The 144179-nt window shown below is 44.4% G+C and overlaps 3 protein-coding genes across 4 annotated transcripts in view; 2 read left to right on the top strand and 1 right to left on the bottom strand.

The window, feature by feature from the left end:
- Window positions 1–28129: 28129 nt before the first annotated feature.
- On the top strand, window positions 28130–40683 carry LOC310794629 (high affinity immunoglobulin epsilon receptor subunit gamma-like). Of its 2 annotated transcripts, none has more exons than XM_083656620.1 (5): window positions 28130–28234; window positions 31819–31916; window positions 35844–35882; window positions 37683–37712; window positions 37908–40683. In XM_083656620.1, exons 1-5 carry the CDS (start codon window positions 28180–28182, stop codon window positions 37971–37973), a joined length of 288 nt encoding a protein of 95 aa, XP_083512746.1. In that variant the 5' UTR covers window positions 28130–28179; the 3' UTR covers window positions 37974–40683. The 2 variants fall into 2 exon arrangements, with proteins under 2 accessions (XP_083512746.1, XP_083512745.1); XM_083656619.1 differs by having other exon boundaries at window positions 37683–37791.
- Window positions 40684–80059: 39376 nt separating this feature from the next.
- On the top strand, window positions 80060–118815 carry LOC310795022 (Ig-like V-type domain-containing protein FAM187A; the record flags this gene model as incomplete). The annotated part of the gene is made up of 5 exons (XM_083657044.1): window positions 80060–81322; window positions 105885–106113; window positions 106715–106834; window positions 109003–109254; window positions 118751–118815. The coding sequence occupies 5 exons, from the start codon at window positions 80060–80062 to the stop codon at window positions 118813–118815; spliced, it is 1929 nt and encodes a 642-aa protein (XP_083513170.1).
- A 20151-nt stretch (window positions 118816–138966) lies between these two features.
- The window catches only part of oprl1 (opiate receptor-like 1), a gene marked incomplete at both ends in the record, with an annotated part of 173696 nt that continues 168483 nt past the window's right edge, over window positions 138967–144179 (bottom strand). Inside the window, 2 exons of the mRNA XM_083657120.1 lie at window positions 138967–139060; window positions 139908–140236. Of these exons, the coding sequence (XP_083513246.1) occupies window positions 138967–139060; window positions 139908–140236 (423 nt within the window). The remainder of the gene's footprint in view (window positions 139061–139907; window positions 140237–144179) is intronic.

Raw genomic sequence — 144179 nt, 5'->3', positions numbered from 1 at the left:
CAGAACTCAGCTGCCAGGGTTCTCACTCACACCAAGCCCTGGCAGCACATCACCCCCACCCTCATTCACCTCCACTGGCTCCCGGTCAAGTTCCGCATCCTGTACAAACTCCTCCTTCTCACTTACAAATCCCTTCACGCACTTGCCCCCCAATACCTGTCCGACCTCCTTCACCAACACACTCCATCCCGGAACCTGCGGTCTTCAGACGCGGGTCTGCTATCCATCCCCCGTACCAGACTCAAAACGTTTGGGGACAGAGCCTTCAGCGTGGCTGCCCCCACCCTCTGGAACGCTCTCCCTGCCGAAATCCGTAACGCCCCGACCCTGAACAGTTTCAAAACACACCTCAAAACACATCTCTTTTCCATGGCCTTTCCACATTAATTAGTTCAGTTTAGTTCAACCGTCCCTGTTGTTTGTTTTGTTTGTTTGTTTGTTTCCTCCCCCCTCTCTCCCCTATCTGTATCCCACTTTTGTGAAGCGACCTTGGGTTTTATGAAAGGCGCTATATAAATTAAAGTTATTATTATTATTATTATTATTATTAATCTAATTCAATCCAAAACACACGTTTTATCCAAGCCTTGTCATGTGGGCAAAACGCTATCCTCCCATGCAAAACCATTTTGTTTGATGTAGCGTTAGGCTATAAGTCATGTCAGGTGTCATTTAGAAACCATCTTTAAGCATTAAGCATAATCAGTCATAGTGTAATGGAGAGTCCTGGGTTCGCCAGTAACTGGTTAACTTGGCTATTAAAACAATAAAAACGAGATATGAGATGGGTAGCTCACTAGCTGTCCATCTCCACTTCTTTCTGACCTACATGGTCGAATGGATCATCCGGAAGGACATCAAGAGTGATGATTGGTTGGGTTTAGGGATGGAGAGTGATGATTGAGATTAGGGTCAGAGGCGGGGTTAGGTCCCTCTGGCAAATCCATTCTACCATCAGCCCGCACACATGCTTCCAAACATCCTGCCCTTTTACAGCAACTCGGAGGGACATACAGAGCCAAATACCGTATTCAGCAGCCTGTCGTAAAACAGCCTCTGAGGTGCTGGGCACACTGCAGAAACATTTGCCTTAGCAAACATTGCACTCAATACATTAGTTGCAAAGCGTTATCCTGTCATATGCAAATATTTTACATGTTTGATAAACAATAAATCCAATCATCTGATTGATTTGATTCACAAATATAATAATGGTCAACAGTCAATTATGATTAATTGTAATTCCAATTAATCATTGATTAATCATAATGCACATAAAAAACAGCCATCATCTAAAAGTTGCATATGAATTGAAAGTACTAAGATTAGGAGCAAGGGGTGCAGGTTAATGAATGTGCAGTGCTAAGTCCTAAGCTGCATTTTTCGATATACATATTAAAAGAGCGAGTCAACAACCTGTATGATAGCCCTATTACAATATTAATTTCCTATGGATATGTCTAATTGGTATTTGTTTTATTAATTTCAGATTCTAGTGGGAATATTCCTTGCAAAATGCAGCCAAAGTCAGCCAAAATGCCCCCTGCAGAAGAAGTAAAAGAAAAAACGTGGACAATTCTGGACAATTAAAATGTCAGTTTTTGTGACGATGATCTGTATGGAGATTATCTGTTCATGAACAGCACACCTGACTCCACCACTGGTCCATTGGAGCCCACCTTTGTATTGGCTGCACTAGAGCCCGTCCTTGCTCAAGCCACAGCATCGGACTCCACACTTCCTCCAGTCACAGCAGACTCCACTGTTGCTCCATCCCCAGAAGTCCTCACCCTTCTGTCACTCACTGCACCAGAACCTGCCCTTGCTCAAGTCACAGTGCAGCCCACTCTTGCTCCTGCCCTTGTATCTCAAATATTTTCTAATTTCTTCATAATTCAATATTTCTTCATATTCAATATTTCTATATTCCGTATTTCTGTTTTTCAGACTACTACCCAAACCAGGGGGAAATTACAATGAATATGATGATATTTTTGGCTGGCAGGCAATTAGACAGATGGGCCTGGCAAATGTTATTTTAATGTGGAAGGAAAGGATTCAATTATATGTTAATACTACACTAAATATTATAACATAAAATAACAAACTAAATTATATATTTTAGTTATTGTACATTGTAGTTGTATTAACAAATATAACTGAATCATTTCCTTTCCCATAAAGGTAGGTGTGTGTGTGTGTGTGTGTGTGTGTGTGTGTGTGTGTGTGTGTGTGTGTGTGTGTGTGTGTGTGTGTGTGTGTGTGTTTAGCATTTCCATTAATTTGCTGAGGCCCCTTTAGTGTCCCGTGGTGGGCCCCACTTTGAAAACCACTGCACTAGTTGTCATGTAGATGTTGTCATATCATACTGGTTTTATACAGCAATAAGCAACCAAGTGAAGGATAAAATAGAAGTTACTGTCTTTTAGCTTGGTATCACCCCTTATTATTTTGCAGACAAAGTAAGGTAACTTCCAAATAAGGGTCAAAGGTCAAGTTTGAGAGTTTTTATTTTTTTAGATAAATAACTACATAAAAAAAACAAAGAATGAACACATTTCCAACATTCTCCCTACGATACATTTGGCTGGCCAACAAAAAAACTTAAAAGTCATTTTTCTCAGTTCTACACTCTAGCGAGTTACCCCCTTTTAGCTTTGCAGGGCAGAATAGATTTAATGAACAATATGTTGACATTCATTGGGGAAAAAATAGCTTTACTTTATATGGAAAAAGGGGTCAGGGCCAAAATTGGTCCCGACTCCCGAATTGTTCAGAGCTGGGTCTTTCAATTTTTGATTAATAACTCTGCATTGGTTTAGAATTCACATGTGCCCTTAAGGGCAGTAGAAAGAGCCAATCAAGAGCTTTCATTTGATATACAGTATAGCACTCATTTTCGCCCAAATGTCTAGTTCTCACCGCTCAACATGTTGGTTTTGCTGCTCTCCTCTCTGCCTGCTCACACATCAGTGATCCAACATATCCAGCTCTATATCCAACCCATTCTCCCTCCCAACTCCTCGAATACTGCTGTTCCGTCAGGAACCCTTGTCGTCCCTTCCCGAAGTGAAAGGTTGACCCCTCTCATCAGAAAGCAATGATGTGGGCAACCGGGAGGGGCACGCTAGTCACGTGACTTTGAATTCTGGGAACAGTGAGGCGGTCCCACATGGAGAAGTGAGGCGGTCCCACATGCAGAAGTGAGGCGGTCCCACATGGAGAAGTGAGGCGGTCCCACATGGAGAAGTGAGGCGGTCCCACATGGAGAAGTGAGGCGGTCCCACATGGAGAAGTGAGGCGGTCCCACATGGAGAAGTGAGGCGGTCCCACATGGAGAAGTGAGGCGGTCCCACATGGAGAAGTGAGGCGGTCCCACATGGAGAAGTGAGGCGGTCCCAAATGGAGAAGTGAGGCGGTCCCACATGGAGAAGTGAGGCGGTCCCACATGGAGAAGTGAGGCGGTCCCACATGGAGAAGTGAGGCGGTCCCACATGGAGAAGTGAGGCGGTCCCACATGGAGAAGTGAGGCGGTCCCACATGCAGAAGTGAGGCGGTCCCACATGCAGAGGTGAGGCGGTCCCACATGGAGAAGTGAGACGGTCCCACATGGAGAAGTGAGGCGGTCCCACATGGAGAAGTGAGGCGGTCCCACATGCAGAAGTGAGGCGGTCCCACATGCAGAAGTGAGGCGGTCCCACATGGAGAAGTGAGGCGGTCCCACATGCAGAAGTGAGGCGGTCCCACATGCAGAAGTGAGGCGGTCCCACATGCAGAAGTGAGGCGGTCCCACATGCAGAAGTGAGGCGGTCCCACATGGAATAGTGAGGCGGTCCCACATGGAGAAGTGAGGCGGTCCCACATGGAGAAGTGAGTCGGTCCCACATGGAGAAGTGAGGCGGTCCCACATGGAGAAGTGAGGCGGTCCCACATGGAGAAGTGAGGCGGTCCCACATGGAGAAGTGAGGCGGTCCCACACGGGGAAGCAAGGCGGTCTCACACGGGGAAGCGAGGCGGTCCCTAGTGTGAATTGAAAGCTTGTGAAGAAGCACCGACAGACATCGCCGATGCACATTGGCAGCCCGCTTCGCCCGCATTGGAAAGGCCGGCCTTCTGAACCCCCAAGGCGCCCACCTTCGCGTGACCGTGGTGGAGCTTCCTCCGCCTAACCTTGACCCATCTCCAAACCCTAAACCCAACCAATGGCTAGCAGTGCCTAACCCCAACCACCAGGGGGACCATTGTCTAACCCCAATCCCACTACGCTGCATGTTGAAAAATAACAAGAAAAAGTGACATTATTATTTTTGAAGTGTAAATGTGATCACCAAAGAGGGCAATAGTCAGAAAAAACAACGAAAAGTGGTGTTCGTTTGTGAAGATTATCTCCCTAAAGACAAAGGTCTTAGTTTCATAAATGTTTGTTAACTGCAGACCATATTTCAGGCACACAGAGGTTTTCAAAGTGGGAGGCGGGCCTTCCCAGGGGGGCTCCAAACAGTTTCAGGGGAGTCTCAGTGAATGGAAGTGAAAAAAATATTATATACCTAAATACACAGAATAGCCTAAGGGCCCTATCTTCGTACGGCGCTATCGTTTGCGCGCCTCTTATTGCTATCTTCCCAGCGTCTTAAGCTATCGTCTGCCTCCACCATCCAGTTTTGCGCTGGGATGACACAGGTGTAGGCATGGCCCAGGCATGTCCGTGGGCCTCTAGCTATATGCTATTGAAATAAAATCTCACACATCCCTACCCTATTAACTCATTGAGTGCCAGCCACTTTTGGAGAACGGACGCTCCCAGTGCCAGAGTTTCAGAGCTTTTTTCAGTGATTTCTCGAGGCCCACAGAATATTGTGTGATATTACTATGTAAACACTGAACACGCAAAAAGAACGATGAGACTCTCTTCTATCATCAGCAAAAACAGGTTTATTGATATAATTTTACGTTCTTTAGTTATCAGCCGGAGAAGATAGCTTGATTTAACCAAAAACAGCCGTTTTTTTCTAGAAGCTGAGATAATGACCCTTTTGTGAAATTAAACATTTCAAACACATCACTGACTCTGAAGCTAATTTTCTGATGTAGTCACACCTCAAAAATAATTTCCTTCAATAAAACAGTGAAGGCCAGGGAATTTTGTTTGGCAGAATAATATTTTTTAGCTGCAACCAGCAGCGCTGGCCCCTGCGTGCGCTGCTGGTTGCAGCTTCTTGCTGGTCTTGATTTGCTGCTGGTGGGCATCGGATATTCTGGCTTGCGTTTGCCAATCCTGTCCTGCTGTCTGGGTCTGTCTGGGTCAGTGTTGTGTGCTGCTCTGCGTGCCCCCCCCCCCCCTCCCACCCCTCAACTGCACACTCCTCCTCCGTATGGGAGTGTCTCTGGTGGCTCACTGCTGAGTTTGCTGTGCACAGTGAAGGGTGCGCGACATCCAGCTTTTTTACAGCGTTCCGCGTGTGTTTGTCACCGGCTCCCATGCTTCCAGTTGAGAATAATAACAACTCCACGGCTGATCATGCGGATGGGCTGTCGCAGCGGACACGGAGGAGCTCAATTGTGGGAGCAGATTGGCTGCTGCAGGCACAGCTAACGTTATGCTCCATGCATATCGATGCATATGGATGCGATGCGATTTCCGTTTCCCCAACGACTTCTTCTCTGTTTTTCTCTGCCTTTCTGTAATCTGGAGAGCACTGTCGCCACCTAAGGGTTATGTAAAATAGGTTATAGACCTCCAATAGCTACAATATTTGTACAGGAGATGCAGAAGGCTTTGATCGACGTCCCACCGTCAAAAAACGCATTGGACGTCGAAAGACGTCCTTGGCACTCTACGTCACTATTTAATTGGACGTCGAAAAACGTCCTTGGCACTCAATGAGTTAAAGAAAATAATATTTTTAAATGTGTATGTTATAGCCTATAGGTTGAGGCGATGTCTCGTCATAGACGCTGGGTTAGCTGGCTCAGCCTGGCTGGGGGCGTGGTCAGGGTGGGGTAAATCCCCCATTCTATCCATTCAGCAGTTAGAATTTAGCTGATAGCCCAGCCCAGGCAGACACGATCAGGGATTTAACCACTGCAGTAAACGCACATCTGAGCAGACGTCTTGTGTTCTGCTCTAGAACCCCCAAACCTGTAGTTTAGAGCCGCAGCACGTTCCTTTGGTGAGTCAGCCCATTGAGATATATCGGCGGTTTTACCCCACTCGCGCTCCAGTCGTATAACATTTTGTGGGCGTTCCCACACATGCCGACTGTCTCTATATGAGCGAAACGACTAATTAAAAGGCTACTAATTACTAGGGTTAGGGTTATCAATTTTCCTTACAAATCCGAACTGGTTCATCCTCCAATTCTCTCTTCCCTCTCTCGTTCTCTCCCCCCTCTGTCTGTCTGACTCTCACCCTCTCTCTTTTCTCTCTCTCTCTCTCACTCTGTCACTCTGCTTGCACTGAGCAAGAAAGAAGCTGCTGCCTGTCAGACGTGATGTCGGTGACGCTGTAGCTTTTAAGGGGAGTGATCTCAGCTTGTGAATCCTTTATGGGAATAAACATGCCTATCGGGGTTTGCACTGAGATGACGTGAAGCGCAGCGGCCCGAAACGCTCACAATTAGGGCTTTGCGCGGCGCTATTCCAGGGCAAAATGGGCGCTAACGCAAAATTACCGCCATCGGGGAGATAGGGCCCTACGTGTGTGATTTGGTTAAATAGATAGGCTACACCTGGGCCCTTCTTGAACTAACATCTTTCTCCCTCTTCTTAAAAAAGAAAAAACAAATGTTACTTGTTCCTTCTCAAACTACTTTCTACAAAGTACTACTCTTATCCATCAAGATGTCTTACCTGTCATTGATTGTGTTGCATAGTTATTTTCTCTATTGTTGACAAAATGTGATATTGTAAGTCGCTTTGGATTAAAGTGTCTGCTAAGTGACATAATGTAAAGTAATGTAATGGAGATAGTTCAGAGATACAGTAGTTTTTCCCAGAGCCAGAAACATCAGACAAAACTTTTATATTTGGTGTACTCTGGTACAGTATGTCAAACAGCAATATCAGGATATTTGTTGAATGTCTGGGATCAAATAACATAATCATGATCCCATAGGCATCCAGGAATTGAGCAAAACTAAGCAAGGTTGGGAGGGGGGGGGGGATGGGGGGTTAGGCCGTTTCCAGGCATTATCTGAGGGAGGCCCACACTCTCAGACTTTGAAAACCCCTGATCTACCCAAAATCCCAATACAGAAATCTCATTGCCTTCATTAACTTCTGGGATTTACGACTCATTCCTGGAGCACTCTACAAGATACAAGATACAAGATGTTTATTGTCACACGGATGTACAAGTACACACGGTGAAATGCTTGAGCCGAGTTATGTGAGCCGAGTTAGTTACTTTTTTCTAAATGCAAGATGGCTGCGCGCACGGTCGCAGCGGCTCTTAGCTCTCTGACGAGTTGCATTATTATCGCGTTGTTTGTTCATGTAGTCTGTCTTAGTATGTTGTGTCATGCCAAACATGGCTACAGCTACAGTTGTTGTTTTTTCTTAAATATTTTTTAATTATCTACGTCTGATTTTAATGCACTGTCAGCTGAAGCACTCTTAATTTCGTTGTATGGGGAACTGTGCAATGACAATAAAGGCTATTCTATTCTATTCTATTCTATGTTCCGTTACAGTCATCATCATCATTGTCATCAACATCGTCATCACTGTCATTCTGTTAATTGTTTAGGAGTCTGGTGGCTTGGGGGGATGAAGCTATTTCATAGTCTGCTTGTCCGGGTTTTGGGGGTTCTGTATCTCCTACCAGATGGTAGCAGGGAGAACATGTTGTTGAGTGGGTGGGTTGGGTCCTTGATTATTTTCCTGGTTCTCTTGAGGCAGCGCTGAGTGTAGAGGTCTGCCAGTTCCGGCAGCTCACAGCCTGTTACATGCTGGGCCGCACGCTTCACTCTCCTCAGCGCTTTCATGTCTTTTATGGTGCAGTTTACATACCAGGAGGTGAAGCAGCCGGTCAGTAGGCTTTCGATGGTGCCTCTGTATAAGTCTTTGAGTATTGTGAGTCTCAGGCCCAACTTCTTTAGTCGTCTGAGACCGTGCAGCCGTTGTTGGGCCTTTTTGGCAACAGAGGTGGTGTGGCTGGACCATGTTAGGTCCTGGTGGATGTTGACACCCAGGTATTTAAAGCTGTCCACTCTTTCCACCTCTGTGCCGTAGATGGTGACCGGGCGGTGAGACCCCCCCCTCCTGTAGTCTGTGATGATCTCCTTGGTCTTGGCCACATTCAGGGAGAGGTGGTTGTCCTGGCACCATTGTTCCAGGAGAGCCAGTTCTTTCCTGTAGGCCGTCTCGTCGCCGTTGGAGATCAGCCCCACCACTGCTGTGTCGTCCGCAAACTTCACGATGGTGTTTGAGGTGGCTCAGTGGTAGAGCTGTCGCCTCACAGTCAGAAGGTCCTGAGTTCGATTCTCGCCTGGGACACTGTGGGCGCTGTGGTTGTGTGTTCCCCCCCATATCTTCAGTGCCTACTGCCCAGGTGGGGTATCTCGTCGTAAGGGCCTTTCTCTCTGTGTGGAGTTTGCATGTTCTCCCCGTGCTCCCCCAGGGGTTTCCTCCATATATACCCCCCCACTAAAAACATGCAGAAGATCAGATCGTCATCGTCATCCGACCAGTGACGACAACATCCGAAGTTGGTCCCCGGGCGCTGTACGAGAAAGCAACCACTGCTCCTGGCCTGCCCCTCGGAGGAAAGGACATGCCTGGATGGGTTAAATGCAGAGGACACTTTTCACCGGCCACCGTCAGCATGAGTGTGTTGTGGTGTTCGTGTGACAATAAAAGACGGGCTTGTCCCGTTACGAGAGTTTTTTTTTTTTTACGAGAGGTTTGGGTTGCCACGCAGTCGTGGGTGTAGAGGTCATACCAGTAGGGGCTGGAGACACATCCCTGTGGCACTCCAATGCTGATGGTCAGTGGGGAGGAGGTGCGGTCTTCTATTTTCACCACCTGTTGTCGGTTTGTGAGGAAGTCTGACACCCAGTCACATATGGCTGAGTTCAGGCCAAGGTGCTTGAGTTTCTCGACCAGCCTGGAGGGCACGATGGTGTTGAACACTGAGCTGTAGTCCACGAACAGCGTTCTTACATAAGTGTCTTTTCCCTCCAGGTGGGAGAGGGCCATGTGGAGCACGAGGGCTACGGCGTCTGCTGTGCTCCTGTTAGCGCGGTATGCCAATTGCAGGGGGTCGTGGGTGGTGGCGAGCAGGGGGCGTATGCAGGATATTAGTAGTTTTTCCAGGCATTTGCTGGCTATGGGGGTTAGTGCTATTGGGCGCCAGTTGTTGAGGCTGGTAATGATTTTCTGCTTTGGAACGGGGATTATTGTGGCCGATTTGAAGCAGGTGGGGACAGTGTGTAGTGCTATGGATTGGTTGTAGATGTCCGTGAATACCCCCGCCAGCTCTTTGGCGCAGGCCTTCAGGACGTGGCCGGGGGCGCTGTCCGGCCCGGGCGCTTTGCGAGGGTTGATGCGCATGAACGCTCGCCGGACTTCGTCCGCGGTGAAGGTGATGGGGCAGTCTTGGTCTTCAGTGTGGGAGGGGAGGGGCTAGGGCATTGTGCAGGGGCTCTTGTGTTTGGGTCGGGTGGTTGGGGGGGAGGGGGTGAGGCTGGTGGGGTGGGGTGGGGATTAGGGCCTACGGGGGTGGGTGGGTAGAAGGGGATGTGGCTCTTGGCTGCGGGGGAGGGGGTGGTGTGGGGGGGTGCCTGGTGGGTGGGGTGAGGGGAGAGGTCTCCTGTCTGTTAGGGGGGGGGGTGCCTGGGGTGGGGGGATGGGTGAGAGTGGGGTTCTCATCTGCGGGAGTGGGGGCGGGGGGTTGTGGGTGGGGGTTCCTGACTGACTGTGGGGGCCTGGGGTGGGGGGAGGGGGTTCCTGACTGTGGGGGCCTGGGGTGGGGGGTTGCTGGTGTTGGGTGGTTTAGCGGAGGGGTCGAACCTTGCGTAGAACGCGTTCAGCTCGTCTGGCAGGGAGGGCGAGGTGTTTTGGGGCTGTTGTTTGTCCCCTTTGAAATCGGTGGCTGCATGGAGGCCTCTCCATAAGTGCCTATACAGGGGGTTTGAAACTGCAGCAGGTGGAGTTCAGTTCCAGAACAGAGTGCATGCTGGGCCGTTTTGACAGGCTGAAATGTGAGCATTATGGGCGGCTGTAGCTCAGGAGGTAGAGCGGGTCGTCCACTAATCGCTTTGGATAAAAGAGGTCGGTGGTTCGATTCCCGGCTCCTCCAGTCTGCATGTCGAAGTGTCCTTGGACAAGACACTGAACCCCAAATTCCTCCCGTTGGTGTGCCAGCACCATGCGTGGTAACCTGCCGCCATCGGTGCGTGAATGGGTGAATGTACCTACTGACTGTAAAGCGCTTTGGATAAAAGCGCTTTATAAATGCAGGGCATTTACCATTTAGCATGTGGTGAAGTAATCAACACCCCGCAGAGAGGCCATTTTGTGCAGTAAAAACCTTATTTCCCCTGGACTTAACGCTTCCACAGCGATTCCTCTATGGAGAAAATGAATGTGGCTTTCACATCATCGTCCATGTCACAGAAGGGGTTTAATGCTGATTCTTCAAACTTGGGGCCCTATCTTCGCAAAAGTGCTAATTAGCGCTTGCGCAGCTTTTAATGTGCGGCGCAGCATAATTTGGAAGCATGGCCAAGCGCTCTGCTACTCTCCATGCACTGCAAAATGTCTGTGCGCTCCATGCAAATGCTTCAAATAGGCGTGCTTAAGTCAAGAATTATTCACAGGTGTGGCCATCAATCAAACCAATCAGATTCCCATCTCGCATTCCCTTTAATACCGTTTGTGCATGCTGTAATCTCCATGCGTAATTTGGATATCTCAACACCATATACCAATAACACTGTATGTTTTATCAAATACTTTTATCAAACGGAATTATTCAATTTTGTTAACCTTTTATCCTTTCAAAATCATCAATAGTTTGCTCTCAACTGGCACCTGTTGCTTGCTTCGCTCCCCCAGTCGGCATCTTCCCCTATGCTCTCGCTCTCACACACACACACAACTGCTATTTGGTGTGTTTCTCAGTACAGTAATTGTCACATGCAGCTGCCTGCGCTGCGGGCATTGATGAGAAGGGGGGAAATTACGAATGTTGCCAGAAAAAAAATATATACTCAAAATTCTCAAATGATTTGTTGAACTATGGATTTAGTATAAATAAATACATTTAGTGTGTTTTCTTTAATCTGGTTGAAAGTCACAGATATGATGGTGTGTGTGTGTCTGCTTTTTGTATCCTGGAAGTGGATACTAACCAATATCTTGTATTACAGTGTAACTGCATTTGTCAACTTGCCACTGCCATCACCGTGTGGTGTTCCTTTTTTGTTCTCATTATTGTGGTTGCCAACTAGGCACTTTTGTAACTGCCTCCCAGCATGACTGCATTATTAGTGTTTATGTCCTTTGTACTCTGTATTAAGCGGACATAAATAATTCATTTAAATGTGTGTGTGTGTGTGTGTGTGTGTGTGTGTGTGTGTAGCCAGAAGGACCTCATTTGCGTTCCAGTCACGGGGCCAAAGCCTCATGTTGCCTGAAACACAAAATCGGCAATCTGTCAACCGCTTCAGAACACACACACACAAACACACACACACACAAACACACACAAGACATATCCAATATTTACTGCCACTGTGTCGGCTAATCACGGCACTGCATGAGACCTCTGATGGATGTGTCTGTGTGTGTGTTTGTGTGTGTGTGTGTTTGTGTGTGTGTGCCTGTACGTGTCTGTGTGTGCCTGTACGTGTCTGTGCCTGTACGTGTCTGTGTGTGTGCCTGTACGTGTGTGTGTGTGTGTGCGTGCTCGTGCATGAGTGTGTGTATAGCTGAATGCTCACATTAAGTCCTGCACCACTTGTCAGCCCCCTTGTCACCTAACGCGCGCGCGCACACACACACACACACACACACACACACACACACACACAGTCATGAATAGGGGCATATCTCACACACCTCCGGTATAGAGCATTCAATTAAAGAGTTGAATGATGGCTTTATTTTTCATATTTCACTACATTTCTGTGAATACTTCTATACTTTTACTTAAGTCAACTTTTTTCCATGATGGTTTAGGATTGTTTTTTTGTTTTTCCTCAGCCCGAGTTTCACCCCGAGCCGGGCTGCCCAAACAGAATGGAGGGGGTGTGGGGGGTGGGGAACGGGTGGGGATATTGGCCGTGTGATATTACAGTGTGCTAATCTGCATTTTTCATGTGAGCAGTGAGCACTCAGAGCTTTCCATGGTGCTGATTACTCTTTTGCAGTCAGGAGAGAGCAGGAGGAGTGAAAGCTCTCTAGTCTCTCCCCAGACTCAAATATTACGTTGAATCACTGCGCTCCGCATACTGCATAAATGAGTCTGTGCCACTACACAGCCACAGCTGCTCTTTGAGGGCGGGTCTAGGGGGGGTTTGAAATTGAATGAGTGACAGGTCATAGCACCAATGTGGTTAAAAAAAATGCTGCGCCTCCCATGCCAGGCAACCAGTTGGGTTAGATGGGCGGTCTCAGCGTGGGTGGGCCTCCCTGATTGCAAAGTTGTTAATGAATGGTGAATCCACCACTCACCAATCAATCAGTGGCCAAGATTCCGTTCACATTTTGGTGAGAGGCGTGTCCCAGACGCAGAGAGAGATCTGCAGCATACAGTAACATAATGTATAAGAACTCTCATGGGTCTGACGTTGAGACTAAAAGCTATCTCTCTTCTCTCTCTGTGTCCCCCCCCCCCCCCCCACCCCCCTCTCTGCCTCTCGCTCTCCCTCACCCCGTTGTGCTATGTGATTGAGCCACCGCCTACATCAATTGTGCAGCCTTTTCTGGCAATAATGACCTAAGTTTGTATTTTTATTATTCATTTTATTGCGTTTGGTCGGTCAAACTCGGGCTTGTTCACTCTGGTCTGTTTGGTCTGGCTGTTGAGAACTCTAATTGGAGGACTTTTTCCACCACTGGTCTTTTTTATATATAGGTATAGGCTAGTAGGGTGGAGACTCTGGAGATAATGCGCCATGGCTGCAGTTATGGAAATCGCCCTTTCCACGGGCTCCCAAAATCGTGACTGACAGACAGACACTCACCTAGCACCATCGTGCAAATGTGGCTCACACTACATCACATTTGCTCGAGTGACATCACTGATGACATTGCGCTCAAGTGACCTCACTGATGACCTCATAATTGTGACTGAAGAAGATAGAGCCAAAGTCACACCCTTCCTAGTTCAGCATGGGACCTAAGAGATTTTATTCCGCATAAATTTTTCCAGAGACATCTTGAGAAACCCTTATGAAAATAGTTTTACTCTGTCAAACCGAGTGATTCAGCTAGTTTCAGAATCAGGAGATGTAACACTGTAGTTTTGGACCCAAGAGCAGAAACGACTGACACAGTAGGAAGGTTTAGTCTTTTCACTGGACTTCTTCAAAAAACACAAAATACCAAAACCAACTGCCAAAGCAGTGCAGGAATTAGAAGCTATAATAGCTACTAGATATGGTCATTAGAGAGCAGACAGGATCAACTATCAACTATCAATATTCAAAAAGGCAACAACTGCCTACTAGTGTTGCACGGTTTACCGGTTCTTACCATCTACCGAGGTGCCTAAACGTCACAGGGCCTACTATACCAGCTGCTTTAAACAACGCTACTACCGTGAGACACTATACTACCGTGGAATGATGGTGCCAGCAGCAGCAATGTGTTGGGCGTCCATACAGGCACGATTGGCTATGCCTGAGGGTGGGAAGCCGGAACTAGCATCTCCTCTGGTTGGTCGGGGCGCCTGGTCGGGGTGGAAGGGAACTGGTGGGAATAGCGTGATCCTCCCACGTGCTACGTCCTACAAATGAAGCTCCCCCTGTCAGGTGAAAAGAAGTGGCACGATTACATAACCGCAAAAGGATGCGATTATGAATATATATAAAATGTGTGTGTGTGTGTGTGTGCACGCGCACACCTCGTCTAACGTTACACGCGACGCAGCAAATAAACAAAAATGCCATCACATGTGTACATCAACACTAGCAGGAGACTTCTCCCATCTCCGCAAATATACAGTAATGTTATAACGTTAAACATAAACATCTTACCAAGGGAGAGACAGCAGCCACCGGTAACAGATCAGAAAGAATGTAAACAGCCGTGTGATTAGTGAGAAAGTCAGTAAAAGAAGGAGAGAGCTGCAGGTGATTATGCAGAACTAGTGCACGTTTAAGTGTACAGCAGGTAATGACCCGCTGTGATGAAGAATATAGTGACATTAACCGGGCTGTGAGAGCAGAGAAAACACTCGCAGCTGCAGAAGCACCCTTCAGGGTCCGCACGTAAAGTCTGCACCTCTCTCTCTCTCTCTCTCTCTCTCTCTCTCTCTCTCTCTCTCTCTCTCTCTCTCTCTCTCTCTCTCTCTCTCTCTCTCTCTCTCAAAAAAAAGAAGAGTCACTGAGTGTGGCGTTTAAGGCCATCTGACTGTAATCTGTCACTACAAAATAAATAAACTGGGTGTGTTACTCATTGTATTTACTGGGCAGACATGTAACTAACTTTGCAGTCTGGGCATCCTACACAGCCTATATGTGCTGTAACACAGGGCTGCAGTTTATATTTTTATTTTTGAGACAGGCAAATGTCTCAAAATTAGACTGATAGACTGATGTTGTGAAGAGTACTATGGCTATATAATCAGTACATGGCTATATAATTTGTAAAGATTTTATTATAAAAAAATATATAGCTGTATTCTTGTTGATAGTGCTATTTTAATCTGTTGTATTCTTATTGTTGCTTTTTTTAATGCAATACTAGAGTTTTGTAAATATGATTTTTTTTCAAATTTTTATTAGTTCTTTGTAATACACTGATAACGTTTTATTATTGTATTAAATGTATTTTAACACGTTCACTGCCAATGCCAATCGATTTTTTTTTTTTGACGGTGGGACGTTGATCTAACCCTTTTACGTCTCCTATGCCAGAATTGGAGGTATTGAATGTGTATAATCTATTTTACCGACCCACTGAGTGGCGACAGTGCTCTCCTGACTAGAGGAAGGCAAGCAAAAAGCAGTGTCAGGAAGCCATTGTCATGAAAATGGATGGCGAAAACGCTTTCGTTTTCGCGCTGATTGCTGGCGGTGCGGGATTGCAAATTTGCATAATAGATTACGGGTGGAACACACTTTGAAACACGCAGCATAAATATGACCAGAATCGCAAAAGCTTCATCAAAGCTCTCAACCGAAGCGAGCGAGCCCATCCAGACTTCCTCAAAGAGTGGCCGCGCAGACAGGCACAGCAGCAGCAAAGCAATGAGACTGGTGACGCGAGGTTACAGCAGCAGAAACGAGCTTGTGACACAGCCGCTGCAGCCAAGAAGACACACACGGAGGGAGGAGTTGGAAGCAGAGGGGGGTTTCCTGCTGTTATGGAGGAAATTACTGTTCAAAACTATTGTTTAGATGTCTGACGTCTTACTGATGCCAAAAATGAATGGTTAAAGTGACTGTTCTATCGAATTTCACAAAAAGCCGTTTATCTCAGAATATTTTTTCTGACGCTGAAACCATGCTGTATTCAACTGCTAATGCTTACATAACTACTAACTCTACAAACTAACTCTTTTAGACAGAGAAAGCACACATTCTATTAGTTCTTTTGAGATATTGTGTGTTCACAAAATCTTAGCAGAAAAGAATCCTCGGGTCTTGAAAGATGAGCCAGAATCCTAAAAAAAACCCTCTGGCAGAACCTACCTACAGTAAAAAAAAAACGGCTGGCAGTGAATGTGTTAATGTCTTGGACCCCAGGAAGACTAGCTGACGTTACGGCGTCAGCTAATGGGGATCCGTTTAAATAAACAAATAAACAAATAAACAAATTCTCTTCATAAAATATTTGAAAGTTAATTTAATTTCAAATTGTTTTATTTATTTATTTCTTAATATATTTCAAATTTAAATCTATTTCATGTAGCTATTTTAGTCTGATACCGTGAAACCATGGTATTTTTGTCCAAGGTTATTATACTGTCAAAAACGCATACTGTCACATGCCTAGATACCATTTGTTTATTATAGCGCAATCACAATCGCAAATCGCAATATAGACCCCTTATACAGCTGTCAACATTGGAGCTGCGCGCGCATCGTGTAGGCAAAAAGCCGTGAGCCCAGCATTGACAGACACAGAGAACTGTGTAAAAGCCCCGCTGTCAGGACTGCTCTGTGCTCATCTGCGACACACAGTTAGATTTAAGTTTTAAAATGCAGTTCTCGGCTTACTACCACAGCTTATCGCCTAGTGATAAGCAATGTTATGCATCGAAATTAACGTTGGTTAATGGGATACGTCTTATAGACCCATACCATACGCACTGGCGCTGTCAATTGGCCAAGCCTAGAGTGGCCAGCAATACATATCGTGCATTCCTTTATAACGGGATAGCGTAGATAATTATTCTGTAACTTGCAAAGATATATTGTTATGTTGATAATGCACACAACTCAATAATGACATTATGTAACGTTACTTGGTTGTTAACTAACCGAGCGATGTGGCTGAGCAGCCTACAGCTACAGGCAGCTTACCTGATTATGAAATGAGCACTACAAAGTGCAATGATTTCCTCTTTCGGCTTGCAACCAAAGACACCTACGGTTAGCATTAAAAGCAGTATGAGTTGACGGGATTCGGTAAAACTTTAGTCCTTGCTTTGTTGATAGTGTAACAGACTGTTCAGTGTTGTGTTGTGTTCTATTGCGTGTGTGCGAGGCTGTATATGTTCCCTCGAGTTGCGTAGAACAGGATATGTGGGGAGAAGCTTGTTATAACCTTACAGCCTGGCTCTATCGTTTATTATTTTATTAACCAAGTGTGGATAGGCGGAGCCGAATACTCTGCTACAATAGCTTTCCGATTCTGGCATCGCACTGCACAACACGAAGACATGTCTAGCTCGAATAGTTTTCTAGCCACTGGAAAACTACTTGCCAGGGCTGCGCGGAGTCTGTCTTTCTGCCTCCGTCTTGCGCATCGACGCTGCGTGATGTCAGTGTGACGTAGTCGTATAAGGGGTCTATTGTCCACAGTAATCGCTAATCGCACCTTTCCCCCAAATCGTGCAGCACGGTGCTAGTCTCGGCTCTCCCCAGATCAGCAGAGGGTGGGGCAGTCAATAGGGATAAATTGGCCAAGTATAATTATAACTCATGCAGGAACACTCACAGAGGAGGACACAAAAACACGAGGATATCCAGGAGCTTGAGTTACGTGGAGGAGAGTCAAGATTCAGCAGCGAGGTCTGAAAGCACAGACAGTTATATAGGCTGTCAAACAGGTGCAGGGAATCACAGTGGAGATTAAGATAGATGATCACAGCTCCCCTCCTGCCGGCGCGAGCCTCGTACTGTCGCAGGCTGGCCTCTGTGTGCTGGAGCTCTGGTACCTTGGACAGCTCCTCTGCCACAGACAGACGGGGTAGGAGCTGAAATGTGCTCCAGTGACCGTGTCAGGAGAGACCATATATATATAACATTTCACTTGGACCAAAACTAAAAAGCTTGTGGTCCAAGTGAAATATTCTATGGTCTCTCCTGATTCTGAATATAGCTGAATCACTTGGTTTGACCAAGTCCATTTTTCTTAAAGTCCCTGGAAACCAAAATCCACAAAAACATTCTAACTATGTTATTTAGGGTCTTATGTTAGTAATTATATGCCTCCGAAATTATTATGCATTACTTTCAACCCAAAGCCTTAAAATCGACACTTTTCTACAAGATTCTACAAGATACTTCCTCATTGAAGAGAGCAGTGCGCGAGGTGCTAAAATGCAGGAGCTTATGACGTCATAAGCTCTATATAACCTTTGCACACGCGCAACCCGCAGTCCCGCCTCCATCTCTCTTCAGAGTTCTAGTGGTCCCACACCTTTTTGCAGCTAGCTAACTACGCATTGCGTCAACACAAAGGCTCTTTTAAGAACCAACATCTATCTATCTATCTATCTATCTATCTATCTATCTGTCTATCTGCGAGTTTATCGCCGGCGGTGTGTTGGAACCTTGAGAGGGAGAGCTCTCTCCTCTGCCTGCTGCGGCGCTGCTGCTGTGTGTGTGTGTGTGTGTGTGTGTGTGTGTGTGTGTGTGTGTGTGTGCGCGCGTGCAGACAGATAGACAGATGACCGTCAGTCAGTACGCTATGCGCTGCGTGGAGCAACCATAGGGAGCAACGCGCGAACACACACACACACACACACACACACACACACTTTATTTCCTTCTTATCTCTCTCTCTCCTCTCTCCCTCTCGGAGCAGAGGAGAGAGGTCTGAGATACGTGCACATCATGAAACGCTCGGCGGCATGTGAAAGCCGCTTTGAGCTGCATCTTGATAGGCTGTCTTGCTCTATTTCCGTGTCTGATTGGTCCATTTCAACCTCGCGCCCCCTGCCGCTGGAACCGCCCAGCGTTTCGCTGTCGCAGACTAGCCCCCTCCCCCCCTCGCCCCCTCCCCTGCTCCTCTCGCGCTTGAGAATTGTGGACATGCCCACACAGTCCGCGGGAAAAAGGACACTCTAAAATCGAATAGATTCTCATTACTTTTGCCATGAGTGTCAAACCTAAATTTATATACTTTGCGACGTTCATCATCGTTCAAATTTGGCTGGTGGCTTATTAACATAGGCTCCTGTGATGTGATGAACTCAAAATGCTAAATAATAAAGAAATATTTCTGGTTTCCAGGGACTTTAAAGGATTTCTTTGAATCAAAGTAAAAGCTGCATGGTACAGTATGTCCGCTGTATGTGCCATCTGCACCTCACAAGAAAACTCAAATATCATCTTCCCACGTTCACCTGGCCTCTGCCCTCACTAACGTAACAGACTGAAGACGTCACCTGGCCTCTGCCCTCACTAAGGTAACAGACTGAAGACGTCACCTGGCCTCTGCCCTCACTAAGGTAACAGACTGAAGACGTCACCTGGCCTCTGCCCTCACTAAGGTAACAGACTGAAGACGTCACCTGGCCTCTGCCCTCACTAAGATAACAGACTGAAGACGTCACCTGGCCTCTGCCCTCACTAAGGTAACAGACTGAAGACGTCACCTGGCCTCTGCCCTCACTAACGTAACAGACTGAAGACGTCACCTGGCCTCTGCCCTCACTAAGGTAACAGACTGAAGACGTCACCTGGCCTCTGCCCTCACTAAGGTAACAGACTGAAGACGTCACCTGGCCTCTGCCCTCACTAAGGTAACAGACTGAAGACGTCACCTGGCCTCTGCCCTCACTAAGGTAACAGACTGAAGACGTCACCTGGCCTCTGCCCTCACTAAGATAACAGACTGAAGACGTCACCTGGCTTCTGCCCTCACTAAGGTAACAGACTGAAGACGTCACCTAGCCTCTGCCCTCACTAACGTAACAGACTGAAGACGTCACCTGGCCTCTGCCCTCACTAAGGTAACAGACTGAAGACGTCACCTGGCCTCTGCCCTCACTAAGATAACAGACTGAAGACGTCACCTGGCTTCTGCCCTCACTAAGGTAACAGACTGAAGACGTCACCTAGCCTCTGCCCTCACTAAGGTAACAGACTGAAGACGTCACCTAGCCTCTGCCCTCACTAACGTAACAGACTGAAGACGTCACCTCGGCCCTCACTAACGTAACAGACTGAAGACGTCACCTGGCCTCTGCCCTCACTAAGGTAACAGACTGAAGACGTCACCTCGGCCCTCACTAACGTAACAGACTGAAGACGTCACCTAGCCTCTGCCCTCACTAAGGTAACAGACTGAAGACGTCACCTCGGCCCTCACTAACGTAACAGACTGAAGACGTCACCTGGCCTCTGCCCTCACTAACGTAACAGACTGAAGACGTCACCTCGGCCCTCACTAACGTAACAGACTGAAGACGTCACCTAGCCTCTGCCCTCACTAACGTAACAGACTGAAGACGTCACCTCGGCCCTCACTAACGTAACAGACTGAAGACGTCACCTAGCCTCTGCCCTCACTAAGGTAACAGACTGAAGACGTCACCTAGCCTCTGCCCTCACTAACGTAACAGACTGAAGACGTCACCTCGGCCCTCACTAACGTAACAGACTGAAGACGTCACCTGGCCTCTGCCCTCACTAAGGTAACAGACTGAAGACGTCACCTAGCCTCTGCCCTCACTAACGTAACAGACTGAAGACGTCACCTCGGCCCTCACTAACGTAACAGGCTGAAGACGTCACCTCGGCCCTCACTAACGTAACAGGCTGAAGACGTCCTCTGCTCTGTGGATAATTGAATTGTTAATCTGTCCAGCCATCACAAAGACAACATGAACCCAATCAACAGAGCTGACCTCCTCTGCATTCACATGCCTCCGAGGAAAACATGGCATGAATCAATGAATGAGTGAGGAGGGAGAAGAAGATGGAGTGAGCGAGGGAAGACAAAGGAGCGGGGGAGAGAGAGAACACAGGGAGGAGGATGAAAGAAGAAGATCATATTCTACAGAGGTGAAGGTGGCAAATGAAGAAAAAATATTGTACATGTCATTCAGTGATGTTGATTGAAAAATCAACTTTGAAAGAAGCAGTGTTATTTGTCCGGCTTAATGAGGGCAGACGTCTGGCTGCACTCACCATTACAACATGATTAACATGCTTTTCTAAAGTAAGTTTTTTATGAGACTGGGCATCTTGCGCTCGATTCCTAGGCTTGCCTGCTGTGCGGGCTCGCTAGCCCATCATCAGTCTTATGAGATCACTGATGACATCAGTGAAGTCACAATGCCTCCTATGACATCATCAGTGGGACAAAAATTTAGACAAACAAACAAACAAACAGAGATTGCCCTAAGCCCCTTTTATATAGAAGATTAGGGCACTATATGTTGACCCTTGACTTGGCTGCTGCCCTCAATTAAAATGTCAACAAAAAGAGTTGTAGTTGCTCCACAGAGTGATTTTATTTTGAAAGTGGAGCAGCCCAGCCTGGTCGCCAGAATAAAATGTCAATCCACAATACTTATATATCAACATTTCTGAACCATACCTTGCATATCACATTTCTATATACAGTACATGGATATCGACGTTATAGAGTCTGCTACTGAAAAAGCTCAGTGGCCAGTTCAGACTTTCCTTTATCAACGTGATACCAACCTCTGTCTTTCTCTTCGTGTCACTCCCGATGGCTACAGTCTGGTGCATCATGCTGAGGAGCATTCTTTCTTGGTTTGCCATGGTACACTGTAATAATAATTATGATAATTATGATTATTTATTATTATATATAAATTGTTATAATGATAATAATATTTATTGTCATTATAACAATTTATTGGATTAATATAGTGCTTTTCAAAGCGCTTCACATATCAGTGTCAGACAGAGAAAGCTGGCGGACAGCTTTAGGCACAGCTTTTATGCACTTTTACTCATCCCATTTCTGAGGGAACTATGGCTGAAAAGGAGTGTGTGGTAGAAAATGGGTTCACGACAAGCAGGAAAAGTGGGCGTGGGCGTTTTCATGACAAGGAGTGGTTTTAATACAAAAATAGTCTCACTTGCCAGCTGCATGGAAGGCTGCTGGTATAAGCTCCGCCATTGGCAACCATTTCAGTCGCCAGCGGAAGAAAATCCCTTTCCGCTCCCTGCAAGCTCTGCCATTGGCTCCGACCCGCTCTGACTGACCGGCTGCGACCATATATGGATTTCCTTTCCGCTTCCTCCGTGACAAATCTGTCTATCTCAAATGCCTCTGGTGCTGTGCGTGTCGAATCTGTCGGTCTCAAATGCCTGCCTGGTCTCATTAATGTTCTGCTTGCACCTGTATTACTTCCTGCCTTTTAGACACAAGGTGGCTGCTGTGAAAAAGGGTTATTGCTTCCGCAAAGAAAAAGTCTCTCAGATTCTAGGGTTGGACAGTTATGCTGAGAGAAATGTTTTTATTAAGAAATTAAAAGAGGCAAACACAGAACCAGAGAGTTCCAATGAGAAAGTTTCACATGTACACAGGCGCACACGCACTCACACACACACACACACACACACACACACACACACACACACACATATAATCCTGCACCACAAATTAATAGAATAAATGCAAGAATGTATAGTGAATGACTTTTTCAGTGTTAAACTTCTAACTCACAGTAAAATAAATAGCAGTAATGATAAAATAAACATAAACATACAACATGTACAAAAGATGTGATCAAAAGTGAGCATTTGAAATGTATGGGGTTACAGTGCGTATCTTCCCCCTTCTGTGGTTTCTCTGAAGAAGGTTTCACAGAGGGGGAAGATGGGCACTGTAACCCCATCCGGGGCAGATCAACGCTGACTGCTGTGTTGTTGTTAGCTTAGCTTCTAGCTATTAGCTAAATAATTATATTTACAACCGTAACGAACCGTGATCTGACAGAAAAAGTGTCATTTAGAGAGCGCGTGCACTCCCGTCCATCATGCCCCACGCTGGCCGCAGGCTCTCGTTATAGCCTGTTTGAGGAGACTACTCGGAGCTCAAAATCTTCCATGGGCATCCGAATGAAGCCAAACTATTTCGGTGAGTAAAACATCATATTTTAACCTGGAAATGAGGACCGTGGTGTAAAAAAACGAAATTCTCCTTTAACTCATTGAGTGCCAATGACGACAATCGTCGTCAATTCGATTAGTAACGTAGAGTGCCAATGACGACGATTGTCGTCAATTGCGTTTTTTGACGGTGGGACGTGGATCAAAGCCTCAGGCATCTCCTGTACAAATATTGTAGCTATTGAAGGTGTATAACCTATTTTACGGACTCATTAGGTGGCGACAGTGCTCTCCAGATTAGAGAAAGGTCAGGAAAACAGCAGGAAAAAGCCCCGTGATGAAAGAGAAACCGCTCATGCTGCAGCCAGAGCCATATAGATTGCTCTGGCTGGAGCTGACGTTGGCTGCGAACAGCAGTCAATCCGCGCCCACAACTCAGCCTCTCTGTCTCTGCTGTATAGTTTCTCCACACGATTAGCTGCCAGAAAAGCAGCACCCGACGCCGAAGGGCCAAACCATTCTCAGCAGTCCGGTTTAGCTTTTCCGTGTCGCGCTGGGAGCCGGCGCACAAAAACGGAGCCCTCCGAAAATAGACGCTGGGTGCGTGAGGCTGTGTAGTGTGGGGAGGAGTTTGCAGCTGAGGGGGGGGAGAGGGGGGTGGGGCACGCAGGGCACCACACAACTACACCACGTCACTACATCAGAAAATATTAGCTTCAGACTCAGTGAATGTGCTTGAAATGCTTCATTTCACAAAAGGCGGAATATCTCAGCTTCTAATTTGAAACGCCTGTTTTTGCTGAAAACAACCTATCTTCTCCGGCTCATAACTAAAGAACGTAAAATGGTATCAATAAACTTTTTTTTGCTGATGATACAATAGTCTCCTCGTTCTTTGTGCGTGTTCGGTGTTTACATAGTAATATCACACAATATTCTGTGGGCCTCGAGAAATCACTGAAAACGCTCTGAAACTCTGGCACTGGGAGCGTCCATTCTCCAAAAGTGGCTGGCACTCAATGAGTTAAAGTACCTGCACACTTAACACATTTACTGCCAGACGTTTTTTTTTTACTGTAGTTAGCTTCTGCCAGAGGGTTTTTTTGAGGATTCTGGCTCATCTTTCAAGACCCGAGGATTCTTTTCTGCTAAGATTTTGTGAACACACAATATCTCAAAAGAACTAATAGAATGTGTGCTTTCTCTGTCTAAAAGAGTTAGTTTGTAGAGTTAGTAGTTATGTAAGCATTAGCAGTTGAATACAGCATGGTTTCAGCGTCAGAAAAATTATTCAGAGATAAACGGCTTTTTGTGAAATTCGATAGAACAGTCACTTTAACCATTCATTTTTGGCATCAGTAAGACTTCAGACATCTAAACAATAGTTTTGAACAGTAATTTCCTCCATAACAGCAGGAAACCCCCTCTGCTTCCAACTCCTCCCTCCGTGTGTGTTCTCCTCCTGCCTCCCTGGCTCTCCAGCGGGCGTGTCACAACGAAGTTGCTGCTGCTGCTGTGCCTGTTTGCGCGGCCGCTGTTTGAGGAAGTCTGGGTGGACTCGCTCGTTTCGTGGAGTTTTGGTTGAGAGCTTTGATGAAGGTTTTGCGATTCTGGTCATATTTATGCTGCGTGTTTCAAAGTGTGCATCCAATCTATTCTTGGAACCCCCCACCGTTGCCACCGCTGTGCATCAGCGCGAAAGTGAAAGCGTTTTCGCCATCAATTTTACAGTATGAGAACGGCTTCCTCGCTTTTCCCTCCAGTTTTGGGTCGCCTCTTTCTACTGTGGAGAGACATGTCGCCACTCAGTGGGTCCGTAAAATAGATTATACACATTCAGTACCTCCAATTCTGGTGTAGGAGACGTAAAAGGGTTAGATCAACGTCCCACCGTCAAAAAAAAAAATCGATTTCGTTGGATTATTTTTGACGTATTAATACGTCAATGGCAGTGAACGTGTTAACAGAGGGTACCGCAAAAAAGTCACAGGACGTGCATATGTGCGTGTGTGTTTCTCTGTGCGCGCATGTGTGTGTGTTTCTCTGTGCGTGCGTGTGTGTCTGTCTATGCGTGTATGAGTATGTGTGTGTGTGCCGTTTCCCTAATCGCTTCCACCACCATGGAATGACTTGTTGCAGAACCAGTCTCAGTCTCATCATGTTTTATGGCCGACTGTGAATCTTTACCGCTGGTGCATTTAAATGGTAACTGCATACAGACGTTTCAATAGAGACAGAAAGAGAGAGAGAGACAGAGAGCAAGAGAGGGGGGGAGAAAGAGAGAGAGCGAGAGAGGGGGAGAGAGACAGGGAGAAAGGGGGGGAGAGAGATAGGGGAGAGAAAGAGAGAGAGGGGGAGAGAGAGGGAGAGAGAAAGAGAGAGAGGGGGAGAGACAGAAAGAGAGAGGGAGAGAGGGAGAGAGAGAGAGGGAGGGAGGCAAAGAAGAAAGGCAGAGAGAATGGGAGAGGGAGAAAGATAATGGAGGATTTAGTGTTACTGTCACAGTGAGTCTTGATGGGCGGTGCATTTATCACAATAGGTTGAGGCGATGTCTCGTCATAGACGCTGGGTTAGCTGGCTCAGCCTGGCTGGGGGCGTGGTCAGGGTGGGGTAAATTCCCCATTCTATCCATTCAGCAAAGTTAGAATTTAGCTGATAGAACAGACAGAACTGACAGGCAGACACGATCGGGGATTTAAGCACCGCAGTAAACGCACATGTGAACAGACGTCTTGTGTTCTGCTCTAGAATCCCCAAAACTGTAGTTAGAGCCGCAGCACCTTCCTTTGGTGAGTCAGCCCATTGAGATATAATGGGCGGTTCTACCCCACTCGCGCGCCAGCCGTATAACATTTTGTGGGCGTTCCCACACACGCCGACTGTCTCTATAGGAGTCTCTGTCCGGGCGAGAGACTAGAGGGAGGGAGAGAGAGTGTGTGTCTGTGTGAGAGAGTAAGAGAGAGAGAGTCCTCTCACACACGCGCGCACACAAACACGCACGCACATACGCACACATGCACACGCACACACAGACACACACGCGGCAGCTGAAGAAGGGACACGCACACTGTCTTCACTTCCTGTGAGCTTTTCTGTCTAACTTTACACCTTCCCGTGGTATCGAAAATGGTATTGAGTATCGGTATTTTCCTGGGTATCGGTATCGAGGTAGAAATTCTAGTATTGTGACATCCAGAGCTCAGCTGCAGGTTCCTCATCTTCTAGTAATTTCAAACTTAAAAGCACATTCTGTCCCAATGTATCTAATCTCTCTATTAAAGGAGAATTTCGGTTTTTTTGAACCTGGACCCATCTCCTGGCATTAATTATGATTTGACCACTCACCAAGTGATGTCCGCGGCGTTTCTGGCCGTCCTAGCGTTGTTTTGAGATCAATAGCGTCCAAGTCAGTTGTAAAATGGAGCTGATTTGGGGCCAAGTGTGAGCCTGTCTTTCCTGCATCTAAATAGCTATTTTTATTCCCGTTTTCCCCAAATATCGTCATAATCTGATCCCTCAACATCCACCACAGTGATATTTCGCCCCAGGCCATTTCCTGGAGTTGCACAGGGATCAAATTACCTCAAACGTGATCTCGGTCACCAAGTCTCGTGAAGTCCCGCGATACTTTCCTGCCGACTGGCCAACGACAGGTAGGACGCTTTGCGGTGGTGGTTTTAGCGTAACCTATGTGGGGTTTGGCATAACCTTCGTTATTTCGAATCCCACATAGGTGTATGAAAATGTATGAGCAGCCCATCCAGTCTTCCTACAATTCAAGGTGAAATTATAGCTAAAGCGCAGCAATGGGTCGTGGCCGGGCACTGACAGAGATGCTCAGGTCATTTTTTGCAAGTCCAAGTCAAGTCTCAAGCCTTTGAGCTACAGTCCAAGTCAAGTCTCAAGTCTTTGGTCACAAGTCCAAGTCAAGTCTCAAGTCTTTGAGCTACAGTCCAAGTCAAGTCTCAAGTCTTTGGTCACAAGTCCAAGTCAAGTCTCAAGTCTTTGAGCTATAGTCCAAGTCAAGTCTCAAGCCTTTGAGCTACAGTCCAAGTCAAGTCTCAAGTCTTTGGTCACAAGTCCAAGTCAAGTCTCAAGTCTTTGAGCTACAGTCCAAGTCAAGTCTCAAGTCTTTGAGCTATAGTCCAAGTCAAGTCTCAAGTCTTTGGTCACAAGTCCAAGTCAAGTCTCAAGTCTTTGAGCTATAGTCCAAGTCAAGTCGCAAGTCTTTGGTCACAAGTCCAAGTCAAGTCTCAAGTCTTTGAGGGGCAAGTCCAAGCCAAGTCTCAAATCTTTGGTCACAAGTCCAAGTCAAGTCTCAAGTCTTTGGTCACAAGTCCAAGTCAAGTCTCAAGTATTTGAGCTACAGTCCAAGTCAAGTCTCAAGTCTTTGAGCTATAGTCCAAGTCAAGTCTCAAGTCTTTGAGCTATAGTCCAAGTCAAGTCTCAAGTCTTTGAGCTATAGTCCAAGTCAAGTCTCAAGTCTTTGAGCTATAGTCCAAGTCAAGTCTCAAGTATTTGGTCACAAGTCCAAGTCAAGTATCAAGTATTTGAGCTACAGTCCAAGTCAAGTCTCAAGTCTTTGGTCACAAGTCCAAGTCAAGTCTCTTATGGATGAGCATTCTACCATCTGCTGCATGCAATCCAGTGTGCTGAGAACACTGCAGAGCTAAAACTAAGTGATCCACACTCTATTAGCATACAGCATCAGGGGGGAGGGGGGTTTGGGGGGGTAATATATACAGTATATATATATATATATATATATTACCCCCCCAAAGCCCCCTCCCCCCTGATGCTGTATGCTTGAGCTATATATACTGTATATATATATATGGGGGGAAAATGAAAAAATAACGAACAGTCCCTTAAAGTAACTAACTTTGTAAGAAGAAAATCTACTATATTACATATAACTGTTACCTTGTAGGATTTGGGGGGGGGGGTAATCACACATCTGCATCTAGACTTGTTTTTGTAAACTGCAGGGGGCACTGTTCCTGAAATGGAACTGTACATGTGAAGTCAGCCCCAGTGGAACATCCAGCAACAGGTGATGTCACAGGTGTTGAACACCCATTAAGAATGCCACTTTCTTCTCCATATTTCTAGGTTTTGGGGGGTATTTTCGTCCTACTCATGAGCCCAAAATGTATTGATATTTTTTAACACTTTTGAAATCACCATATAAAGAAAGGATATATTTTAAATTGTGCTTTTGCAACACAGCTATAGCCACACCAAAACAAGTGTCACAAGAATTGAGCCGTTTTATCAGAGTAAAAGAGCAGGCAAAAAGATGAGCCCTTTGTCAACGGAATGTTGCTCGCAGCGCTTCTGTGCGAGAGGAACTGTGTGAGGGGAGGAACTGAGGAAGGCAGCGGTGGGCTTGTGGTTTCACAGCTCTCAAAGGGACAGAGAGAGCCCATCACTTCCTGCTAGCTGCTCGCTCTGCATTTTTCTCTAGAAATCGAGCTGACATCCGAGAGACGACGCCAGAACTCTCCCTCTTCCCTGCAAGATGATGCGAGGGTCTCTCATCACCCTGCTTCTGATGATGAACCTCACCTGCACTGGTGAGGATTTACTTTTTACACATTTTTAGATTACGAGTATTTGAGTAAATACTGCCTATTGAGCTCTTGTGGGGAAATACGATTTAAATTGTTTGTGGGCTGAAAGAGAGACAGTACATCTTATTGTGACAGGGACTGGTGTTTTGGGTAACAAGTAGGCAAGGTCATATTTCACTTTTTCTTTATTATTATTTCTTTTTACAGATTATGAAAGTGCAGATTGTAAGCTTTCAAATTATGTGTCATACATTGAAATCTGAAAATGGTTGAAGAAGATATGGTTATTTGAATGTTCGTACTCCTAAAAGCAACATACAGAGAAAACGGCCTGAAAGTTGGTGAACAAGCTTAGTTTGCTAACAAATTATTTAGTGATCCTAAAACTGTTCGTTGTCATATTGAGTGTACATCTAAACTTGTTTAAATTGGACGGGAAGGGGTAGTTACTGAGGAAATTACTAGAAGTTACTTGTTAATTTATGATACTTTTGCTACTACGCCAGCCCCATCCCTGTGTGGGATGGGGCTGGCGTGTTTAGCAAGTTCCAGTCAACAATCAGCCAAACTGCAGACTTTCTATTTATTTGCCAACCTATAGGACAAAAAACAAATTGCGTTCCAGGAGCACAGTAGTCTTGCATTGCCAGACCTATCTCCACACTTTAGCTTAGCTTTAGCTAGCACACTTTAGCTCTGTGGCAGTGCTGGAGAAGGTAATGCAGTAACTTGAAGTTACTTGTATTAGTAACTGTAATTGAATTACTGTTTTGGAAATTGCAATCCCTCACATTACTAGTTACTGGGAAAGTAATAAAATTACAGTAACGCTTTCACTGCCCAACACTGGTGATTTCACAGTTGCCTATAGCTACTTGTTACCCCTTTCACCAGACAGTGTCACATTTAAGATTTGAATTGTTTGAAAGAGATGATCTCTTTCAACTCACATAATCTCCCAAATTATATCAGTTTAACATGAGACAAATCTATACTAAGGATCTTGTATGTGGATTTACTGTCATGTGGTATTTATAATTTCCCAAATCATATCGGTTTCACATGAGACAAATCTGATTTGTATGTGGATTTCCTCTCAGTTCCCAAATAAGTGTCACACTGTCTAATGATTAGACAAATCTACTAAGGATATTGTATGTGGATTTACTATCATAATAGTATTTATAATTGCCCAAAGTTTCACATTAGACAAATCTACTAAGCATATTGGCTCCCCTGGCCAGTGACACTTAGGAATAGACTAGGTGACAACCAAGTATAGTTTGGTGACAAGCTGGAGAGATAGTTGACGGTCAGAGAGACAGCATCCGGTACGGGATGGGTTTAGCACCCCAGCCTGGCTCTCTCGTGAGGGAGAAATCCACATACGCTACGGATTAGCCTCCTGAAAATCTGTGCAAAGATCGGCGTGGCCTGGGGTCCTTCAGGCTAGAGCGAGGTGCTCGCCGCAGGCGAATGACGTGCAGCGCACAGGCCTTCTTGAGGCATCCTCTCTGCCTCTGGATTGCCTTTACCCCGGGAGGGTCTGGTGAGACGTAGGAGGAGCCCGGCCTGGAGTCACCCACAGGGCCTGAGCCTATACAGCCAATACTGCGGTGTAGCACTAACTCTATTGCAGCAGATTGGGCGTGATCAGCCCTTCCGCGGGCAACGTTGCAGACAGAGTAGGAAGGCTGATCCGTGAGCGGCTGCTTCTGGGACGCGGGTCGGAGTCTTAATCGGCCTCGGCTGGGTCTACTGGGCGAGGGTGTATGATGTTGACAGACCCGAAACACCTTACGACCCCAGCTAACATCACTGATGACGCGTCCCAGCGCATGCTGTAGTATGTATTTTAAACATATGTGGATTTATTGTCATATAAAGTTCTTATAAGTTACCAACTTACATATTCATTTTACACAAATTTACTAAGGATCTGTCATACGTAGGCTATTACTTACAAGTTTCAGTTCAAGCATATATACACATTTTGTAAAATATTTTCCATATGGAGAGACAGTATGTCTGTAATTGCTGGTGGAGGTGATCATGGCTGTGAAGAAGACTGTGATGTCTGTGCTCTCCTTACAGAGGTGTGAGTGAAATGTATTGATTGATTGATTGTTGATCACAGACAATAATGATGAATCAATCAATCAATCAATTTCACTCACAGAGGCATTTGTGTTTATTGCTGGAGGTGATGGTGGCTGTGATGAAGAGTATCATGATGTTTGTACTGTGCTTACAGATGCCTTTGCGTTTATTGCTGGGGGCGATGATGGTTGTGCTGAAGAGTATTATTTAACCTTTATTTACCCAGGCAAGCAATTAAGAACAGATTCTTATATACAAAAGCAGCCTGTCAAAAAGCAAAGGCCTTTTGAGGGAATGGGGGTGGGAGGCTGTAGTAAAACAAGGTTAGATACATACAAGTAAAAATTACAGTAGTAAAGGAGAGCATGTTATATACAAGTACAAATTACAGCAATAATAAGAGAGAGGGAAAGAGCGAGAGGGAGAAAGAGAGAGGGAGAGCGAGAGAGAGACAGAGAAAGGAGAGAGAGAGAAGGAGGAGGGAGGGAGAGGGCGGTGAGTGAAGGGGCATGGGTGGGAGGAAAGAGGGGGCTGGGGGTATGTGTGCGAGTGGGAGGCAGTCAACAGGTGTAACAGTAGACTACGATCTGTTGCAGATTTTGTTTAAAAGCAGTGAGTGATGTGAGGACAGTGAGTTTGAGGGTATTTTGTAAAGTGTTCCAGTCGTATGCTGCAGCAAATCGTAAGGTGTTGCAACCAAAGACAGTGCGGGCTTTGGGAATGGTGAGCCGGATGAAGTTACTGGACCTGAAATTGTATTCTGAATTGGAGATGTGCAGAAGGGAGGAGAGGTAGAGAGGTGTTTTGCCAAGTATGGCTTTGTAGATGAACTGAAGCCAGTGAAGAAGCCGTCTGATGTGGAGAGATGTCCAGTCCACCAGGTTATAGAGGTCACAGTGATGGGTGTTAAAGGGAGTGCCAGTGGCTAAACGGATGCTGGAATGATGGAGTGTGTCGAGTTTCCTGAGGGCGCACTGAGATGCCATTCTGTAGATGGTGTCACCGTAGTCAAAGATGGGCAGGATGGTCATCTTGACAAGTGTGTGTTTGGCCGAGTGCCGTGGGTGAGGGAAGATTTATTGCGGTTTAAGAAGCTCAGGCGAGCTTTGACTTTAGCCTGCAGGTGATTTATATGAGTGGAGAAAGAGAGGGATGGGTCTACCTGCCAGGTATTTATAAGAAGTAACAAACCCCAGCATGGAGCCGTCAGTACAGGTGATCTTGGGGGCGCTGGCAGTGTCAAGTTTCCTGTCAAAAAGAATAAATTTGCTCTTCTTGGAGTTGAGAAGTAGGTGGAGGCTGTGAAAGTACTGCTCGATATGCAAGACTAAGTTGAAGAGTGGATGCCGCAGAGTGAAGAGAATGGCCCGTTGAATTCAGGATGGTGTCGTCAGCGTACAGATGGATCTGGGAATTGCCAGCAGCCTTGGGTACATCATTGATGTAGATGGAGAACAGCAATTATGATGTTTGTACTGTGCTTACAGAGGCCTTTGTGTTTGAGGAGAAGTACATCTGTTACATCCTGGACGGCATCCTCATCGTCTACGGCCTCATCCTCACCGTCCTGTACTGCCGACTGAGGGTGAGCAAAACTCTGCCACACCACAGAGTGTACTGAGCATGCTCAAAATAAGATTATATACAATATTTAAACAGTGTCAAAAATAGTTGGTAAAAAACAATACAAAATTATTGAGTTCAAATAGAGCAGTGGTTCTTTAACTTTTGGCTTCAGTACCTCCTATACCTTTTAGTCAGGCTACAATATTTTGCTTCGACACCTGCAAGAGAAAACTATATCATATGATTCTATCAATGAATAATAACCCACCCTTTGAAGAATATAACATTACAAAGAAATGGAGCAAAAGAGTTGCAATTAGTGCCTTCCGAGCAGAGTTATATTAACATTTAATTTATTTTCATGATTTATTCTTCATTTTCCCATTCCTCCTTCCTCTCAAGTACCCTATGTAGTACCCTCACCTCACATACCACTAGGGGTATGCATACACCGGTGTGGGAACCACTTAAGTCTTTAGATTTTTACAATATCCAGTCACATCAGTATCTTTCAAAAGGTAATTTTATTTCATGTCATGTCCATGTCAACAGCCTACTGTACTTGTAATTTATATAACCAGTTAAATCTCACACATGTGCTAGTCTAACTCTAAATTATGTGAGCTCTGTGACTTGTTTGATGTAAGCTCTGTGACTTGTTTGATGTGAGCTCTCTGACTTGTTTGATGTGAGCTCTCTGACTTGTTTGTTGTGAGCTCTCTGACTTGTTTGATGTGAGCTCTCTGACTTGTTTGTTGTGAGCTCTCTGACATGTTTGATGTGAGCTCTCTGACTTGTTTGATGTGAGCTCTCTGACTTGTTTGTTGTGAGATCTCTGACATGTTTGATGTGAGCTCTCTGACTTGTTTGATGTGAGCTCTCTGACTTGTTTGTTGTGAGATCTCTGACTTGTTTGATGTGAGCTTTCTGACTTGTTTGATGTGAGCTTTCTGACTTGTTTGATGTGAGCTTTCTGACTTGTTTGTTGTGAGATCTGACTTGTTTGATGTGAGCTCTCTGACTTGTTTGATGTGAGCTCTCTGACTTGTTTGATGTGAGCTCTCTGACTTGTTTGATGTGAGCTTTCTGACTTGTTTGATGTGAGCTTTCTGACTTGTTTGATGTGAGCTTTCTGACTTGTTTGTTGTGAGATCTCTGACTTGTTTGATGTGAGCTCTCTGACATGTTTGATGTGAGCTGTGACTTCTTTGTTGTGAGCTCTCTGACTTGTTTGTTGTGAGATCTCTGACTTGTTTGATGTGAGCTCTCTGACTTGTTTGTTGTGAGATCTCTGACTTGTTTGTTGTGAGATCTCTGACTTGTTTGATGTGAGCTCTCTGTCTTGTTTGTTGTGAGATATCTGACTTGTTTGATGTGAGCTCTCTGACTTGTTTGATGTGAGCTCTCTGACTTGTTTGATGTGAGCTCTCTGACTTGTTTGATGTGAGATCTCTGACTTGTTTGATGTGAGCTCCCTGACTTGTTTGTTGTGAGATCTCTGACTTGTTTGATGTGAGCTTTCTGACTTGTTTGATGTAAGCTCTCTGACTTGTTTGTTGTGAGATCTCTGACTTGTTTGATGTGATCTCTGACTTGTTTGATGTGAGCTCTCTGACTTGTTTGATGTAAGCTCTGACTTGTTTGATGTGATCTCTGAGATGTTTGATGTGAGCTCTCTGACATGTTTGATGTGATCTCTGACTTGTTTGATGTGAGCTCTCTGACTTGTTTGATGTGTGATCTCTGACATGTTTGTTGTGAGCTCTCTGACATGTTTGATGTGATCTCTGACTTGTTTGATGTGAGCTCTGACTTGTTTGATGTGAGCTCTCTGACATGTTTGATGTGATCTCTGACTTGTTTGATGTGAGCTCTCTGACTTGTTTGATGTGATCTCTGACATGTTTGTTGTGAGCTCTCTGACTTGTTTGATGTGAGCTCTCTGACTTGTTTGATGTGAGCTCTCTGACTTGTTTGATGTGAGCTCTCTGACTTGTTTGATGTGAGCTCTCTGACTTGTTTGTTGTGAGATCTCTGACTTGTTTGATGTGATCTCTGACTTGTTTGATGTGAGCTCTCTGACTTGTTTGATGTGATCTCTGACTTGTTTGATGTAAGCTCTGACTTGTTTGATGTGAGCTCTGACTTGTTTGATGTGAGCTTTCTGACTTGTTTGATGTGAGCTTTCTGACTTGTTTGATGTGAGCTCTCTGACTTGTTTGATGTGAGCTTTCTGACTTGTTTGATGTGAGCTCTCTGACATGTTTGATGTGAGCTCTCTGACTTGTTTGATGTGAGCTTTCTGACTTGTTTGATGTGAGCTCTCTGACATGTTTGATGTGAGCTCTCTGACATGTTTGATGTGATCTCTGACTTGTTTGATGTGAGCTCTGACTTGTTTGATGTGAGCTTTCTGACATGTTTGATGTGAGCTCTCTGACTTGTTTGATGTGATCTCTGACTTGTTTGATGTAAGCTCTGACTTGTTTGATGTGAGCTTTCTGACTTGTTTGATGTGATCTCTGACTTATTTGATGTAAGCTCTGACTTGTTTGATGTGAGCTTTCTGACTTGTTTGATGTGATCTCTGACTTGTTTGATGTGATCTCTGACTTGTTTGATGTGAGCTTTCTGACTTGTTTGATGTGATCTCTGACTTGTTTGATGTGAGCTCTCTGACATGTTTGATGTGAGCTCTCTGACTTGTTTGATGTGAGCTTTCTGACATGTTTGATGTGAGCTTTCTGACATGTTTGATGTGAGCTCTCTGACTTGTTTGATGTGAGCTTTCTGACATGTTTGATGTGAGCTCTCTGACTTGTTTGATGTGATCTCTGACTTGTTTGATGTGAGCTCTCTGACTTGTTTGATGTAAGCTCTGACTTGTTTGATGTGAGCTTTCTGACATGTTTGATGTGAGCTCTCTGACATGTTTGATGTGAGCTCTCTGACTTGTTTGATGTGAGCTCTCTGACATGTTTGATGTGAGCTCTCTGACTTGTTTGATGTGAGCTTTCTGACATGTTTGATGTGAGCTTTCTGACATGTTTGATGTGAGCTCTCTGACATGTTTGATGTGATCTCTGACTTGTTTGATGTGAGCTCTCTGACTTGTTTGATGTGAGATTTCTGACTTGTTTGATGTGAGCTCTCTGACTTGTTTGATGTGAGCTCTCTGACTTGTTTGATGTGAGCTTTCTGACTTGTTTGATGTGAGCTCTCTGACTTGTTTGATGTGAGCTTTCTGACTTGTTTGATGTGAGCTCTCTGACTTGTTTGATGTGAGCTCTCTGACTTGTTTGATGTGAGCTCTCTGACTTGTTTGATGTGAGCTCTCTGACTTGTTTGATGTGAGCTGTCTGACTTGTTTGATGTGAGCTGTCTGACTTGTTTGATGTGAGCTTTCTGACTTGTTTGATGTGAGCTCTCTGACTTGTTTGATGTGAGCTTTCTGAGATGTTTGTTGTGAGCTCTCTGATTTGTTTGATGTGAGCTCTCTGACTTGTTTGATGTGAGCTCTCTGACTTGTTTGTTGTGAGCTCTCTGACTTGTTTGTTGTGAGATCTCTGACTTGTTTGATGTGAGCTCTCTGACTTGTTTGTTGTGAGATCTGACTTGTTTGATGTGAGCTCTCTGACTTGTTTGATGTGAGCTCTCTGACTTGTTTGATGTGAGCTCTGACTTGTTTGATGTGAGCTCTCTGACTTGTTTGATGTGAGCTCTCTGACTTGTTTGTTGTGAGATCTCTGACTTGTTTGATGTGAGCTCTCTGACTTGTTTGTTGTGAGCTCTCTGACTTGTTTGATGTGAGCTCTCTGACTTGTTTGTTGTGAGATCTCTGACTTGTTTGATGTGAGCTCTCTGACTTGTTTGATGTGAGCTCTCTGACTTGTTTGTTGTGAGCTCTCTGACTTGTTTGATGTGAGCTCTCTGACTTGTTTGGCAGAAGCATGCAGTCGACGTCAAGCCTGCTGTCCACCCTCAGGTAAAGTACACGTTTTGTGTCAGAAGAATACAATGGGCCTTTTTCACAGCCGCCGTTTTGTGTCTCAAAGGCAGGGTAAACACAGGTGCAACCAACACATTAATTAGGGTCCCAGGACTGTAACACCTACATGGACTGGAAGTTGGAAACCCGAATTAATCTTTTGATGCATCTGTGTTACGTCCTGCCTTTTAGACACAAAATGGCTGCTGTGAAAAAGGCAGAGTAACTGTTAGTTTGAGAGCGCTGGTTTTCTTGGTGTTTGTCCTTAAGATACTAAGTAGCTCTGCTTTAAAAGCAGCCTCAGGCAGAGTGTTTATTTCCTTTTGACTATAGCATGACCACCAACTGTTTATACTCTGAACACTGTCACAGTTTCCACTAGTCCAGTGCTGACCAATTTGGGGCCCGCGGGCCATGTTTGGCCCGCGCTCTGTTTGTTTTGGCCCGCCACGGATTTGGGAAAAAAAACGTTTCCCCCCCCCATGGGCAGTTAGCCAGCTGCTTCTTTTCACCTGACAGGGGAAGCTTCACTGGTAGGACATAGCACGTGGGAGGTTCACGCTATTCCAACCAGTTCCCTTCCCTCTGAACATTTTCAAAGTACCTTGAGGATTTTTCAAGTTGTGAATTAAGTCAAATTTCTCTCTTGATTACAAAGGTGGAAAATACAACTGTTTTTAACTGGGTGTTTACTGATTAAATGTTTAAGCTCCCCACAAATACAGATGTTTTTTTTTATATATATAACCAATTGCAAATTATTACAATTACCAGATAAAAAGTCGATTATTATATTGAAATGTTATTTTAGATTTAGAATGTTAATTTTTTCTATAAAACACTTTGTAATTCCACAACGTTTATTTTTGGCCCTCGGCCCTCCACCAAGATTGAGTTTTGGCCCTTCATGGGAAAGAATTTGGGCACCCCTGCTCTAGTCTCTGTCTCTAACGGCAGATATTGCTTTTGGCTGTGGCTTGCAGGCGCACATTATGATATGCAAAACGTCTCTTACAGGATTGTTTCCTTAGCATAATGCAAACTGACTCGTACAGGATTGGCTCCTTAGGTTTGTGCCATAGGAAATCCTGCCTTTCTGAATCAATTTTTTGAGACTGTGATTGGTACACTGCAGTTTCAAAGCGGATATGCTCAGACATGGCGCAAATGACTTGTTTTGATGCGTATGTCATGTGACATTAGCGAAATGCCACATGGACATAAGAAGGTTAAAAACTTGAGTTTTGTTTGTTTGAAGCGCTGGTTGAGCACATCCTCAGAAACTGCACATTCCCAAGCTGCAATACTCACATGAACAGTAGGGGCAGCATGGGTGACAGGGTCAGTAGGTGGATGCCAATTTAACAAAAAAAAAGCCTCGGGAGTCTGGATGAATTAGTGGACGTTATCTTGTGCGGATAATGGCAATGTAAAAGATGCAAATATGCCTACTATGCTTTTGGAACATTGGCTGCAGTAACAGCTCAAGTCAAATCGCCAGATCACCAGACTAAAGTTCAGAGAAAAGCCAACTGTTAGCATAATAGGAGACACAAGCCCACTCAAGTTAGCAAAAGCATTAGCCCCAGACCCCAGTTAGCACAGTGGTTTGCGGTTTATGTTTAACAAACCATTTTCCTGGTTTTCACATTATGTAAAATGCAGATGTTATATTCTGGTGATTACTCGTTTCATCGGACTATTCGTCTCATCCCTGTTTAGCACCAAGCATTGTACAGATTCTGCTGAAGCACACGCTGATAATGTGCCTGTGTTTCAACTGTTTCCATCCCACAGAAGCAGCCGCATGACGGGGGCATCTATGCGGTGAGACTTCTCTTTCTAATGCTTAAAAAGACAATTAAAATGGCACAAGGAAAAGCCAGGGCTTGCCGCACGGTGGAGGGTAAAGGACCTTTTTTTCTCGTCAAAAACAACACAACATTTATTTATTTTAATGAATTAATTTATTTTAAATGTATTTTTCTTCCCATATACCTTTTCTCTCCATCTGTCTTGCAGGGTCTGACCCCCCAAAGTATGGACACATATGAGACCATCAGAGCACAGAACAAGGCCTTCGTGTGACCACAGAAGATCTGCTTCAAACAGGATGCTAAGCACGAAAAACCACAACCCCCCCCCCCCCCCCCCCCCCCCAACACACACACACACACTGTCTCTCTCCCTCACACACACATGCACGTATACGCACACATGCCATGCACATACATACACGTGCACGCACACACACACACTTTTTTTTTAATCGCGTGGTCTACGTCCATCCTGTTTTGAGTCTCTGTTCACACTTTTGTCTCTCCTTGTAAAAAGCCGTCTCTCTAAAAGCCTCGCTTTGTCTCATGTAGAAATGTGAAGAGTGCAACTAAATTAATTCAGCAAAGTAGCCTACTAATATTTACTATGACTTATTTTCACTGCATGTTTAGTTTTTCCACACCAATATTGACTGCTGGATGATTTTTTTTTTACCAAGCTTTTAACAAATAAAATTTAAATGAGAATTTGAGATGTTATGTTTTGTTTCTGTTAAACACATTTTAACAATTTAAGGAATCAATTTGCTTGACATTATATGAGAAAACATGAGACAAACATGCTAGTCACAGCCTCAAAACTCCGACTGCTAGTTTACTGCATGCTTTCAGTGGTTTTTAAGTTTCCTGTGGACATTAGTGACCAAAGTAAGACTTGGCAGATATTTACCTACACTGTTCAACAAAGATAAGACAATTTCAACAGATGATAGTTCTTCAGATTGAAAAAGGGAAAAGGCCAAGCACCTCTATTTTTTTTAAGGAAACTGGGTCAGATTGAGTACAGCACAATGCATGCATTTCAGCAAACAGCCTTCATCAAGGACACTGTTACCGCATTCAGACAGCCACGATTCTGGCTTTGGCTCCATTCTGGAGTCTCAGAACCTTGGTGCTTTCTGGCAAACCAGCCCACGTTCACACCAGTTTAAGCGGAACCAAAGTGGGAGGACATTATTCGGTAGTCCTTCTTCAGTTTATTAATTATTTGATCTGGCGTTCGAGTGAACCCAGCCTTGGCCATCTCTTCCTTAAGTTCGGCATATGACTTGCTCTTTCTTGTACTGCTTTCTAGCTGTTCTTGAAATTCGGCAGATGCCCAAATCGCCACTAAACATTTGGTTTCCTCAGCAGACCACTGCAAATAATAAATAATTCTAATCCTTCTCCTTCCTGCTCGTTTTCACAGCCTAGAATAAGACAGCCCACTGATGATGTCACGGTTCCCAAGGAAAAACCAACTATTTTTTGGTCCCGCTGAGAACCAACTTTTCAGGTTCCAAAATTATTTTTCGGGTCTTTTGGGTTCGGGAACCGGAACCGGCACGGAGCCCAGCCGGTGTGAAAGCCCTGTGTGAGTGCTTTCAGAAAGTTCTCTTTGGCTGTGCACCTAAATTGTGTTTTTGATCAAATTGTGCCTGCATTTTAGTTAGGATCCACATTATACACTTTGCTTATTTAGCATTCATGCATACACCGGGTGCCCTGCGTGAACTAGGGCTGGGCGATATGGCCTCTAAAGAATATCGCGATGTTTTTCGGCTATATCGCGATACACGATATATATGTCGATATTTTTGAAATCTCTCATAAATGCTCAATTTAACCCTTCAGGGTTCATACACATTTTGACCAATGGATTTCCATGACTTTTCCATAAGTTCTTAACCTGTATTTTATGCACACCTGGGGTAAAAAATAAGAAGAAAGGGCAGATAGTGAGCAAAGATGGATGATTTAATATTCCATAGCTCTGACCTACGCAAATCTGACATCACTATTCTGATATAGCCTAATATGATTGTTTTAGTAAAGTGTATCACTCAATAGTCAATACAAAAAATAATGGCTTTTATAGAACCGAAAGCCTAGCTGCTTAGTCTGCAGATAAAACATAAAAAATTACATTTAGACTCTTATTGGCATGACGGCAACATATGCGCGCATTCGTTTTCCTGATAGATCATGACAGCCCTGCAGCTAGCTACGTTAGCTTGCATGTAACGTTAACGTTAGTTGCTTTTGGAGACCGGAGACACAAACCCTGGACGTTTCATTTTGAGTAATGCATGAGGTTCTCTATGGTTTACGCCAGCTCTGGGAGTATGAAGTGCTTTAAATGCGGGGATTTTGGTCACAATAAGCTTGTGGAGCGCTGCTTGCTCTAGGTAGCCACAACCAGCTAGCTAATGTTAGCCCCCATCACAACAGCTAACGTTAACGCCAAACAAATCCGCTGCCTCCTCCCCATGTTGGTTTAGCGTAACGCCAGCTCAGACTTTCCCCTAATCTCAGAAACCTTGCGGGACATGTATTGCAAATCGCAATAGTGGTTGTTTTGTTATCATTTGAAACTGTCAACAGCCACAGTGGAGGCGGCCATGTTTCGCTAGCTGCGCCTCCTTGGGTTGGTGCGGACCATAGGTGCGGACGCGTGATTTCGAATCGCACATAGGTTAAGGACGGGTGTGTCTGACGCGGTTTGACGCGTTTGACGTATCCATGTGATTCCCCCTCCCTTCCTGAGTGTGACAGAGATCTCCCTTGAGAGAGAGAGCTGACAAGAGGAAACGTGAAGCGAGTCATGCCGGCGGCTTAAGTTATAAACAATGCGTGACAATTATACTCGAATGTTCGCGATATAGTCATTTCTACATCTCACGTGGCACAAGCCGCGATACATCGAGTATATTCGATATATCGCCCAGCCCTAGCGTGAACATGTACATTGTTTGTTAAACTGTCCAGTTACACATGTAGAATACTCTGTGATTAAATTTGCTACAAGTACCCAAGAAGCTCATTTTTGTCTTTATTGTTATATTTTTGGCCTGCTGAACTTTCTTGTGCCGGTTTTGGATTTTTCCATAAAAAGCATTCAACAGACACTGGACTAGAAAAGGTAGAAACAAGATCTTTCAGTGTTCATCCAAACACCATAATCAGTTGTAATGAGTGCAATGAGAAAGCACAATCAGGCAATATAGGAAATGGTTCTCAGACTTTTTCCACATCAAGGGCCGTTAAATTAGGCACAAATTAGACCACGGACCCCCATTTGATAAGATTAATGTCCCAGGGTCCCCCATCTGATAGGATGTTTTTCTTTTATACGTTTTATTACAGAAAGTGTATGAAAACAAAATAGCCATAGCCTATGTCCCGTCATCGTGGCAGCATTCTAAATTGCACCCAGCGTACCTGTTGCAGTGTTTGCTACAATAACTGACAGTACAATAACTGACAGTACTGTAAGCTAGGCTATTCCCTATAACAACACAATTCTGTGAGTTCTGTGTTGGTGTATTGTGTCTGCTTAGGAGGATCCACTGGTTTGCACTGCAGTGCAGTGTTTTTTGCAGTCATGGAAGTCGGCCCCACACAATGCAGGAGACAGGGGGAAGCAATTGTCAGATGTCTCCTAAATACTGCTAACATGCTAAATGTTGCTACTAATTGTGTGTGTGTGTGTGTGTGTGTGTGTGTGTGTGTGTGTGTGTGTGTGTGTGTGTGTGTGTGTGTGTGTGTGTGTGTGTGTGTGTGAGTGTGTGTGTGTGCGCAGTTCCTTTTGGGTTGGACAAAAGGGTTTCCAGATGTAACTCCTCTATTAGTCCTGACTCCTGGATGCTCCCATTGCTAATTGGGGGGGATAGCATGTTAAAGGGGAGACTTATGATAAGGTGTATGGTTAAAGGTCCTAAAAGTTCTAACTATTACTGACACCGGTGGCCATTAGAGTAACTGCAGGCAGCGTGTGAACGAGCTGCCGCGCTGGCACCATTCTCACACGCGCACAGAGATCCTGCTGACGCGAGATTAGGCAACAGCAGACTGTGTTGCTTTGTAACGTTAACTCATAAAACTCACTTGAAAACGGCAACCTGGACAATTTATCGGTCAGATCAACCTCGAGATGCCCAGGAAGGATTCTGGATGAATTATCGGACATTATTGTGGCATGTTTGGTCGTGTTTTGGTTTGCATTGGCAGCGGGGAAATGGATAAGGATATTCCCAGGTACACGCTTTGCGGTGGTGGTTTTAGCGTAACCTATGTGGGGTTTGGCATAACCTATGTGGGATTCGAAATAACGAAGGTTATGCCAAACCCCACATAGGTTACGCTAAAACCACCACCGCAAAGCGTCCTACCTGTAGTTGGCCAGTCGGCAGGAAAGTATCGCGGGACTTCACGAGACTTGGTGACCGAGATCACGTTTGAGGTAATTTGATCCCTGTGAGACTCCAGGAAATGGCCTGGGGGGAAATATCACTCTGGTGGATGTTGAGGGATCACATTATTATGATATGTGGCGAAAACGGGAATAAAAATAGCTATTTAGATGCAGGAAAGACAGGCTCACACTTGGCCCCAAATCAGCTCCATTTTACAACTGACTTGGACGCTACTGATCTCAAAACAACGCTAGGACGGCCAGAAACGCCGCGGACATCGCTGGGTGAGTGGCCAAATCATAATTATTGCCAGGAGATGGGTCCAGGTTAAAAAAAAACGAAATTCTCCTTTAAGCTCCCTCCATGAAACGAAAACACAGCCCAGACTCTAGTTTCCCCCCGATGTCGTCACATTACGGGCTTCACTAGATAAATATTAGGGGTGGGGGAAAAAATCGATTCACCTAAGTATCGCGATTTTTAATGTCACGATTTTTTGGATCGATCTTTTATTCCAGAATCGATAATCGCAAAAAAAAAAAAAAATTGGGGGTGTTTGCAGTCAGGCCACTCACTGAACAGCAGGCCAGGCGCCACCTACTGGTTTACTTTATTAGTTAGTCTGAAGTAATAATTACACATTGTAAAATTGGACTTCAAACGGCCCAAATCTGGCTTCAAACGGCCCAAATTGGGCTTCAAACGGCCCAAATTTCACGCGCGTCGGCCCATATCGGCCTGGCCTGCTTGGTATCTAATGCCCGGCCTGAATTATGATCCCAGTCCGCCCCTGTTTTTAACTATATCGCCCAGCCCTACTCATGATATATAATATACAGTCTCTAGTGTATGATTCAACTTTTCCCATGTTCTAATCTAGTGTAAAAAAGCAAACAAACTGAAAAAATAAAAGAAAAAAATAAACAAAATCGCAATAAATCATAATATGGAATCGCAATAATCGTAGAATCGCAATACTTAAGAATCGCAATATAAATCGAATCGGCACCCAAGAATCGTGATAGTATCGAATCGGGAGATAAGTGAATCGCCACAGCCCTAATAAATATGTATTTATTTTTGTATGGACTTTTTGCTGGAGTCTCTGTTGTTGTTTGTTTTTGCTGGCAGCTAGCCACGAACGTAACGTTAGCCACTTCCTGTTAGCCATCTTCTTCGTTGGTATATTTCCGCCGGAGCCATGAGGACAAGAGGCAGGCTCGTGAACGCGCAGAACGTCACATCCGTCAAATTTGCCGGGAAAGTATAACCTGCGACCAGCATGAAAATCCTGCAATATCTTTGCAATGGGTGAACGCAGAGAGACGCGGCTGTAAGTAAAGTAAAAGGTAAAGTCCCACTGATTGTCACACAGTGTGTCATTTTTTCTCCGCATTTGACCCATCCCCTGGCGGAGCGGTGGCGTGCGCCGCGCTCGGGAATCATATGGTGATCTAACCCCCCAATTCCAACCCTTTGATGCTGAGTGCCAAGCAGGGAGGCAAATGGGTCCCATTTTTATAGTCTTTGGTATGACTCGGCCGGGGATCGAACTCACGACCTCCCAGTCTCAGGGCGGACACTCAGACCAGAAGGCCACTGAACTCGTTTTTTAAGTTACGGCACAGTGTATTCACTCATTGGTAATAGAAAACACTTTGTGAATATTTACTTTCCGGACAAACGTATGGATAAGACCTTTAACAGTTAATAGTTCCTACATGATTGGAATGATATAGGAAAGTGTAAATGGTATACCGGGTAAATATATCTTTAAATGTGTTTACTTATATGTGAAGTGTCTTTGTTGGAACTCCCCTGTTAGTAGTTTGTCCCAATCATTGTTGGCACCTGGGTAGAGGGTATTTAAAGGGTGATGTGTGTGGGGGAATTTTGTTGTTGCTGGGGCTATGCTGAACTGGTAGCACATGTAAAAGCTTTGCTGCAATAAATGGCCTCGCTTTTAAATGGGTTGATCTGCCTCCTCACTGAATCTCCAGTAAAGGGCCGACTTCACAGTGGAAAATAAATGATCACCCTTTCTGCTGGGAAACCCCTAGAACCCCCTCAAGGACCCGTGGGGAACCCCACTTAGATCTTTCCTTTTCTCAAGTAATCATATAGTCACATGTTCAGAGACACAGCACAGAAAGGTGCCTCATAAAGTCAATGTTGTCGTTTTAATGGTCAAAGATCCCTCAGGTATACGACTCATATCAAGAAAAGGAATGCGTGTCTCTTGCCGCTGCAGCTCCTTGGCTGGTAGAATAGCAGAGTGGTTGCTGTGTATAATGGACAAGGGTCAGTAGCCAGCAGCATAGCAGGTTGAAACACACACACACACACACACACACACACACACACACAAATTCTTGTGAGGATGTATTGTATTTTGTATTGCCATGTATTAGTTTCCTGATCCTAGTTATAACTCTCGTTAATTTTTATTGATATTGATACCATTTTCGAGTCTGCTTAACGAACCGGGTCCTTATCGGGTCCACTGTCAATACTTTTCTTTTGTATTATTTGGTGGAAAGACATGATGACAATTTTTTTTTTACAGAACTGTTTTTTTTATTGCTTAACTGTGAGTCTGTGACTGTTTCATTTCTGAACAGAAGGATTAGCCTCGCCTCCAATAAACAAAAACTGCTGATGCTGTTGCTGTGCATTTAGTGGAAAAGGAATAGAGCCCACATGACATGCAAATAGTGGGTGGGCCCCTTCCAAATTATTATGAAATTAATGGTTGTATTTTAATTTAAAAATTTGCTTTGATTGAAACAAAACTCTTGGCATTAGTATTTTTTATAGCCTATAAGAAGCTGTTAGGAGTTAAACAGGTCATAATTCCCTCTCTCAATGTTATATTGCTGTGAAAACACATTTATTGCGCACTGCAAACTTTTTGGGCTTATTTTTTTTTTTTTTTTATGGAATACACATTGAATATCCACACTGGGTAGACTAGCCTCTATACCTAATATATACAATCAATGCTCTATTCCCACGGTCACCTATTATTAGGCTACATTGCCGCTTGCCCTCCTAATGGTGGGACAACGGTACATGTCATGACGTGTCAGAGCAGGACGCATGGCACAAGGGACTTTCATCACTGCCTGGGACCGCATATTTTGGGATTATTTTATCAAGTGGATTATGTCAACGAACAGGACTTGCATGGCGTCCGTGAAGGCGTGGACAATGCATACCTTGGGTGGATGATGATGCGATTGGAGCAGACAGGGTTTCCTTGCGAAGACAATCGAAGGTACTGCATTTTGCTTTGATTTGATGGCAAAGGCTAAGGTGCTTGTTCATGGAGGATGTGTTTCCACCCTTGCAAGCAATCACCTTGCCACATATTTGGCATTTGGCTTCAGGTTTTTCTTTCACTTTGGTGAAGTGTAGCCAAGCTTTTGAGCGTTTCACGCGTTCAGCCATCCTGTCGCTTCCTCCTGTGTCTGACTGTCACGCAAGTTCGCAATCGCAACCAAATTAAATGAATGATCAAATGAGCAGTGAACAGGGGCCGTGTCGCGTCACGCCTGATGCACGTGAGTCAAACCTTAATCGAATTAAAAGTTGTATTACAGTCACTCACGTCTGCAGGACGACACGGCAGCACAGGCTTGAATCAGTGACACAGAGCGAATCCAGCGCACAGATCAGAGAGGGGAAAGACTAGGCGGGGGGCAATTAATGGACCAGCAGCGGCCGCTACTCGATAACAGTATCGATAAGGTCGGACCTTATTGATTTTCGGGTTTTGAGAAATTTGGACCTGGGTATCGAGTCCCATCCCTAGTTATAACCCTATAAACACGTCTGTGTCAGCCTGAGCCCCCACGTGACCCTGAGGCCTCCATTAGTGTTTCTGGATATTGTATCTACTGAAGAGGCCGCAGCAGCTTTGTGTGCTGAAGCTTCCTTTATACAACACATTTCCAATGAACCATTGATTTCCTCACTAAGCATTTTGAAAGAGCAACTAATCCAGCGGGAGGAACTTGGATGGAACGAGGAAATAAGTACCTTTACCAGTAATTGCAAGTGTGACATTTTATGTAGGCTACAGGCAGCACAGGTATATCTAAACCCTCTGGTGTGTCCCTCTGCAGAGACAAACATGACTTAAGCAGAGGTATATATAGTTACACTATATGATATTTCCCGTGATTTTACACAGGATTTCCAGTCGGGCACAGTCTGTCTTTGTTTACTAGTCTGCAGTTGTTGTACGCAGTTGTTTTGCCAGTCGGCAGCAACATCTGTATGCTGGGGTACAGAGTCTAAATGCACGTTCACACCTTACGGCAATCCCACGTCAAAGCCACGTAGTTTCATTTCCTTGTTAACAGACGAGTCCGTTCACACCAGCCGCACGCCATGCCATGCTGGAGCCACGCTGCGCCATGCCAACGCCATGTCAAACCGATAGATTCAGCTTCTGTTCTTCTGTTTTCCAAGCATGCTGTGCGCTGATCCCGAGCTGCCAGGCAGGCAGTCAATGCTATTTGTGAGGGGTGGGAGGGGCCGGAGCAGCAGCTCCGAGCCGGCCGCTGAGGAAAAGAGACTGTTTCTGGTGTGACCGGTTAGGCGCCGCGTCAGATCAGCTTGTGCTTCAAGCTTCAGTTCTGCATGGCTTCAGATGGTGTGTTTGACCACTTATCGTCAATTTATCGCCACTTATTGCCTCCCGATGCTAGTCGGAGCCACAGTGATTATAATCAACATGTTTGAATTTCCAAGCCGTTTCTGGACTCAATCGTATAGTTTACACTGGTCAACAACTCATATGCATGTGGATCCCGTCAATATCCAATGATAAACTGTGGCAATGAGGCAAAAACAGTCAAATAGCTAGTCATTCTATAATAGATTCAGCCAGAATAAAACTGAAACTTCCCCTTACAATTTTCAAAATAAAAGTATACCATTGCAACTTTTTTGTGTGTGATCCGAAATACTCCAATTATCAAAGAGGAAATAAAGAACACATTTGCATAGAAACATGTTTTAAATTAACATAATGTTGTGCCTTCGAAAAGTCTGTTTTAACCCGTAGGAAGTCATGCAGTAATACATTGGAGCTTTTATTTTGAAAGTAAAATTGTCTAGCTTCCGTATGGTTAGTAGACACGAGAGCTCATTGTTTTCACATACGTTTGCTGCATTCAGTTGGGCTCAGTTGCTGTGACAAGCCATATAGTCTATGGTCCCTCGTCTGAGGCAGTCGTATAGTGTATTTCAAATTTTCAGTCAGTTTTTCAGTTGTCATAAAAAATCTTCAGGAAGCAGTCGGGTAGTGTATACTCCCAAGTCCTTTCATAATCTGTTAAGATTTTCAAAGTTGTCCAGTGCAGTGGTTCTCAATTTGGGGGTCGGGACCCCCCAGGGGGTCGCGGGACACCACTGGGTGGGTAGACTCAGCCCTCAGTCTTAATCCGTTTCACTCCTGTAAGACTGAGAATATTACTATTTAAATCTTTGCATAACGTTAGGTGGCGCTGTTGGAAGCCTTGCATCGGAGAACCAATCATGAGTGTTGTGGGCGGGCCTGCTTTCTGGGGGCAGTGACGCTCATGCAGAACCGGTGTCTCGCAAAACATCGTCGCATTTGCGGAGAAACATATTAATCACTTAGAAACAAACATAACCTGTTAATAGGACGTGTTTCATCCGGCCCCGGCGGCTAGAGGTCTTTCCCCCAGCGATAAACCCGACTCCCGAGGCTAACGTTACAGAGCCTGCTGATGACTTCACAGTAGCAAGCGGACCACTTCCGGGTAGGAAAAATGATTGTAAAATAAACCACAGCTATAAATTTTGTTTGGAGCATATCAGCTTCATGCTCTGTGTTAGGACTATGATAAATGGCATTGCCGCTACCAAATAAAATTATAATAATAAATGTAGGCGTGTCTGCTGCCGGCCGTTCTCGCCGGGCTCGGAGACACAGTTTCTGACAGTGAAATTCCCAGACGTTTGGTGGCGCAGCTCACCAAACGTCTGGGAGCCGAGACTACTGGGTGGATCACACGATTATTTACAGAATGTGTGAAATACAATTAAAACATTATTAGAAAGAACACATTTTAACCAAGATTGTTACATTTTGTTTGTTTTGTTTACAAAATTCTCAGCATGTACGCACAAAAGTTTGTATGCGTACCGTACGTGTATGCATGTATACGTCGGCAGCTGAAAAGTTTGGGAACCCTTGGTCTAGTCTAGTGTATCATAAGCATTAGAATAGCGAGACCTCAGTCAAGCATTTACAAATCATTATCAGCATTTGTTTTAACACACTCACGCTTCACTCCCCCCCCCCCTTCCCCCACATACATACTCTTCAGCCTGTGTTGTCTTCTATGGTCTGCATGTAAAAGTATTGTTTAAAAGTATTGTTTTTGGCTCCAGAAGTATGCTTATTGGTGACCCAAAGCTGGATCTGTCTATGTCGGGGATGGCGATAGAACAGGTCAAGAAGACAAAACTACTAGGTGTTATGTTGGATGAACTATTGTCATGGTCTGATCATATTGACGGCATTGTAACCAAAATGGGGAGAGGCATAGCAATGATTAGAAAGTGCTCTGCTTATTTAACAACCTCTATTATCTGTCAAGTAATACAGTCCTTGGTCTTTTGTCATCTGCAATACTGTCCAGTCATATGGTCAGCAGCAGCTAAGAAAGACATAAACAAATTACAATTAGTTCAAAATCGAGCTGCCAGATTGGCACTTCATTGCTCAACACGCACAAATATAGCATATATGCACGATCGCCTGTCTTGGTTCCCCGTTGAAATTAAACTTTACTATAGCCTCATCATGTTTTTTAGAAATGTAGTATTTAATCAGACACCTGAATATTTCTTCCATCAGATAGTCAACATAAGCAGCAGACACAACCATTACACCAAGCATGCCAGCTCAGGACACTTAATACCCCCAACCCCAAGAACAAACCTTCTCAAACGCACAGTTATCTACCGTTCAATAACATCCTGGAACTCACTACCTCCTCATATAACTCAGACACAAAATAAATCGTCATTTAAAAATCAACTCAAGAAACACCTAATGCAGCTGACCAATTTTCCTATTCTGTTCTAACTTATATTGTATTGTTTGCACTGATACTGTGCACCTAAGCATTTGATTGCACAGTATCATTTTAATGTATGTTCTATGTTATGTATTGTATTGCATGTACTTTGTATGTCTTGTCGTTTTTTTTGTGGACCCCAGGAAGATTAGCTGTCGCCATGGCGTCAGCAAATGGGGATCCTTTCAATTAACAATAAACAATAAGCTGTATCCCCACTATAAGCTCCAGGATCTGAGGAGGCTGGTCCATTGAGGCATGGGAGGAAGCTCCTCCTCTATTTTTGAGAAGAGGAGTGAGATTTGATATATAATATATTTTTAATAAAATATAAATCAAATGTGCTTTCTCTGGGGAAAATCCATAATTTAATTTCTTAAAATGGTTCAACAGCGACACCTGTGGGCAGGATGGAAGTCTTTGTGAAGTTGTGGAATGGAGAGTCTATGGGTCTGTGTGGCCTGTAGGGGGTTATGGAGGACAATCACAAAAGTGAAATCCAACCCGAAGGTGTCTTCTCTATCGTGTATGTAGTCAGTATATTTCATGCTAACCTATGATTAGTCAAAACACATTGAATCTTCAACAGTGGAGGCTTCCCTCCTTACCAATCAACAGCCAACCAGAGAAGATTGACATTGTGTTCGTCCAATGATAGATTGGCTCTGCGGCCAAATGATTGCTAGGGAAGTTAGGCATGCATTGAGACTCTGTTGTGAGGCTTTTACGACCTCCCCAATTCCTGCACTGCTGTTTGAAATGGGAGAAATGCCCTTATGCTTGAGGCGTATAAAATTAGAGCTTCAGTACATGCGCAAAATGCAATGGCACCATTCAGACCTTCCCAGTTAGGTGTCTTTTACAACGGGCAGATTCAGGGTGCAAGGTCAAATACAAACCTTTTTTTCTCACAGTGTAAATCATGGGCCAGGAAAGTGAGATTAGATCAGGTAAGCATTACATGCTGGGTATCAGTAGCATTTTGGCTAGTGCCAGACCGGGACATTGACCTCAGTTTTCTACAAGAAAAAGCTAAAAGTGAGATATCCTCAAAAATAGAGGAGTACCTTACAGTAATGGGATCTATAGAATTTTGTACAGATGGCTCTATTGATCCGGAGAGTGGGAAAGCAGGATTTGGGTTGTGTATGCCTCAGTTTGGAATTAGTGTGGGTCAGCACATTTTGAATGGTAGCTCTGTCTTTGTAACATAACTACCTGCTATTCTGGGCTTTGTGGTGGACGGAGGTAGTGAGACCAAATCAAGTTCTCATACAGTATATTCTGACTCAGCTGCTGCTCCGACGGCTTTAAGAGCAGGCAAATCAAAAGCTCGGCCTGACCTTATTAATGCGATTTTGTTTGTATTGTTTAGAATTGAGAAGGCTGCGAGGTCAAGTTCCGGGACATGCTGAAATTGAGGGAAACAAATCAGCTCATTCCATAGCAAAGGAAAGCCTAACAAAAAATAAGTAGATGTAAGCATATCCCTGGGAAGAGTAGAACTTAGAGAGAAGATTAAGAACGGAGTTGAAAGAGAATGGCAGGGTTTATGGAAAAATTAGACCAGACAGCACTTTTTCTTTGCAGCCTCAGGTTAAACAAGGCCAGGTCGAAACCTGGCATAGGCCCGTGTACTGCTAATTTGAGTGGGAAGAGGGAGAGGATTGAGATGGAGAGATGGATAAAACATCATTTTTATTGTATAGCTTGATTGAAATGCTTAGTTTATGAGTTTAATGTGGAAAATAAGCATTTTTCATTCGCCCCTGTCTGCTCTATAATTGTGCAGGATCGTTCTTTTATGGTGATAATTGAATAATCAGTGGTTGCCTCGTAGTTTCCCATAAGACAATAGCATAGCAGCACATCACCTCATACACCTTTGCTCAGCTGCACTGCTAGCCTATCACATTGTGGCACTCCCCTTAGGCAGCCTATCACATGGCTGGTTAGCTTAGCTGTGTAGTGGCTACAGTTAACTGGCCGGCCGAATCACACTTTATTATTATTCTTTTCAGGTCAGTAAAACATCACCAAGCACCTTGATACAACAATAGCACTGTATATAAGCCAGCAAAACTGTTAATGAGGTGTTTCATTGTAAACTGTGTGTTTTGTGTTGAGATATGTACCGAGATAACGTACTTTGCGCTAAGCTAACGTTAGCATACTTGCAGGTCCATTCCATTAACGTTATGTGCCAAATTTACTATGCCGAGGAATTTGAACATTTATCTGTCAGTGCAATGGTAGATTTTCATGACCGGAGAATATATTTGATCGCTTCATTATTGCTTGCATCCTAATAAACAGATTGCCTCCAAAGATTGTGTTGTTGTGTATAATGTGCTAAATCATGTAGGCTATCGCATGCAGGCAAGCTCATTCTCCATTGTCTGGTGATGGGCACAGTTGGATAAAAATGATAGATGTCTGTAAATTAATATAAATGTTGATGTTGAGTGAATGCCAAATGGACCAACCCTGGAACAGACGAGAAGAGGAAGAATAGAAGAATTAACAACCTTCAAGTCCCTGCCAGCAGCCTTCAAATCTCCAGACTTCGAGTCCTTATTAGGGGTGGGAATCGCTGAGTAGCTCACGATACGATATGGTCACGATACTTGGCCCTCGATAACGATATTATCACGATAGCGCGATTCTGCGATAATCGATATATTGGAAGACGATACATCACGATACCTGTGTAACTGAAGAGAAAAAAATACCCCTAAAAGGCAAGAAGCAGGTATTATGTATTTATTAGCAGAATTGACATGAACTCTCTCAGAGTTCACTCACTCACTCATAACATTTTCGATACCACGGAGGAAAAGTTACACATTAAGTCTTTTTATTATTATTATTAAAACAAGAAAACCTATATAACCTACCTACCTATATAATTTCTAAAAGTAGATATTAATGAGCAAACATTTCCATTCATGTAGCCTACAGTATTTATGTTTTTGTTTCAACTACAAACATAAATAAACGTCAACTTGAAACTATGTTTCAACTACCACACACAGCATAATATTTTAGCCTGTTTATTTTTGTGTGTCTCCGAAATTATTATACATTACTTTCAACCCAAAGCCTTAAAATCGACACTTTTCTACAAGATTCTACAAGATACTTCCTCATTGAAGAGAGCAGTGCGCGAGGTGCTAAAATGCAGGAGCTTATGACGTCATAAGCTCTATATAACCTTTGTACACGCGCGCAACCCGCAGTCCCGCCTCCATCTCTCTTCAGAGTTCTAGTGGTCCCACACCTTTTTGCAGCTAGCTAACTACGCATTGCGTCAACACAAAGGCTCTTTTAAGAACCAACATCTATCTATCTATCTATCTGTCTATCTGTCTATCTATCTGTGAGTTTATCGCTACTTCTATCTTCTTCTATCGTTACTCGTCGGCGGTGTGTAGGAACCTTGAGAGGGAAAGCTCTCTACTCTGCCTGCGAGGGCACAGCGCTGCTGTGTGCTGTGTGTGTGTGTGGTGTGTGTGTGCGCGCGTGCAGACAGATAAGATAGATAGACAGATGACCGTCAGTCAGTACGCTATGAGCGGGGCAACGCGCGAACACACACACACACACACACACACACACAAACCATCTCTCTCTCTCTTTCTCTCTCTCTCGGAGGAGAGGAGACGGGGAAATTTCCCTGCTGCAGACGGGACACGCCCACACAGTCCGCGGGAAAAAATACTCTAAAAAATAATTGATTCTCATTACTTTTGCCATGGCCGTCAAACCTAAATTTATATACTTTGCGACGTTCATCATCGTTCAAATTTGGCTGGTGGCTTATTAACATAGGGTCCTGTCCTGTGATGAACTCAAAATGCTAAATAATAATAAAATATTTCTGGTTTCCAGGGACTTTAAAGATTTTTTATTTTTTTTATTTTTTTAATAAACATATCGATACTTGGTGCCAGTGTATCGATAACGTATCGCAAGTGGAAATATCGCGATACCGTGAGTATCGATATTTTGTCCCACCCCTAGTCCTTATATGTAAAATGTGATGTCTGTAATAATTCGGCATACAATACATAGCCTACACCATTCAGCATGCATTTCAGCTTCGAGGTGCATTACCGCCACCTACCGGACTGCAGAGAGGTGCAGGACCCACGTGCAAAGAGGCAAAGAGGTGAGCAAAGTCATGCCCGACAAACGGGAATCTAAGTGTGTTCTCCACACACGGGCCAAAAATTAACTTATTGTTATGGATCCAGGAGAGATTGTGTTAACACGTTCACTGCCGTGGACGAGATATCTCGTCAAGCAGAAACCAACGGTTGACTGCCAATGACGAGATATCTCGTCCCAAAAAAATATTTTTTTTTTTTGACGGTGGGACGTCGATTAACCCCTTTTACATCTCCTATTAAAATATGGGAGGTATTGAATGTGTATAATCTATTTTACCGACCACTAAGTGGCGACAGTGCTCTCCAGATGAGAGAAAGCCAAGCAAGGAAGCCATTCTCATGAAAATGGATTGGCGAAAACGCTTTCGCTTTCGCGCAGGGAGCTGGCGGTGGGGGATTGCAAATTTGCATAATAGATTATGGGTGCAACACACTTTGAAACACGCAGCATAAATAAGACCAGAATCGCAAAAGCTTCATCAAAGCTCTCAACCGAAACCCCAAGAAACGAGCGAGCCCATCCAGACTCGCCCAAAGAGCGGCCGCCAGCAGACAGGCAGCAGCAGCAGCAGAAACTCGCTTGTGACACGCCCGCTGCAGAGCCAGGGAGGCAGGAGGAGAACACACACGGAGGGAGGAGTTTGAAGGAGAGGGGGGTTTCCTGCTGTTATGGAGGAAATTACTGTTCAAAACTATTGTTTAGATGTCTGACGTGTTACTGATGCCAAAAATGAATGGTTAAAGTGACTGTTCTATCGAATTTCACAAAAAGCCATTTATCTCAGCTTAAATTTTCAGACGCTGAAACCATGCTGTATTCAAGTGCTAATGCCTACATAACTACTAACTCTACAAACTAACTCTTTTAGACAGAGAAAGCACACATTCTATTAGTTCTTTTGAGATATTTTGTGTTCACAAAATCTTAGCAGAAAATAATCCTCGGCTGTTGAAAGATGAGCCAGAATCCTCAAAAAAAAAACCTTGGCAGAAGCTACCTACAATAAAAAAAAAACGGCTGGCAGTGAATGTGTTAAAATGTGCTTTGAATCAGTGTTTGCACATTGTGGGAAAACATCCTAATGGATCATGTGAGTGTGGATGTCAAGAAACAGTGAAGCATGTTTTCCTATATGTGCCATATAAGACAGAAAGGGCAACCTTTTATAAAAGTTTGTTAGGTCTAGGAGTTTTTATCATTTTCTCTTAAATCTTTCTTTGGCCATAATAAGAACCACCAGCTGATCACAAAAGCAGTTTTACAGTTCCTGCATGATTCAGAGCTGTATCCGAGAATATGAACTGTGTTTGAGTTAGTATTATGCTTATGCTTGTCCTGCGGAGGGCAGTAATACGCCCAGTGTCTACACTGCCAGAAACCTGAAAAAGGAAGAAGAGTAGAATAATACCTGTTCGGAGGATGCCTTGCTTCTCTTATTAAAATCCTTAACCATCCTACCGGATTTCTGATTCTTTTTACACTGACTGAAACACTACAAACTGGCGACGAGGCGAACCTGCAAGTGTTTTTGAGTGAAGATGGCTGTGAATGCGCCGTTCCCAGATCTTTTTCTGACGTGTCCGGGCGAGCCTGCAAAACCCTTTCAGGACATGGGTAAGGACGCACCCCCACACACTTGACGATTATGCTGAAGATTGTCAGACTTGCCAGACTTTTGACCGGAACCCGCAAAAGAGACCACATAACACCTGTCCTTGCCTCCCTTCACTGGCTTCCAGTACGCTATAGAATATATTTCAAGGTTCTCCTGTTTGTATTTAAAGCACTCAACAAGCAGCCCCCCTCCTACATCTCAGACCTCCTATCCCCCTACTCCAACATTAGAGCCCTCAGGTCAGCCAATCAGAGGCTCCTGACAGTCCGGAGGTTCAACCTCAAGCTTGGGGGGGGGGGGGTGTGCCTTTGCTGCTGCAGCCCCTGTCCTGTGGAACAGCATCATCACCTCTATCAGGCTCGACCCCTCGATAGAGGCCTTCAAATCTAACCTGAAAACCCACTTCTACCTGCTAGCATTTCCCGATTCTAGCTGATTCATGCCTTGGTTTCCTTATGTGTCCCGATGATTGCTGACCAGATGTTGCCTGATGTTTTTTGTGTATCTCTACCCTATGTACAGCACTTTGGTTGACATGTGTCATGTTTAAATGTGCTCTATAGACGGTTTTAACTTGACAACAAAAACATTCTAAATTGAACCCCCGCTCACTTCCTGTTGCAGTGTTTGCTATATGGACATAAAAGAAAAAAAACATTCAAGTGCAGGACTGACCATTCCGTGAAAACCGTCTATACAGCTGAGCAGCGAAAACAAAAGTAACAATGTCGAGTGAATATTTCTGCAGTTTGCCAAATGCTGAGAAAAAGGAAGTGCTGTGGGGTTGCGCTCTGGTGAAAACAGTCTATAAATAAATTTGATTGATTGATTGATTGTCACCACGGAGGACTTGGGATCTCGCAGAAACTCGAGTGATTAAACGTGACTTCAGAGCAGAGAATTGTCGCCTATTACAACCCCGCTGCCCCCCGAATCACATGCCGAAAATATGGACTCGTTAAAAGTGCGTCAGAATGCATCGGCAACTTCGCAGTGAGGCTTGTGCATTAATATGGAGTGGAGAAAAGTGTTGGGCGGAGATCTCGTGTTGTGGAGTGTGTATGGAGAGCTGTGTGTGAGTTAGTGATGCGTGGGCCGCAGTTATAACCGCGCTGACCGCGGATATCCTGCCCCGCAAGCGGGCCCGATGATAAAGATAAACATTGTGATTAATAGCGGATGGGTTGCGGACGGTTGAAACGATGTATCATTATTGAGGAAAAATAATATTAATTACTTTCTGAATGTATTTTAAGCTACATTTTTCGTCAGGCACATTCTTAGTCGCCTATTAATTGTAGGATCCCCAAAGGACCCACGGCAGTGGGAAACAAAACAATAGCCATGTGCTAGGTCGCTAGGCTCCACTTTTGGTGCAAGTAACTCAAGTTACAAATTGAGTAAAAAAAAATCAAAGCACTTATTTAAAAAAGAGATACAATCATTTCCTAATCAACTGTGATGACAATAACAAAGGAAAAGAATAACATTTAGAATTTTGGATTGTGTACACTGACTTCAAGGCTGTTGAAATTTCAGGATGGTTCCGGGGTGGCGTCATTCTGCTGCTGCTGTTGTTTTTGGACAAAGTAATGCAAAAGTAGTGTAATAAGTAACGAGTTACTCTACACAGACAGTAATATTGTAAAGTAACTTATTACTTTCAAAATAAAGTAATTAGTAATATGTAGTATATTGCATTTTGAAAATAACTAGCCTAACACTGCTGGTTATTAATGCAACGGGAATGCATGGCCAGAGGCAAGGAAAAGAGCGTTATTGCTTCATTGTTTGGCCTCAGACAGCGGATCTTTCTCTGCCAAATACAGGTGATACCCAATGCAAGTAATGCATTCAAGGAACATTTCATGCCTACAGTGAATGTGGGTGTTGCTTTCAGAAAGAGTTCAAGGAGCCCAGGAATCCATGTCTGTAAAGGGAAGACTCACTCATAGAACCCATTCTCATTCAGGTATCTTGAGGTAAGAGATCAAGGGGCCCCTTTGAAAATGGCCATGTCAGTTGTTTCTAGCATTATTTAGCCCCCTTCTCGACAGTGAAAGCATGACATGGCTGGTACCAATGGACGCATTAGGCATTCTAGTTTCGGAGGATATCAGTATCTCCACCCTAGCTTTAAAAACGGCGCTAGAGCCTCTGCAACACAGTAACGTTGGCCGCGGATGGGTCTTGCAAAAGGACAGGTGCTTGGGCACCACCTGGTGGTATATCTGTGCATGTCCCTGCACCGAACACTGCTATGCTGGAGGCAACAACTGATGAAATGAGTAGAAGGCGGTGGGTGGGGCTGATGATTGGGAAGGCTAATATTTGACCAACTCTCACACTTGTTTTAACGACGGAAAATACGGACTTGGTGCAAACGCCTTTTGTGCCACATTTCCAAAGTGGAGGCAGGCTTTTGTAAAGAACAAAGAAAACATTTAAATAACCAAAGCCCCCCACTTCTAACGCTGTGGCAGTTAGGGGGGGGTGTCCCCACGGGGGCAGGGGGGGGGGGGGGGGGTGTCGCCACGGGTCCCGCTAGTGCCATAGAAAACACCATGAGCAGCTCTATTATATCACCACCACAGACGCACAGCTGTCAGCTATATTAAATTATCACATCACCAGCATCTTCACTCTCATTGTTGAGGAATCTATCTGCACAGATGCACGTTGACAATGCAATAGCCAACATTCACAACCTCGCCCCTCCTTATCTGTCTGATCTCCTTCATACTGTCTCCTCCACTCGCTCCCCCAGATCTTCCTCCTCCATTCACCTACTGCCCTCTGCCTGTCTCAGCACCATGGGGAGGAGAGCTTTCAGCCGCTCTGCTCCTCAACTCTGGAACTCACTCCCACCTGACATCCGTAACATCGACTCTCTTCCTCTTTTCAAATCAGCCTCAAAACCCACCTGTTCAAGATAGCCTACTCACTGTGATTGCTCCCCCCCCCCATTTCATATTGTTAACTTTTATCTGATGTGTATTGTATTTATGTGTTGTGTTGCCTCTATTGTTGCTGCACTTGTTTTAACCTTGTAAAGTGGCCTTGGGTGTCCAGAAAGGCGCTTATAAATAAAATGTATTATTATTATTATTATTGTAGGATGATGATCTATCTGATTTTGAATTAGGCTATCACTTGCCTTTTGAAAATTGCATCTTATTGAATTAGGGAGAGAGAGAGAGGGATGCAGGGAGGGGGGAAGGAGAAGAGACCACAGCTGTGGAGGAACAAGTGTCTCTCTGTCCCTCTGGCTCTCAGGCTGGACTGGAGAGCATCTTGAGGACAGGCAGGCTCTCTCTCTCTCTCTCTGAACTCATCTCTCTCTCACTCACTCTGTCTTCCTCTCCTCTCTGCCTCTTCAGTAATGTGTGAAACGGTGTCTGGTTTTCAAGAGCCACTTTGAGCCAGAAGACACACACTTCACAGACATCAGATGATCACGACTAATCTGTGTCCACGTGAATCTGCATTTCACAGTTTGTGCTCATTTCACGACTCTTCATGAGATCATGTGGATATTGGTCACGGTGTGGTGATTACTAAAACAAAGTATAACCCTTTAATGTTCCCTCCAAGAAAAAAGCAATGGAAAAAAATACGTTTTGTATTTTCTATGTTATTAGGACACTAATACCAAGAATTTTTAAAAAATGCAGACCCCCCCCCCCAGTTTTTTAAATATAGACCTCTACCAAATGGTTGAGATAGCACTTGTGATGGTAAAAGTACCTAATACATAATCTTGGCTAAGTGGTTGTGGCTGTGGCTGGTGGCAGTTTTCTGTCACGATTCTGATAGTGATGATGTCATCAGTAATGTCACTTGAGCAATTTTGATGTCATCAGATATGTCATCAGTGATGTCATCTCTGGTCTATGGTCTCTATGGTCTTGAACCAGATTTTTTTTAATCCTCCATCTATTATTTTTAAAACACTGAAACAGAAAGAAAGAAAAATCTAAATTACAAATCATGCATTTTTATAATGCTAATAATATGATAGTATACCAACAAATGTCAACAGTTAAAAAATCATACTTGTGAAATTATTTCGGCATAACACTAAATGTAACATAATAATGCATGATCCGAAGTGTTTTTATTCCATAGAAAAGTGTCAATTTTAAGCATGTTTTACCAAATGGTTGAGTGGAACATTTTACCATGTATTGCCAACTCAACCATTTGGCAGAGCAGTTTAAAAATATATATTTTACCCATATAAGAATTTTTTTTGTTGCATCAAGTTACATGTACATTGTGTTTAGTAACATGTTAGATCATACATGGGCAAACTATGGATGCGGCCCGCGATGGAATTGCAAAAAAAAAAAAAAAAAAAAAAAAAAAATTACACAGTGCACCTGAACGCAACATGCAAGATACCCGCTGAATAAGTGTCCAAATGTTCATGTCATTCTGGCCAATACTCCACTTCTGTTATAGCATTTCAGTCTGGAATATGGAATATCTTTCAATAATCTTTATGACTAAAAGGCTACATTGGATTAGAAATTTAAATAATTAACTCATTGGTTTTGGATTTATTTAGCTTCAAGACTGCATTTTTGTTCGTGTGACCCTCAACACAGGCTTTGATCATCCCGGGCCACTTACTGATACTTATGCTTAAATTAACCCACTCATATTCTGATTTATTTCAAGAAAAACATTTTGGCTAGTGGAAATTCTAATTGGCTGGTAACTTTAAAATCTAGCAGCCATATTGGCAGGTGGTCAAAAAAGTTAATTTCAAGCCCTGAGAGCAGGTGGTGACATAGGAGTGAGTGAGAAAAGGATGAAATATTGGTGGTTAACTCATTCATGGCCAAAGACGTCTTTGACGTGTTATCAGGAATAGCCCAGAGGGCCAATGACGTGTTTGACGTGTTTTTGTTTTTATTAGTGCAGCGCGTAGTTCAAACACTTCCCTAGCCTGTGACATGTTATCAGGTCCCTAGCCTCAAAGGCAAGCCGACAACACGCGATCAAACACATACCGCAGCTGTTGTTTTGAAATGAGCAGGAGGAAAAACAGAGAAACGCGCTTCCTTGTAGAGAGGAGAAACGCCATTGAAACGCCCCTCGGCGCGCTGCACTGCTCGCCTTGCTGCAGGGCGAACCTGGATTGAGTTGTTCGCAGTAGTCAAACCCGTGACGAACATGATCGATCCGGTTCCAGCGCCTGGGCCCAAAGCCAAGCCGGACCCGTTCCTGTGTCGCAGCCATGGATTGTATGTCGCAGCATTCGTCCCAGCCCGAACGAGAGGAGGAAAACGATGCAGCAGAGGAGGCTAGACGCTGATCTCAAACCAGTTTGGTGTTCCCCTCCTATGCTAATTTGCGGGGGAAGGAGGTGCGATCCAGCAGCTCTCTCTCTGTGTGTGTGTGTGTGTGTGTGTGTGTGTGTGTGTGTGTGTGTGTGTCTGTGTCTGTGTGTCTGTCTGTGTGTCTGTCTGTGTGTCTGTCTGTCTGTGTGTCTGTCTGCACACTCACTCACACTGAGTAAACTGTATTGTTGAATGTAAAAAAGGCACTTCATCTATATATATATATATATATTTTTTTTTTGTCATTTGTGTCATAATGAATAATATTTACATGTCTGATGTCAATACAGTTCAAAATAAAAGAATTGAGAGCGAGTTCTGCCTGAGATTGTGTCCTTTACAAAAATTGCCTTTTCTGCTGTTTCTCTTCTCCGAGAGACCTTTTTGGTGAAAACAGGGTGTATATAAATGGCTATAAGTAGAGTACAGAACATGCTAAAAGCTCACTTTTTTTTCCTGGTGAACCCAGAGACGTACATTTTCATTTTGAGGTATTGCAAATCACTTTGGTGCTAATAGATAATTTACTGTGGGTCTTGAAAGATGACCAACAATTATGAAAATCTTTGGCCTGTGCTAAATATTGGCAGTCCTAAACTGGCCATGAATGAGTTAAGACTGAATAATGACATCACAACTGTTAATTTAAAATGAGTTATTCCTCTAAACGTGGCTTCAAATGCACCAAATTTTTCACGCTGGCGCCGTTCGGGCCTCAGCAAAACCTGGTTAGCGAGGACATTTTTTGTGGCCCTCTCTATCATCAAAGTTACCCATCCATGGGTTACGGCATGACAATATTTGTTCGGCCCCCGGCAACAATCTGGGTTTCTCATGTGGCCCCCCATGAAAAATAATTGCCCACCCCTGTGTTAGATGATATAATGTGTCGAAAAAACGAAGCTTACATTTGAAAATTCAACCATTCATTGTAACCAACATTGGAAATTTGGGCAAAAACAAATGCAAGCTGACTGAAGCTCACTGAAATCTACTTGGTTTGCACTGTGCTCTGTGGATGAAATCTTAGTGAGCTTCAGTCAGCTTGTACATAATGGTGTGTGACCCCATTGACCTTGCATTCGTTTTAGCCTAACTTTCCAGAGCTACTATGAGGAACAGCATGGATTGTACTGAAAAAGAACACTACCAATCAACATCATCATTGGTAAAAATAGGGCTAGACTTCGAAAATTTGAACTATCCTTCTAAATGAACTGAACCAGTCTAGAGTAGATTTCTATTGGGGATAAACACACTGAGTGCAGGACATTACAGTTTGGGAGGAAGCCTTTGTAGTTGCTGTATGGGTCTGGGATATCTGATGCGGATAGGCCACACACAGCAGCTGGGTATGACTACGTCATGTCCTGCTCCCAAACGTCCATGCTGCCACAACACATACTGTCGATAAGCTGCATGCCGATGCTCCCTATTAAGGGCCTGTGTCCACCTAGCGTCTTGTTCCGACGTTAAACGCTGGGAGTGCGCTGGGGAACGCTGATCTCGGCGCACAATATAACAAGGAAGCAGTCTGAAACTAACGTTAGCTCAGTGCGGTAGTAGCTTGATAGCTGACAGCTAACATTAGCAAACAACACACATACAGTACAGTGATTTAGCTCAACACTCACCAGAAATATTAAGTGTCTAGCCAATCTGCTCCCACAATTGAGCCTTTCTGTCTCTGTTGCGATAGTTTTTTCATATGATTAGTTGCCAGAAAAGGAGCACCCAACACCAGCGTCTTTTTGAAAAGTTAAAATAATTTCAGCTGGAAGTGCTGGGAGTCAGGCGCACAAAAACACCAGAGCGCTCTGAAAATAGACGCTGGATGCAGCGCGCTTTCTCTAGACGTCCGTGTGCGCTCGCATACGCTCTCCCCCCATTGGAAACAATTGAAAATAGACGCCGGAGCTGATGAAAAGACGCTAGGTGGACACAGGCCCTAACACTTCTTGGGGCTTGGGGGTCAATCTGTGCAATGTATCCGTGGCATAGGGCCCTAGCCAATCGGAGCACACCTTCCTCCAAGCAGTAAAGATCCATGTGAGCCCTCCGGCTAATGGACCGTTCTGGGGCTTGGCCATAACATTTCCGCTCCAGGTCCGTCGGCATTTTGCGGCAGTTGAGGCAGGAACACCTTTTGTACCAGTTATGGTCATGCAAAATATATTGTCTAATATATATCTATTATTTTAACCACAACTATGTTTCAACTGTGGAGTATCTCTGGTTAAGAGTTAATGCAGTTACAATAGTTCTTAGAATATGAAGTGGGGTGGGGGGGGGGGGGGGGGGAGCACCTCAAAATGACAACTTCACTTCCTAGTTGTCACAGACCACAAATTATAAGCATCCCCTATGTAGGGTGTATGGGACCAGTCAACCAACTAACTGTAGTATGAATGTATTGTAAACACAAAAGAACATGGGTGAGATCGCAGTGGATTGTCTTAAATAAATTGATGCATAATAATTGTGAAACCGTGATTTTTCCTCAGACTATAGTCGTACCATCAGAATAATTGTTGCATACCTGGGGAACCTTGAGCCGCTGGTGTTGCCTCTCTCAGTCCCCACACATCGAACATGACCCCAGGGACAAGAGTAAGGACCATTTCTCCTCAGCCGTCATGTCACCTCTTGCAGCCTGTGTATGTACAGAAACAACGGGTTACATGCCGCCATTCCGACGTGCTGCCACTCCGACGTTCCGCCACTCAGAAGGCAGGCACCTCTCTCAGATGCTGCTAAATGGGTTGCCTGTTGCCTCGAATCCTCAAAATGATTGTGGAGCCCAACAAAATTAAAATAAAGACGTGTTGTTCAAAGATGTTGTTGGTGCTCCCTCTAACTCCACAATGTGCAAGCTAGTAATAATAGGCTATGTGTCTCTATAGGCGGGTGCACAACGCACACACCCTGCTTAGAGAGCAGCGCACACACATGCTGACACGCCCGCGGGAACATAGCAGCTGTGTAAAATGTCATACGAAATAATTATAAATTCCAATAGGATAAGCTTGCCTGATTAACTGAAAACAATTAAACAATAACGAAATAAATAATATCTTAACGAAAATAGAAGTCTAACAATTAAATAGCCTTCAGAAAGCATCAGTAAAAGCCCAGTTCTAATAGGCTACTGCTGCGCTGCTGAGACGCACAGTGTGCGACTGAAATGTCTGCACTTTTGTGCCATATTCCACAATATCCAAACTTCAGAATGACGGATCCTTTAGAAAAAAGAGGAAGGGCCGACATTTCGAATAATGAAGGCAGGAATTTTCGTAATGGTGGGACCTATAAAAACAAGGCCAGGTCGAAACCTGGCATACGGCCGGTGCAGATCGTCACCCATGTATACCCATACACATTTTAACAATCAACAGAACACACATAAGCCGTCATCTGATTTTCCACCTTTTTTCCCTGTTTGTGTTTAGGGATGCAGGATAAAGATTTTTTTTTTTTTTTATAAATGCTGCAGCTGCACACTTACTGTTTAAACTTGAATTAAAATTGTTGTTTTTCTTTGTTCTTTGATGTGAATTTATGGCTTTTTGGCACCTATATGTAACCTTTTAAGGTTGAGATAATTGTATTATCATTATATGGTCCAAATATTTCAGTAAAGCACTTGAAACACTTGAAATATTCTTGCTTGGGTGGTATCATTCTACTTGAAATGATGGTCAAATGTATTATTTTTAGTAAAATAACACGTGTGCAATGCAATATTTGTAATGGAATCATTATGAGACACGGCTATAGGGCTGTCCCAAACGATTATTTTCTTATCGATTCGACTAAGGATTATTTTTTCGATTAGTCGATTAATCTAACGATTATTATTATTATTATTTATTTTTTTATATAACAATAAATTTACCCAAAACAAATAAATAACCAAAAACTTCTCAATTTCTGTATTTTATTTAACCATCTCATTCTCTTTAACAGTCCAACATAAAATCTCTCAAATAAAATTAAAGCAAGAGCTTGTCCTCAAATAAAATGAATACAGTGCAATTCAAAATAAAATTGTAGAATAAATTAAATTCAAGTCACTTTCAGGAGGAATACCAAAAACCTTGTGCAATGTCAACTGAGTTTAGCAGCAGTCCAACATAAAATCATCATCTTACAGTACAATGGTGTGCAATTTTCAGTAACAGTGCTCTTAATTTTGGAGAAAGACAAATGCTCCATGTAAGATGGTCACACATCATCCAGACACAAGGCTGTTAGAAGAGTGTGCTGACGTCAAATGACGCTGCGCTGATGGGTAAGCGCTATGTTAGCGGCTAACTGTTAGTCGTTACTTTAAATGGCAGTAAAACACCACTGAATGACCAAATTGATTTAACTTTTAACCATTTCGATTTCCACTTTCCATACGGACCCCAGTATTGGTTAGTTGTTTATAACGTGACTATATTTATAACGTTTATAACGTAGGCTACTCCGGTTTCCAGTTTATAACTCAGGGTCTACAGCCAGAGTGCGACTTGTAGCTATTGCGCAACACACAGATTCAGCCCGCAAACCGGAGTACGTTATTAACGTTATAAATATAGTCACAACGTTAACAACTAACCAATGCTGGGGGTCCGTATTGAAAGTGGAAATCGAAATGGTTAAAAGTTAAATCAATTTGGTCATTCAGTGGCATTTTACTGCCATGTAAAGTAACGAAAAGTAACAGTTAGCCGCTAAAATTAGCCACACGTGATGGACAGGAAGTCCGAAACCGGACATTCGTCAAATAAAACAAATTTCAAAGTAAAAGCCCATCTTGATGAAAGGGTGCCAGAAAGGGTGCCAGGAGTGGTGACTGCAGCGATTTGGGACAGACATGCTCCTATAGGCCAGTGCAAGCACCGGCCTAAAAAGGTGAGGGACCGCCAGTCCGAATAATGGAAGTTAACGTTCAGAGTGGCAGGGTTTCGGAAAGGCAGACAGTTACCGAAACGACGGATATGAAGAGTGTTTGGCCGGGGAGGAAACTGATGTTACCTAAAGACAACAGTGTCTGGGTAATGATGATAATAATGATAATAATGTAACCCTGTACCTCGGAGAGGTAATTCTCAGTGGCAGTATGACTAGAATCTGGGGTATAAACACTAGCAAGCGCACGAGCATAGCATGATATGTTAGAATGAGTGGGACTTTTGTAGTTCAACGGCAACATAGGAGTGAGTGTTTCCATTGCCGTGCCATACACAAATTCAACTATTGCACTGTCATGAAACTCTGAGGTTGGTGCATCTATGTGAAGTACTCTGTTGATAGACCCATGAGTTTCCAAATACTTCTGAATTTCAGTATCTATTTCTAAATCTTCCTCAGTCCAAGTTAACCCACTAATGATAACAGAATTAGGGACTTTAACTGATTCATGTGTCACTATTTCCATCTTAATGACTTGGCTAATTTTGTTTAAAACACTTTACCACTCAGCATTCAATATCCCACAATGTGTAACAAAAATAATTGATTCACTAATAACCCAATTGCTCGTAGGCTGGCTCGCCAATTTCTGTAACACCCAGGCCAATATGTGGTGTACAAACCTCAGTATTCTGGAGGATGTTTGGACCAATTCACCCTTCACTAAGTCCCACCCTAGAACAGCCACTGTCCAATCCCACGTTAGCAACCGTTGCTAGGTAGGGCGGTTCGGGCAAGCTACTACTAGTCAGAACAGAAGCTACGGGAACAATGCCGGAGTTGTGCATATATGGGACTTGCAACTCCGTAGGACTGAAGTGGTAATAAGTTCAGAAAATATGTGTTTTATTACTCCAGCTAACGTAATCGGTTTGAATGGGTGCAAGCTGATGGACGATGCGATGGACAGAATCCCCAAACAACAATCTGTCATTGATAATTTGATGAAGGAGATCGTACAGCTGAAAGCACAGAACACTGAACAAAAGAACCAAATCGACACACTGGAAACAAGGATGGACGACATGGAGCAATATTCACGACTGAATGACATTATTGTATCGGGACTGTACATCAAACCCAAGACCTACGCCTGCTGCCAGGGCACTACACACACTACACACACTACACTACACTACACACACTACACTACACTACACACACTACACTACACTACACTACACTACACTACACTACACTACACACACTACACACACTACACTACACACAGAAGGGCAGACACACGAGACGAACGAGGAGGAGAGAATCACAGTGGAGGAGGAGGTAGTGGCGTTTCTCCGAACAAAGAAGATTGTCGTAGATGGCAACAACATCGAATCCTGTCATCCACTGCTTCGGAGGAGCCAGGCTGACAAACCGGCAATCATCCTGAGATTCACCAACAGAAAGCACAAGACGGCGCTGCTGCGCCAAGGCAGGAAACTCTGAGACACACAGGTATACCTAAATGAGCACCTCACAAGGAAGAATGGGGAGATTGCGAGGAGAGCCAGGTTCCTCAAAAAGAAAAACAAGATCCAGGGAACATGGACTGCAAACTGCAAGGTTTTCATAAAACTGAACGGACAGAATCCAGAGCAGGCCAAGATCCTTATGGTCAGGAAGCTGGAAGACCTGAACAAATATGAGTGAGTGGGGGCACCAAATCGGCTTGCACTGATACCATTTTAAATGTTTATTTTAATTATATATTATATTATTTAGATATACACACACATTATATAGATATGCACATATACATATATATATATATATATATATATATATTTAAATTGGTGTTAATACTTTTACTTTTGGAAATGATTATATTAGTTACACATATTTATATAGATATGCACATATACATATATATATTCAAATTGTTATTAATACTTTTTACTTTTAAAAATGATTATTAAATTACCAAAGAAAGGCTTGAGATTTGCACACCTGAATATATGCAGTCTTAGAAATAAGGTCACTGAACTAGCTGCAATTTTGCATGACAACAATATTCACATAATGGCAATATCAGAAACACACTTACATAGCAATATTGAAAATGCAGAGGTGAACATTCAAGGGTACAACTTATTCAGATTGGACAGGGATGGTAATGGAGGAGGGACAGCATGCTACATTCAAGAGCATATCCCAGCTAAAAAAAGAACAGACTTGTATATGAACGGTGTGGAGGGCGATTTGGCTACAGGTTCAATTGCCACATTTGAAACCTATATTAATATGCTGTTGCTACAGACCACCTGGTTCTAGCATTGAATATTTAAATAGCATTTGTAATATGTTGCAAAATGCCACTGATTCTGACCACAAACTGATTTTGGCTGCGGATATGAATGTGAATTGGTTCAATAGTAATTGTGTAACGCCCTGTAAAAGGGCGATATGTGTGGAAAGAATTGAATGACGATGCTTTCCTCAGATCAAAGTGTGTTTTGTCTTTAAGTCACAAAACCATACATGTACAAATGTCACAGTGGCTATTATTACTAAGTTCCTGGCAACAATATAACAAAATATAAAATATACTGTAGCTACATCAATAGACCATAATACAATATTAGCCTACTATTGGAATGTATACAGGTAAACCAGTAACTTAACATAAATTCACTCATACAATAAAACACCAGTAACTTAATATTTATATAAACTCACTCATTCAACACAAGACTAGTAACTAACATGTACATGGCCACAAGGAACTACTGTTAACAGACCACATGAGATGCTAGTTAGCTTTGCACACTGTTCTTAAACGGGGACTGCCCCCTAGTCCGATACCTCACGAGTCCGATACCTCACGAGTCCGATACCTCACGAGTCCGACACCTCATGGTTTTGGGTTAGGGTCTGGGGGAGGTTAGGTTTAGGCGTGGGGGTGGGAGAGGTTAGGTTTTGGGTTAGGGTCTGGGGGAAGTTAGCCTCTTTTTTCGGACTCGTGAGGTGTCGGACTCGTGAGGTATCGGACTCGTGCCATGGCACCGTTCTAAACATGCACCAGACGCTGCCGGTGGCTAAACGTTAGCTTAGCCACATTAGCTTCGCTCGTCGTCAGGTAATTAACTGCATTCCAACACAAAGCACGGACGTGTCACACTACAACCAGTTTCCCGAGGGCATACATACATTTACAAAACATACAAGACAATATCAAACGTTACCATGAGGGATAAATACCTGTAAAAGGGCGATATGTGTGGGATGCTTTCCTCAGATCAAAGTGTATTTTGTCTAAAGAGGGGAAGCAGTGCATCCCAAAATATCCCTCCAAGCGCCTAGGCGCCGCCTGCTGGTACCCTCCAGTAATTACTACTGTTTGTGAAACTTACGAATCCTGAGCATAGTAAAACAGAAAATGTATGCTGTTCTCAATGATTAAACATAACTACAAAGACAACGATGAAACATGAAACACACATGAAAATGCCCACAACATAACTGAAATCAATATAAAACAAATGCTTTGTTTTATTCTGCTATATCCGAATAATGAGTTTTTACTGCTTTTAATTATTCTGAACATAGGCTACTTTATCCATTGTTACCAAGCATTTTAACCCTTTTAGTGCCTTTTAACAAAATATGAGTTTTTAATGCTTTTAACTATTTTAAACATATTTTTTATCAATTGTTCCCATGACTGTATGATCTTTTTAATCTTAGCACAGACCATGAATTTATTATGCTATTCCCGAATTGCATCTATCACAATTTCTCGCTGAAAAGAAGGCTAAGTGATGCTGCAGCGTTATGTAACCTGTCACAAATAATGAGCCTCCCGAACAGAATCCATCTCAATCAGGATGGTTCCAGGTCATCTACTTGCATTGATCACTTTTTCACTAATGCTCCTGATAAATGCTCAAATGTAATATCTGCTCCTGTAGGAATAAGTGACCATAACTTAATAGCATTGACTTGGAAAGCTAAAGTACCAAAAAGTGGCCCAAGGATTATTAATAAACGAATTTACAAAGCATTCTCAGAGGAGAAGTTCATAGCTGACTTAAAATAAGTGAATTGGGAGGCTGTACTTAATAATAAGGATACAGAGGCTGCATTGGAGTCTTTCATGACATTATTTTCTAAAAATCTGTGACAAACACGCTCCTATTAAAAAGCTGACTGTAAGAACAACTAAAACCTCATGGCTTGATGAAGAATTAAAAACATGTATGAGACAGAGGGATGCTCTGAAGGAGTCGGCGGTGGCCTCTGGTCGTTCTTTAGACTGGCAGGAATACAGAGCTCTCAGGAACAGAACCACAAAATTGAACAGACAGAAGAAAAAAATACATTATCAATTAAAATGTGAAGAATGCAAAAATGACAGCAAGAAACTTTGGAAAACGCGTAATGAGGCTATGGGAAGGGATACATTTAACAACACACCTTCCTTCATCGAAGTGGAGGGAAAATTTATAACAAAACCTATAGAAATAGCAAATTACTTTAATAACTTTTTTACTAATAAAGTACAAACTATTCGAAATAAGATGAGATCTGTGGATGGAAGACTCTCCGAATCGATAATAAAGAATAAGATTATGAAAGACAAAGAATGCAGTTTTGAATTCATGAATATTAGTGTGAATGATGTCCAAAATCTTTTGCTGAACATAAAATCTGACAAGCCATGCGGTTTTGACAATCTTGATTCTTGATGCCAGATTACTTCAGCTGGCGGCTAAGTTCATTTCAGAACCTTTGTGTCACATATTTAATTTATGTTTTGAGCAAGGTGTGTTTCCACAGTCCTGGAAGATAGTGAAGGTCACTCCGCTGTCAAAAAAACAGCAGGGAGTCCTTCACAGGACCAAACAGTAGGCCTGTGAGCATACTGCCTGTATTAAGTAAACTGTTTGAAAAAATTATATACATGCAGGTACAAGTATATTTCGAATCAAACAACATTAACTCAGAACACCAGCACGCATACAAGACCGGCTATTCCACTGGCACAGCACTCACATCACTTACTGACAACTGGCTTAAACATATAGACAAGAAGTCAATGGTCGGTGCTGTACTTCTGGACTTTAGCGCAGCGTTTGACATTATTGATCATGAGCTTCTGCTGATGAAACTTGCAGCATATAAATTCAAAGGAAGCTCCATTAAATTGTGAGAAATTAATTGGTAAGTAGGTTACAATGCGTAATGTTCAATGGAACACTGTCTGAGATGAGGAACCTCCATGCTGGAGTGCCCCAAGGAAGTTGCCTTGGTCCATTACTGTATTCCATTTTTGTGAATGATTTACCTCTGATTCTGAATAATGCAGCAATGGAGATCTTTGCAGACGACACTACCATGTACGTAGCGGCAAAGAATCCTGAGTCTGTTAATAAAATGCTGCAGGATGAGTTAAAGATTGTGTCAAACTGGGTAAGTGAAAATAAGTTAAAGTTAAATGTTGGGAAAACCAAGAGTATAATGATTACATCCAAATACACATTAGAACAAATCCAAAACTACATCTTACTCTGGATAGTGATGATATCGAACAGGTCAGAGATGCTAAATTATTGGGGGTGGTAATTGATGAAACGCTTTCTTGGTCAAAACAAATTAATTGCATGGTATCTAGAATGAGCAGCACTACTTCAATGATCAGAAGGTGTGCTAATCTGATGTTGACTCGTATTACAGCTAAACTGGTAATACAATCTTTAGTCTTATCCCGCCTAGACTACTGCCCAACAGTATGGTCTAGCGCCTCTAAACAAGACCTGGCCAAACTCCAGCTGGCCCAGAACAGGGCGGCACGCCTCACTCTCCGCTGCTCTATGAGGAGCAGTGTAGAGGGGATGCATGCCGCACTGTCATGGATCAAAGTGGAACAAAGAATAGCATGCAGCTTGGTAACCTTTCTGTTTAACATCTGGAACACTGGGAAACCACAGGGCTTACATTCACAACTGTACCCCACTAAGAGTAGACATGGCTATACTACAAGACAGGCAGTAGATGCTCAATTCACTCTACCTCTACCAAAAACCAATGCTCTGAAAATAATGGTAGCTAATGTATAGAGCAGTTGCGTATTGGAATAATCTACCTAGTAATATAACAGTGGCAAGTAACACATTTTTGTTTAAAAAAAAGTTAAAACATGCAGTGATGAATAATGTGATAACTTTGGGTTATTAATTATTGTACACATATGTTGAATTGTATTGTATTGTATCCTACTGCAATGTGCTATGTTATATTATATAACACTACACTGTACTAATTCATAACCTTCTGAAATGTATGATATGTAATAGAGTGAGCTGATTCACTCTCTTTTTTGTCTTTGTTGTTATAATTATCAACAATGTTACTGTATTATGTTTTTATGTTATGTGTTTGGACCCCAGGAAGAGTAGTCTCACCTTGGTGCAGACTAATGGGGATCCACAATAAACAATAAACAATAAAGCTAACAGCATGTTCAAGCTAAACGCCTGTTCATAGCAATGTCCAATGCAGTAAAACAGTCTGTTAGCTTGCAAGCGCTAGTTTTTCACAGTCGGCATAACTTTACCGATAACGATAACGTTAGCTGGAATAACGTAATAGACATATTTTCAGAACTTACCAGCTTGTCCAATGCCTGTGTATGCCAGGAAATGTGTTTAACGTTACAACTCCCATCAGCTAACGTTACACTGTTAAAATGGTAAATGGTAAATGGCCTGCATTTATATAGCACTTTTATCCAAAGTGGTTTACAGTCAGTAGGTACATTCACTCATTCACACACCGATGGCGGCAGGTTACCACGCAGGGTGCTGGCACACCAACGGGAGCAATTTGGGGTTCAGTGTCTTGCCCAAGGACACTTCGACATGCAGACTGGAGGAGCCAGGAATCGAACCACCGACCTCTTTTATCCAAAGCGATTAGTGGACGACCTGCTCTACCTCCTGAGCTACAGCCGCCCCACTGTTACCGTCCCACACCACTCAATTATTAGGTTTTAGTGTTAAAACCTCTTGTTCTCCTTGCGAGATGTGCAGAACAGCAGTGTCCTACCACTCAAGCAGAATTTTCAGAGTTCACGATCTGTCCAAAAAAACTCAAACTTTCTTTACATCAGCTGGCATCACAGTGGATCCTGGTTAGGGTGGCTCGCCATCTCTGGACTGGATCACGGTTGAATCATACAGTACATTAAAAAAAAACTGACCTGCATGACGCAGTCAGATAAACATTCAAACATCTACATCCAACTTCAGTGGATTCCCATCAATGATTTTTAACAGTCTACTATACACAGTATCATTAACATCCATAAAACAAACCGAAAATGTTGATAAGAGTCATTTCTTACCAAAGGAATAAGAAAACAGGGCTCTGTTGAAGCCTCAAAATGGTGACCGCCTGGCGCCGTGGAGCAACTAGAAAAGAAAACTTCTATTGAGTGCACTGAGTTTCACAACATACGTACAGCTACGCTTGGTGCACGAACGCACACACACTCTACAATATACAATTAGCTCAATTGTTTACACAAGATGTTACAACCGGCTAAATGCATCTTGCACAGGATTCAGTCTTTACAATTTCCACGTTGAAAATGCTAGCTTCATCAATGGCGGTAGCCGTTAGCATATTGTGTTAGCTTAGCTTTACAACTCATTCAGAAACACTTCAACTCACAAGAAGAGTCCTAGTAAATTCCAAACAAAATATCTCAACGACAACGTCCGTTTCATTTTTACAAAAAAGTTATCTTTCTGACAAAAGCAAAATGGAGGAAAACATCGACTTTTCATGGCGTTTGTGGACAAAACGTTCAATTCACTTAATCAAGATGGTAAATTCCTTCTCTCTCTTCTTCTACGCTCTCGCTCTCTCTCTCCAACACACCAGAGGGTGGTGCTCACTCTCTTTCCGCTTCGTGGATTTTCAAAATAAACGTCGTATAGCCGTAAGAAAAAGAAATGAAAAGAAAAGAAATTCAACAACCCTCTATGGTTACAACCCCCTATGGTTACAATAAGAATACAAAAGGAATAGAAGAGGAATACCATATGAATGAATGAATGATGGTTGAATGGAGCAAATGAGTAATTAGACATACTAACCAGTCAGCTACAAATACAATTTACTGCATTGGGCTCAAAGGCTGGGGTTCATACACATCTATTTCAGACAAATAGATAGTACATACTGTACCTTCTAGTGTGGAGATCTTGAACAAGTACATTTCACTTACCGTTTTTTCAGCCCCTCTCTGCTCTATGAGTTGCCATGCTCTCACTTCATCCACTGGAGCAAGGCTTTCTCCCCCAAATCTGCTTTAATTCCCCTCCCCCTCCGCCAGCTCAGTCCTCTGCCTCTGCTCGTTGGGGGACAGTTCTCTGTCTCTGCTCGTTGGGGGACAGTTCTCTGTCTCTGCTCGTTGGGGGACAGTCCTCTGTCTCTGCTCATTGGGGGACTTTCATAATTCAGATCCTCATCTCCGGCAAAATGGCAGTCCAAAGAACAGAGAAAGGGGGTTGGGGTTATGAACCAAAGAGGTTTTGTGGAACACGAGAGGTCATATTATTTGTTGATGTAGGTTTGATTTCATAAATTGAGAATCAAATGTAATCCACAACAAGGAAACTCCCACCACTGCTACATACGATTTGAAAGTAGGGTTAGCATTGCAATTAGGTCTTGCTGTCATGTAGAAGTAAAAGTCCAAAGAAGTCATGATATGATCTGACTAAAATACATGTGGAGCACTACAAGCTCAGCTTGAAATAAAATGTACACCCACTGACAGAAGGGGAGCAAAAACACATGTGTAGCCCTGCAGCTTGAAGCAAAACTTAGCAGACATGGGACAAGACTCGAATGGGGTCATCCCTATGTTCCCCGGGTCCTATGTTCCCCGGGTCCTATGTTCCCCGTTTTTGTGGGACTGGGGAACATAGAACTCTTTCTATGAAAAAGGGTCCTATGTTCCCCGCTTTTCCCAAATAGGGTCCTATGTTCCCCGCTATGTTCCCTGGTCCGATGTGTCTCCCGAAATGCCAAAAACAGCCTACCTCATATGATCGCGTGATTCAATCAAAAGACAACACTCTCCGTAACATTTGGAAAGTGCCTGCCGACTAGGGGGGGTTCTAGCCACTTCTGATATTTATGAAGTGGGTTTCCGCTATCCATGGTGCTGAAAAATACAATCAAACGCTTTGGATTGTGGGTCAAATAGTGTATAGGCTATGTAGCCTACTAGTCAAGTCAACTTTATTTATATAGCACAATTTACATGCAGCAGCAGCTGAAACCAAAGTGCTTCACAGACGAGGGGCAAGTGTAAACACAGGTAAAGTGCAGTAATACTAAATAAAATGCAACACAATACAGGATATCATGGCAATTTAAAAGTAGAGAAGAGGAGGACTAAAAACAATAAAGCAATAAAAACAAAAAAACACTAAATTCTAATTATTCTAAGAAATAGTATTTTTCTCCTCTTACATGTGTTAATGCTTGTAAGCCCCGCTGTTGCGGGCATGTAGGCTATGATAAAGCATACAATGTCAAGCTTTATTGGGTTCAAAGGCCCGCTCATGTGCTCCGCCCCATAGAGGCATGTCGTAATAGGGATGAAGGCGCAGACAACACTCACATAATATTTAAAAAAGGCCTGGTAATCCTCGAGACAGAACTCAGAAATGATGGTGGGAAAAAAAATGACCTAGTCGGCAGGCCCTTTCCAAATTGATTGAATCACGCGATCATATGAGGTAGGCTGTTTTTGGCATTTCGGGAGAAACATCGGACCAGGGAACATAGCGGGGAACATAGGACCCTATTTGGGAAAAGCGGGGAACATAGGACCCTTTTTCATAGAAAGGGTTCTATCATCATCATCATCAACTCTTTATTGACAGACACATAGGTCCAATAAGAAGACACACAAGCAAGAAAAAAACAAAACACTACATTTAAAACACAAAAAATAAAACAATCAGAACACTACAGTAAGGCACTATACCAGTGTTTCCAAATGTACGATTGGTATTTCACACTACTGAAACTGGGTTGAGTCAGCAGCATGATAATCAAATTATGAGATACATTCAAACGACAAATAAACTTAAACGTCAGATTTCTCAGAAGAGCATGAAAAGTGCACACTCCTACTTCACAAAACAATTGACTGGCACTCGACCATCTGGGTTTTCTAAGTAGAACTCTCATACAATCATTATAAGCAACCTGCAGTTTTTTAATGCTTGTCTGCTTATATTTTACCCACAAGGGGGCAGTATACAGAGGAGTGCAGTAAGCTCTGAACAAGTTTATCTTGACATCATTAGAACAAAAGTAGAACTTCTTCCTCAACATGTTGGCTTGAGCATACAGCATACGCCTCTGCCTGTATAGGTCATCATCATCACTCAGTTGGTCAGTAATGATGTGACCCAAATACTTTGTTTTATCACACACTGTCAGAACCTGACCTGACAGATAGAAAGAAGGAAAAGAAAGGTCCTTGTCCTCTCTTGTTCTACAGATCATGATGACACTCTTTTTAGCATTATATTTCACATCACATTTTACACCATAATCAGAACATATATTCAGCAGCTGTTGAAACCCAGCACTGCTAGGAGACAGGATGGCCAAATCATCTGCATACATAAAATGATTTATCAGAGTGTTACCAAGCACACATCCCGTTCTACAGTTGCTGAGCTGTACAGAGAGGTCATTCATGTAGAGATTGAAGAGGGCTGGGGAGAGAATCCCCCCCTGTCGGACCCCATTCCCAACCTTAAAAGGTGCAGAGACTTTATCGCCCCATCGAATCTGCATGCTCTGGTTAGTATACCAGTAAGACAAAATTCTAATAATATTACCAGGCACGCCCCTCTCTTTCAACTATGTTCCCCGGTCCCACAAAAACGGGGAACATAGGACCCGGGGAATATAGGACCCGGGGAACATAGGTACGCTCCCACTCGAATTAGCCCCAATCACCACAGCTGCATGACATTAGAGGACACAATGAAGATGTAGCTAACAGTCAGACAGACATAGAGAGCCCCAGGGATGATGTATTTTTGTAGTCGGAACGCGGAAGTCGCGGACTTCCGGGTTCTTCACCGTTTCTGCCTATGGGATTTTTGAATGGGTTTTTGGTGCGATGCTTCAAATAAGGTCTGTGGGCAACGCAAGCTTAGTTAATCAAATGCGAACCAGTGTTCAGCGGGATAATCTTGACACATGAGGACCACTTTCATGAGTTTTGAAGCGTAAATGCGAGCCTTAGAAGTAAAAAGCTTGTGCTAAGCTAATCCAGAACTACACAAAGTGTTGCATAGGCTTCCCCGTCACGTCACCACTCAAACTGGAGTGTTGTTGATCTGTGCGCTGCTGTGCACTGATTACCCCGGGCTGAACCAGGTGGGGAAAGAGAATTTCCGTGTTCGTCATTTCATTTATTGAGTTTAAAATTACAGGGACAGTGCACATTAATAACCATTTCTGTAAATGTGCCAGTTTAGCCAGCTTGGCCAATTTTCAACCGTAGTCCCTGGGCAGTAAGGTGGTAAAAACTGCTAAAACAAAAAGTACATTCAAACAGGAACAGCAGTACTGTACCTATAGTGCCACATCACATACAATCACATAAAATACACTCTCACGCTCTCACTGAAAAGGCTGCCTGTCCGAAGGCAGACCTCCTCAAAGAAGGTCCTTTGAAGTGATGACATTATTGACGTATAATATCCCTGTCGACTCAACAGTGTAGTCTCATTTAGCCGTTTGCTAGCTAGCCGCCCTTTTAACGGCACGTAAAAGCTTAAAAACTCATAAAAGTGGTCCTCATGTGTATTATCCCGCTGAAGACTGGTTCGCGTTTGATTAAGCTTGTGTTGCCCAAAGACCTTATTTGAAGCATCGCGCCAAAAACCCATTTAAAAATCCCATAGGCAAAAAAAGTGAAGAACCTGGAATTGTTAGCATCGATGTTTTCCGGACTCATTCCTGGGGCTCTCTATTAGTTTGTACAAAGTTGCGCACAGTAGCCATCTCTCATACATGATCAGGTAACGTTATGTTAGTTAGCTACTAATGTAGAGTTACATCATCTGATGTCAGCTAACAATTGGGAGAAGGATGCCAGCTGACGCTACTGACATCGCAAGCCGACATTTCCCGTTATAACGAACACATTATTTACAATGCCATTAAGTTCAGACCGGGATAAGTTAGCCTGATGTTAGACAATGAACGCCTACTACATGTTACTTTTGTGACAACCATTTTTATTCAGTAAATAGTCCATGTGTAGTTACAGTATCAGAAGAAGACATCTTTCCCCTTTCGCTGTCGTACTCAGTGGCCAACCCCCCCGACTTTCCTCTGATGACGCGGAAGTGAAGTCAAAAGCTGTAGTTTCTTGAATGGCCACTTGGGGGGTCGGGGGCAGTAGGCATTCCCCCCATGTTAAAATGTCCAATTTTGTTGCAGGATTAAACATATTTCCAGTCGGTGGCAAAACACAGTTTTGCTCCATATAGTTAATTTCACCTTTTCATAACAACTGTAGGGGGGTAATTTTTTATATAATATACATTTTTTATATAACTTTATATAACTTTCTATCATCTATAATAATAGATGATAGAAAAGGGGGTGATTGACAGATCACCTGTCAAGTGATTGCGCAGCTTGCCAACCACGGACCAATAGCAGGCGGAGCTGTGGCTCTATAGGAAACCCCCATCTTACGTGAGCTGCGCAGGGACTCAACCCATTCCCTCCCACTCTGCTGACGAAAAATCAAGATGGCGACGGCCAACAAATCAACTCCAAACGGGAGACCAAAATCAATCAAAATCTGTCCATATTCTTAGGTCAGGTCATACTGCAAATATCATGCCATGGAGGTGTTGGCCAGGTGCTCTGGCAATTTGAATACCAGTGTTAGATGCAGGTGATGGTTTCCAGCCCACATACTGACAGAACGCACACAAAACCACGCAAGGAAAACCACCCAATCTGGCAACACTGTCAGCTGCCGCTGACCAACTTCTTTTGAGTTGTGTGGCAGTTGGCATCCAAGCATTGCATTACTGCCCCCACTGGCCAACTTGAATGTATTAAGGAGAAGAAGAAGAAAAAAACCTTCACATCACATAATGTGACACTGTGTGGATCTCGCCTGCAATTACTGCCCGTGGCCATAGGTGTTGTGGGAGACAACAAAAGTGAAATCTTCCAGATTATAACTATAAACTGGCAGGTTTTGAATCAAAACTTTTGATTATTAGTTGTTGGAAATGAATATCAATGTCCTTTCCAACGTGAGCATGACAAGATAATGGATGTTTCCTGTTCCCTCCGGCTTCACAAACAAGAACATCTGGCACGTGAGATTTTACCGATTTAATGGTCGAGCTCTGAACATGTCTCCATAATGTGCAGAGAAACAGACTGCCATAGTGTGTTCCGTAATTAACAGGACTTCGTATTCATCATGAATGTGGAAATCCGACAACTTTGTCAGATGTCCTATAAGGTCAGGCTCTGGACTATCATTCAGTCTGATTGCCTGCCTCACAGGCTACATATAAACTGCCCAGCACAGTCTCCCACTGTGGACCACTGAGCAGCTCTACTGGAACATGGTTAAGTGACATTTCCTCAGTTGGATTTTCTTTTCTTTGTTTACTGGTAGAACGTAGCACATGGGAGGATCATGCTTTTCCCACCATTTCCCTTCGACCCCAACTAGGCGCCCCAACCGACCACAGGAGGCGCTAGTGCAGCGACCAGGACATATACCCCCAATCCGGCTTCCCACCCTCAGGCACAGCCAATCGTGCCTGTATGGACGCCCGACCAAGCAGGAGGTAAGATATGAACCTGCGACCCTCGTGTTGGTAGGCAGGGAATCTACCGCTACACTACCCGGACGCCCGAATGTGTGTGTGTGTGTGGTTGGTTGTGGTGTGTGTGTGTGTTCACTAATGACATCACTCACTGATGACATCACAATTGCTTGAGTGACATCACTGATTGCATCGCTCACTGATTAAATCATTCCCTGATGACATCACTCACTGATGACATCATCACTGATGACATCAGATCTGAGATGATGAGTCAGATCTGCAGCGGCCCGACCCGTGTTGCATGGAGGGAGTCTGCAGTCTAGGATTTTGTGTCTTGGTAGAGCCGGGTTTGGCCAATCCAGAGTGCTGTGATACTGCTGCCTGTCAGGCTCGGCATTGCTCCCTCTCCTTCTCATCAGGGAGGTCAGAGTTCTGATGAAGTCATCAACCTTCTGACTCACAGATTTTAATGATGATGTCATCAACATTCTGAGATCAGTGATGTCATAGAGCACTGATGACAAAAGCCATGATGGCATGAAGTCAGTGACGTCATACAACGTATAGTAACATAATCAGTGATGTCATGAATCCTAACCTGCTGGTGGCATAAATAGGACCAGTGTAAGCACTTTGAAGTGCTATACAAATAAGGTTTTTTATTATTATTATTATTAGATGGTGGAATCAGTTGAAGTACGCATACCCACATTGGAGTGGACAACAGCGAGTACCTTTTTACCTTACCACAGTAACTCAATAACAAGCATCAACCTACCAGACCACAGGACCTGAAAGACCTCTGCATCGTGTGTTCTGACCGACACCCCGGGCGAGCGCCCGCTAACTACCGAGAATCAACCTATGCCTGGGCCCTGCTCCCTCTTTCTCCTCCTTCTCCTCCTCCTCGGGCTGTGCTGGGAGGTGTGCAGCTACGAGGCCAAAGAGGTCATGGATGTGTTTGGGAGGAGAGCCTGTCCTGCCTTCCTGACCTTCACCAATGCTGCCTACCTGGCCGGGGTGACGGTGGAGCTGCCCTGCCACTGCAAACCAGAGAAGGTCCAATCGGTCGTGTGGTTCTATAAGAAACAGCTGGACAGCCAGGAGGCGGAGGTGCTTGACGATCAGCACGGCACCAAGCAGCTGGGCGCGGGCCGAGCGCCTCACAGTGGCGACCTCCAGAGCCGCTTCTCCATCCGTATGTTCAGCCTGCTCATCTCCAGGGCTACCCCCACAGACTCTGGTGTCTATTTCTGTGGCTCCGCCCACAAAGACCTCTTCTATGCTTACGACCTGGACATCCAGGAGGCGCGCACGCTCCGCCTCGCTGCCCGTGAGGAGAGGCCCATGAGGCATAGACGTGAAGAGGGAGAACCGGCAGATGGACCACAAGCTTCTCCCCCACTGTACCGGTTTTTCATTGGCTACCAGCCCTGGTCAGTGTGCGACCGGTGCGGAATACCGGGGGAGCAGGTCCGCGCGGGACTCTGCTACGTCCACTCCCGCTTCCTGCACGTACGCTACAGACGAGCCAATCAGACGGCGGCCTCGTGCGGCTCGGGAGCGGTGCCGAGGGCTTTCGGCCTATCGGGGCAGAGTGGAAACGGGGCTAAGATGGAGGTCAGAGGGTGTCAAGTGCCCTGCCCGTCTCGAGCGCCTCCCTCTAAAGTCAATGCTTTGATGGCGTTTCTAGGGTTCAATTCTTCTTCCCAGCCAGCGGAGATGCCGGTGTTACACCTCAGCCACCCGGCAGAGCGCATGCTGACCTTGAGCTGCCCCGGGTCGCGACCCAACTTGGCCGTGGCCTGGGACGATGGATCCATGCCCATCTACCGCTTTGAGCACACAGTAGCTGGTCGCACCCTCAGCGCGGCCACGCCTAGGCTGCACATAGACATCGGACACCACCTGGTCTTCACTCCCGCCAAGTACGAGGACAGAGGGGTTTACTACTGCTGGTTGCAGGGCCGCCGGGTTGCCGAGATACAGCTGCAGGTTTATTTCCATCTGGGGCAGGGCCAATCGGTCATATCACACCCTGACTTCCCATTGGCTCTCAAGATGGTGCTAACATCATTTGCTGCCATGACAACAGTCTTTACCCTGCTTGTGATAGGCCGAGCCGGAGTCAGAATCTACAGAGACACTGGACTCTAGAAACACACACACACACGTATAATTGCGAGAATGAAACAACAATAAACAACAATGACATCACTCACTGACAATTGCTTGAGTGGCATCACTGATGACATTGTCACTGATGATGATGTCAGGTGGTGAGGCAGTTGAATGAGAAAGAGCAGTACATAAGCGATCAAAAACCTGGACAGCCCGGGTTGAGTCGGGGTTGAGTCATGCTAGTTTTGGTCCCTGCTTTGTTGAGGTTCCAGCTGGTACCATACGGAGATGTGAAAACACTGCAGACGACTGATTGGTCAGGCAGAATCGTGTCTACTGTCTACTGTCAATGCTGGATACCAGTTTAGTGGGACTTACCTTCTCTTCTGTTATTTCCATCAGTGTTTTGTGTTGCTGCCCTCGGCTCTGGTGAAATAAAATGTATCTCCTTGCACAGCTTTAACATGAGCGTTAGGGTTACCCTAACCCTAACCCTTGTTTTGAGAGAGAAAAGTCTGTTGCTCGGGAAGCCCTTGTAGTTGTGTGTTAGGTCGGCTCCGCTAGGCCGGAGGCGGGGGTTTAGTGAAGCCGCGGTCTTGCCTGGTGAGTGGCCGCCGGGGTAGTGGCTTCCCTTCTCCCTGTGGCGTAACCCCGCCCCCCGCGCAGCGCATGCATGCAAATAACAACAAACAATCATTTAGAGGCACCAGTATTCCATAACCAGTTTAAAAGTTCTGTGTATGGATTTAATTTTAACGTTATATGGTGGCAATGAGCCATTAGTTCCCTCATAAGAAAGCTGGAAGTAATTCAGGCACAGACATTGAGAGTGTCCAGTGGGGCTTTTAAAACATCACCAGTAGCTGCTTTACAGGTAGAATTGTGACAAATGCCATTAGACTTAAGACGGATGCAACTGATGGCTAATTACTGGGTTAATTTGCAGGGAGACGGTGATAGTCACCCCACAAAGCGGTGTTGCAGGAGTGCTGCAGGAGTATGGGAAGTGTCAGAGGGATCACTTTGGTCAGGTAGGGAATTCCATAGCTAGGGATTTTGGACTGTTGGATTTGAGGATAAGCCCAACAATAGTTGATCCGGGAGTGGCTCCATGGATGCTTGTATGGCCTGATGTAGACTGATATGTGTTAGTTAAAGTGATAATACGGAATATTTCAGTTTTCTTGTCTCTGACAACATCTATGGCCATGAGCAGTAATTGCAGATGAGATCCAGTGGCGCATATGTGACGTGAAGAGTTTTTTATTCTTCCTAATACACAAGTTGGCCAGTGGGGGCGGTAATGCAACGCTTGGACGACAACCGCGCACACATCTCAAAAGAAGAAGTTGGTCTGCAGTAGTTAGCAGAGTTATATAATAGAAGAGTTGCGACAACTCATTCACTCCAATGCACCAGTTTTTTGATTAAGCAGCACTGTCAGGTTGCAGCAGAATGGACAATTTGTGATGTACTTTTGAAAGATGTTTAAAGAATCAAATTGTATATTATCAGCTTTATTTGATGCATTAAAAACGTAGCATGAGAGCCCTTCCTGGCTATACCCCCGCTACATGAGTCACGCATTTTGGACTTCCGTTGGCCCAATCTCTCTTCTATATTACTCTGGTAACGTGTTGCCAGACTGGGTTGTTTCCTACTCCGCCTACCCCCTCCTCCCTGTCAGACAATTCTGCTGGGTGAGGCGAAACACGTCAACAACTCTGTGCCACTTGTGATATCTTCTGTTTTTTTTTAGTTTGCGGGGCGGGGAAAGTGTCGCCACAGACACAAGTTCATAAATGTTACAATACAGAGAGATGCAAGGGCTTTCATCAATGGGCCATATGCTCAATCACCATTATGTTAACTCACTTGAGGATAAATAGTGACTTTACAGACATCTATTTACATGAAAATCTTCCAATATTATCACTTTAAAAGGAAAGAAAAAAATACAGTTGATTTGGTAAGTACATTCAACTATCGTGTAATGGAAAAATATAGTGAATTTATACAGGTGTACACAGTTGGAGCAAAATAACCTGAGACATGAGTGAGGAATCGGAATCAATGGAATAACATGAATTAATCACATTAAAGGGATTATTGAGCACGAGAGCGCAGAGCAGGGCTCTGTTAGCTTTTGTAAGGGATACACGGTTTTTTAGTAGTGTATGAAGTAGTTTAGGTGTGTGTGTGAGTGTGTTACAGGATTTAGATTGCCTGATCCATACTGGGAGCAGAATGTGCACGGTAATGCACCAATAAGCTGGATGCTATCACCGAAAGACAAAGAGAAGGAGAGGAAGAAGGAGAGACCCAAGAGGACCAGAAGGACAGAAAGTAGGGAAACAGTGGATGGATAACTCCAGAAGGAGGCTGTAATGCAACATAAAGGATACCAACTGCCATAAAACACCAAAGAAGAAGAAGAAGAAGCAAGTGCTACAGTATGAACAAAAAAAATCCCCTTCTTCTTAACCCTAAATGATCACAACAAGCAAAGCAGCAGCACAGTCTGCTATTGCTTCATGATTGGCAGGGGTGTAGTGGTAAATACAGAGGTGGGTAAACTATCCAAGGTGAGTAGTTTACCCACCTTGTTTCCCCTCATTGATACAGTTGATCTGAAGATAGGTGAGTAAATCCGTTTGGAAAGTGAAACGTGTGTTTTGTGTTGCAACTACTGCCTGGCTTGTGAGCTAACTTACTGCTTGATAAAAATAAAAAAAGAAGGGGAACATATAATATGCTAATGTCGTATAAATCTATCCATTTTAGTGTCAGTGGAGTCATCACTTCCTAGTTTACAGTAGAGAGGTGGAGGAACCATGGATTCAAGCATTGAAGATGAGATTTTGAGACTCATTCATCATTGGACAATACGATGTCAATCTTACCAATCTATCCAATCAACAACCAATTTGGTTGTTGATTGGTAGCGATTGGTGAGGGTGGTTGAGGCTTCACTGTTGTGAATTGCATGTGTTTTTCGACCAATCATAAATTAGCATCAGATAAATTACAAAGGAAAAGAAACGGCCAAGGGGATAATATTAATGCAGCATACCCCTGAGGGCACATACAAACCGTGGCACAGACTCTGTCTGCATGCCAACACTGTCCACAGCTGTCACTGTTGGAGCATTTTAAGAAGATCAGCCATGACTTTTATGAAGAAAAAACACATTTGATTGATATTTTGATGATTTTGATGATTCATGATTGGTATGAATGTAAGACATGAATGGTATGATTGGTATGATTGGTATGAATGTTGACATGAATGATGATGGTGGTTCGGAGGGACCGTTGAGCGCCAATGTGTGGCTGCCACGCTTCTGAACCACCGGTACGAATGGTGTGAACGAATAATGATTCTGTGTAAGCGCTTTGAGCCTTGGAAAGGCGCTATATAAATCCAATCATTATTATTATTATTATTATTATATTTTATTATGCCTCCGCCGGCGACAGCCATGCAGGCCGGAGGCATTATGCATCCGGGTTGTCCGTCCGTCCGTCCGTCCGTCTGATGTTGGTCAAACGTCAAGGTCACTGTGACCTCTCCAACGCTATTTTCAAGCTTGTTAACGCCATATCTCAGGAATGCCTTGACGGAATTTCATCAAATTTGCCTCAAACATTAAAGGAGAATTTCGGGTTTTTTTAACCTGGACCCATCTCCTGGCATTAATTATGATTTGGCCACTCACCAGGCGATCTCCGCGGCGTTTCTGGCCGTCCTAGCGTTGTTTTGACATCAATAGCGTCCAAGTCAGTTGTAAAATGGAGCTGACTTCGGGCCAAGTGTGAGCCTGTCTTTCCTGCATCTAAATAGCTATTTTTATTCCCGTTTTCGCCAAATATCGTCATAATCTGATCCCTCAAGAACCACCACAGTGATATTTCGCCAAAGGCTGTTTCCTGGAGTCACACAGGGATCAAATGACCTCAAACGTGATCTCGGTCACCAAGTCTCGTGAAGTCCCGCGATACTTTCCTGCCGACTGGCCAAGTACAGGAGGACGCTTTGCGGTGGTGGTTTTAGCGTAACCTATGTGGGGTTTGGCATAACCTTCGTTATTTCGAATCCCACATAGGTTACGCCAAACCCCACATAGGTTGCGCTAAAACCACCACTGCAAAGCGTGGTCCTTTAACTTGGCCTCAAGGGTGAACTGATTACATTTTGGTGGTCAAAGTTCAAGGTCAGTGTGACCTCATGAACGCCATTTCCAAGCTTGTTAACGCGATATCCGAGTAATTCCTTCACGGAATTTCTTCCAATTTGGCTCATACGTCGGCTGCAGCTCTGTGGGAACCCCCAGGTATCACACTAGCTGCTTGGCTCCAGAGAAACAACATGGCGTCCACAAACCAATGACATCACGGTGACTATGGCTCCAAATGAGGTGACATGAGAGATTATATCTGTGTCTGTGTGTGTGTGTGTGTGTCTGTGTGTGTGTGTGTGTCTGTGTGTGTGCACGTGTGTGTGTGTGTGTGCGCGTGTGTGTTTGCATATGTGCGTGCGTGTGTGTGTGTGTGCGTGTGCACATGTGTTTGTGTGTGTATGTGTGTGTTAATTAATGCAGTGTTACGGATTGATGTCTCAGAAGCGATGCTGAGGTGTTAATGAGGGCATGAGGATGACACACTGTGTATCATTATGGGAAAACACTTTGACAGCCTCCTGCTCCCATTAACACTATATTGAGGTCATTTCCAAAACACCATATACCCATTAACTCAATACATCAATTAAAAATTGCCCCCTCAGATTTTTAAGAGGGATTTTTTTTTTTTTTTAATAAACATAGGCGATAATATTATAGTTTGTGTATGGTAGTTTAAACATAGTTTCAAGTTGACGTTTATTTATGTTTGTAGTTCAAACAAAAACATAAATACTGTATGGCTACATACAGTACAACACAAAAGGCTGTTATTTACCCTTTGTCGCCACCTGGTGAGTAAATATATATGTAACTAAAACCATTAAAATTGACAACTGGTCCCCGACTTCTTTTTTCCATGTATCTACTGGTCCTTGGCACAAAAAAGGTTGGGAACCCCTGCTCTAGAGGACACTAGATGAGACTAATGGAAGAGAAAAGTTTTCTACCTTCGGAAAAGGAAATACCAGCGAAAATAAACATTGTGTTACATTGCTTTGAAACGTGTGGTCTCCCTTTTTTGTCAAGTCCATTGAGCCTGGGCAGTGGCAATGTACTTATTAGTCTGGTGATTATGGATCTTTCCAGGAGGCTGAGCAGTTTGGAAAATAGCCTTATGGTTACACCTGCTCAGTCTATTAATTTAAAATTAGATATTCCTCTCTGGCTTCTAACCCCCCCCAAAAAAATATTCGCCCCCTCAGATTGTTGGCTTGCATGACGCACCTGGTGATGTCCTTCTCATTCCTTGCTCCATGTAGTTGTGTTTCTCTTCTTGGTGGATAACCAGCCAATCCTAAATGAGTTTATAGCAGCTCCAGTGGAGTTTGATAGACTGTATATATATATATATATATGTATGTATAATCTAAAATTCAAGATCACAAAGTACATTTATTTGCATTCATTTCATTCCCAAACACGACACACAGAATGCATGCCATGTGCACGCCCGTTATTTTCTTGCCAGCTGCTGCGAGACGAGAAGGAAGAGAAACGAACATGCAGCCGACTCTGCTGAGCTCAATGTTATTTGTAGTGAGCAATGCCAATTGCCCAGGCGTTTAAACGCAAAATAAACCACCCTGGCCTTTCGATCTTTTTATTCTTTTGGAGCGGAGCGGTGAGTGCGAGCGGGTGAAATCTGTATCGAGCGGGGAGCGGCCGTGTGCGCTGGAGCGGGGGGAAAGGGCCGCTCTGTGAGCGAGGAGCGGTAATTATCACTGCTTAGGGTTAGGGTCTGGGCGAGGTTAGGTTTAGGCGTGGGGGGTGGGAGAGGTTAGGTTTAGGGTTAGGGTCTGGGCGAGGTTAGGTTTAGGCGTGGGGGGTGGGAGAGGTTAGGTTTAGGGTTAGGGTCTGGGGGAGGTTAGGTTTAGGCGTGGGGGCTGGGATAGCTTAGCTCCAGCCGGTCCACCGACACGCTGCACGCCGCCTCGCTCAGCTGGTTCTGCTTGTGGGCTATCGGCATTGCGGCCTGTCGGCACTGCGGCCTGTCGGCACATAGACGCGGCTCCATGCTTGGTCGCTTAGTGTTTATATGGAGTCGACTGGATCACCCTCATTTTTACGGATGCAACGAGGTACAGTAAGCCAAGGTTTGAAATACATTTGATTGACAAAATAGTCATTATATAAACGTGCACTTTTGTGATTAACTCATTCACTGCCAATATCTGACTGGCATTTTTGGCACAGGCCAAGTATTTCCATAATGTTTGGTCATCTTTCAAGACCCACAGTAAATTCTGTACTAGGACTACAGTGATGTCCAATACCTCGAAATGAAGATCTAAGTCTCTACTTTCACCCCCAAAAAGAAAGTTAGCTTTTAGCATGTTCTGTACTCTACTTATAACCCTTTTTATACACCCCATGTTCACCAAAAAAGCCTGTCTGGGAAGAGAAAAGGGAGAAAAAAGCATTTTTGTAAAAGGGCACAATCTCAGGCATAACTCACTCTCAATTCTTTTATTTTGAACTGTATTGACATCAGACATGTAAATATTATTCGTTAGGACACAAATGACAAAAAAAAAAATAAATATATATATATATATATATATACACACATGAAGTGCTTTTTTTTTACATTCAACAACACAGTTTACTCGGTGTGAGTGTGCAGACAGACAGACAGACAGACAGACACACCGACAGACAGACAGACAGACAGACAGACAGACAGACAGACACACAGACACACACACACACACACACACACACACACACACACACACACACACACACACACACACACACACACACACACACACACACACACACACACACACACACACACACACACACACACACACACGATCCCCCTTTTAGATTTCTAACCCAACATAGGATAAGCAATAACCACGCCCTGTGGCGCTGGGATTGGCCAGGAGCAACACTGGAGGGCGAGCAGCCCAAGAGCTCTTGAGAAGGACAGCGGGCTGCTGTGAGTGCCTTCTGCCCGCTGCTGCCTAGCTGTTCCTGTGTTTATTTTGATTTGTTCTGGTACACCGTCCTCGTCCATGTCTCCCTGTCATATCTATGATCGTTCCCGTTTTCCCCTCGGCTATTCAACACGTCCTCACCGCCCTCGCAAACTGATCGATCATTTCCTCATTCCTCCGATGATCAAACACATCTCTTGATTACTTTCTCCCGTTTTCTCCTGGCTGGCACAGAGGAAGGCGACTCCAGCTCGGCGTTTCAATGTTTCTCCTGTCTGCACAAGGAAGCGTTACCCGTTCTCTGCATTTCCTCTTGCATCAATTTCAAAACAACAGCTGCGGTATGTGTTTGATCGCGTGCTGTCGGCTACCCTTTGAAGGCAGGGACCTGTGTCTGTGTGACAGGCTGGGCAAGTGTTTGCTGCAGGCGCTGCACCAATAAAAACAAAAACACGTCAAACACGTCCTTGGCGGGGAAGGCCATTGCTGATAACACGTCAAAGACGTCATTGGCGGTGAATGAGTTAATAGCGCTAATTAGTAACGTTACGTTAAACGGACTTGACTAAACTTATCATCATCACCTGTCATGGTTTGTCATCTGGCTTGTGTCAGCTTGTGTACAGACAGCACTGTCTAACTTCTATCTGTGTGGACATGTTGCTGGCTGCAGTGTTTGTATGTGAAAAATACTGCGAAATGCATTGTTATCAACTGTTATTGCTAACAATTGCTAGCCTGTCTAGAACCCTGGCTGGTTTCCCGACTGTATCGTTAAATGGAACGTCGACAACAGGGGTGTGACCTCATTCAACCGTCACATTCCGATTAACCATTTAATGGAATAGACTATTACTGGAAAATCTTTTATTTTTCTGAACAAATCGAGGTATAGCACTCCAGCTTTGGTATACATTTTGATTAAACAAAATAGGCCTTACACCACTTCACGTCTCTCTCTCCACATATCTCCGGCAACAAGATAGTGCAACTGCCATTTTCATTATACAATTCTAATGTACAATATACAATATAAAATGGCATATAAAGATAGACAAAATAAAGTGCATTAAAAAATATACAAGATTCAAAATACATTCACAATCCCCCCACATAAACCCAATTCTCTCTTTTCTAGTGCAAAATATAAATTTAAAGTAAACACATTGAGCAAACATACCTTCACATGTAAAGACAAAAACACGGTGTCACACACCACTTCACGTCTCTCTCTCCACATATCTCTACAAAAAGGAATCACAGAAACACACATGAACCTACTATACACATTACCACATGACCCATATTAACTATAACGTGACTCGGAACGGCACACGCCGCGTACTGACTGCGCCCGGACCCAACGTCGGCAAAAGCACAGAGCCACTGGCTAGCGGGAAGCTAACTAGCTTAGCTAAATAAAACATAACAGCCTGAAAATTAAATAAAAACTCTCCACACTAAGGAGGCAGGATCAATGAGTTCGCTAGCATTTTACAGCGCTCTGTACAGCAGGATAGTGTCGTTTTAAGTTAAAGAAAATATAAATATCTAAATCAAACGAGAGAGCAAATGGAGAACGTGACCTACCCGGCAACAAGATAGTGCAACTGCAATTTGCGTCCGGGCGTGTAACACCAAAATACCACCCCAGGGGAACAAAAAACTAACGTAGTTAAACCAGTAGGGTGGGACCTATTAGAAGGAATTGATTTAGGGGAAGTTCACTAATACAACAGACATCGGGACAAATAAACAAACAAAATAAAATAAATAAAATAAGCTCGGCTACATTTGCATTGGATACTCTATAATTTACCATATGAATATAAAGGAAAGAAAATAGGCTCCAGCCTTTAGATTAGCATCAACAAAAAGAAGCATGGTTTGGCCATGTTAACGACGCAGGCTCGGTCTTACTCTTACTTCATACCTGTACCTTCCAAAACAAACATGATACTGCAGGCTGCATGCCTCTCCAGGGGCAAACAGGGACTGGATGTGCGGTGCAGAGGCCAGTGCTCACTGTGTGCGACTGCATGAGTTTTGCGAAATAAAACTTGTCTGCAAATGTCTGATCCCCTTGGTAAATCTAGCTGCTGTATTGTAATCAAGCTGCAGCAGACCAGAGAACAGCATTATGGTTCAATCTGAGAAGTGCTATTGAGTTCTGCTAATGGATCTTCCACTGATGCTCCTCCTCTGCATTCAATGGCTTTGCTGAGGATGAAGCCTTGGTGTGAGATCATTACAGGATGGTGTTGAATGGCACAGTTTCCAACTTCCAATCATGGAAGATGGAAACCCTCATTAGTGTTTTGCTTGCACCTGTGTTTATCCTGCCTTTTTGACACAAAATGGCCACCGTGAGAAGGGTCTATTAAATCAAAGTCTGTCTTGACTGTTGATTAATGATTAACCTCCCCCCATCTCTCTCTCTCTCTCTCTCTCTCTCTCACACACACACACACACACACACACACACACACACACACACACACACACACACACACACAGACACAGACACACACCAGAGATGCTCACAAGTCAAGTTTTGCAAGTCCAAGTCAAGTCTCAAGTCTTTGAGCTTGAGTCCAAGTGAAGTCTCAAGTGTTTGGTCCCAAGTCCAATTCAAGTCTCTTATGGAAGAGCGTTCTATCATTTGCTGCATGCCATCCGGTCTGCTTAGAACACTGCAGAGCTGAAACGAAGGAATTCAAAGCAAGTAGCCTACTGTCTTATCCTCACGCATTTATCTAGGCTATTAGCATACAGTATCAGCATTGATTAGATTACTTTAGTACACATTTCCTTAATGTTAATGCACCAAAAATCTAAAATAAATCAAAAATAAAGATTGTTCACAAGTCCCAAACCTCAAGTCCAAGTCAAGTCTGAAGTCTTTGAGGACGAGTCTCAAGTCAAGTGTCAAGTCCCTGTGTGTGCAACTTAAGTCTGACTCAAGTCCAAGTCTCAAGTCCAAGTCCCCATCTCTGACACACACACACACACACACACACACACACACACACAGTATCAGCTCAGTTTGTTTTCTCTGACGGCGAGGCAGCAGGTGGTTTCCAACATGAAAAGGTATTGTAGCAAACACTTAACATGACAGTTGATAGTGTTTGATTCTTAAGCCTGTTAAGGATGAATGTTGACTGATGTAACTCTAAAGACACGGTCATAGAGACGATGATTCTTCAGCTTGTTAAAGTTGACTATTGACTGATGGAACTGTAATAGACAGTGACAGTTACATGCACACAATATTCCACTAGGCTATTATTTGGAAAATGACAATATTCTGAATTTGATAAGGGTCATGTAAACAGCATATTACAGTTGCACTTTCTGAATGTGGGCTTTTTTCGAATTTAGCATTTTCCATAGGACATGTGGGATATTCCAGTATTATACCATCGTCTGGGTGAATACTCGATTCTGATTGGCTGCAAGGTGTCCATTAATTTGTGATAATGTACAGTGATAATGTACACCTAGCTAAATGGTCTTTTCACCGTTCATATCAATGCGCCAGGATCATGACAGAGCCGTTTGAGCTCTATACCACCATTGACGCTTAATATGGCACTTTTATAAGTTTAGAAAAAAATTGGGTCGGTCAAAGTAACTATTTAGATTACCCCTGTGTGCTCAGTTTATTAAAATAACGGCTATTTAGAAATCTGATTTTCGTTCTGGTCAGCTGACAGAAGCCGGGCTCTCAGCTGTCAACTGTCAAACCCTCTGTTTACAACTTGCAGCAAGCAGCAGCCAGGCGCTCTGGGAGAGCGCGCGCTGCCTCTTATCACTGATACAAATCAAGACGAAAAGGAAAAAGACGAGACCAACAAAAAGAAAACAACGAAATGGGCAGTTAACAGCAACACAATGAGAGACGTCCTTGTACAAAACATACCTGGACTCCAACATACTGAAAGCTTCAGATGGTTTTCAGTAGGGATGTCCGATATTATCGGCCTACCGATATTATCGGCCGATATTAGCATAGAAAATCGATATCGGAAAATATCGGTATCGGTTTTCATGCCGATTTTTTTTTTTTTTTTTTAATACAGGGGGAGTCTCACTGAGAGCAATGCTCTCTTTTTCAGGAGTGCCCTGTTCACATTCACACACACATTCATACCTGGAAGATGACCAGTACAACCACAGTCTGATCTGTTGGCCACTGAGCAGCTCCACTGGAGCAGTTGGGGTTAAGGGCCTTGCTCAAGGGCACCTCAGTGGTGGTAATGAGGGAGGGGCAAGTGCTGCCTTTTCACTTTCCCCACCCAGATTTATCCTGCCGGTCCCGGGGATTGAACCGACGACCTTCTGGTCACAAGCTCGCTTCTCTAACACTTACAACTTTAACACAACATGCATATTATATATTAAACTCTTCAGCTACATTAAGCTACATTATGTAACTTGTTACGTGAAATTTTGGTGGAAAAAAAGCCCGCTTATATCGGTATCGGTTGATATCGGTTGATATCGGTATCGGAAATTAAGAGTTGGACATTATCGGATATCGGATATCGGTAAAAAAGCCAATATCGAACATCCCTAGTTTTCAGTCTTCCGAGCGTGGCACGCACCTTTTACGTCTATAAGACCCGCAGAAGTTAACGCAATTCCCTGGAATGAGAGTATAAACGAGCCAGTTACATGCCGTTGCATTCTTAGACGTTGCCGTTTTATTTTGTATGTTGTTACATACAATTGGCCAAATTATTAGTTAGCTTGACTCTAGAATTGTGTCAGGTGCAGGCGGCCATTTTATCCAATGATAGCCTAATCTTGAGCAGCCGAGGGGACTATTTTGTCTCGCAGGTTCTCAACTCATATTCAATGTTATGAAAACTAGATTTTGATTGCAAAATGCATGAAAATATAAATGAATGGTCTTGTTTTGTTTCTTTGGCAAGTGACCATAGTATAAGCGGGTTAATGCACTTCGAGGTGTCCATTATCAGAAATGAATGGACTTTGCGGAAGCAACCGTCCTCGGCTTTCGCCTCGGACGGTTCACGCCTCCGCGTCGTCCATTAATTTCTGATAATGGATACCTCGTTGTGCATTAACCTTTACTTATTCGGGTTTTAGGAGGATTCTTTGATCATGTATAGAGCGCATTCGCAATATGCATCTCAGTCAGGGTTGGAACCGCAGTTTTACTTCGTTTCGAACTCAAGCTCTCTATTGCCATCTTCGCTGCGCACGCAGCCACTGGAAGAATATTATTTTTGCTCCAAAAATGATCTTTATATAAAACCAAACCACCCACCAACAGGTGGCGTGGTACCCCTGGGGCTGAGGCGGCCACCCACATTCCTCACCCCGTGACTACGTCACGTCCGCTCAGACCCCAGGAGGCCACTCCTTCGTTCTTCCAGCTCGCTGAAGACGTGTTATTTTAACCTCCATGTTAACTCAACATTTGGCACTCTTAGCCAAGCTAATTCCCTCTTATTGCCCAACCAAACAACGTGGACGAGATTCTTCAGGCTTCGGGGACCCAATCCTGCATCTCTTCACCAGCGGCGACGGACGAGCTCTTCACAAAGCTAAGAGCACCTTTAGTCCAGGCATTTTACGCAAATATGTGGGTCAACCTCACACTAATTGCAACAAAACCAAACTCAACTGATTTTGTATCCTCAATATGTCCTCAGTGAAGGAAAAAAAGTGTTAAGGAAATGTATGAAGGGAAAGTTTTGAAAATGACCTAAATATGATGGTAGCCTATGGAAGCCTATGGAAGCCTTTTTTTTTTTTTTATGTGCCATAAATCTCATCACTTATATCCTGTATGTGTTTTTTGCTTCAAGGAGAAAATAAATAAATAAATAAATAAATAAATAAATAAATAAATGTTAAAAAATAAATAAAAAAACGTTTTTGGTAGGATCATAGGCTATAGGTAATTTTCAAAATTTTCCCTTCATACATTTCCTTAACACTTTTTTTCCTTCATTGAGGACATATTGAGGATACAAAATCAGTTGAGTTTGGTTTTGTTGCAATTAGTGTGAGGTCAAGTGACATTTTTACTGGACTACTTGCCTTGTTGTGTTGTTAGCACATTTTGCTTAGGCTACCGCCGTGTAGCTGGCTTGCGTTCACCCCGGTTGGGGTAACGTTAGGAATTCTGAGAGTTTTAACTCGTGTGGTTGCCACTCTCAGTGATTTACTAGATAGCTAGATTGCATCCGTGCGAATAGCATCTTGCCTTTGTGTGTTAGCACATTCTGCTTTAGAATGTTCGCTTCTTCCCCCTCCCCCTGTAGTCTTTCAAGTAGACGAAGAAATGCAAGAGTTCTCCTCCTGCTAACAGGCACTGTATGACAAATAAATAAATCATTTCAGCCTACCTACCCATGGTAGAAGCACAACAATCAAGGGAGAATGACCAAATCAAAAGCAAGTCAACGACAGACTGTGTTGTTTGTGTGTTGTGCTCTTTACATCCACCCCATTGTACACACAGTATCGCGCGATCTCGTAAATCCCGCGCGATCTTGCATCAGCTGCCAGGCAGCGCTCGGAAGCGCTCCGCTTCTGAAGCGCGTGCTGTGGGACATGCCGACGTGCAGAGGACAGAGCAAAACCATGGTGCAGACGGAACGCTGCGCAGACGGGCCTGGTGGGTTCGCCGCGTCAGACGCAGGGAAGATAGCATAAGAGCATTGTTTGCTATACGAGGAACCAATATTGCAGTTAATGCACAATATGGAACCTGAACTATTCTGGTCAGGAGATGATGTTAAGTTGGAATGGCTATTCAGAGAGGGAGTCTTCAGCTTGACCAGGTTTATTGGGAGAGCTTAGAAACTGAGAATGGAGAAGTTGTTTATCTGAAATATGACTCTGTCTTGTCTTGTTTATGTTTGGTTGAACTTTTTGTAACTTGCTTGTTTATTTGTTTGTATTGTTGAACTTGAAGGGTTGACACAGAAATAAAACTATCTATCTATCTATCTATGCAAACTTGCTTCCAAGGAAAGTAGCTATTGGCTGCTCAAAAAGTCACAATAAGTTGCCAGATGACATTACGCTGTAGTCCCCGCTCGCAACGGAGGGAGGGGGGCTCCGCTGTGTGTGGGAAGCACTGTTATCATCAGACCTCTCAGGATGACAGGCAAGTAGAGCAAAGCAGCATCAGCCATACCAAATGCAACACTCCACCAGAAGGTGAATGACGGCCATAGTCAAGTGGCTTAATGCTCTTATTAAAACTTATCATTACGGGGTGCATGGATAAAAGCACAACATTTTTGCATGAGGCTTCCTGAGGAAACCACTGAAGGATTTTAGCAAAGGAGCCAGCCAGATTTTGAAAATATCCATACAGAGCACGTTATTCTCTGGATCAACATCTATGAAAATAAATGTCCGTTTTCTTGTCTTAAGAAGAACATTGATGATGATGAAATGGGCTCTTTTTAGGCCACTGAATAAACTGAATATGATTTGAATTTGTGCACTGACCAGAGAACCTTCCAAATGATGTGTAAAATAGAGTGCATGGCACCTGGTACACCTTCCATAAGTCCTGCACTGTATAGACGGAATTATGAACAAAGGGGACAGAAAAAACTTCCCTATGTCAATGTCAAGACTTTTCTCTTTGGTTTGAGACATCAAGTTGTTCATATACCTAACTACTGGATTCATATTTTGTATGCATACATAGACCCTGCCCAAGACAGCAACGATATATGTTGGTGCTTTATCACAAAGGAGATGGAGACGAAACACTTCTGCAGACGTACAGTAAATCTAGTGTTGGGCGAGCTACTTTAAAATGTAGTAACCTACCAGCTACTCGACATTAAAATATAGCCTCACTATTTTGAAGCTACCCACAGAGAAATATAGCAAGCCAACCTAAAAGCTACATGTCAAAATAAAAGTAGCTTGCTATGCTACTACTGTACATCAAAGCTACTATTTGCCAAATACATTTTAACTCGGTGATCAAGAAAATGTAATTCCAGTACATTCTCAAGGAGGCCTACGGTTGATATTCATGCGGACAAAATACTGTAGATGGTAAAATTGGGAGAGAGATTTGTGACACAGACTGGTAATTTGAGTACAAAGTGGGCTGAGGTAATTTTTCATTTTTTTGCAGATTATGAAAAAATGAATGATGTGTCACACATCACAATCTGAAAATAATTGAAGATCTGCTTATTTGAATGTTGGTACACCTCAAATCAAGTTTATAGAAAATCAGCCTGAAAGGTGAGTACTTTTCAGCCCTGGGCCAGCCAGGTAATGGGGGAGTGAACAATAGCTGCTCATTTACATTAACCACTCCCCATCCACTCCAGCTGTCATCACTGTCACAGGTCCCCAGCAAAAAGGGGGATACTTATTTTAACTATAATTCTATCCACAAGTAACATGATGATAGAATATGACTATTTTGGTCATGGGTTTCATACACTTTCTGTAATAAAACATCTAAAAGCAAAACTCTTATCAAAGGGGGGTCCATAGTCTAATTTTTGTCAATAGGCGTCCTTGATGTGAAAAAGTTTGAGAACCACTGTCTTAAATGACCATGACCTTGTCTTTAAAGTTGCAAGTAAGCAGATTCCAGGCATATTGGGATACATGAATGCAAAACTTTAGTGTCATTGTACTATGAACAATAGAATGAATAATAATAATAATAATAATAATAATAATAATAATAATAATAATAATAATATACCCAGCAAAAATACCGTTACTTTAGAATTGATACTGAATATTTTATTCAAAGGTAAAGCATCAGCTTGCTTCAGGCACTGATCTCACACTGAGATAAGGTGTAAATGTTAAAAAACCTTTATTTTCTAGGGCATGATCAAGTTAAAAAGATCACCGCCGACCGGTTTCAGCCTCACAGGGCCTTCTTCAGGGCGTGTAGGAAAGATCAGGAGTGAAGAACAGGGATTTCCTATATAAACAATTAGCCAATTAGTGGCCAGGTAAGAGCAGTGAAACAAGATTACTTTAGCATACATGTACCGTAAATTCCGGACTATAAGCCGCGGCTTTTTCCCCGTTTTTTGGCCCTGCGGCTTATATAACGGTGCGGCTTATCTATGGATTTTTTCAGAAAAAAAATAAAATAAAAAATAAAAATCTCTCTTCTTTAGCACTCTTTCTAACTATAAATCCACTTCTGTTTTAATTTCCTCTCTTGCCCTCTTTTCACCACACCGCGGACACTGTGTGCACTGTAAAAAAAAACAAAGGTGGTGTTGTGTTATGTTGTTTTGTTGAAATGTTAATACGGTAAATGGGAGCTTCCTCAAACAGCCATCTCTTTCCCGACAATCCCCTCTGTGCATGAACCCTTACATATGGTAATTACGGTAAGCAAACGGCCACTCGGCCACACGGCCACAGCTTCATCTGCACATTTTATGTGCATTGCTTTGCTGCTTGTTTTTTCGATTATTTTTTTGTAAAGCACCTTGAATTGCCTTTGTGTATGAAAGGTGCTATATAAATAAAATTTGACTTGACTTGACATCATTTGGCGGAAATCAACCGGTTACTCCTACCGGTTCAAAGTTCATTATAGTAGCAGACCGGAATCACAACAAGAGGAGCAGTAGCAGCAAAGGGTCGTCGTGCACTACCGGTAACTCTCTCTCACTCACCATGGGGAAGAAACGCAGAAATTCACACGACGCAGCTTTCAAGTTGAAAGCAGTCAATCTCGCATTAAAAGACGGAAATCGAGCAGCAGCACGAAACCTTGGCATCAACGAGTCAATGGTGAGGCGTTGGAAGGGGCAGCAGGAGGAACTGTCTCAGTGCAAAAAGACCAAAAAGTCCTTCAGAGGTCATAAAAGCAGATGGCCCGAACTTGAAGATTGCCTTGAAGATTGGGTGTTGACCCAGAGAGCAGACGGCCGAGGTGTTTCCCCAGTTCAGATCCGACTGAAGGCCAAAACAGTCGCCACCGAAATGAAAATTGAACATTTCAGAGGTGGCCCATCTTGGTGCTTCCGATTCATGAGACGAAAGGGACTGTCCGTCAGGGCGAGGACTACTGCAGTGTGCCAGCAACTCCCTCCCGACTACCAGGAGAAAATCACAAACTTCGGCGAATTCACACAAAGGAAGATCACGGAATATTATAGGAGTGTGAAAACATCCACAATCACCAACGGGTTCCGAAAGGCTGGACTGCTGCGGGATGAAGAGGATGACGCCGCCACAGCTGGCCGTCAGAGGCTTCAGAGGCTGTTCGATGCCGACACCGACAGTGACGAAGAGGAGTTCGTTGGTTTTGAGAGTGACAATTAAGGAGAGAGGAGAGTGGTTGACGAAGCCACCCTGAACCTGTTCGTTTCCGACACTGAAGATGAGGACTTTGGTGGTTTCAGTACGCAGGAAGAAGAGGAAGACGAGGATTAGTGACTTGACTTCTCTGGTTACAGCCGTTTGCTGCACCTTCACCTAAAAGATGAAGACAAGGATTAATGACTTTTCTGGTAGGCTCACTACTGTTGACTGATTGTTTTATTATTGTTTTACAGTTATTTTGTTTACAGCCGTGACTGCACCTTATCCTGTGTGATATAGCCTATTGTTGTGTGATTTTGTCTGGGGATTAGTGACCTGACTTTTGTTTTGTTTTGTTTTGTTGAAATGTTAATAAATGGGAGCTTCCCCAAACAGCCATCTCTTTCCCGACAATCCCCTCTGTGCACGAACCCTTACATATGGTAATTAAACATTAAAACACAATAAAATAAAAAAAAATAAAAAAAAAACATTAAAACACCCGCGGCTTATAGACCGGTGTGGCTTATATATGTAACAAACAGGCAATTTTGCTGCTGCGGCTTATACACCGGTGCGCCTTATGGTCCGGAATTTACGGTATTCTCATTCTAATTCTAGCTGTCATAGATTATGTTGCATAGTTGATTTCTCTATTACTGACAAAATATGTTACTGTAAGTCGCTTTGGATAAAAGCGTCTGCCAAATGACATAATGTATATTGCATGTTGCGTTCAGGTGCACTAAAGCAATCCAGCGCAGGCCACACTATTTCGTGAACCCTGCCGTAGGCTATCCGTGTCTTCCTTTCTTCCTCTCTCTCTCTCTCTCTCTCTCTGTCCTCCATCATTAAGTCTCTCACTCAGTCTTCTCCCCTCTGCCACTAATTATGGTTCATTAGCCACTGCTGCTGCTATTCCTAGACCTGCTGATTGCATGGTTACTAATTAGTTAGCGGTGCATACATTACGAGGATGTGTGTGTGTGTGTGTGTGTGCTATCTACTTATCCACAGCCAACACAAGACATGACCAAACACACCACAATAACGTCCGCTAATCCATCCAGACACCCAGGGCTGGCCTGGCCCAATTGGCGAGGTTGCCGTTTGCAAATTACTTTTATCAGCTAACGTTACGAAGAAACCAACGGCAGTCACTGTTTACATATGGTCTATGCTGCCAATCACCGTTAAACTAACAAAGAAGAATTTAATTGCCTCACCTCCTTCTCCAGATAATAGAAAAGTATTGATCGTGGGATTGATAAAGACTCGGATTGGTAAGCAGTCTCTCAAAAATGCTATCAATACGAATAAAAATTAATAATCCCCATCCCTACTTATTAATATCGTCTATAGACGGGGGGCACGGTGGCTCAGTGGTAGAGCTGTCGCCTCACAGTCAGAAGGTCCTGAGTTCGATTCTCGCCTGGGACACTAAGGGCGCTGTGGTTGTGTTCCCCCCATATCCTCAGTGCCTACTGCCCAGGTGGGGTATCTCGTTGTAAGGGCCTTTCTCTCTGTGTGGAGTTTGCATGTTCTCCCCGTGCTCCCCCAGGGGGTTCCTCCGTATATAACCCCCCCACTAAAAACATGCAGAAGATCAGATCGTCATCGTCATCCGACCAGTGACGACAACATCCGAAGTTGGTCCCCGGGCGCTGTACGAGAAAGCGACCACTACTCCTGGCCTGCCCCCCGGAGGAAAGGACATGCCTGGATGGGTTAAATGCAGAGGACACTTTTCACCGGCCACCGTCAGCATGAGTGTGTTGTGGCCGCATGCATGTGTTGTGGTGTTCGTGTGACAATAAAAGACGGGCTTGTCCCGTTACGAGAGTTTTTTTTTTTTTTTAGACCTTATTCGATAAGCCCGGACGGCGCCATATTGTTGACAAACCGCAGCCGTAACGTAGTCTGGCTGAGCATATAGCAACAGTTATGGCTTCGTCAAAGAGAAGTGATGAAAAAATAAGTTTGGTCGGAGGTGCGGACCCCTATAAAAAACTGACTTAGAGTAAATATAACTCATTATATTGCCAGGTATAACGTACTGGACATTTATAACTACCTTGTGAATACAGTATTGGATTACACATCTCAGGAGCTGAAGGCTTTCAAATCCTTTGAGCCCTATAACTATTTCATCTGTGGCAATTGGTCTGAAAAATATTTTTGTGCCACCAACGACATCATCATCATCATCATCATCATCAAACATTGACGTGACTCGTGACAGCAAAGGTAAATAACCTTAACGTTAAATGTTTGATATGATCTGACGCTTGCTTGCATGCCAGTGTTTACTTAGCCTCTAGTCTCTTTCCCTTCACGTTTGTGGACAGTAGCTAACACCCGGGCTTTTATTGCTGCTATTACTACAGCTGTGTATTATTACACAGCACACTGCTGTTGTGAAATAGCTCCTGATGCAGTAAAAACTGCATTAAATAGGCTAGTAAGTAACGTTGGCTAGCGTCCTAAGGTATGACAGCTATCAGTCACTTTTAAACAGCGCGCTGCGGAATGTCAATAATATGGCGGCGGTGGGCGTGCCCGTACGTGAGTTATGTCATTCGAATAAAGTCTATAGACTCAGCTGATAGGCTACAGTAATAAGGAGACGGTCTCAGCAGCCACTGCAGAGCTTCCAGCAGTGATCTAAAGGTTAGGACTGAAACTAGCTCCCTCAATAAAAGGCAAAGAAATTGCCGTAACCTTTATCAGCACTTTCAGCTCTAATGTCAAACCTGAGTGCAGGAAGTCTGAAAACTAGCTGAGAAGGTCAACAGCTTTCAGAAAAACTATGTTGACTTCGGGTCCCTCATGGCTGCAAGCTGATCAAGAAACACCTGGAGAGGGAAGACTTCACTTAAACAGAAAAAATGTATTCTGCAGAAACAAAATTAATACATTTTTGGCTTTTATTTTGACTAGAAAACTGCATGCTTTGCCCGCAAATTTCTAGGGGGGAGACTCTGACGATGTCCCATGGGCACACTTTTTTCAGAGTGTGAACAAACTCATGCCGCACCCGCACACTCAACCAGATGTTTTCTGGTTCAAGCCTGTCTTGTCATCAGTGATGTCACTCTGTCAACATGAGCAATAATGTCACCAGTGATGTAATCAGTGGTGTCCCCTGAGCAATTGTGATGTCATGAAGCGTGTGAAGTAGATCAGACAAACGGCTCTCGAGATATGAAAAGGACAGAGATTCATTGTGAATCATTATTATTCTGCATAATTATTCTACTAATGACATCTATAGATTAGTAACTGAGTCAGTATGTGAGTAACTCTCCCAGTTCAACTCTGACTTTAGTTATTGTGGATAAAATCAGCACATTAGAAGCGCTCCATCTGTAATTGAATTTCATTGGTATCCTTTATTACCTTTTTTACTCTGTGCTGCATCCTAAACATCTGTTATGTGCTGCTGTAATCTGCCCATTTCCCTTCGGGGCAACAATTAAGTTAATATGAGCTGATTTCTCCAGGTTTAGAACATGAAGGCAGGTTTGATCAAATGAAGTTTGCTAGCAGGGAACCAGGAGTATTGAGGCATAACTGATTGATTCTCTGATTGTAAATGATTACATTAGATAACAAAGACTGTCTGTTAAAAAAAGGGCATTTGGAAAGTGAAACTTCTCTTCAGGTCCAGGATGCTGTCAAGTTATACTTGTGTGTGTGTGTGTGTGTGTGTGTGTGTGCGCGCGTGCATGCGTGTATATATATATATATATATATATATATATATATATATATATATATATATATATATATATGTGACATCTGCTGGCGTTTTGACCCACAACTAGGCCGAGGTAATTTTTCTGATTTTTACAGATGAAATGGCAGACTGTAAGCTTTCAAATGATGTGTCACACATTGTAATCTGAAAGAAATTGAAGGAGATATGCTTATTTGATTGTTCACACTCTGGAAAGTAAGAAGCTGAGAAATCGGCTCTCACAGTTGGAGAAGTTTTTCACACCTGAGGCAGTGAGCAATGGGGGAGTGAACAATAGCTGCTCATTTACATTAACCATTCCCCATCCACTACAACTGATCACTGTCACTCTGACACACTAGCCCTTTTCCCACATGCGCTTTGTACCGCAAAATGACCGGTACGTGGTCTAATGCCTGCATGTGAGAAAGGCGCCGTGCCGGTATAAGCGCGACCCCGTCGTCCCCGACATTTCACCAGTTTCGTGCCAGTCACAAGAGCGGTATGCTCTTAAGGGGACGCAAGTGGAAACGGTTCAGGTCATTTTCCGCGACAGCGGTCCTTCAATCATGGGCGAGGAGTAGCCTACACACGTTGCTTAATGTTCCAGCGGGCATAATCTAATCATTTGCGCACATTAAAGCAAACTGGCGAAATGATCTTGTGATAGCCTAATAAGAGCAGTATGTCAGCTTGCTGATTTCCGAAGGCATTTTCCGCTATCAGTGGGCTGTGACTTCGTGGACCAGGTTGCAATGCACACAGTAGACAGTCCAAGACCAAATACACAGCTGATTGTTCGATATTCCCCTGGTGTTGTACCACCAAAGGACTATTGCCAGTCGCAAACGCGCTTCCAGTGGTTTTCGCCACCGGGTGATCTTGCGTGCGGGTCGGACCAGACTCAGCACGTAATACCGGGACATGCGAAAATGACGCTTCCATTCCACGTCGTCAAAATTGTTCAGAGCATCTTCCCAAAATAAATTCCCTCCTGGTCTCTCTCGCTTCCAGACGGCTCTAGTCTCACGCAGCAGCGCAGAGGTACATAATCATCAGTCATGATCTGTCCCCGGTTTAGTCTATCTTCATATTCTGCGCGACACTCTCATGGGCGAGGTGTACACACGTTGCTTAATGTTCCAGCGGGCATAATCTAATCATTAGCGCACATTAAAGCAAACTGGCGAAATGATCTTGTGATAATAAGAGCAGTAGCCTATGTCAGCTTCATGTGTGTGCTGTGCTGATTTTCCCCTCTCCTCTCTGCTCGCTCTCTGGCCACAGTCCGTCCTCCTCCTTCAGTCACAGCCCGACAGGGACTAAGCAACGTTGCCGACAGCCAAGGCAAGCCCGGACACATCAAATGAAGCCAGTCTGTAAAAAGTAACCTCGCGTCACCAGGCTCTTCTCGGCGAGAAAGAGCCTGGCTCCCGCCCACAATTGATTTTGTCACCCTACTGGCTCCGGCCTAGAGCCCGCCCTAGACCGGATGGCAGCGTTTCTAGCTCGTCAACTTTCACGTTAACTTGACAATTTGACCCAAGTATCAGAATCCTCTTTCACCGTTTTGACCGGTGTGTCAGGCGGTGGTGGCGGAGATGCCATATTGCATAAACGTTTTGTTTTATGTAACGCTAGCTTTGTTTTGATCAGACTCTAGTTTAGGTAACATCACCGCGTCAAGCTAACGGCAACAAAGACGTTGTTAGGCGCATTGCCATCCGGTGTTAATTCTGGGTCCGGGGTTTACGCCCCCATGACAAAAAGCGGGGTGGAAGGTGCCCAGACTAGTAAAAAGTGCTTCAACGCTACGCAGGTGAACGGATAAACAAGCAAACTTATTTCACCATTCGGAGTTTTGCCGACACGTCACTCCCCACCCGCTCTGCAGTGCCGCCCCCCCCTCCCCCCCCCCATACAGGCAATTTCGCTGATAGATTCCCACATGCCAGAGGAGAGGTGTGAAGGGAAATGTCCGATATTGACTTACAGGTAATTTTCCGGTACGCATGTGGGAAAACGGCTACTGGGACACAGGCCACAAGTAAGACAATGATAGAATGTAATACAGGGCCGGTTCCAGAACAAGATGACTAGGGGTGCATCCTAGATAGGAAGGGGTGCAGATGCCCGGCCAAAGGCCGGGCCCACTCGAAAAATTTGACATGTTATTTTACTAAAAATAATGCATTTGACCATCATTTCTAGTAGAATGATACCACCCAAGCAAGAATATTTCAAGTGTTTCAAGTGCTTTACTGAAATATTTGGACCATATAATGATAATACAATTATCTCAACCTTAAAAGGTTACATATAGGTGCCAAAAAGCCATAAAATCACATCAAACAACAAAGAAAAACAACAACTATAATTCAAGTTTAAACATTAAGTGTGCAGCTGTAGCATTTATTATTATTATTATTATTATTATTATTATTTTTTTTTTTTTTACTTTTCAACTGAGCATGCAGACAATTAAAATAAGGGTGCAATGCATGCTTTTGCACCCCCGTAGAACCGGGCCTGATGTAATAGCCTACTGTTTAGGTGATGGGTTTCATACACTTTCTGTAATAAAACATCTGAAAGCCAAAATCTTATCAAATGGGGTACGCGCGGGCTAATTTTGAGGTATCCATGCTTTTATCATTTCTCATCTGGATTATTGTAATTATTATTACATGTGTGCCTATTATGTTCTTTTTGGGCTCCTTGTGCAGATAAAATTCCCTGAGGGGCAATAAAGGTTTCATCATATAATAATAATAATAGGATATAATATGAATAAAGATTTGATAAGAGACAGAAGCTGCTGAACAAAAATAAAATACACACACACAGACACACCGTGGCTAGCAGGCCTCGCTAGCACGCTAAAGTTTTCCTTTGTTCTCAACAAGAGATGTGTGTGATGGGGTATGCTAGCAGTAAATACAGATGTGGGTAGTTTACCCACCGTGTTTCCCCTCATTGATTGTTACAGTTGATCTGAAAATAGGCGAGTAATCTATGGTTTATGTCCCGCCAAAGAACTTAATGGAGTTAGCTTGATAACTGAGGTTCAGGAACACAAGATCACACCATGTCCGCATCATATCTCACCGCCACCTACTCTAATCCATCACCCATTCACCTGCGCTCCTCCAATCCAATCACCGAGCCACACCGGCTTTCTATCAGCTCAATCACCTGTAGCCTTTATATACTCACTGGCATACCACTTCTCTCCCGTTTGTCATGTCTTCACGACTGCTTGTTCAAGACGCACTCGTTCGTTCCGACCCATTTCAACTCAAGCGAACAGTTAATTAAAATAGTTAAAAAAGAAAAGTCAGCTGGCACGCGCCGTTGTATGTCCCTCGCCCGGGCGTCAAATCTTCGCCATCCAGTTCCAGCCAGACACCGCCCTCTACACCGCTGCCGTCATCGGAGATCCTCAGGCGACACGACAGCCGTGTCCTCCACGCGCGCCCCGCGCCGACACGTTCCAGCCCAGCTCGAGCCACAGCAATGCCGAGGCCACTCCATGGCCAACCACCATCTCCGACTGGACCGTCGCTCACCTCCAGGCTCCAGCTGACCCTCCTTGGCGCACACCCATCGCCTTCACGGCCAGGTGTACCTCTTCTGTTTTTCATTCAAGTTTAGCTTTCATGAAACTCTTCCTATACTATCTGACGTGACTTACAGTATATTGACATCGCATCTCACGCGATTACCATTGACTTCAGCAACTCCAAACCATGCATTTACTGAATCAACACTACTACCCGTATGAGGGGTGAACAGTGCCAATGTTTACCTCACTAAGCAACAGCCTCTCATCCCACTTGCTGCTGCTGCCACTACTACGAAGCGACGTCATGTCACTACCGATTACAGCTACTACGACTGCTACCACTAGCCGCTCCGACTACTACCACTATTACCACGGCTACTACTAGACGTGGCTACTTACTAGGCTACTACTGCTAGATGCCGTTGCTGCTGTAGTGCCGACAACAGTCTGGTGCCGCGCACCACAACAACAGTCCGGTGCCATGCATCACAACAGTCACTACTGCCGCTACTACTAATACAGTACTGCTACAGTACTGCTACTACTGCTACTAAGTACTCCCTAAGAAAACAAGACCGTTAAAGGGACAGTTCACCCCAAAACAACATTAGCTCTCAGTGCACACGCTTCCCCCCCTCCCCTCCCATCCTCCGCCTTCAGCCTTGGCACCGGGGCCCCGCCAGCACACGGACCCGGGTCTGCCCAGCTCGCTTCGGATCACGCCGCTGCTGCCCCCGTCGGGCCCAGGCATCGTTCCCGCCTCCCCTCCCATCCCAGCAGGCTCACGCCACCACGGCCACAGCCTCCCCTTCCCCCCCCCTCCCCTCCCCTCCCATCAAGCTCACGGCACTGTGGCCACAGCCAGCAGACTCACGCCACCACGGCCACAGCCTCCCCTTCCCTCCCCCCTCCCTTCCCTTCAGGCTCAGGGCACCGTGGCCACAGCCACCAGACTCACGCCACCACGGCCACAGCCTCCCCTTCCCTCCCCCCTCCCTTCCCTTCAGGCTCAGGGCACCGTGGCCACAGCCACCAGACTCACGCCACCACGGCCACAGCCTCCCCTTCCCTCCCCCCTCCCTTCCCTTCAGGCTCAGGGCACCGTGGCCACAGCCACCAGACTCACGCCACCACGGCCACAGCCTCCCCTTCCCTCCCCCCTCCCTTCCCTTCAGGCTCACGCCACTGTGGCCACAGCCAGCAGGCTAATGTCACCTCGGTCGCAGCCTCCCCTTCCCTCCCCCCTCCCTTCAGGCTCACGCCACTGTGGCCACAGCCAGCAGGCTAATGTCACCTCGGTCGCAGCCTCCCCTTCCCTTCCCCCTCCCTTCCCTTCAGGCTCACGCCACTGTGGCCACAGCCAGCAGGCTAAACGTCACCTCGGTCGCAGCCTCCCCTTCCCTTCCCCCTCCCTTCCCTTCAGGCTCACGCCACTGTGGCCACAGCCAGCAGGCTAATGTCACCTCGGTCGCAGCCTCCTCCTTTCCGCCCTCCAGCCGCAGCGCGGCGGGGGCGCACCCATAGACTCCTGCGCACACGCATCCTCTTCTCCCCTCCCCTCGCAGTCTCTTCCTTCAGCGCCAGCGGCCTGTTTGTCCCCCCCTCAGTTGCCAGCGAAGCCGCCCACCTCAGCAAGGGCGGCCTACCGCAACATTCCTACTTTTCTACCCCCCCTCGATGCCCTCCCACCCCCTCCCCCAACCTCCCCCTTCCCTCCCCCTCCCCTTCCCCACCAAAATGTAGTTTACAATGCATTGTCTACCTTTCTTGCCTCTCTCTGTCCACCACCCGCTCTCCCGGGTCCCCACGCACACGCATCCCACCCCTCCCTCCCCGCTCAACCTCTTCCTTCTGCCTCCGCGGCTTGCCCCTTCCCTCCGTGGCCTCCGCGGCCCCTCTTTCCGCCACGGCCTCCGCGGCCACTGGCGTCATCCCCTTTCCTCCTGTTCTCCCCCTACCGGATACCCTCCCCCCCCCCCCCCCCTCCCCTTCCCCATCACCCCTATGTTGTTTTTCCCTTGTCTGCCCCTCCCCTCCCCAGTTCTCCACTCCCCTCGAAGTCTCTTCCTTCAGTGCCAGCGGCCCGTCTTCCCCCCCCCCTCCAGTTGCCAGCGCAGCCACCCGCCCAGAGACACAGTCCTCATCCTGGGTTGCAGAGCCACGGGAGCTCCGCCCAGAGACACAGTCCTCATCCTGGGTTGCAGAGCTACGGGAGCTCCGCCCAGAGACACAGTCCTCATCCTGGGTTGCAGAGCCACGGGAGCTCCGCCCAGAGACGCAGTCTTCATCCTGGGTCGCAGAGCCACGGGAGCTCCGCCCAGAGCAGCAGTCTTCATCCTGGGTTGCAGAGCTACGGGAGCTCCGCCCAGAGACACAGTCCTCATCCTGGGTTGCAGAGCCACGGGAGCTCCGCCCAGAGACACAGTCCTCATCCTGGGTTGCAGAGCTACGGGAGCTCCGCCCAGAGACACAGTCTTCATCCTGGGTCGCAGAGCCACGGGAGCTCCGCCCAGAGACGCAGTCTTCATCCTGGGTCGCAGAGCTACGGGAGCTCCGCCCAGAGACAGTCTTCATCCTGGGTCGCAGAGCTACGGGAGCTCCGCCCAGAGACAGTCTTCATCCTGGGTCGCAGAGCCACGGGAGCTCCGCCCAGAGACGCAGTCTTCATCCTGGGTCGCAGAGCTACGGGAGCTCCGCCCAGAGACACAGTCTTCATCCTGGGTTGCAGAGCCACGGGAGCTCCGCCCAGAGACGCAAGGGCCTCTCAGAACACACGGTCCAAACCTTGGGCCGCTGGAGAAAAGAAAAGCAAAAGGAGAAAAGAAGAGAAGAAAAGATAGGAAAGAGAGAGAGAAGAAGAAAAGGAAAAAAAGAGAGAATAGGGGCTGCAGCGCGTCCGGCTGCCGGTTCCTCCACACATGCTCTTTCTGCGGCGGCGCCCACTCCAGGGTCGCTTGCCCCCATGGCCCCACCACCCACGCCAAATGACTCCGTCACTTTCCAGGCTTCCCTCCCGGCTGAGAAGTTCAACCGCACTTCGCTTTACATCACCAACCACCCCCTCACCATGCTCCTGAAAGGACTCCGTAAAAAACGAAGGTCCTCCAAGCATACCACAGCTACATCCGCGACGACCCCGACGACATCCGACGAGCCCATCTCCTGCCGTGTCGAAGCTCTTTTGGGGGTGGGTGGAGATCGTACGTTATCCTGGGACACCGAGCCCAGCGGGCTCCCACCCAGGATGCGATCTTCATCCACGACGACCTCGACGACATCTGACGAGCCATCTCCTGCCGCGTTGAAGCTCGCTGGGGGTGGATGGAGATCGTCCGTTACTTCGGGACACCGAGCCTCCCTCCCAGGATGCGATCTTCATCCACGACGACCTCGATGACATCTGACGAGCCATCTCCTGCTGTGTTGAAGCTCGCTGAGGGTGGACGGAGATCGTCGTTTATCCCGGGACACCGAGCCCAGCGGGCTCCCTCCCGGGATGCGATCTTCATCCACGACGACCTCGACGACATCTGACGAGCCAGCTCCCGCTGTGTTGAGGCTCTTTTGGGGGTAGGTGGAGATCGTACGTTATCCTGGGACACCGAGCCCAGCGGGCTCCCACCCAGGATGCGGTCTCCATCCCGGGCGCAGGACCTAGCAGGCTACGCCCGGGTGCAGGACCTAGCAGGCTACACCCAGAGACGTACCCCCACTCAGAGTCTCAACCCCCGGGTTCCTGGTTCCTGACACGGCCGTGCCGCGTACTAGATGAGACTCCAAGCAATCCTGGTTCCGGACACGGCCGTGCCGTGTACTAGAAGAGTCTCCAAGCAATCGCACCACACTCACTTATCAATAAACATATATTCATTCTAACCATGGTGTGATCTGTGTTAGTGAAATGGAGTTAGCTTGATAACTGAGGTTCAGGAACACAAGATCACACCATGTCCGCATCATATCTCACCGCCACCTACTCTAATCCATCACCCATTCACCTGCGCTCCTCCAATCCAATCACCGAGCCACACCGGCTTTCTATCAGCTCAATCACCTGTAGCCTTTATATACTCACTGGCATACCACTTCTCTCCCGTTTGTCATGTCTTCACGACCCCCCCCTCCACACCCCTTAGTTCACATCTCGCTACGGGCAGCACGAGCGGAGTTGCAGGTTTCTCCCCGTGCGCGCAGGTTTTCCCCGGGCACTCCGGTTTCCTCCCGCAGACTGTTAAAGATATGTTTTGCACATGCCTAATCTGCTTCTCTGTCCTTTGAACACAGGAACCAGGGGGGGTAGGTGGAGATCGTACGTTATCCTGGGACACCGAGCCCAGCGGGCTCCCACCCAGGATGCGGTCTCCATCCCGGGCGCAGGACCTAGCAGGCTACGCCCGGGTGCAGGACCTAGCAGGCTACACCCAGAGACGTACCCCCACTCAGTCTCAACCCCCGGGTTCCTGGTTCCTGACACGGCCGTGCCGCGTACTAGATGAGACTCCAAGCAATCCTGGTTCCGGACACGGCCGTGCCGTGTACTAGAAGAGTCTCCAAGCAATCGCACCACACTCACTTATCAATAAACATATATTCATTCTAACCATGGTGTGATCTGTGTTAGTGAATTGATAAGAAGGGCTGGAGAGGGACAATCGCTCACAAGAGACCCGCCATTTTGGAGACACCCAAAACACTCGCTTCTTTCTTTGTTACTCTTCGACTACTCCACACGTCAAAACGTGCTAAAACATTTATATTATACAGTCTATGGCTAAAACACACATCTATCCATAACTATATGTTTGCACAGTCCTAAAACAGAAACAAAACGTAACTTTAGGACTCATGATTAAATACAAACTCACCGAGGAGGAAAATCCAGGAAGTGCTCCACACTGCTGCAGCCATCAGTAGGCATGTTGTCTGTCTGTGTTCTGCGCCCGGACCGCACTCGCAGATAACGTTTAAAGAATCTTCTTTAATCCAACAATCCATCTACACACACGCGGTGTTAGTAACGTTACAACTGGCATTCCCTGTGAATTCTCCACTGTGCAGGAATATAAACAAAAGCAGAGTAGCCAATCGAAACTCGTATGCAAATACAAGACATAGCCTTTTGTTTGAGGTAAAAAAAAAAAAAAACGACTTATTTGACAAGATTAACGAATTGTATGATCCCAAAACGTCTTCATTTTATATGGAATGGATAGTTCAAATACTATATGGTGTAGGCCTACTATTGTAAAAAATGCAAAACCACATTTTTTCAAGAAATAGACTTTGGTCCTCTGTAGTGGAAAACTGATAGCCACGAGTTGCGGGACCTGGTGACAGCAGCCGTCATATATATATATACTAATGACATCTATATATGTAGGCTATGTATAATGTGTGTGTGTGTGTGTGTCAGCCCATGTCGGCAGCCATGTTGCCTGCTCGGAATTTTCTCCTAGCCTGAAGATTGATTGAAATTTGACAGTGCTAGCTGACATTTGCACACTGTAGATTTCGTTATGAATGAAGACATCATAGTTGACTTTTGATGTGAAAAAAACAAAGAAATTGGATTGTGTCACTTTTGTTTTACATATATTGTTAAATAGGACCAGGGATGTCATCTAAAAGTAGTTATAGCCAGGCTGGAGGCATTATGGATTTGGGTTGTCTGTCCGTCCGTACTACAGGAGATTATTGAGGCATGAGGAGGAGCCCCTTGTTTTTTGAGGAGAGGGATATTTTATATATTTGATATTTTTAATAAAATATCAATCAAATGTGTTTTTTCGTCATAAAAGTCATGGCTGATCTTAAAATGCTCCAACATTGACACCCGTGGACAGTGGTGGCATGCAGACAGAGGACTCTATCGTTGCAACGGCCTTAGAACAGCGCTTAGCGCCCGGCGCAGCTCATATTAGTGGGCGTGGACCAGCGCACTCGATATTTTCGTGTCGGCGCTACATGCGGCCTTAAGCATTATAACCATGCCTTTTAAGCGTAGAATTATGCACGACCTGGTGTTTGGAGAAGTGCAGTAAACGAATCACAAGCTTCCTTTTTAAGCTCCAATTCCACGGAGCGATCCAGTCTGGCTTCAGAAAAGTCGAGGCACTCTGAGCTCCCCCCTCCCTCTTTCATCCTCGGCTGTCTCCATATATATTATTCCATATTATTATGCTTCTCAAACCAATCTCACTGCAGTTTAAATACTGCAAGCATGTAAATATGCTACACTATAGCAAGATCAAAGTGAAAAGAATGTTCTAAACGCATTGGCTAGAAAAATATAGCCTATCCCTATGTCATGATGAGATTAGATTGGTGAAAGTTTTTTCCAGAATGATATCGTTTTCTCTCCGCTGCTGCACAGGTAGGATGATGCACATAAATATAGCCTACATTATGTAAAGTCATTGCATAAATGTGTTTTTATTGTAAAAGTAAATGTGAAGTAAGCCAAGTCTTATTGGAGCGGACACAGTTACGGCTGTCACTCATCTAAATCACGTTAAATCTGGGATATATATATATATATACCACCTGGATTACATATATGTTTCACATAGGGTTGTGTTTTATTTTGTCCAATATTGAAATGTTCTACAATTGCATGTTGTGTTAACACATTCACTGCCAACAGTTTATCCAATACAGTAGGTAGCTTCTGCCAAGGTTTTTTTTGAGGATTCTGGCTCATCTTTCAAGAGCCGAGGATTATTTTCTGCTAGGACTTTGTGAACACAAAATATCTCAAAATAACTAATAGAATGTGTGCTTTCTCTGTCTAAAAGAGTTAGTTTTTATCATGTTCTGTTATGTAGGCATTAGCAGTTGAATACAGCATGGTTTCAGCGTCTGAGAAGGAAAGCTGAGATAAATGCATTTTTGTGAAATTAAATAGAACAGGCAGAACAGTCACTTTAACCATTTATTTTTGGCATCAGTGAGACATCAGACATCTAAACAATAGTTCTGAACAGTAATTTCCTCCAATATAACAGCACCCCCACAGCACCCCGCAAACTCCTCCCTCCGTGGGTGTGTCTCTGGTGGCTCTGCAGCGTGTGTCACAGGCGAGTCTCTGCTGCCTGTCTGTGCTGCCTGGCGGCCGCTCGTCGGGCGAGTCTGGATCGGGCTCGCTCGTTTCTGGGGTTTCGGTTGTGAGCTGGGATGAAGCTGCGTGCGATTCTGGGCTTTCTGCTGCGTGTTTCAAAGTGTGTTGCACCCAGAGTCTATTTTTGGAATCCCCCACCGTTGTGCGCCAGCTCCCAGCGCGAAAGCGTTTTCGCCAAACCATTCTCATGAGAATGGTTTCCTCACGCTTTTTCCTGCTGTTTTTGCTCGGCTTTCTCTAGTCTGGAGAGCACTGTCGCCACTTAGTGGGTCGGTGGAATGGGTTGTACACGTTCGGTGGCTCCCATATTTTTATAGGAGATGTAGGGGGCTTTGATCCACGTCCCACCGTCAATTTTTTTTTTTTTTTTTTTTTACATGTTAACACATTGAGTGCCAGCCATTTTTTCATCCTGTAGGTAAGTTGTGCCAGGTTTTTTTTTGAGGATTCTGGCTCATTTTACAAGAGCCGAGGATTATTTTCTGTTAAGAATTCATGAACACCAATCATCTAAAAATAACTAATAGAATGTGTGCTTTCTCTGTCTAAAAGAGTTAGTTTGCAGAGTTAGTAGTTATGTAGATATTAGCCGTTGAGTACAGCATGGTTTCAGCGTCTGGAAATTTATTCAGAGATAAATGGCTTTTTGTGAAATTCGACAGAACAGTCACTTTAACCATTCATTTTTGGCATCAGTAAGACCGTCAGACATTCTAAACAATAGTTTTGAACAGTAATTTCCTCCATAACAACAGGAAACACCCCTCTCATTCAAACTCCTCCCTCCGTGTGTCTTCTCCTCCTTCCTCCTGGCTCTACAGCGGGCGTGTCAGAAGCGCGTTGCTGCTGCCTGCCTGCCTGCCTGCGTGCCTGCTTGCCTGCGTGCGGACGCTCCTTGTGCGAGTCAAGATGGGCCGGGGAATGCGTGGGCGATGGGCAGATGTTGATTCTGGCCTTTCTGAGGTGTTTCAAAGTGTGTTTCACCTATAATCTATTTTGCAAATCGCTCTCCGCTCACTGTGTGCGGCTGCCTGCGCGGCCGCTCTCGGGCAAGACCAGTGTGGAATGGATTACTGTAAAATCGCCTCGCCATTTCCTTGAATGGCTTGTCTCCCGCGGCAGTTTTTTCTTTGATTTCGCTCGTCTGGGGAAGCACTGTCAACACTTAGTGGGTCGGTAAAATAGATTATACACATTCTCTTGCTCCAATAGTGATCTCGAAGATGTAAAAGTTGTTGATTGATGTCCCACCGTCAAAAAAAAAAAATGTTTATGTAAGACGAGTTATTTCGGCTCTGGCACTCAAGCGTTGGATTATGTAAGACGAATTATCTCGGCTATGGCACTTAACGTGTTAACACATTCACTGCCAGACGTTTTTTTTTTACTGTAGTTAGCTTCTGCCAGAGGGGTTTTTTGAGGATTCTGGCTCATCTTTCAAGACCCGAGTATTCTTTTCTGCTAAGATTTTGTGAACACACAATATCTCAAAATAACTAATAGAATGTGTGCTTTCTCTGTCTAAAAGAGTTTGTAGAGTTAGTAGTTATGTAAGCATTAGCAGTTGAATACAGCATGGTTTCAGCGTCAGAAAAAATATTCAGAGATAAACGGCTTTTTGTGAAATTCGATAGAACAGTCACTTTAACCATTCATTTTTGGCACTCTCTCTCTCTCTCTCTCTCCCTCCCTCTCTCTCTCTCTCTCTCTCCCTCCCTCTCGCTCTCCCTCCCTCTCTCTCTCTCTCCCTCCCTCTCGGGAGGGAGACGCACTAGGTTTAATCCTAGTGAGAGGGGGAGAGGGAGAGAGAGAGAGAGAGAGGGAGGGAGGGAGGGAGGGAGAGAGAGAGAGCGAGAGAGAGAGAGAGAGAGAGGGAGAGGGAGAGTTGCTTCCAACTCCTCCCTCCGTGGGCGTTCTTCTTGGCTGCAGCGGCCGTCACAAGCTTGTCACCAGTCTCACTGCTTTGCTGCTGTCCTGTGCCTGTCTGCGCGGCCGCTGTTTGAGGAAGTCTGGATGGACTCGCTCGCTTCTTGGAGTTTTGGTTGAGAGAAGCTTTTGCGATTCTGGTCATATTTATGCTGCGTGTTTCAAAGTGTGTTCCACCTGTAATCTATTATGCAAATTTGCAATCCCGCATCGCCAGCAATCAGCGCGAAAACGAAAGCGTTTTCCCCCATCCATTTTCATGAGAATGGCTGGGGTGAGAATGGCGTGACAAGTTAAAAAAATGCTTGCCTTCCTCTAGTCAGGAGAGCACTGTTGCCACTTAGTGGGTCGGTGGAATGGGTTGTAAACGTTCGGTGGCTCCAATAATTATATAAGAGATGTAAAAGGGTTAGATGCACATCCCACGGTCAAAAAAAAAAAAATCATTTTTTTGACGTATTAACTCATTCAGGGCCAATGACGTCTTTGACGTGTTATCAGGAATAGCCCAGAGGGCCAATGACGTGTTTGACGTGTTTTTGTTTTTATTACTGCAGGGCGTAGTTTAAACACTTCCCCAGCCTGTCACATGGTATCAGGTCCCTATCATCTAAGACAACACGTGAACAAACACATACCGCAGCTGTTGTTTTGAAATTGAGCAGGAGGAATATCAGAAAACGGATAAGGAGCTTGCCTTGTGCAGACAGGAGAAACGCCATTGAAACGCCCCTCGCGCGCTGCAGGAGCTGGTCGCTTTCCTGTGTGTCAGCCGGAGAAAACCGGAGAAAGTAATCCACAGATGCGTTTGATCATCGGAGGAATGAGGAAATGATCGATCAGCAGTGATCAGAGGGCGGTGAGGACGTGTTGAATAGCCGAGGGGAAAACGGGAACGATAGCAGGGAGGATAGGACAGGGAGACATGGACGAGCAGCACACGAACAGCTAGGCAGGCAGAAGCGGCATTCACAGCAGCCCGCTGTCCGTTCTCAAGAGCTTCATGAAATCGCTGGGCTGCGTGCCCTCCAGTGTTGCTCCTGGCCAATCCCGGCGCCACAGGGCGTGGTTATTGCTTATCCTATGTGGGGTTAGAAATCACGCAACGAAGGGGGATCGTGTGTGTGTGTGTGTGTGTGTGTGTGTGTCTGTCTGTCTGTCTGTCTGTCGGTGTGTCTGTCTGTCTGTCTGTCTGTCTGTCTGTCTGTGTGTCTGTCTGCACACTCACTCACACTGCTGTATTGTTGAATGTAAAAAAAAAGCACTTCATGTGTATATATATATATATATATATATATATTTTTTTTTTCCATTTGTGTCATAACGAATAGTATTTACATGTCTGATGTCAATACAGTTCAAAATAAAAGAATTGAGAGCGAGTTCTGCTTGAGAATGTGCCCTTTTACAAAAATTGCCTTTTCTCCTGTTTATTTTCTCAGGGAGACCTATTGGGGGAAAACAGGGTGTATATAAATGGCTATAAGTAGAGTACAGAACATGCTAAAAGCTCACTTTTTTTTCCTGGTGAACCCAGAGACGTACATCTTCATTTTGAGGTATTGCAAATCACTCTGGTGCTAATAGATAATTTACTGTGGGTCTTGAAAGATGACCAACAATTATGAAAATCTTTGGCCTGTGCTAAATATTGGCAGTCCTAAACTGGCCCTGAATGAGTTAATACGTCAATGGCAGTGAACCGCTGGATTTTTTTTGACGTATTAATACGTCAGTGGCAGTGAACGTGTTAACTCGTCGACGGCAGTCAACCCTTGGTTTCTGTTTGACGAGTTAACTCGTCAACGGCAGTGAACGTGTTAACACGTTCACTGCCATTGACGTGTTGATACGTCAAAAGAAATCCAACGGTTGACTGCCAATGACGTGTTGATACGTCAAAAAAAAAAAAAAATTTTGACGGTGGGACGTTGATCTAACCCTTTTACATCTCTTATATAAATATTGGAGCCACCGAACGTGTACAACCCATTCCACCGACCCACTAAGTAGCGACAGTGCTCTCCAGACTAGAGGAAGCCAAGCAAAAAGCAGTGTGAGGAAGCCATTCTCATGAAAATGGATTGGCGAAAACGCTTTCGCTTTCGCGCTTGGGAGCTGGCGGTGGGGGATTGCAAATTTGCATAATAGATTATGGGTGCAACACACTTTGAAACACCAGCAGAAAGGAATCGCAAGCAGCTTCATTCCAGCTGAGCTCACAACCGAAAACGAACGAGCCTCATTCTCATACTGTAGGCGAAAACGCTTTCGCGCTGGTGCACACGGGCGCACAACGGTGGGGGGTTCCAAAAATAGACTGGGTGCAAAACACACTTTGAAACACGCAGCATAAAGCCTAGAATCGCACAAAGCTTCATCAAAGCTCTCAACCGAAAACCCAAGAAACGAGCAGCCCCATCCAGACTCGCCGACGAGGGGGCCGCCAGGGAGGGAGACTGCTCAAACTCGCAGCAGCAGCAGCAGCAGAAAACTCGCTTGTGACAAACGCTGCTGAAAGCCACCAGAGACACGCCCACGGAGGGAGGAGTTTGAAGGAGAGGGGGTTCAGAACTATATTGTTTAGATGTCTGATGCCAAAAATAAATGGTTAAAGTGACTGTTCTGCCTGTTTGATTGAATTTCACAAAACTGCGATTATCTCAGCTTTCAGTCTCAGACGCTGAAACCATGCTGTACTCAACGGCTAATATCTACATAACTACTAACTCTACAAACTAACTCTTTTAGACAGAGAAAGCACACATTCTATTAGTTCTTTTGAGATATTTTGTGTTCACAAAATCTTAGCAGAAAAGAATCCTCGGCTCTTGAAAGATGAGCCAGAATCCTCAAAAAAAACCTCTGGCAGAAGCTACCTACAGTAAAAAAAAAACGGCTGGCAGTGAATGTGTTAATATAAACATTATTTATATCTACCACTTAGCCTATTTAGGCTGATTTGGTTGCTATTTCTTGTCCAAATGGATTAGCCTCAATGCATGCTGGGAGATTTCACATGTGGCTCAACAGCCTCTGAATGACAGGAGCTCAAAACTACGATATAACAACTTTTTTCCATCGGTCTTTGTGCCTGTCTGACACGCGAGAGAGAGGGAGAGAGAGATAGAGGCGTGCAAGAGAGGGAGAGAGAGTGTGAGATCGGCAGAGGAGAGCTGTGCGTAAATACGCACAGTAATATCCGCGGCGCACTGAATAAGGCCTGTTTTGAAAAGCGCTAAGCGCTAAAATAACGCCAGGGGGGAAGATATCGTTAGGCCGGTATTTAAGTCCGAAACGCCCATTCTGGCAGCGCATTTCGGGGCCTAAAACCTAAAACCGCCTTGGGCGTTTCTTTTCCTTTGTAATTCATCTTATGCTAATCTATGATTGGTCGAAAGACACGCAATTCACAACAGTGAAGCCTCAACCACCCTCACCAATCACTACCAATCAACAACCAAATTGGCTGTTGATTGGATAGATTGGTAAGATTGACATTGTATTGTCCAATTATGCATGGGTCTCAAAATCTCATCTTCAACGCTTGAATCCATGGTTCCTCCACCTCTCTACTGTTGTGACGGCCCTCTATGTGCTGTCTGGGCCTGTGTTGTATGTTTGTCTGTCTCCCCCTGTGTGTCTTCCCTCAGGTCCAGGCAGGAGGAGCAATCAGGGTAACTGGGAGCACCTGATCACTGCCCCAGAGGCCTCCTAACCATCTGACTGCTCCTCAGTCAGTGGAGGCTTTCCCCTGCTTGACAGCAGACCTTTTGTTCGCCTTGGCCGTTTTGTTTGTTATTTTGCCCCTTCTATTACAACACCACATACTTATCTTCTCACACATTCACTCACTCACACCACTGATTAACTGACTTACACATCCTATTGTTATTTTTGGTTGATTCATCTTTAAACTTTAATTATTTGAAATAAATTACTTTTGTTTACACTGTTAAAACCGTGTTTCCCCTTCTTTGTCATGGCCTTAAGAGCTAGGTTGTGATAACTGTAAACTAGGAAGTGATGACTCCACTGACACTAAAATGGATAGATTTATACGACAGTAGCATATTATATGTTCCCCTTCTTTTTTTTTTTATCAAGCAGTAAGTTAGCTCACAAGCCAGGCAGTAGTTGCAACACAAAACACACGTTTCACTTTCCAAATGGATTTGGTGCAGGACGCGCGTGGACACAGACATCTCTGCAGACACATGGGATACTGCAACGTCATCGGCTGCACGCGGTTACAGACGGCATGGATGTGCAAGGAAGTCAATTAAGTTCAAGTTATCCGGGTCTTCTAGTAAATTCGGTGTGCAAATGGTCCACCAAGCAGTGCTATTTTTTCGTATTAATATGTTTCATGCTGCATAGCCTGTCATTTTGCTAATAAAAATAAATAAAATGAAAGGGCTGACAGCTAGCTCATTTTTAAAGCTAGAGTGGTGATCTTTATATCATATGAAAGTAGAAGAAATACGGAATCGATTGGTTGCAGAAAGGTTGCCGCCGAGAGTCCTCCCTTTGTTCTCGAGCTCAGGAGCCGCCACTGCTCCGTCCGTACATCCGTCCGATGTTTGTTAACGCGATCAAATGTGCCTCAAACGTCAACTTGGACTCATTAGATTTTGGTAGTCGAAGGTCAAAGTCAAGGTCACTGTGACCTCACGAACGCCATTTCCAAGTTTGTTAACGCGATATCTCAGGAACGCCTTGACGGAATTTCTTCCAATTTGGCTCAAACGTTGACTTGGACGCTAGCATGAACTGATTCGATTTTGGTGTTCAAAGGTCAAGGTCACTGTGACCTCACGAACGCCATCCCCAAGTTCGTTAACGCGATATCTCAGGAACGTCTTGACGGAATTTCTTCTAATTTAGCGTAAATGTCGACTTGGATGCAAGGATGAACTGGTTAGATCTTGGTCATCAAAGGTCAAAGTTCAAGGTCACTGTGACCTCATGACCACTCCTTTCATGCTCGTTAACGCGATATCTCAGGAATGCCTTGATGAAATGTCATCAAATTTGCCTCAAACGTCCACTTGGGCTCAAGGATGAACTGATTAGATTTTGGTGGTTAAAGGTCAAAGTTCAAGGTCACTGGCATCACGAACCCCATTTCCAAGCTCTTTAAGGCGATATCTTAGGAACGCCTTGACGGAATTTCTTCCAATTTGGCTCAAATGTCGACTTGGAGTCCAGGACGAACTGATTCTCGATTTTGGTGGTCAAAGGACAAAGGTACCATCACTGTGACCACATATATATATAGAGTATATATATATATATATATATATATACATATACACACCGTATATATACTTGTTTTTTTCTCTTATGTATGTTATGGCATAGATGTTATGACACAGTTGAGAGATGTTCTTACTAGGGATGAAATTGATATGTGAAACGATGTGGGAACCTTGTGTTTATAATTGTTGTCTTGTGTATTTCTTTTCTCTCACTTACTTCATTTATGTTAATGGTCTTACTATTATTTTTGTGTCTGACATTTATGTTATAAAAGAAAAAATCAATATATTGTTAAAGAAAAAACAGGAGGAGCATCATCATGGAGTTAAACGCCAAATCTATAAATGTTATTTGAACATGTATCTATTCTCTCCTGATTGAAACACATAAGTTATATATGGTCATGTTTTTGTATTTGTTGGGGAGCTATTTCCGATTATTTTGACGACATTTATGGGTATCGGGAACACACCAGGCCCGGAAATGTCTGTCCCCGCTGCCCCTGCCAGCACAAAGACACGCAGTCTCACAGCAGAGAAGGCACCAAGTTACACACCAAGAGGGATGCGAATATATACAGCACGAAATTGCGAATTTTGACCCACCTGTCAATCACAGCAACAGATGTGTACACGTCAGATGCGAATTTCTGAAAGATCGACCGTGGCCCGAAAAAATTAACACCGCAATAACGCTCAGCGACACTTCGCCGTTGGTATGCACGATTGCATTGACTGATAATAGGCTCGAAAAATATTATTGACGTGAGAATTAATCATGAAAATAACGCTCCCGGCGTGTAATGACCTTTACACTCCATACACTGCAGCTCAGTGAGATAAACAGGTGGATTGGATGCCCCAGGATGCCACCTCAAGGCTTTCATGATCCAAAATGTTAATTATAAGCTGATGAATGGAAGTTAAGCAGAGTAAGAGCTGCTTGAGAAACAGCTGCTAGCCATGTGTAAGGATGCCAGTTTGAGTCATTCAGTGTTTATGTATAACCCCATTTAGAATTCTAATAAACATCAAGCAAACAGTAATGATTGCCAATACATTGCTGCCATTTATTTGATTAGTTTATTCATTTCATATGCAGAGAAAAATATACAATTTAAAATCCAAGCATCAGCAAAAATGCTCTTAGCATCGACAACAAGCCATCAAAGCTAGCATGGTCGGTCCATCATCTGCAGAACAGGAACCAGGAAGTTTATGTAGCTCCAGCCAGAGTCATGTGATCAAAAAAGCTCTGTAACTTGAAATCCCACCTGAAGTACAAATTGTAACTAGATTTATTTACTTTACAGGCATTTAGCTGATGCTCTAGTCTTGTGGTTAGCGATACTGTTTTTGTCTGTGTGTGTGTGTGTGTGGGCGCGTGTGGGGTGGCCAGCTTTGAGAACCCTTCACATGTTGCTGCTGCACATCGTTGGTAATGTAAGTGCAGATGTCCCCAATTTTCAGGGATAGTCCCCGTTTGTATTTACCTGTCCCCGGCTGGAGCTGTCCCCGAAAATTTCCCAGATTTTCCACCCCTTGTCTGTGGCCGACATTACTGTCTTTCAGATGCTCCAGAGGGAGTGAAGATGCTCATATCATATCATGTAATTTTACAACCACAAACTAGAGGCCTAGGCCATTCAGGGGATGTATGGGTTTCCTAGGTATATGGTGACAATACGGGGGGTTCTGAGCATTTTCCAGAACAGAACCGCTCACCACCCAACTGCCAAAAAATTTAATTCTCACAGAAATCTCCAATTATCTATCAAAAGTTTTTGATAGCAAATCACAGCATGAATTTTTCTAATGGTGTTCCTCATGGTCTTCGGGCCCTATTGTCGCAAATGCGATAATTTAGCGTTTGTGCTTGTTTTGCGCTCGTTTAACCCGCACATAACGCAAATTGGGGGCGTGCACAAGCACATTTGTATTCTCCCTATTACCTCTATGCCTGTTATAATTGTACTGGACATGCATGTGGTAGGCGTGCCACATGCCAAACCAGGCATGTCCGGGACACAGATGGCATTCTCCTATCGTCAGCGCAATTACTTTGCGCTAAGAGCTTTGAAAAGCACCTCTTAAGCGCTAAAATACCCCGCTGCCCTTGAGCGTAACCATAATCTCCACAGCGCAGTGCATAGGAATTCCTTTTGGATACACCATTACGCACGGACGTGCCACGCTATAGGACATCAAATTCTGCTGCTAAAAATGGGTAACCAGCAGATTATTCAGTGAGGCAATCAACTATAATTCACTGATCACATCGCAAAGAGGGGTTAATGGCAAATGAATTGAGAAAACTTGGACACCTTCGCCTATCCCCTAACCCGGAGGGTCGTTGGGGCACCACAGACGATCTGTCGACAAGCTCTCTCCATCTCTATCTGTCCTCGGCACGGCAAGTCTCACTGTTTCACAGAGTTTTAATTGAGTCCACTGTAAATCCTCTCATCTTTTCTCTTGTCTTCCCCGTTTCCCCGCTGCAAACACGTTTCTATTGTCCAGTCAACGAAAGAACCCGAATTGCATCAAATCACATGTTTTTAACAGGTATACGATGTGATGGTGTTGTTGTTCGATAGGGATAATATATACAGTCAATGGAGATAGGCCTATCCAAATTACGCATGGGGAGAATTACAGCGTCTATTGCATGCCTCATGCAAACTGTACTTTAATAGATAATAATATTGGATATTATAATGATATATTGACTGCCAAACTGTAAATGTCCCCGATTTTCATTTCAGAAATGTGGTCACCATATGGTAATGAGCCAAACGTCGAAAATTCGTTTTACGGGTATTTTGAGATTTTGAGTGATTTTGTTGCTTTCATCTACGGTACATAGTACATCATTTTGAATAATTATTTTCATAAAACAAAACAAAAGGGAAAGTATTTTTATGATTTTAGTGGAATGACACTCTAGAAAATAGAATGTTGAGGAATGTTTAAAGTAGCCTGGTAAACCATCCGTGTTTTCATCTGGCCTCCTAGTTGACATCGTAACCGGCCAATCAGGAACGCCACTGTCAAAACAGCAATTGCTGCCTCCGTGGTCTTGGCTCGAGCAGTAATGTCAATGTTTGTTGAGTTTAAACAGCCATAAGTGCAGTTATTGCAGAAATAGACTCAATAACAACAATTAAACAAGAACAGGAGTATGTAACCGCAGAGTTTCTTGGCAGATAATATGTTATTTTGCCATTCTTCCAAAGTGGATTTGGATTTGACTGGATCCGATGCTGATTGGCTGAACGACTGGATACTTCCACCCACTGAAATGAACCACGAAACGAAACAGAATGTGAGTTCACATTTCCGGATGGTTTTAACCAGGCTGTTTAAAGATCCTGGCAAACAAAATCCACAAAAATCTTCTAACTATGTAATTTAGGGTCTTATGTGGATAATTATCAGGTTGGTAATAAGCAGGTTGTAGACATTAGTTTCAATCCAAATCCTATATTGCAATTTGTATGTCGTGTTAAAGTTGTGTAAACTGTCGCAGTTTTTATAATTTAAACAACATTGTGCAGTACAGTAAGACAAATGCAGTTTGTTTACCAAAATGCTGCCCGGCTAATCCCTCGTATTCATCAACTCCAATCTCAGAACTTTTTTCATCGCATGACTCAGGCAGAGAGCGAAATGCAGTCCACAAGTAATACATAATAGATCAATAGTGTCCCAGACAATCTCCCGCACAGCAAAAAACAACTGATGCCACACTGCTTTCTCTTTTGATAGTAATAATAGTAATAACAACAAACATCAACAACTTTTTTTTTTTTGCTAGATTTGGCTTTTCAATAGGTTTTCATTTGACATTCATGTGGTCTGTATTTAAACAAATGAAAGGAATCTCCCTGCGCTTCGGAGTTGGACGCACGGAGGAAATGACACGGACCGCGATGGAGACGTTTTATACAATGAGAAGAGAGGCAGGGAGAGAGAGGGGAGGTCAGACGATTAAAGATGACTTCAACCATATTTTATACTTTTACATAACTGTAATATTCAAATAGAATGCCTATACAGAGTTAACATACAGGATAATTATGCATTGTTACACAGGAGGATTTCTGTTCCCCCTTGTGGAGTCATCGTGGATACTCTCTATATAGATTGTGCTACAAAACACCAAATGGTAATAATACAAAATATCGCTGCGTCTTCAATCTGTAACATGACAAGCGAAAATAGATATAGAGCCTCACGTCTGTGTGTTCTGGTGGAAACATGAGGCAGGTAGAAGAACCATTTTCCTACACAAAGTCTGCTATAGGGCGTACAAAAGGAGACCGATATTCATAAAGGATCATAGAGCTGGAGAATTGATACTATACCAGGGGGACTCGGACATTTTTATTTTTGTCTACTAACATGCAGCTGTCAGCACCCATTGGTTTCATTGAGGAGCAGAGATTCTTTCCATTGGCTCAACGCTGAAACAGTTACCACCAGCTTGTGATTTGACAGAAAACAGCCCAAGATAAATGTTCTATGGTCAATTCTTTTTTAGAAAGATTTTTCAAAAGTCTATGGAACAATGAATGGGTAGGTACAGTACCATGCTGAACCCAGAAGACGGCGTGACTTGGGCACTCTATGGGAGCTCAGACGATGGGGACATTAAGAGGTGCAGCTGAGTTAGGTAAGCCACGCCACCTAAAATGAATTAATTTGTTGTTCAGTGCAGACATTTTACTGTCATCAGTGTTTATCCTCCACTCAGATTCTAGCAGGTGAGGTCATTTTTGCACTGGCCCAAGGTGAGAAAGACAAGCCGCAGGCTATCAGGTTTATCTCAGAAAGCTATAAATCCACATTAAGGGGAAAAAGGAAGAGAAAGTCTGCTCCCTGAAGTGCACTGCAAGATGGTTTGGTAAGCTGAGGCCTTAACTACACATGTTAACTAATTTAGTTTGGCAGTACTGCGTGGCAGCAGTAGTGCATGGCTGAGGCCTTAACTACACGTCACTCATTTAGTTTCGCAGTAGGCCTACTGCGTGGCAGCAGTACTGCGTGGCTGAGGCCTTAACTACACATGTTACTGATTTAGTTTTGCGGTACTGCGTGGCAGCAGTACTGCATGGCTGAGGCCTTAACTACACATGTTACTGATTTAATTTTGTAGTACTGCATGGCAGTACTGCGTGGCTGAGGACTTAACTACACATTACTGATTTCGTTTTGCACTGCGTGGCAGCAGTACTGCATGGCTGAGGCCTTAACTACACGTCACTCATTAAATACACAGTTTGGCAGTACTGTGTGGCAGCAGTGGGGCTTTTGCGAAGCAGGGGCTTTTGTTAAGAACAAAGAAAACATTAAAATAACGAAACCCCCCACTTTTACAGCTGTGGCAGAACTGTAACAGCACTGCAAAACTAAATGAGTAACATCTGTATTAAAGGATAACTCCACAGGGGGAAAAATGCAGATTTATTTTGCACATGATCACATATCCGAACACTGTAAACAGTTTTGCAGACATTTATTTAGTTTGACAGTCACTTAGAGTTTATTTGAGTTAAGTTGTATCAGTGATGTAATTTGTGCACAAATAAAATCACTGGTTCACTACTTAACTCAAATCAACTCTCAATAACGGTCAAATTAAATGACTGACCAACTGTTTCCAGTTTTCGGTTATTTGTGAGAGCATGTGCAAAATAAATCAGCATTGTTTTTCGGTGGAGTGTCCCTTTACTAAAGCTAACTTCATTCTGTCAGAGCAGTACCAGACGGAGACACAGAGGCAGGGTTAAGGTCATTAAAACACAGACACAGAGGCAGGGTTAAGGTCATTAAAACACAGCAGCATGGTATACAGGCACATGCCTGTATCCTGGATTATCATCTAATCCAGGACTAATCAGTGAACCACCATGTTTATCTCATTTTGTAATTAAAGAGTAACTAAACTACATGGTTTAGTTACTCTTTATTTCTGTCAAAGGCTCTAAATACTGCTGGTTTAAGATTTACCCCTTTCAAATAAATTGTGCATGTGCAGCAGATTTTGTTCTGTCCTTCTGTTCAGTATGGCTCCTGTTCTGCGAGGCTTTATAAATGAAGGTCTAGACTATGTATAAAAACTAACAGCAAAGCACCAATCAAAACTAGAACAGGGGTTATCCAGCCAGAGAGCTAGCTTCAGTAACAGACTTCACTTGGTGTTTAAGGCAATGTAAGTTCAGAGAATTGTTCCTCTCAAAAGACAAAATTAAGAAAAGAAGCGCTACTGACAATATATTATGCCCTGCCAAGACACATCCAGGAACCAGATTTGTACAAGATAGCAAACAAAAGAGAGAGAGAAAAAAAGTTGATAGCCTGGTTTTGTTAAAAACAGAAATGAAAATCAAAAGTTATACAATCAGCAAACAGAAATATTTTGAAATTGAAGTGTAACCCATCAAGAACCATTACAATGACAAGACACAGACACACACATTTAAAGGGGACACCGACCCTGAAACAGAATCCACACATGTTACTTGAGCCTGCACAGTTAAATCAATATTCATATCCAACCAATACCAATAACTAGACTGAGGTGCCCTTGAGCAAGGCACTTAACCCTCAACTGTCCTCCTGTTACATGCTCAGTGGCCAAAACTGGACACAGTGTTGTGGAAGCTCCCAGGTGAGAAAGCGTGTGGAAGCTCCCAGGTGAGAAAGCGTGTAACTGTAGAAATTTGGGACAGGACATGGTTAAAAAAGCGACATGCACAGGAGCACTTCCCTTGATACAAAGTTTAAAAAGTATGTGTGAGCTCCGGCAACAAATTCACAACATTAGGAGACTCTGGACAGCAGCGGCATTGACAGTTCATCTGAGGCTGACTGGTTATTTTATCTTATTTGAGCGTTTATAATTTAATACAATGTTAATGGCAAGGTTGGAACCGCAACATTTACCAATATCTCCTTACAAATTGTCCAACTGACTTTGCAGTTTATTTATGCATTTTTTATCGTAAATTAAAACTACAGGAAAATGGGGTGGGGGAGGGGGGGGGGCAACAAGAACATGAAAAAACTAGAACTACTCATACTTGTAAAACAAGCTAAAATAAAATAAGTTCATGTCTAGATTTTGACTGTTTGTTTCACTGGGGTTCAAACTTTTTTTTTTTTTTTTTACGTATGTAGCCTATATATTTGGGGGATTTTTGGGGGAATTTGTTTGACTTACACCAGTGGTTCTCAACCTTTTTACACCAAGTACCACCTCAGAAAATAGCATCATATGAAAGTATGAGAGGGAGGGAGCCTCGCGTATCACCAGTCGTACCTGTACACAGGTTGAGAACCACTGACTTACACAACTTTTTCTTTTATACCCAATACCTGTTGTGAACTTAAATGCATGCTACCAAAAATATTAAACTAAAACTGAAACTAAATAAAAACTAAACAAACTGACAACAAACTGAAATTAAAATTTAAAATGACATAAAAATAAAAACAAATGCAAAATTCCAAACTAAACAAATGAAAAATTCCAAACTATCGTAACCCTGGTCTGCCCATGCTTTGTTTCTGTATTGTCTTAATATGACTGTTTTCGCTTGGCCTGGATGATTGTGCCAGACAAATTTCCCATAGTAGTAATAATAATAATAATAATAATAATAATAATACATCACAATTGATTCATTTATTAAGACTATGAATGTCCACAAACTCAGTCTCCCATTCATTGTCAATGCAACCGGTCCAGATGTTGCCCCTTCCAGGCAAATAAGAGTCTTGTCTCTGTTGTTTGAATGTAGTTTTAGGAGGGATGTTCACTAATCTTGACTGAACTATTCAACACCATTGTCCAAGTTGTCCAGGACCAGAGGAGTAACATGTGTGACTTGTGTTTTCGGGTTGATCTCCACATTAAGACACTGAGAAGAGAGAGAGCCCCTTTGTCCCGAGGAGTGGGGTCAGAGCGCGGTGACCCCGGCCTCCTGCTTTGCCACTATGGTGCTGGGAGTCAAACTTACTCCACTGATACACCCCAAGTCCCAACACCCACCCCCACCCCAACCCCCATAGAAATCACCCCAGAAATGACCCGACTACCAGCCCTGGGTCCCCAAACCCCAATCAGTTCTACCACTGATACACTTCTATCCCGACTCCAGCTACAGAACTGGCAAAAACAGCATACTCAAAATGGGTCATTTTCAAAACATCTGTGAGTTTACTATTTTATAATATGCCATTTTGTGTTACCACAGAGGTGGGAGGTAGCAAAGTAAAACATATTTTGTCACTGCAGGCTACTTCAGTCAGATTTTCAAGTAGCTCTGTTTTAGTTTCAAGTTTTTCTTTGACTTAAAGAGCATGGTGCAGGTTGGCGACCACATTGCATTAATATGTGGAAGGTATGGTATTTTGGGGGAGAAAAATAGTTTTTTTCTTATTCTTTTTAATCACACATAGCTGCACCTATACTCACCTTTTTCATCCCAAAATAGAATGATTTCTGACTGGTTTTATATCTGCCCTAGTATCTTTCACCTTTTTCACTACCCATGACTTTGCATCCCTGTCGTCATCCCCAGCAGAACATCCAGCAACAAGTGATGTCCCAGGCCATTTAGAATGCCACCTTTTCCCTCCATATTTCTGCCTTGGGGGCTCTTTTTTTTAGGGGGCGGGGGGGGGATTTTCATACTAATCATGAGCCCAAATGTAAATCCAGTAGAAGAAAAAAACGCACCACGCTCTTTAAAGGGATACACCACTTTTTTGGAAGTTTAGCTCATTTGCCACATCCCCCCCACATAACCAAGATACACCATGCCTTACCGGCACTGTCCGCTCAGTTTACAGTGAGCTACAGTCGTGAAGTTAGTAATTATCGCCATAGAATGGAGGCTAATGGTACAGCTGTTAAAAATCTAAGGCATGGTGTATCTTGGTTATGTTGGGGGGATGTGGCAAATGAGCTAAACTTCCAAAAAAGTGGTGTATCCCTTTAAGACTTTTACTTTTTTCTTTTTTTTTTACCTTTAGCCTACTCCTGCATTTCAAAAGAATAATGGATCATTTTTCCTCACTGCATTTTCAAAATGGAATTTCTCCTCTCGGGAAATCATCTGAATTGCCTCCCCTCTACATCAGACAGCTTCCATCCCGTGCTGACCAAGAGCCAAATATGAGAGACACCAACCAGGGAAAGGGACAGAGAGAGAGAAGCTACAAGAGAGCATAGAACGTTAGTGAATTTAACTCTGCTAAAATTAGAAATTAAACTTTTATACTATTTAAGACTATTTAAGACCATGTACTTATCGCAGCATAAATATAGCGGTATCAGTATTGATATAGGTAACGATACCATGGGGGGGTGGTGTGGTATTGGTCACAAATCGTGACTCACAGACGGACACCGCCCGCCGGCAATTTTATTATAGGATTATTCGGAAAAGTAATAGAAAGCCGCAGGGATGACGTATTTTTGTAGGCTGAATGCGGAAGTCCCGAACTTCCTGGTTCTTCACTGTTTCTGTCTATGGGATTTTTTAATGGGTTTTTGGCGTGATGCTTCAAATAATGTCTGTGGGCAATGCAAGTTTAATCAAACGCGAACCAAGGTTCAGCGGGATAATCTTCACACATGAGGACCACTTTCATGAGTTTTGTAGCGTAAATGCGAGCCCTAGAAGTAAAAAGCTTGTGCTAAGCTAATCCAGAACTACACACTGTCGCATAGGCTTCCACGTCACGTCAGCACTCAACCTGGACTGTTGTTGATGTGTGCACTGATTACCCCGGGCTGAACGGGGCTGAACCAGGTGAGGGAAAGAGAATTTCCGTGTTCGTCGTTTGAAGTGGTGACGTTATTGACGTATACTGTATATCCACATCGACTCAAAAGTGTAGTCTCATTTAGCCGTTTGCTAGCTAGCCGCCCATTTAACGGCATGTAAAAGCTTCAAAACTCATAAAATGGGAAGAGTTCAAGGCTGCAGGAGACCTGGACGAGTATGCAGACACAGTAACAGGCTTCATTCAAAAATGCACAGAGGACATAATCCCCCAAAAAATAATCAAAATAATGCCAAACCAGAAGCCCTGGATCAATAGTGACGTCCGGGCAGCCCTCCACGCCAGGACCACCGCCTTCAACTCCGGAACACCAGAGGAATACAAACAGACAAGATATGCCCTCCGAAGCACTTTAAAAAGAGCACGGAGAGAATATGGCAGGCAGCTGGAAGCAAAACTGGACTCCAACAACCCCAAACACCTGTGGAGAGGACTCCACGCTGCCACTGACTTCAAAGGGGCAAAACAGCAAAACAACAACGAGTCACCCACCCTGCCAGACGAACTCAACGCGTTCTACGCCAGGTTCGACCCCTCTGCCAGAGCGCCTCCCCTCCTCCCCCCCCCTCTCCTCCTCTCCCACCCCTCTCCTCCTCTCCTCCCCCCCATCACCACCCCCCCCTCCCTCCTCCTCTCCTCCCCCACCACCCCCCCTGCCACCTCCTCTCCTCCCCCCCTGCCACCTCTCTCTCCCCACACCACCCCTCCCCTCCTCTTCTCCCCCCCCTGCCACCTCCTCTCCTCCCCCCCCTGCCACCTCTCTCCCCTTACCACCCCTCCCCTCCTCTCCTCCCCCCCTCCGCCCCCCCACCACCCCTCCTCCTCTTCCCCCCCCCACTGCCCTCCTCTCCCCACCACCTCTCCCCCCCACCTCCCCCCCACCCCTCAGCACCCCCTCCCATCCCCACCTAACCACCAACCCCCCCCACCTCCCCCCCCCCCCCCCCCACAGACCCAGACCGCCCTCTCACCATCACTGAGGAGGAGGTGCGCCGGTCGTTCCTGCGTATCAACCCTCGCAAGGCGGCCGGCCTGGACGGCATCCCCGGGCGGGTCCTCAAGGCCTGCGCCCACCAGCTGGCAGGCGTATACACAGACATTTTCAACCAGTCTCTCTCCCTCCGACGAGTTCCCTCCTGCTTCAAAGCAGCGACAATCATCCCCATTCCCAAGCAGCAGAAAGTGACCAGCCTCAACGACTGGCGCCCAATAGCCCTCACACCAATAGCCAGCAAGTGCTTTGAAAAGCTGGTCATATCAAAGATCCGCCCCACACTCCCCCCGGACCACGACCCGCTACAATTCGCATACCGCCCCAACAGGAGCACAGCGGATGCAGTAGCACACGTGCTCCACACCGCCCTGTCCCACCTGGAGGGGAAGGACACCTACGTAAGAATGCTGTTCGTGGACTACAGCTCAGCATTCAACACCATAGTACCCTCCAGGCTGGTATGCAAGCTCAAGGACCTGGGACTTAACACAGCAATGTGCGACTGGATCCTGGATTTCCTGACAGACCGCCGCCAGGTGGTGAGGGTGGGCAACCTCACCTCCTCCCCACTGACCATCAGCATAGGAGCGCCCCAGGGGTGCGTCTCCAGCCCCTTCTGGTACGACCTCTACACCCACGACTGCGTGGCGACTCAAACCTCTAACACCATCGTGAAGTTTGCAGATGACACAGCAGTCGTGGGGCTGATCTCGGGGAGCGACGAGACGGCCTACAGAGAGGAGGTGGGGGCCCTGGAACAATGGTGCCAGGACAACCACCTCTCTCTGAACGTCTCCAAGACCAAGGGGATCATTGTAGACTACAGGAGGGGGGGGGGGCGCACACCCCCCAATCACCATCAACGGCACAGTGGTGGAAAGGGTGGACAGCTTCAAGTACCTGGGAGTCAATATCCACCAGGACCTGACTTGGGCCGGCCACACCGCCACTGTCGTCAAAAAGGCTCAACAGCGAATACACGGACTCAAGCCGATCACAACAAGTAAAAGTAAACGGAACTCTGTCCAGCTTCTTAACATCCTCGACCGGCTCACCACAAGGGTGTGTTTTGTCTGCCTTCTTGTATATTCTGTATACAAATGACTGTTTTAGCCGTCATGCCGACAGATTCATCATCAAGTACGCTGATGACTCTATTATTGTCAGCCTGCTTGATGGGGATGAGGTCGGTCATGGCCAGGTTTTAAATGATTTTCTGTCCTGGTGTGAAGAAGCCTTCCTCCAACTTAACGTCTCAAAGACTAAAGAGATCTGTGTTGATTTTAGACGATCCTCCCCAGTTCCCCAGAACAGTGTTGTCCATGGGCAACCAGTAGACTTGGTGACCAACTATAAATATCTTGGCACTATTTTTGACAGCAAGTTGAAGTTCGATCTAAACTGTGAAATGCTGTGCAAAAAAGGTCAACAACGTCTCTTTTGCCTAAGGAAGCTTGCTAGATTCCAGGTTGACAGGACTCTGATGAAACTATTTTATTGTGCCTATATCGAGTCTGTAATCTCTTTTTCTATTATCTGTTGGTATGGAAACCTTGGTATTCAAGGGAGGAACTCTCTCGGGAGGATCGTGAGAGCGGCATCAAAAATAGCCGGAGTAAATTTTAGTAGTCTGGACCACATTTTTAACAAACAGGTGCTTAAAAAGGCCATGTCCATTCGCATGGACGATACTCATCCTCTCTGTTCAGAGTATGTGCTGCTCCCTTCGGGCCTTCGGCTAAAGGTTCCGAGGGCTACGAGAAACAGATATAAACTGTCCTTCGTTCCTGTTTCCATAACAGCTTTAAATGCTGCTGAGAGGAGGAGATAGTGCACTCTCTCTCTCTCTCTCTCTCTTTTCTCTGTCTCTCGTGCAGCTTAAACGCTGCTGGGCGGGGGAGATGATGCACTCTCTCTCCTTGTCTCTCTTCTTAGGTAGGTATTGCTGCTATAAATATTCTTTATGTATTTTATATTCGAGATATATCTTTATTTATTTTTTACCTACCTATTTATGTGAGCTCAAATAGTCCTGGACTCTTATTACTTTTAAGTTCATGCACGTGTCTCTTACTACTTTTAAGTACATTGTACGTGTCTTTACTACTTTTAAGTACATCGTACAGATCCTTTGAGGTGTGTTTTTATTTTTGTTTTTATTTATTTTTTTTATTTTTTTTATCCTGTGTTTACTTGATCCTTTTTCTGCTGGAAAACTGCTGCCATGCTCCATGTTTGTTTTAATTTGTTCATGTTCTGTTTTTTCATGTATTCGCTATGCTTTTTATGTCTGCTGCACACAAATTGCCCTTCGGGGACAAATAATAAACTTGAATCTTGAATCTTGAAGCGCCTGAAGAAATTTGGGCTAAGGAAAGAAATCCTCAGGGACTTCTACAGAGGCACCATTGAAAGCCTGCTGACTGGCGGCTTCACCACCTGGTACGGGAACTGTACCACCATGGACCGCAGGGCGCTACGGAGAGTGAGACGCGCGGCACAGCACGTAACAGAATGTGAGTTGCCAGATCTGCATGAACTGTATAAACAGCGGTGCCTCAGGAGGTCCCTGAAGATCATCAAAGACACAAACCATCCCCACAACAGCCTGTTCTCCCTGCTACCCTCAGGGAGAAGATACAGGGTTCCGAAAGCACGCACAAATCGCTTGAGGAACAGTTTCTTCCCGCAGGCCACGAGACTCCTTAACATACACAAATAGTGTAGTAGCCGCACTGTACCGTACTGTAGCTGCTACCATTACGTATGTCTAACGTTTAATTGTATGTTTAATAAGGAATATGCTATTTGCACCTGTATGTCAAATACGCCAAATTTAAAATGCCGAGTTTAATTGTATGTTTAATAAGGAATATGTTATTTGCACCTGTATGTCAAATACGCAGAATTTAAAATGTTTAAGCACGTCTAAAGTATGCACCCGACACGTGCACCTATGTGCAGTGAATATGCCACTGTCTCTGACTTGTCTTATCACTATACTGCCTTATGCTTGTTGTGTCTCTTGTTGTTTTTGCACCCATATGCCCTGTTATATTTGTACTATTTGCACTATGTTGTAAACGGAGTCCACAGCACAAGAATTTCACACGTGATACTTGTACCATGGAGTGACAATAAAAATCTTGAATCTTGAATCTTGAATCTTGAAAAGTGGTCCTCGTGTGTGAAGATCATATTACTAAACACTGGTTCGCGTTTGATTAAGCCAGCGTTGCCCAGAGAGATTATTAGAAGCATCGCGCCAAAAACCCATTCAAAACTCCCATAGGCGAAAACTGTGAAGAACCAGGGCTGTTAGCATCGATGATTTCCGGACTCGTTACTGCGGCTCTCTATACGGGATGTGTCTAAAATCACAGATGTGTTGTAAATGCCAGACTTGAATAACACTTGAATAAACCTATGAGCAGCATTTGTTTTATATATTTCCAATTAGAAGAAGAATACATTCTTATTTATAACAGCTTGACGCTTGGCTCTGGCAAAGGGCCAGGCTTGAGGCTGTACTCAGATGTCTGGTAAAGGAATCATATGCTTCTTAAGTAGGCTACTTTAACCCATTGATCTCTGATGCAGCATTTGTGTGTGTATCCCTTTAAGACCGCGAATTGCGTCACACGTTTCGCGGTCTTAAAGGGATACACACACAAATGAGGGATATACATGCAAATGCTGCATCAGGTATCAATGGGTTAAACACATATTCGCAACAGTTTTTTTCCCCCATGGGTCTTTTTATCTTTTTTCTTTGGCCAGTTCTAAGCATGTAAAACCTTGCCATAGTCATCCCCTTACCCACTGTTTATGGTTTAACATAATGTTCAGGCCACAAATTTGAGAAAAGTAGATTTACCTTGAGATGCAGGATAATTAACACTATTCTCAAGTCATGGACACACCAGAAACAGACATCATGTTCCTATAACGTGTGTCCCATTTTGTGTCCTGAGCAACATTTGAAGGATCATTATGCTCGAGAAGAGGATCTCAGAGGCTGAGCTGCAGAAATATTCACATTTGGTTAACTTTAACCTCAATGGCCAGAGTTGAAGAAGAAGGAATTTCTGGCTAAGTAATGTTTAAGCCCAGTGAAGATAGCAAGAGGTAAGAGAGGAGGTAGCTAATATTATACACTGTTGCTGCTAACTGCAATGCAATCTAGGTCAGTTGGCTAGCCTGGTGATCTTCCAAGATTCTGAATGTAATGGTCATGAATGGACGAAAAAATATGTTATTGCCATTTATATTTGTACTTGTGGTTTGGCTAGAGGTCTTTCTTTGCCATTGAAATGTACATATGTTCTGGAAAAAATGTGGTGGAGGTTTAACTCAGCCAAAGAGATAATTTCTGCATCCAGAGCAACTCTGCCTCAGAGAGATATTTGTATAATTGAGGGCGTCCAGGTAGGTGACACGAGGGTCACAAGTGGAACTGGGTGGAATAGCGTGATCCCACGTGCTAAGTGAAACTTCTCACTGTCGGATGAAAAGAAGCTGTTGGCGACTGCACATGTACCGGAGGAGGCATGTGCTAGTCTACAACTCTCCCCAGAATGGCAAAGGGGGTGGGGCAACGACCAGGACACCCTAACAGTGAATTGGCCAAGTACAATTGGGGAGAAAATGGGGGAAATGAAAAAATAATTGTAAGACAGAAGAAGAAATAAGCCATTACGGGTGTGTTTGGGTCCAAGCTGTTACAGGGGTGTGTTTGGGTCCGAGCTGTTACAGGGGTTTGTTTGGGTCCAAGCTGTTACAGGGGTGTGTTTGGAGTCTTCACTTACTTCACAAGGCCAACGTTCCGTCTTGTCCTCTCTGTTATCTGTTTGTAACCACAGTGTGAGTATGATCGTTGCTTTTAAATTATGTTCCCACTTGGTTCATTCCTCCAACGGACGAAGACGTGGGTGTGTTGTTGTCCATGATGTGTCCACCCCTCTCCACCTTTCATAACAGAAATGTCTGCAAACTGATAAAGAGCTCAATTGCACTGCCGTGTCCACAGAAAGCATTTTTTCTGAGCTGCCAGCGCCTTTCTGCAATTCATTCTCTATGGTAGGAGCACTCTTCCCAGCACCGCGCCTGGCATTTCAGCGCTCTCGGCGGGTAGCGTTTTGGTTGCTGCTCATCGATGTCACTTCTTTCCGACCGACCAAGCACAATCGAGGAAGAGGCGGGACTAAAAAGATCAACAAACGGTGGGAATTAATTGAATTATCTTGTTGGGTTGATGTTAGCTTGCTATTTACCTTACTGTATATTGTAAATTCTAGCTAGCTAATGTTAGCTACTAACTGTCGGAGTCAGCTCTGCGTGCTGTGTGTCTGTGCGTGTTGGAAGTGCTCTGCGCATGATATCCAAAGCGCTCTGATATATATATATATATATATATATATATATATAAAAAGCTTTCTGTGGACACAGGGCCTAAGTGTTTATTCTCAATTCACATCTACAAGTAAGCCTGACAGCATTTAGATCATCTCCCTGATACACCCCTGTACAGCTAGAGAGCCATGATCCACTCCTGTTCAGCTAGAGAGCCACAATCCACTCCTGTTCAGCTAGAGAGCCACAATCCACTCATGTACAGCTAGAGAGCCATGATCCACTCCTGTATAGCTAGAGAGTCATGATCCACTCCTGTACAGAGAGTCATGATCCACTCCTGTATAGCTAGAGAGCCATGATCCACTCCTGTATAGCTAGAGAGTCATGATCCACTCCTGTACAGAGAGTCATGATCCACTCCTGTATAGCTAGAGAGTCATGATCCACTCCTGTACAGAGAGTCATGATCCACTCCTGTATAGCTAGAGAGTCATGATCCACTCCTGTACAGCTAGAGAGTCATGATCCACTCCTGTACAGAGAGTCATGATCCACTCCTGTATAGCTAGAGAGCCATGATCCACTCCTGTACAGCTAGAGAGCCATGATCCACTCCTGTACAGCTAGAGAGCCATGATCCACTCCTGTACAGAGAGTCATGATCCACTCCTGTTCAGCTAGAGAGCCATGATCCACTCCTGTACAGCTAGAGAGTCATGATCCACTCCTGTTCAGCTAGAGAGCCATGACCCACTCCTGTTCAGCTAGAGAGCCATGATCCACTCCTGTACAGCTAGAGAGCCATGATCCACTCCTGTTCAGCTAGAGAGCCATGATCCACTCCTGTACAGCTAGAGAGCCATGATCCACTCCTGTTCAGCTAGAGAGCCATGACCCACTCCTGTTCAGCTAGAGAGCCATGATCCACTCCTGTTCAGCTAGAGAGCCATGATCCACTCCTGTATAGCTAGAGAGTCATGATCCACTCCTGTTCAGCTAGAGAGTCATGATCCACTCCTGTTCAGCTAGAGAGCCATGATCCACTCCTGTACAGCTAGAGAGTCATGATCCACTCCTGTTCAGCTAGAGAGTCATGATCCACTCCTGTTCAGCTAGAGAGCCATGATCCACTCCTGTACAGCTAGAGAGTCATGATCCACTCCTGTTCAGCTAGAGAGTCATGATCCACTCATGTTCAGCTAGAGAGTCATGATCCACTCCTGTTCAGCTAGAGAGCCATGATCCACTCCTGTACAGCTAGAGAGTCATGATCCACTCCTGTTCAGCTAGAGAGTCATGATCCACTCCTGTTCAGCTAGAGAGTCATGATCCACTCCTGTTCAGCTAGAGAGCCATGATCCACTCCTGTACAGCTAGAGAGTCATGATCCACTCCTGTTCAGCTAGAGAGCCATGATCCACTCCTGTACAGCTAGAGAGTCATGATCCACTCCTGTTCAGCTAGAGAGCCATGATCCACTCCTGTTCAGCTAGAGAGCCATGATCCACTCCTGTTCAGCTAGAGAGCCATGATCCTTGCTCCCAATGTTGTTGACATCATTTCCATCACCAAGATGTGCCAGTGGTTAATGTAGAGTGTGGTGCTTTCAAGGATTTGCGACAGATTCTCTGGTGATTCCCTTACCTCACTGGACAGTGCTTCCTGTGGTCGTACCACACTGTTTATATCTGTTCTCCGAATACTCCCAAACTGTAACCCCAACCCTTGAGACCCTCACGCTCATGTACCAAGTTGGCCATCTTTTCTAGAAATGCAGCACGTGGCTACGAGCCTCGATTTCCAGTTTCTGTGTCCGAGGCTGTTTCCAAGCTGCACTCCCATGTCAACCCAACTCTTTTCCAATTTCTCCCCCATCTGTTGTTTCTCTACATGTGTCCTCGCAATCACTTCCTCAGATGTCTTGTTCACTCCACCTCTCTATCTCTAGATAATTTTTCATAACCCCACAAGCCAGTCTTTCTGAGTTTCCTTCAGTCTGAAGATGCACTCTTTTCCTGCATTTGAAAACACCCTCCCCAACATGCCCCATTTTTACTTATAAAGATAACTTCTAGTATAATATTTGAACTATTTGCTACCAATCTCTATACGCCAACTCTGCAACTCAGAAAGTCTTGAGAAATGGCAGTGTCTCATCCTTTCTCATTGTTCCTCGCCCCCATCCCTAAATCCTTTCCCCCCCAACCCAATCATCGATGCGCCCCCCCTTGTTCCCCTCCCCATCCCCCCCGCCCCAGGCCAGTCGTCTTGTTGGGGGGCGGGAGGGCTCGCGCCGCTAGAGTGCTGTGATCTGGGTGAGCTCTGTGTTGGAGTTCCCCGTCCCCGGGATCTCTCCCCTCTGCTGGGGGTCCACCCCCACCAGAGGAAGCTCCACGCCTAGTCATGCGGGATTGGGTGTCCCTCCCCCGGGCCCCCCGCCATTTCCCGTCTTGCAGCTGTAGGCGGCCGCCACCTCCCGGGCGATGCTCCTCATCCTAGATGGGGATCATTAATTTTTTATTAATATTGATACCATTTTCGAGACTGCTTAATGAGTCTTTATCAATACCACTACCGATACATTTCTATTGTTTGGTGGAAAGATGAGATGACAATAAACATAACTGATATTGCTTTTAGAATAAATAACAAAGTAATTGATTGTAAAGCAGGTGCAGCAACCAAAAAACAGTACAATAGCTCCAATTACCTTTTGATTAAGCCATGGATGGCTTAATCAAAAGGTAATTGGAGCTCCAGTGTGCGGACCTTCCTTTTTTTCCTTTTAGAATAAATAATAAATCATGTTATAAAATGTTATATGTTATATAAATAATGTAAGCTTATTGAGTTTCAGGTTTTGAGAAATTTGGAACCAGGTCTCATATCTCATTCAAGACAACTCGGAACATGGGAAAAAATTAGCTGCGAAAATTTATTGAACAGTTGTCGAGGTCGGAATTACAGGTCAGAAATTTGTGTATCATTTCAGAGCTCTGGTTTGTCCGAGTTGACGTCATGAAAGTGTTTGTTGACCTAATTTGAAGTGTAATTATGCAATATTGTAAGTCGCTTTGGATAAAAGCGTCTGCCAAATGACGTAATGTAATGTATGTATAATGTATAATATGTGTTTATATTGTTTATATTTCGCTCTGATTATAGCAATATGTTGAATTCAACAGCTAGTTTTACAAATGAAATCAGCTACCTGTGTATGCTTTTGTAACTAAAACTTAAAAACAGCATGAACGCAACTACTGTATGTCAGAGGTCAGAAATTCCGAGTTGAAACTTCAGAGTTCCGAGCTGTCTTGAACATGTATCAATCCCCATCCCTACCTGCCGGACTGTTGGGTGTCGAGGCGGAACGGCGATGGGTTGCAGAACTCGCGGAAACAGCGTTTGAAGTTCTCGTCCAGGAAGGCGTAGAGCACAGGGTTGAGGCTGCTGTTGACGTAGCCCAGAGCGATGCAGAAGTGCATCAGCACCAGGGTGAACAGGCTGCCCAGGTTGAAGCCCAGAGACTGGGCCAGCGCCATGATCTGCACCGGGGTCCAGCACACCACGAAGGCTGCCACCACCACCAGGACCATCCGCGTGATGCGTCGCAGGTTACGGTCTTTCTCCTTGGAGCCAGACAGGATGCGCACGCTGCGCAGACGCTTGACCTATGATGACAGACAGTAACGCATAACATCATACGATCATTTAAAACAAATTGCAAAATTCAAATATGACTTAGGATAAAAACAGTCAATAATAGACAGCATTTCACTCTCTGTCCTAGTATCTTCTCTTTGTCACAATCAATGTCTTAAACGACATCATACAAATAGATAAACATTACGAAAAATAAATCACAAATATGCTCACAGGGCCTGCCTGTCATTAGAGAGCAACTACCCCCACCCAAATCCGTGGTGAAGCCGACACCCGATGCTGAAAAGTAATTGGACCCCCCGCCTATTAAGTTTGTCAAGAGTATCGATAGTATTGAAAAGTATCAATACTGAAAATTTGAATCGGATACAATACTCATTTGCAAAAGTTATTGATAGGATCGATAAGTATCAATACTACAAATTTGAAATGGATACAATACTCATTTGCAACAGTTTTGATGTCATCAGTGCTTTCTTTGAATGAAAAATCACAGATTTCTTGCTCCCTGTCATTGGTGGGTATCTGTTGCTTCAACCACCTAAACGTGCTCTGATGGCTAGAGCAGGGGTAATCTGCTGTCTAAGTTCAAAGTTTTATCAGGCATAGATTATGGAGAAGTGTGCGTCTGTCTAACTTTATTTGTATGCCTCTTGATGTGTCGTTATGCCCCCCTTCCCGTGGTATCGAAAATGGTATCGAGTATCGATATTTTCCTCTGTATTGGTATTGAAGTAGAAATGATAATATTGTGACATTCCTACCACCTATAGATGGTTTCAATTCGCCAACATAAACATTCTAAATAGCCGCCAGCTTACTTTCTGTTCAGTGTTTGCTAGTGCAGTTACTGACAGAGCATGAGTTAGGTTTGAAACGTTTCCATGAAAACCGTCTATAGAGCACACCCGGCATTATGCAGCCCGGGGGCCATGATGGTTCTGCCTGGCCCGGGGGGGCTAAGACAAATCACAAATCACTATTTTTTATTGACACCTGAGGCGCCAGCTCATATGACATTAACCCCTGTGGAGGAATATATATATATATATATATATATATATATATATATATATATATATATATATATATATATATATATATATATATATATGCAGTTGCTTAATCTTCCTTTGCTTAGAGGGCGTTGTATCTGCAGTAGGGTGCCCTAAACATGGCTTCTCTTCAGAAGTGATATAAGGTGTGAACGACCTGAGCACGGGGTCAGTCTGTTAGAAAAGGAGGTGCCCAGGATTGTGTTAGACTCTGTTTCTGTAAATAAATAATTGTTATACCTTTTAAATTCTAGTTTATTGATCTTTATGCAGAGAATATAAATTTCACTACAAACCCGAGGCGCCAGCACATACGATGTTAACCCCGAGGTGCCAGCTCATATGACATTAACCCCAGAGGTGCCAGCTCATACCACATTAACCCCCAAGGTGCCATCTCATACGACATTAATCCCAGAGGTGCCATCTCATATGACATTAACCCCCGAGGTGCCAGCTCATACGACATTAACCCCAGAGGTGCCAGCTCATACGACATTAACCCCAGAGGTGCCAGCTCATACGACATTAACCCCAGAGGTGCCAGCTCATACGACATTAACCCCAGAGGTGCCAGCTCATATGACATTAACCCCAGAGGTGCCAGCTCATATGACATTAACCCCAGAGGTGCCAGCTCATACGACATTAACCCCAGAGGTGCCAGCTCATACGACATTAACCCCCGAGGTGCCAGCTCATATGACATTAACCCCAGAGGTGCCAGCTCATACGACATTAACCCCCGAGGTGCCAGCTCATACGACATTAACCCCAGAGGTGCCAGCTCATACGACATTAACCCCAGAGGTGCCAGCTCATACGACATTAACCCCCGAGGTGCCAGCTCATACGACATTAACCCCAGAGGCGCCATCTCATATGGCATTAACCCCCGGGGCACCAGATCATAGGACATTAACCCCCAAGGTGACAGCTAATACATTAACCCTGAGATACAAGTTCATACGACATTTCATATGCCTGGTTTCTGGTAGATTTTAGTGCTGCCTGTTGGTGAGTAGACTTGTAATGTTGCCATTCTCTGCTATACTGGGTAATTAATTAGTCAGTGATTGATACTGAGTGCTTAAAGCTGTTTCATTTTTCTGATAGGCCTGGACTTATTGTTCAGCTGTGAAGTTGTAAGCTAATTTGCAAGGGTGTGGCTTAGCCCCCTGCTATATAATCAGTGAGCTAGATGCTTTATCGCAGTCTGACATTTTGTCTTCAGAAGGTTCTCACTCTGCTTCTAACTTTCTGTCAGCCTGGTTTCTGGTGGATTTTATTGCTGCCTGTTGGTGAGTAGACTTGTATTGTTGCACATTCTCTGCTATACTGGGTAATTAGTCAGTGATTGATACTGAGTGCTTGAAGGTCCTATCCGTAAGTTTGGCCGGAAAATAAATGTGTTTTCTATTAGCAATGAGTGAATGCGCCGTTCCGTAACTTAAAAAACGAGCCCACCCGGTTCTCTCTGCGTTCACCCATTGCAAAGATATTGCAGGATTTTCATGCTGGCCACGGGTTATACTTTCCCGGCAAATTTGGCGGATGTGACGTTCTGCGCGTTCACAAGCCTGTCTCTTGGCTCCGGCGGAAATACAAACGAAGAAGACGGCTAACAGGAAGTGGCTAACGTAACAACAACACAGACTCCAGCAAAAATTCCACACACACAAAAAGAAATACATATTTATCTAGTGATGACCGTCTGGCCAGACAGCAATGTGACCGACATCGGGTGGAAACTAGAGTCGGGGCTGTGTTTTCAGTTCATGGAGGGACCTTGCTGCTTGTAGTTGCTGTAATGTGGTTTTGACCAGATAATGTTAGCTGCTTGCTAATGGATTTACCACCTGGTCAGAAACTCCGCTAACATTACCGTCTTGTGTGAAGTAATGCAACAGTCGCAAATATGCCTAACATTACTACCATTATGCTTATGATCATGGAACACTATTGTTTGACTGCAGTTAGCTGCGGTGGTGAGACTGCCTATTATAACGTTAGCTTGATGCTATACGTAAATATGCCTAACATTACTGTTAAGCTTATGGAATATTGTTTGGCTGTTCAGTTTGGTCAACTATTATACGGTACCGGGGGAGAAGGCTCTGACTGCAGTTAGCTGCAGTGAGACTGCACATTATTATAATGTTAGCTTGATGCTATACGGGCTAACTAATAGATTTAGCTATATTTATAGAAATTACCACCAGCCCCACTAATAACGTTACCATCTTGTGTTGATAATTAATGTAATAGTCGTAAATATGCCTAACGTTACTGTCTGTTATGCTTATTATGGTACATTGTTTGTTCAGTTTGGTCAACTATTAGACGGTACCGGGGGAGAAGGCTCTGACTGCAGTTAGCTGCAGTGGGACTGCACATTAGTATAACGTTAGCTTGATGCTAAGTAATACATATTGATTTAGATTTATAGAAATGACCACCGAGCTCCACTAATAACGTTACCATCTTGTGTGGATAATGAATATAACAGTCATAAATATGCCTAACGTTATGGTTATGAAACATTGTTTGATTGTTCAATTTGGTCAACTCCAGGCATTACTACAGGGGAAGGAGGGTAGTTCCTGGCTCACGGTAACGTGAATATCATTATCCATTTCCCCGCAGCCAATGCAAGCCAAACCATGACCAAACATGCCAGTGGCATGTTTGTGCCAGCCACAATAACGTCTGATAATTCATCCAGAATCCTTCCTGGGCATCTCAAGGCTGATCTGACCGATAAATTGTCCAGGTTGCCGTTTTCAAGTGACTTTTATGAGCAAAGCAACCAACAGTCTGCTGTTGCCAGGCAGCTGCTTGTGCGCGTGCGAGTATGGTGCCCGCGCGTCAGCTCGTTCACACGCTGCCTGCAGTT

Source organism: Poromitra crassiceps (genome assembly GCF_964638095.1).
Source record: "Poromitra crassiceps genome assembly, chromosome: 20".
NCBI lineage: Eukaryota > Metazoa > Chordata > Actinopteri > Beryciformes > Melamphaidae > Poromitra > Poromitra crassiceps.
Note: the sequence above shows the minus strand (reverse complement) of the source record. Positions and strands in the feature narration are given on the sequence as shown.

Bases quoted from the DNA above. Each gene is read 5' to 3' on its own strand.
- LOC310794629 (XM_083656619.1), top strand. From the start codon at position 28,180: ATGATGCGAGGGTCTCTCATCACCCTGCTTCTGATGATGAACCTCACC. The intron at 28,235-31,818 runs GTGAGGATTTAC...CTGTGCTTACAG, and splicing joins GATGAACCTCACCTGCACTG to AGGCCTTTGTGTTTGAGGAG. The intron at 31,917-35,843 runs GTGAGCAAAACT...CTTGTTTGGCAG, and splicing joins TCCTGTACTGCCGACTGAGG to AAGCATGCAGTCGACGTCAA.